The sequence below is a fragment of the Aotus nancymaae genome, unplaced genomic scaffold (assembly GCF_030222135.1).
Source record: "Aotus nancymaae isolate 86718 unplaced genomic scaffold, 86718_ANA_hifiasm-v0.15.2.pri h1tg000083l, whole genome shotgun sequence".
Taxonomy (NCBI): domain Eukaryota; kingdom Metazoa; phylum Chordata; class Mammalia; order Primates; family Aotidae; genus Aotus; species Aotus nancymaae.
In genome coordinates this window covers 1,762,814-1,875,348 of record NW_026988498.1, presented here as the reverse complement: position 1 = coordinate 1,875,348, position 112,535 = coordinate 1,762,814, and the positions used below count along the sequence as shown (strand labels likewise).

General features: G+C 41.7%; 2 protein-coding genes, 1 long non-coding RNA gene and 1 pseudogene across 11 annotated transcripts; 1 reads left to right on the top strand and 3 right to left on the bottom strand.

The window, feature by feature from the left end:
- Nucleotides 1-32,409: 32,409 nt before the first annotated feature.
- LOC105710891 (aldo-keto reductase family 1 member C15) lies at nt 32,410-66,956 on the top strand. 9 transcript variants are annotated; one of them, XM_012443395.3, is made up of 10 exons: nt 32,410-32,478; nt 52,275-52,494; nt 55,221-55,388; nt 56,264-56,380; nt 57,383-57,460; nt 59,472-59,594; nt 61,831-61,940; nt 62,731-62,896; nt 64,846-64,928; nt 66,757-66,956. In XM_012443395.3, exons 2-10 carry the CDS (start codon nt 52,408-52,410, stop codon nt 66,797-66,799), a joined length of 975 nt encoding a protein of 324 aa, XP_012298818.2. In that variant the 5' UTR covers nt 32,410-32,478; nt 52,275-52,407; the 3' UTR covers nt 66,800-66,956. The 9 variants fall into 9 exon arrangements, with proteins under 9 accessions (XP_012298818.2, XP_012298813.2, XP_012298814.2 ...); XM_012443390.2 differs by having other exon boundaries at nt 32,422-32,478; nt 52,205-52,494; XM_012443391.2 differs by lacking the exon at nt 32,410-32,478 and adding an exon at nt 40,534-40,640.
- On the bottom strand, nt 65,157-68,243 carry LOC135271589 (uncharacterized). The gene is made up of 2 exons (XR_010339716.1): nt 67,886-68,243; nt 65,157-65,839 (listed from the first exon to the last, which is right to left on the bottom strand). It is a non-coding gene; the product is annotated as an uncharacterized LOC135271589 (long non-coding RNA).
- Nucleotides 68,244-76,790: 8,547 nt separating this feature from the next.
- LOC105710886 (aldo-keto reductase family 1 member C4) lies at nt 76,791-103,485 on the bottom strand. The gene is made up of 9 exons (XM_012443383.3): nt 103,344-103,485; nt 99,956-100,123; nt 91,049-91,165; nt 89,670-89,747; nt 89,171-89,293; nt 83,126-83,235; nt 82,689-82,854; nt 78,981-79,063; nt 76,791-77,059 (listed from the first exon to the last, which is right to left on the bottom strand). Exons 1-9 carry the CDS (start codon nt 103,425-103,427, stop codon nt 77,017-77,019), a joined length of 972 nt encoding a protein of 323 aa, XP_012298806.1. The 5' UTR covers nt 103,428-103,485; the 3' UTR covers nt 76,791-77,016.
- Nucleotides 83,242-88,919, bottom strand: LOC105710838 (ADP-ribosylation factor-like protein 4A; annotated as a pseudogene).
- Nucleotides 103,486-112,535: the final 9,050 nt, after the last annotated feature.

Below are 112,535 nucleotides of genomic sequence, written 5' to 3'. Positions count from 1 at the left end.
TATTCACAGATGAGGAAGCTGAGGGCTATGAGAAGTGACCTGCCCGGACCCCACAGGCCCAGGATGGCAGAGTCAGGTGAGAGCCAGGCCTGACGCTGGGCTCAGGGAATGCTCTTTTCACTGGGCTGAGCTGATGACAAGGGGCCCTGCAAGGCCGGCTGGCTGTCCCCAGCCCTCCTCCCAGACGGCTGCTCCTCTCATGAAATTCCTCTAGGTGAAGAGGTAAGAGGCCTTCTGAAATTACTGAAACTATTTAAAGCCCATGAGCATTTGGAGGAACACATGGAAAGCCATCGTGGGGAAGGACTTCAGGAGCCTGTGCCCCCTATTTTAAGCCTCTTTGCAGAGATAGAAAGTTGGACCTCCCTCTCTTACTTCTTCCGGAGCTGCCTGGGCTGGGATTCTTTTGAGATTAGAGGCAATATGAAACTGGATCTTGTTTTAATTCAAATTCATTAGTTCACCAGTTCATTCATTAGTTCGTTCATTCATTCATTCTAGTTTTTGTGAGAAGGTTTTTGTTCTGTTTTCCATTTCAGATAATGGAGCAGTAATGGGATTTATGCAGGTTGAGGGGTAGATAGAAACCTGAATTTAACTCCCCTGTCTGCCTTATGGGCTCTGGGATGCCAGGGGGTGTCTGAGATGTCAGGGGGTCTTGTGAAGACACCAAACGTTGGCCCCCCAGGGCAGGGTTTCCCATCCTCAGCTCTGTTGACATCTTGGGTGAGGTAATTCCTTCGTTGGCCCTTGGGTCTGCCCTGAGCTCTGGTGGAATTTAGAGCATCCCTGGCCTCTATGCATTGGATGCCAGTAGCACTCCCCTCCTCATTTGTGACCTTCAAAAAGGATTCCAGACATGTCTCCTGGAGGCATGAGGACCACTTCCCTACAATATGGGGTTCAGAGAGGGAGAGGCTGAATCTTGGCTTCTTTTCTTGTTTCCTCTGAACTTCCTAGAAATCCTCCTGCCCTGGGACCTCACTGGGACTGAAGAGTCTTGGTGTTGGTGGCTGTTCTTGGAGCCCACCATCACCTCATCATGCAGAGCAGGCTCATTGGCTCCCACTGGTCCATACTGGGTGGGCTTTGGCATTGCCCAGTGACTTCTGCTAGCCTGGATGGAGTTCCACACAGAATGCTTCCTAGACATGAGCTGCTGTAAGGGTGCAGTACGGGATGTAGTTTTCTAGAAACTTCAAGAAATAGTACATTTGCTTTACAACTTGAATGCTGCTTCCACCTGCATCTGGTGGGGGACTGAAGAGAGGCTTGGGCAGCAAGAAGATGATTAGTAGCAAGACTGCTGGCAAAAGCGATTTCCCTCCCTCCCATGGCGGACGTGTGTCTGTGGTGAGCTGCTGCGCTTACACTTCTCTCTGGCCTTGGTGAGCCATTGGTGCCTTTCCTGGACTCAGCATGAGCCTGTTGTTCAGGGACGTAAATGCCCTGTAAAGGGTACGTAGAGGGCCAGGGTGAGAAGAAAAAGCCAATCAGCTTCACAAGTGAATAGAAATGGCTTATATTTACAAAGCTCATTTCTCCAAAGTGCCCAAAGCACTTACACTTAATAACATAATTATTTCCTCAACATCTGAGCGTGGGAGTAAAAGAAAGAGATAGAAGAGAGAATTAGCAAACTGTGAGAAAGCTTGATTTATGGGAGAGAGGATTTGCTGAGGAGCTGGAGGGTCCGTTTCCATTTCTGACTGTGTTGCTAGCATGGCTATTTGATTCTCATGGACACCCGAATTCTCTAGTTCTCTGTCTCCTGTTTTATAAAATGTAGATTCTATACATTTTATAGAATGTATAAGTTGTGTGCCTTCTATACACAATTGGTGTGCCTTCCCTATTTGTTTTTAACAAGGATGATGTCAGATAGTACTGCAGGAACTTGATAAACTTGTACGTGAACACAGAATATTAGCATCATCTTTCTTCTTCAGTTCTCCCTTATTTTCTCTAACTGATCTTTTGTTTGTGACTTTTCATTTCATCAGAGCGTGTGTTCACTTCCCACTGTGTTTGTGGATTGTCAGGTTTTGTGTTGTAAGTCTGTCCAGTTTTGTTTTATATATCTGGAGGGTTGGGCATATATAAATTGTTCATGTTATCATTTTGCTGCAAACCTCTTCATCCTAAATAATACTTCTTGTAAAGTATTTGCTTTGCCTGATATTGAAATAGCTATCCCAGCTTTCTATTGAATAACTTTTTCTTGCTGTATTTTTTCCAGCCTTTTCTGTTTCAGAATTACTTTGGAAATGGTATATATTTAAATTTTAAAAATTAAATCTAACAATCTTTGTGTTTTAACCAAGGGCTTTAGTAAACTAACGTAAAAATACTTGACTCCTGACATATTTGAATTATTTTCTGCCATCTTACATTGTGGTTTCTATTTGCCCTATTTCTCTCCCTTTTCTTCTATTTATTATTGTTTTTTCTTTTCTGCCATCTGCTGCATTGATCAAGTCTTCATTTTCATTTTCCCTGTATTTTACAATCTAAGTGTCTAAAGCTATTTAATATATAACTTTTCCTCTAAGCATTGTTTTAGCCACATCCCACGAGTTTTACTGGCTTGCATTTTCACTGTCATTCAGTTGAAATATTTTTAAATGTTTTTCTGTGATGAAGGGTAGCCAACTATGTCACTCCAAAATATGCCACTTTGGCATCAGGATTATTTTGAGCTGATGACAGTTAAGGAAAAGTAGATGCTATTAATAGATAAGCTCTTACCCTTCCCATATTTACTAAGGCAAGACATACATATGTAAATGTGTCTGCCCTCCTCTCTACCAGGAAGAACAGAGTTAATCCCCTGAGACATCCTAGACTTTTATTAGCCCGGAGGAGCCAGAGAAATCTACTTAACAAACCTTACTCACTAGCCCTTATCTTTCATTAGTTCCCTCATATATTTACCTTCCTGCAATTTGCTGCCCCTAAAACCTCAAAGTGCTTTTATTTTTCCTTGTTACTTCTCTAAAAATTTATTGCTCTGTTGCTAAGATGCTCTAGAATCCCAAGTTCTAACCACTCCTCAGAGTTTCTCATCCCTGAGTTATCCTGCGTGCGTGCAGGGTGCACTGGCCAACAAACTTGTGTTTCTTTTTCTCTTGTTAATCTGTCTTCTGTTGATCTAATTTACAGGACCCCAGCAAGGAGGGTGGAGAGAAACCGGGAGGGTAGAGGGAAAAAGTTTTTAACTTTTCCTAGGTAAACCTGGTGATGATACATTATCTTAGTTTTCTTTTATCTGACAATGTCTTTATTTCCTTTTTACCATTGAAGAATAATTTTTATGGATACAGAATTCTGGATTAGCAGAGCTTTTTCTTTTCTTTTGGTGTTATAAATATGTTGTTTCCTTATCTTCTCCATTCCACTTCTGATGACAAGTATGGAGCCATTCAATTTTTTCCCTTGTATATATCATTTTTCTCTGGTTGCTTCAAAATTTTCTCTTTCTCTTTGACTTTCAGCAGTTCGGATATAATGTGCCTTGGTGTCGATTTCCTCAAATTTATCATGTCTAGAGTCTGCTAAGGTTTTTGAACTTGTGAATGTCCTTGTTCACCAACTTTGGGAGGTTAACTGCCATTTTTTCTTCAAATGTTTTTCTGCCCCAATTTGTATCTCCTCTTTTTCTGGAACTCCAATTATCAACATGTTGGCAGTTCTGAAATTGTCCCACCAGCCTCTGAGGCTCTGTTAATTTTTATCTGTCTCTTTTACCCCTTCTTCTTCTGATTGGATTATTTCTGTTCTACTTCCAGGTTCACCGACCCTTTTCTGTGATCTCCATTTGCCATCATATTAAGCCTTATTATTTTTATTTCAGATGTAATATTTTTTGATTCTAAAATTTTATTAAAAAATTTTCTATTTCTTTGCTAATATTTTCTATTATTTCCCTCATTAAGAACATATAGTTTACCCCATTGAGCGTAGTTAAAATTGCTGTTTGTCTGGTAGCTCCAACGGCAGGCTCATCTTGGATTTGGCATCTGTTGATTTTCTTTTCCCTTAAATCTGGGTCACATATTCCTGGCTTTTCATACCTTGAACAATTTTGGATTATATCCTGGGCGTTTTAAACGTTGAGTGGTTAGAGATTCTGCGTCTGTTCTGTTGCGCTCAGTAGATTCTGTTCTAACAGGTGATTACACTCAAACCGCAAACTGTCATGGCCCTGCTTTTAATTTGTCTCACGTGGATTTGTTTCAGGTGCCAGCCAGAGGTTTGGGCTAATTTTGTACAGAATTTAGGCTTCCACTTCTCTGGCTCTCTTCTCTCTGGAATTCTCCCTTCACTGCCCAGGAATCCTGTTTTTCTATCCCGTTTTTCCATGGTTCCTCAGGCCAGAGAGGCAATGGGCTTACGGAGGGGTTTTACCTACTTTTCACTACTGCCTCCATCACGGCCCCAAGTGTCGCCACCCTCAGGGCCAAGCCAATAAGGGACGGGAACTCACTCCTTGCCAGTCACTTCAGTCACTTGCTCCAGATTTTGACTCCTTTCCAAAATCTGTCTTTGTTCAGTCACAAAGTCTAGGAGCTGTTTCATTTTTATTTTATTCTTGTATTTGTCCAGTGTTTAAAGATGCTATTTGTGTAAGGATTGGTTTGTTAGGTCCTCATTCATCTATATGGAAAGTGGAACTTCCCCCTATAATATTATGTTCTATTTTCTATCTTTTAATGGTTATTTGCAAATTTTTGAGTGTATATTTGATGTAAAGAAATTTACTAAGTATAGCTATCCTCATCTTGAACAATGAAAAGGATCTCAGCCCAAGTAATTATGAAAATTGTTTTTCTTCTTATATGCTATTGTTTTCTAACGTTTTAGGTCCATTTTAACTGTTTACCTTAGTTATATCAACCAAATTAGTGACTGATATGATTTTATACACTCAATGCTTGTTTAGATTTACCCATATGTTGGTCAATTTCTTTGTTTGCTACTGCTCTTTGAATCCTACTCCTTCTCTCTGGCTTCAATTTCTGTCTACCTGAAGAACTTCCTTTATTATTCAGTGAGGCTCCTGAATCATAAACTTTCCCAACCTCATTTGTCTAAAAAGTCTTTATTTTGTCCTCACTCTTGTGACAGGGTTTGTCCGGCAATGCACTTCTAGATCAGAAGACATTTTCTCCCAACATGGGCAAGATATTATTCCACTGTCTTGTCTTCTGGTTGAATCGTTGCTATAGAGGTCTTCTGTAGGTCTAAATGTTATCCGTGTTTAGATAATTCATCTTTTATTGCTGGATGCTTTTAATATCATCTTCTTTTTGCCTCTGGTGTTCTGCATTTTTACTAAAATATTTTTACATTTCCTGCTTGCTATTTATTGTGTTTCTCAAATTCAAGGATTTATTAATTTATTGATTCTGGAAATTCCCCAGTTATTATCTCTCTGGTATTGCCTTTCTCCCATTCTCTATTATTTCCTTTGGTGTTCCTACTTGACACATATTCAAAGTTGTGGTTGCTTGATCATGTGCTAATGGGACTAAGCTGAATTCTGCTTCCCGGAATTACCTTCCCTTTATGTTTCTGGTTAGGAGTTGGCTGGAACTCCTAAGAGAAATCTGTGTGACTGGAAAAGTTGAAGGGAGAGGTGTGGGTCCCACTGTTGCCCAGGCTAAAAGGTGGACCCCAACTGATGCAGAGGACTTCTCATTTTCTCCCTAAACATCTTAAAATCTCTTCTGTGTTTCTCATTTATTTTGGTTGTGTTAAATATCATAATTATGTCACATCTAATCTCCAGTTCACTGCTTCTTTCTTTAACCTCTTCTAATGCATTGTTTATCTTTCTTTGGAGCTTTAGATTTCAGTTACTTTATCTTTTATGTCAAGAAGTGTCACATATTTAAAAAATTATTTTTAAGATCTTCCCATTTAAAAATATGTTTCTTTTCTTCTGATTTTGATCACCACTTTTGTGCCATTTCAATAATTTAAAAATGTGCATTTGTTCTAAGGTGGATGCAAAGTCCAGGGAAATAATTTCCATTAGGTCTTAGGGAGGAAGTTTTGGAGAAATTATATATCAGAAAAGAATGGGAAAATTGCAATATAGTGACTATGCTATTATTGCACTAGTACTAATTAGATGCTAACAAACTTGTCTTATCCAAATTTCTTAGGGTTTCAATCCTTCAGTTTTGTGTGTGTGTGAGCCGACTCTCATCCACGTTGAGTTGTTTCTTTGCATGTTGGTTAATTTGGATTCTTGGCTCATTTTCAGAGCTCTAGGAAGCTTTCCTTGTCGAAATGCATTGTGTTTGTTCCCCGTAGTTTCCCTGGGGAAACAGGATGCTTTGGGTCAATTTTCATGTTAGTTTCTCAGTTTGGAAGTTTTTGGATCACAGGGATGGTATTTAAATTCAATCCTTAAGCCTGAGGGGCACAACTAAATGTCACTTTCTTTGGTGAAGACTTTTTCTCCTAGAAACCAGGCAGAGGCAAATTTTTCTATGCCACTGGGGATTTTTTTTGGTCCACCATCTTATTAAGGTTGTACTTCTCTAGAGTACTTTCAGCAGGCGTCTCGGTTCTAGTATGTAACCTTATATGGGCCCAGTACCCCCTTTCCAGGCCCCCTGTAGATGTTAAAACTAATGTCCCTGAGTAATCTTCCTCCAGGGCAAATGTGACATCAGTTTATATATTTGTAACTTTAATTTTTAGTTATTAGATGTCCTTGTACCAGAAGATAATCTCTTACCCATTTTCTCTTGCAAGTTCAGATATACTATAAAATGATGTATTTTTATCCAGAATGTGTAATGTGTTCATAGTGAAAAATTTTAGGTTATTACAGTCGGTCATCTTGCCCAAATTAAAAGTTCTTATTCTCTAATGCTCTTTCTATTATAAAAGAGGGGAAAAGAGAAAGGAAACTGGTGTTATGAAAGGAAAGCTTTCAGCCACAGCTTCTGGTTTCCTGTCTTCATTCATTCCTTTGTTATATACCATAGCAGACTCTGTATTTGCAATTTACTTATTTGCTACAGTTTGTTTGTAACTCCAAAATTAATACTCCTGGCACTTTGTGGTGATTTACAGATATGCAAATGTACAGAGTGGTATAAAATTTGAGTCACCTGATGTATGCATTCTCAGCTAAGGTTGGGCAAGGCGACGACTCTCTGCCTTCCTGTTTTGACTTTCGTAATGTAAACAAGTGTTGGCTTTGCAGTATATTTAGCACCATGTTTATTTATTTATTTTTTGCATTTTTGTGCATTTTATTGGTGTTTTTGCTGTTTGAAATGGCACCTAAGTACAGTGCTGAAGTGCTGTCTGCTGTCCCTAAGAAGGCTGAGATGTGCCTCACAGAGAAGGTACATGTAATAGACAGGCTTTATTCACTTGTGAGATGTGCCAGAGGGCATGAGTTCAGTGTTAATGAATCAACAATAGACATTAAATAAGGTGTCTTTAAACAGAAACTCACAAAGAACACAGTTATATGGTGGTCAGTTAGCTCATGGGAACTTGATCCTTATGAGAAACGGTGCAGCCTTTGCTAATTCACTGTTCACAGTGACTTTATAGACCATAACTACCGAAAATCATGAGGAGGAGCTAGACTTGCTAAGTTCAGACTCAAGTTCAGGAATTGTGCTGTTTGTAGGTAATTGTCCCTGGGGATTCCATAGGGGTCAGTTGTAGCCTCCAGCTGCTTATGGTAAAATAGACAAACGCAAGGACGGGTGACGGCTAGCTCCAGAGCCTAGTCCTGCTAGGGGAAACCGAGCAAGAATCTCAGCAAATAGGTGCATGCTGGTTTTTATTCTTTATTGATTAATTGGGTGACTGATGGATTGAGCACTGCAGACACATGGACAGAGGTTCCAGGAACAGTTTTAGTGCCAGAGGCAGTGACTGGCAGGGAATGAGGGGCAAAGGTGAGTGCTTGGGGGAATGTGGAAGAACCGACCACCACAATCTATGGAGAATTTGGGGAGAACTCACAAACCCGAACTTCTGCCCAGGAGCAGGCTGCTCAGTTCTTATGAGTAGCAAAAACTTAGATGCTGAAGTGCATCTGTTGGTATGAATTACTGTGTCTACAAATCAAGTGAATAGATCACTGTGATTAGGCCCAGGGCTGGGAAAGTGGCACAGTAGGAGTCATGCATGGCTATCCAAAATGGCACATCCACCTGCTCCCAGAGAAAGACAGAAAGCTTTTGATTCTCTGTGTCCTGTGGCCCTGATAGAGGCAGCTACATCTTTCCCCAAGGCCCCTGGGAGCGTTGCTCTATGAGTCAGCCAGCCACAGAAGTCCAACAGAGGGGTCCATAAAACTTCTGCTAAACCGCCAGAGCCCCTGGACATGAGATAAACCAGAGCCTCTCCACCTGTGTTCACTGCTGATCCTGGTTCTAAGGTGGATGCAAAATCCAGAGAAAATGATTTCCAGTAGGTCCTGGGTAGGAAGTTTTGGAGAACATGTATATCAGAGAGGACTGGGAAAACTGCAGTGTGATGATTGTGCTACTGTTGCAGAAGTACGAATTATGAGCCAACAAATCAGTCCTGCATGTTGAGAGAAACATGAGTCAAAGCAAGGGTCTCCCCACCCAGTAGGCTAGAACAACTTTACCTGGTTAAAGGCAGGCTGTGGGTAGGAGGGAGAAGAATATGGAGAAGGCAAGGATAGAAACATCAGTGGGACTTTGGTAAAAAGATTGGAAGAAGAAATAAGGGTTTTACTTGTATCTCTGACTTTCTGGGCTATGATTTCATGATATAGTTTTGGCAGTTTTGATGCAGATTTTTAGATTCATCAGCAGGTGAAGGTAATTGTATCCAGCATGTCCGGTTGTTGTGAGAATCAGGTGAGATACTCTATATTATTTTCTAGCTCAGGATCTAGGGCTGAGAAAGGTGCTTACAAGATGTCAACTCCCTCCCTCTCTTCTTGGCAACCAAAATAAGAAGTCTGTTAACTTAAGCAATAATGCCACTGTGGATGGCAGAACCACACCCTTGCTAGCTTAGAATGTTAATATTAAGACAATATTTTCTCATTTGTTTTAATTTGCTTTTCTTGGTATTCATGAGATGGAACGTTTTGCAGGCACTGCTGGTGGTAGCGTAAAAGTTTTCTGAAAAGATTTCATCAAGAATCTGCAAAACATTCATTTACCCTTTTATCCAGTAATCTCCTTTCTTTGAATTGATTTTGAAAAAGTAGACATGTGGATCAAGAGAATGTTTAAGAATCGGTGCGTTCAGAAATTTTCATTTTTTTTAGTTGCATTTTAGGTTTTGGGGTACATATGAAGAACATGCAAGATTGTTGCATAGGTGCATACGTGGCAGTGTGATTTGCTGCCTTCCTCCCCTTCACCTATATGTGGCATTTCGCCCCATGCTATCTCTCCCCAACTCCCCACCCTCCGCTGTCCCTCCCCATTTCCCACCAAAAGACGAAATTTTCATTTTTTTCAGATCAGATTAAACTTGTTAAGTGTAAGTTAAATTGGATTTTTTTTTTGACGGCTGTGAACTGGGGGCTGGAAAGAATGGCCGTGTGGGTGGGGCAGGCCGTGCAGGACTTGCTTGAGTTAAGACGGGGCAGTGGAGGCTCCCTGCTGTGATGCACCCTCTCCCATGTTGGGCCTCACTCACCTTTCTGTTCTCATTCCCTTCTCCTCCACCTCTCTGTTCTCTCTCCTTCCTGCCCACCACCCACTTAAAAAACAAAAAAGCTTATAGCACCTTTCCCGCATTAGTACAGTTTTTAAAAAATTTAGAACCTGGGTAGATGTGTAGGTTTTGTTACATGGGTGTAATGCATGATGCTGAGGTTTGAGCTTCTAATAATCCTGTCACTTAAATAGTGAACATAGTACCCGACAGGTATTTTTCAACCCTTGCCCTCTCTTTCCCCGTATTTGGAGACTCCCGTGTTTATTGTTCTCATCTTTATGTTCATGTGTACCCAATGTTTAGCTTCCACTTATAACTGAGGACATACAGTATTTGCTTTTCTGTTTCTGTGTTAATTCACTCAGGATAATGGCCTCCAGGTGCCTCTATATTGCTGCAAAAGACATGATTTCATTTTTAATGGCCATGCTGTATACACCACCACCCACGTTTAATCTGGTGAATTTTTTGTTTGTTTATTTCTTGGGTGGAGGAGACCCTCATTTTGACTTTATGATTTTCCTAAACCTCGGTTTTATTTCCTCTGTTCTCTTTTATGTTTGGGTCTTTGGAAACCAAAGGCAGGAAGACTTCTTGTTTATCTGCCTATCCCATCCCTCCCTAGAGTTTACTGACATCAGCCTAGCCCAAATGATGGAAAAGGAGATGTGGAGGGAAAAGTGACATCATGATACTATCGCTCTGTACACATCATGGAGATGCGGGGGCGGGCAAGATCTTTGCTCAGGAATCTCTGTTGCTCACTTGCTTAGAAATTCCATTTGGCTGCAGAATAATTAATTTCCTTATGGTTATGTTTGGTAAATAAAAATATACTGTAATTCATAAAAGCGATATTGATTATTTGGACAGTAGATTGAAAGTAATAAGGAGAAAATTATCCTAGGAGCAGGATCTTTTTCTAGACTATCCTAACTCTCCTCCTCTAAAAGGAGAGGCGTTAGTGGAGCAGGGCTCATGACTGTGCCTCCCACAGGAGGAACTCTAAATCCAAGAATTATGAACTACTGCAGCAATAAGTGAAAAAACGTATGAGGGGCTCCGTTTCCATCTGAAAGATGAACTCCAAAACACACCACAAAGATCAAAATAGATATTTGCAAATTTATCCTCAGGAGATAGGATGCTTGATGCTTTCCTTTGTAAAGTTTATTTTATTATAAACGTTTTAAACTCTGGTGTCCTCATTAAGAGGAGGAGATAAAAGGTCTAGATTATAGAATAATGAAAAAATACAAGGCTCACTTATTTTATCATGCTGTTAGAGCATGTACATATTCAGAGCATGGTTTGCGTGTGTGTGTGTGTGTGTGTGTGTGTGTGCGCGCGCATTGTGTGTGATCTATTTGAAATAATGTTAATAAACTGGAGCTCGATTTAAAAAGGCTGAATAAGAGAACGAAGGACCTGAAAATGTATTACAGTGGCCAAATAAACTGGAGAGATTTGTCTGAACAAGAGAGGATAGAGGAGAGAAATGTTAGCCCACATTGGAAGGGCTTCATTTGAAAGAGGTAGTACTTTTTTAAAAAATGTGATTCCACTTGATAGAAATAGGTTTAATAAATAATAATTACCAAGGAACAAAATTTTCTAAGGCTTGAAGCTTTAGATTCCTTCTCCCTCACAAAAAAGTGCAATGTGTCCGTCCCTGTCACTGAAAATGAACAGTGACCAAATAATCATCTACCAGGATAGCGAAGCTTTCTAAGCAGGGTTGGGTGGAAGTGGAAGCGAGGGGGTGTCGAGGAGATGGACCTTCAGGTTGCCTTCCATGCTATAATCAGGATGTCGACTTTTTTTCTCTTTTATATACTGGGGCTCTGCACAAAATTTTGTTTGGAACTAGGGCTTTTATGACTACATCAAATTAAGTGAAATAAACCCAAACCAAAATGAAACAAACAACACTTCCAAGCCACCAGTCTGAAAAAGCCAATGCTGGCAAGAGGATTGGGTCAATGTGAGCAGTGCTCTGGTGGGTGCTAGAGGCGGGTTTGTTTCTGTGTGTGTGAGTGTGTGCACGTGTGTGCATGCAGCTCTCATTGAAGATCAATCACACCAGAGTCCATTGTGGACTATGAAAGGGATGCAAGTCATTTGGTTCCTAGACCTGTGTGCTAGATATTTTCATCTGTTTATTCTGTAAAATCTAGAATGAGATAGAACTAGCAAATATATGCACAGTTGAGCCTTGAACAACACAAATCTGAACTGTGTAGGTCCACGCACACTCAGATTTTTTTCTGCCTCTGCCACCCCCGAGAGAGCAAGACCACCCCCTACCCTTTCTTCTACTCATTAACCTGCTCAATGTGAAGATGAGTGGGATGAAGACCTTTATGATGATCCCTTCCTCCCTCCCTCTTTCTTTCTTTTCTTTCTTTCTTTCTTTTTCTTTCTTTTTTTCTTTTTCTTTCTTTCTCTCTATCTTTCTTTCCCTCTTTCTTTCTTTCTTTCTTAGACAGAGTCTTGCTCTGTCACCCAGGCTGGAGTGCAGGGGCACAGTCTTGGCTCACTGCAATCTCTGCCTCCTGAGTTCAAGTGATTCTCCTGCCTCAGCCTCCTGAGTAGCTGGGATTACAGGTGCGCACCACCATGCTCAGCTAATTCTTGTATTTTTAGTAGAGACGGGGTTTCACCATGTTGGTCAGGCTGGTCTCGAACTCCTGACCTTGTGATCTGCCCACCTCGGCTTCCCAAAGTGCTGGGATTATAGGTGTGAGCCACCGTGCCTGGCTGCTCCATTTCTATTTAATGAATATAAATATGTTTTCTCTTCCTTATGATTTTCTTAATAACGTTTTCTTTTTTCTAGCTTGCTTTATTGTAACAACATGGTATATTTTACACATAACATGCAAAATCCGTGTGAATCAATTGTTTATGTTATTGGTAAGGCTTGTGGTCAATAGTAGGCTATTAGTAGGTAAGTTTTTGGGAGGTCAAAAGATATACAAAGATTTTGGACTGCACGATGGGTAGGCACCCCTCATCCCCACATTGTTCAAAAGTCAACTGTAATGTTAGTTGCAATCACACGTACCTGAACAGATATTCTTCTGATATTTTAAATGCTTTTGTTTTTGTTAATTTTTGTAGATTCACAGAATGTTTAGCCTAAAAGGGACCTCATCATCTAGTTCAGTCTCTTCATTTTTCAGAAGAGGACACTGAGGCCCAGATGTGTTAAATCACTTGATTGGTGCTACAGTCAGGCTATGGTCAGAGCACAGGGCTCCTGACATCAGCATGTCTGAGGGTCATGTCTTTTGCTTGATGACTCTGTGTTTCTGACTGCAAGGAGCGAACAGAATTCTGCAGCAAGAGTGAGTGATTATTTTAGACATGGAGCCTGTAATTGAAGATGATATTATTGAAATGAAATAAAAATGAGAGATTATTAGATATTTATTTAAAAAGACAAGTGTGGGGAGCCAGAAGATACTGAGATTATGTTTTATCGCTAACAATTGAGGGAGGCTGAAGGATATGTATTTTGTTCTATGAAGATCCAGGGCTAGGTTAAAAGGCAGCAGCACCGCTAATAGTTTGCTTTCAACAGTGTAAAACCATGCAAAATTAATGTTCATTGTAAAAGCAGAAGGAACAATTTAAATGGAAAGGATTATGCTTGTGTGTGTGTGTGTGTGTGCGTGCGTGTGTATATATATGTGTGTATGTGTGTGTATGTTTGTGGGTGTATGTGTGTGTATGTGTGTGTGTATGTGTGTGTGTGTGTGTGTGTGCATGTGTTCTAATAGGGAGAGTAAGGGAAAGTAAACAATGACTAAATCTGCAATTTTTTGCCAGTAATTTTTTTTTTTTGAGACAGAGTCATACTCTGTCACCCAGGTTGGAGTGCAGTGGTGTGATCTTGGCTCACTGCAACTTCTGCCTCCTGGGTTCAAGAGATTCTCCTGCCTCAGCCTCCTGAGTAGCTGGGTCTGCAGGCATGCACCACCATGCCTGGCTAATTTTTGTATTTTTAGTAGAGATGAGGTTTCACCATGTTGCCCAGGCTGGTCTTGAAATCCTAACTTCAAGTGATCCACCAGCCTTGGCCCCCCAAAGTGCTGGGATTATAGGGGTGAGCCACTGCACCAGGCCTTTGACAGTAACTATTATGAGGGTAGGGATAGAAGCTGCTAGAAGTTGGGCAAACAGGCTCCTAGGATGCCACATCCCCAGGCACAGTGGACAGCCCTCGGCTACTGATGTGCTGCCTGGCTTTCCTGCACCCTTTGCTCATTGTGCTTCCAGCAGCAATGCTCCAGTCTCATAACTCCAAGGAAAAAGCAGAACATGAGTCGGATGAAAAGCAGATATCTTGACAAAGCTTTTCTTCTTTATTCTACCATTGTAGAAAACTTCAATAAATTGAGGCATCCCTTCAAGAAATGTTTATTAAATATCTACTATGTAAGAGAAATATAGGCACTAAATATGCTAGTATTTAGTCCTAAGTACTCCGGGATCTGGCTACTCAAAGTGTGGTCCATGGACCAGCAACATCAGTATCACTGGGAAAGTGTTAGAAGCTCCTGCTCCAGACCTACGGAGTCATAATCTGCATTTTATCAAGAACCCTAGGCAGGAAGTGCAGCTGTAGGAAGCACTGAACAACGGCTTCATTACAGGAATGTTTTTGAAGACGAACTTGAGAAATCACACAATATAATGAGAAACGAGTCCTCAAGAAGATTAGAAATGGCCAGCTTTTTAATTCTTCGTGGAACTCAGCTTGACTTCACCCCAGTAAAAACTGATGAGTATAATCACTTTGGTCTCATTAGGTTGTGTAGTTTTGGAAAGGACATCCGAAGTATGGAAGTGGGAGAACATAACAGTGCTTCTTAGTAGTTCTTGTAAAACTCCACCTGAAATAGAGGGGTCCCAAGTTATTGAGGTGAGGGCAGGAGTGAAAGGAACTCTTAGCCCAAGGAAGCTTGGGTTACGTGCACTTGTAGCCATAGCATAGGTATTGTTTGATATTCTGCCTTTTATTGGCATTCCCACTGCATTTTCAAACATTTGAAAAGTCAACACTTTCTGCTCACCTAAGACTGATTTTCGCACTCGATGTCATGAGAGTAATTGCATTACTGTTCTCATTTCACACTCTGCCTGTCAGGTGGATGGCTCACTGAGCCCCTGGGGCTCCTCAAGCTCCCTGCAGAAAAGGTGCTTGAACACTCATCTCGGTAAGCAGTGGGCATGTGGGCAGGTCCTGGTGTTTGCAGAAAGTTCAGTGACATCAAGCCCACATGAAATGTGGGGAAATCTAGGCTGAACCCGAGCTGTGAATGAGAATATCACTCACTGCTCTCTAGATTCTCTCTCAGCAGCTCAGGAGTGAAAATGAGATTTTCTAAAACAATCATTCATTATCCATTTCCAACTTGCTTATCTTTCTCTTCTGGGCTTATTTTCAACATTCACATTTTGTTATGAAGAGAGACTAAACCAGCCTCCATTCTTTTAACTTTGTCTTTTGAAGGATAGAAGTTCTAAATTTTGGCCAGGTGCGGTGGCTCATGCCTGTAATCCCAGCACTTTGGGAGGCTCAGGTGGGCAGCTCACCTGAGGTCAGGAGTTTGAGACCAGCCTGGCCAACATGGCGAAACCCCATCTCTCCTAAAGATACAAAAATTAGCCGGGCATGGTGATTGGTGCATGCCTGTACTCCCAGCTACTTGGGAGGCTGAGGCAGGAGAATTGCTTGAACCTGGGAGGTGGAAGTTGCAGTGAATTGAGACTGCGCCACTGCACTCCAGCCTGGGCAAAAGAGAGAGGCTCCATCTCAAAAAAAAAAAAAAAAAAAAAAATCCCAGTTTTAATGATGATGATGGTAAAATCCCAGTTTTAATGATGATGATGGTAAATATTTATAGATGTAGACCCTATAAACAAGAGCTCTTGTGGTCCTCTTCAGAGTGCAGAGGCGTCCTGAGACCAAAAGTTTGAGGACCGCTGTTATCAACAGTGGATATTATAGGACACGAGCACCAGCATTTTCTGTAATCATATGAGCCAAGTGCTCTGTGGGGAGAGATCCTTGTGCAAATTAAGGAAAGGTTGTTTTAAAATCGGTTTGGCTTTAATGAAATACTTGGGTTGAGTCAGGCTTTCCAATGGACCCTAATGATGATTTCTTCCTATCGAGCAGTGTTATTTATTAGACTGACAGGCAATGCCACTTACTCCAGCAGGGGCTTTAGACCCACTTTATTCTAGAGCGGTGCTAAGGAGAGGAAGATGAGCCTTCCCAGATGAGTCGGGAGGGCTCCAAGGCTCTGGCTTCTCGCCGTTTGATGAGTGTCATTGCATGCTCACCGGTTTGGGTACCACTTTAGTACTTTTTTGACTTGGTTTGTGTCCATGGATCTGGAGTCCCAGATGAAAAACCATTTTTCTTTGTCACCAGTCATGGGGATACTTCTTTGCTGAGTGCTAAAGCAGGCCTCTGATTCCTTTGCGTCTCTTTTCCTGCGGAGGAATTGCTGACGGAAGCTCTGTGCTCACCTGGCTCTGTGATCATCGTCACGTCTCCTCTGCCCTAACCTTTCCTAGCACTCCTCCACAGAGTGTAATCAGGGCGGCATTAGGTGCAAATGAGGATACATCCATCTCTGACATGGATTTTCTGCAGAAATATTTGCAAGAGGGGAGCAGGTGGGAGAAAAGCCTAAATGTCAGTAATAAATATGTCGCAGTTTTCAACAAAGGATGGGGTTCAGAGATGCCCAGTATGGTCATTGCAATTTCAAAATTACAGGGCTGGTTAATTGTCCCACTTGAAAGGCACATATGATGGGTTTTCTAAAAATGGGTTTTATATAACAAAAGAAGTCTGAGTTCTTGTTAAGGTCATTTATTTGCGTAAATATTGATTGAGTGGCTGTGGGTGTGAGAGGCAGCCCTGACCTCTGGGGGTTAAGACAGGAGTCAAGACTCTTGCTCCCAGAATAGCATCTCTCAGGATGATCTAGAAATTTCTTTCCTGTTGAAATGGATCACTCCTATTCAGTCTTTAATCCTCACATTACATGTCAGGTTATATGTCTAAGAATGTTGGATCAAGGCATCTAGAAACTTTATAAAAATATTGTAATATGTAATAAAGATTGCCAATTTTCCCTCTTCAGTGGTTGTGCCAATTTACAGTCCAGGCAGCACTAATAAGACTGGGATTTAAGGCCCATTGAATCTGATCTTTGGGAAGACAGCTGGTGTGGCAGTGAGGGGACTGCCTGCAGCTATGGAGGGGAGCCCACCTGCTAGGTGGATGTCCAGGAGGGGCCCCCATCTAGTCTCGGGGCCAGGGAGAGATTCCAGGACACTTAGGCTGATATTTAATATGAGAATTGCAGGAGGAATGACCCATTTCTCACAGGAAAGGAGTCCATCATTTACCTGGAGCAATGCTGCCGTGTTCTTGTCTCAGATTCCTTTCTCTTAATATTTCTTGTCTGTTTTTATTGATGCACAATAATTGGGGCACATGAAATATGCACCAGTACGTGGCAATGGGGTACCTGCAACATTCATTCATGCATACACTGCGAAATAGTCAAATCATAGTATTTAAGATATCCATCAGCTCAAGCATGTGTCACTTCTTGGTGCTGGGAACATTCAGAATCTTCTCTTCTGGCTATTTGGAAATATACTGTAAGTTGTCGTTAACTATGGTCACCCTCCTGTGTTACCAAACGCTAGACCTTATTCCTTCTATTTAACTGTATTTCTGTACCCATTAACCAATCTCTCTTCAATGCCCTCCCCTTCACAGCCTCTGCTAACCATCCTCTACTCTCCTTTCTATACAAGTGCCTTTACATTTAGTTCTTCCTGCCAGAGGAGAAAGCAGGGAAAAGTATCGTGAAAGTTTGGTAAGCTTAAAGATGTGTTACTTGTATAATTACAGAGATCATATGCAATCTAAATTACTTGAATAAGTAACTCATCTGTATGCTTAAAAATATGAGAGGTATACAAAGGCACAGCGTGAAAAAGCTCCCTTCCACGCTTGTCCTCTGGCTGTCTCATTCTCTCTTGGGAGGAAACCAAACTTACATATTCTTGTGCTTCCTTCTGGAGATACTAAAAGGGGAGGCAAAAGAATACACATGTGATATACATATATGATAAAAATGTACACATAACACATGTCATTTATCATATATGTACAGATAACACATGTTATTTATCACATATGCACACATAACACACGTTATTTATCATATATGTACACATAACACATGCTATTTATCATATATGCACACATAACACACATTATTTATCATATATGTACACATAACATGTTATTTATCATATATGTACATGTAACACATGTTATTTATCGTACATGTACACCTAACACATGTTATTTATCACATGTGCACATAGCACGTTATTTATCATATATGTGCACATAACATGTTATTTATCATACATGTGCACATAACACATGTTATTTATCGCACATGTGCACATAGCATGTCATTTATCATATGTGCACATAACACATGTTATTTATCATATATGTGCACACAACACATGTTATTTATCATATATGTACACATAACACATGTTATTTATCATACATGCACACACAACACATGTTATTTACCATACATGTACACATAACATGTTATTTATCATATATGTACACACAACACATGTTATCATATATGTGCACATAACACATGTTATTTACCATGTATGTACGCATAACACATGTTATTTATCATATATGTACACATAACACATGTTATTTATCATATATATGGATATGTATATATACATGTGTATTCTTTTGTCTCCCCTTTTTCCACAAGTGATAAAAAACACTTCCTGATTCTTATGTACTCCAACTTAAGATGTCTCATAATTAATTAGAGCAGTCCCATATTGATGGCCATTAGAGGTTTTTCCAATCCTTTGCAAGCTTCTGCATGTGTATATCTGTTGGATACGCTCCTAGGAGAGGAATGGCTGGAACAAAGAATCTGTGCTTTTTATAATTTTGAAAACTGTTGCCAAATCTCCCCCATGGATTATGCCAATTTATGCTCTTCAACAGGAATATACGAGAATGCAACCTAAGTCCCACAGAGTAGAGTTTTGGGGATAAAGACAGGAGGAAATCATCACGCGGTAGCAGCTGCTTGGCCTCCTGTTAGGTGTGACACAGGGCACTGGAACACAATTCCCATGTGGCTGAGCCTGAGAGGTACCTGCCAGCACCAGCACAGAATCTTCACAAGGTCCAACCATGCAGTTACGCGATCATGAGACTCAGAGAACAAAGAAGAAACACGATGCAAATTTTATAGTAAAGTTATACTTACGTATCATTATAATCAAAGATTTCAGACTTACCAGCTGGGGGAGTTTAGATTGATTCCCATTAACATTAATATAAAATTCTCACTTCCCATAAACTCCCATCCAACTGAAAAAAGTGGGTCTTTTATAGGCCTCCTCCCCAAATATTTCTGGGCTTCTGCTGGGGCGTGTGCCTGTGGTAACCAATCATTCCTGCCCACTGCCCACTGCTTCGCTTGCCAGCCATGACTCTGGGCCATGACTTACAGAATTCACAGAGGGGCTCTGCTGCTCCAGGGTGCTATCATGTTAATGCCACAGGTCCGCTGGTCCAGGGAACGTGCCGTGAAAGCCACTAATGAGTTCTCAATCTTGGCTGCCTATTGAAGTCATCATCTAGGGAGACATAAAAAATATTCCTCCCTGGTCCCTACCAGCTCAGAATCTCATTTAAAAAGTTTGGAGTGCACCCGTAGATATCAGGGATTCTTAAATGCTACACAGGTGATTGTAAGTGTAGCCAAGGCTGAAAAGCACTGCACCAAACCCCTAAAATCCTCCTCCAAACTTCCCCCTAAAGGCTCTGTGCTCCAAATTCAGAATCCCGAAATGGACCATGTCTTCTCCCAGCTATGTTTGCCCTTCCCCTCTCCATTAGGACACCCCAGCTAAACCTTTCCCGAGTTTACTTCCACCAACAAATTCACGGGCACTCTCACCTTCTGCGTGGCTCGTCCCTGGCCACACCTCCATCCTATCTTGCACTGCGATTGTTGGTTTTCTTGTTTCATTTCTGATACATAATAATGTTTTGTGATCCTAAATGTCTCACGATGGAGTCCCTTATGAAAAGTGACTCAGCTGTGAAAAGAAAATCTCAGGACCCCCAAATCACTAAGCCAAAGGGAAAAAAATCAAGCTGGGAACTGCATCAGGCAAACCTGCCTCATTTTATTCCTAAATAAGATAGCTACAAAGAGAAAAAAGCTACATGCTTCCCTCATGCTTCTCCCACTAGGAAATTCCTTGTAGGCCCCAAAATCTTTACCCAACAACAGTTCTGCTGAATTTTACCTCGACAATGTAAATGGTAGTTTATCTTCACGGGTACGGGACAAAGGATGGAACTCAAAGCTATCCCTCGGCTCCCCTGAGACAGTGCACATCTGACTGCTTCCTCTGATGCAAAAATGCAGATTCGCCGAGCTAGAGGAGGGCCCAGGTGACCGCGACTCTGCCCCTTGCTCACAGGTAAGTTGTTTATTCGGTGAATGGAATCGTCTGTCTTTTATCTGCCCGCACCGTTTAAACATTTCTTCCTCTTTCTCCAACACGTGAGTCCCTCAGCCTCATCTTTGGAGAAAGGCACAGACCTGCCTCCCGGGTGTGCATCCTGAACCTCGGCAAAAGCAGCTTTCCAAATGGATTGAGACCTGTCTCCGATACTGCTTGGTTGACACGGCCCACGGCGAATCGCGGACCCCTGAAAGTGACAAGCATCTGTGCGGTGGACTGAGGTGACGACACCGGCTGTGGCTAGACGCCCTGGAAACCTGACAGGAAAGTGAAGCTACAACATGGCTAATGACCACGGACACTCCTGCGGAGGCAATAAAAACAGCAAAGAAACTGCCCCCGGCCCAGATGCCTCAGAAGCTCTGCCCCTGAGAATCCCGAGGCTTTCTCTTGATGGGATTTTGAGGGAAAGGTGGACCCGCCTGTTTGGTGGGTTCGTGTGCTGGTCTCCCCACCCCGTCATGGCCACGCTCTGTCCCGTCTGTTTGGTGGGTTCGTGTGCTGGTCTCCCACCCCGCCACGGCCATGCTTTGTCCTGCCTCTCTCTTCCCACTGCCTGTGTGTACTGACTATATTTGCACGATTGTTGATGTGTGAAAGCCTCACAATAAACTGTTTGAAAACATCTAATTGGCCACTGAGTCACGGCAAGGCCCCTCAGCACCCCGTCGGAGCTAACAGAACTAGGCTGATTTGAACCTGACACGATAGTTTCTCAACCAGAGAAGGATCTGTGTCTTGTTCCTCTCTGTCTCATAGCGCATGGGAAGTAATAGGTGTTTCATAACGGTTTGCTGACTGAATAGTTCTTTATGTAGCTGTCATGTTGCAGGCGTGACGCTTGAATGGAAAAAGCGTCATGTCATGGAGAGAGAACCAAACTAGGAACCAAAGGTTTTTGACTGTAGTCTTGGCCGACGCCTTGGGACTTTGGGGCTAGTTTTGAGGGGGGGCTTTCATTCATTAATTCACTCCTCCCTACAACCCCGCAGGGCAGATATTATCCACCTCAAAGATAAAGAAAATGGAATGGTCATTTTCCAGTTTGCTTCCTGCACATATTTCCTTACTTAATCTCTTGTCACTTGCCCCTTATAAGCCGTCTCTTGGCTCTGGGGTGCTGGTCTCTCCTGGTTCGCCAACTTCTCTGGCAGCTCCTTCTTGATCTTTGCTTTCTTTGGATGGAAACGGGGAGCATCAGGAAGGCACTTGGTGCTGGAAGGAGAGTGATGTGAGATGGAGGCAGAAGGAAAAGCCCCACGCGGAAGGCCGGGAGCTTTCCCACAGCTTTCCTGGGACCGACCTGGATGTTCTCTGCACAGGTCAGATGAGGCCGGCTCCGTGGTGCCCCCCTCCCGCGGCTTTCACAGGCCTGGCCACTGTTCTCAGTATTTTATCTCGGCCATTGCACACACTTTGCAGGAAGACGAAATCCCCATTGCTGCTCCGTCTTCCCAGCCTCACTGAGGCTCCTGTGGGCCGAAGCGTCTTTCCGCCTTGGACTTGACCTGGACCTTTCAATTCCTTCTTAGGACTTCAGGCTTTCCAGACGCCTTCACTAGGTCCTCTGCCCAGGCCTCCATGGGACTGAGTCGGGCTGAGAAGAGGAAAATCACAGAGTTGGGCTGACTGGTAATTATTCACTCTCTTTTCGTGTCCCCCAGGTCCCTGGCTGTGCAGTGAATGGCATCTGCTTCTTTGCTCCAGCCCCTCCACGGCCCCAGGCTCCCACTCCCTCAGTCTTCCTGCCCTCAGTGTGTGGCCACAAGCAAGTCTTCCATCCTAATCAAGCAATCAGAAAACGCGGGGGCCCTGAGGTTTGCTTCGGTTGTTCTTCTGTCATCCTCTCCCTACTTCAATAGCTGCTCACTCTTTTCTTTCTCTTTTCTGCTTTTCTTTCCTTCTTTCCCTCCCTCCCTCCCTCCCTTCCTTCCTTCTCTTTTTCTTTTCTTTCTTTTTTATTTTACCTTAAGTTACGGGATGCAAGTGCAGAATGTGCAGGTTTGCCACATAGCTACACATGTGCCATGGTGGCTTGCCACATCCGTCAATCAACTCATCATCTAGGGACTGCACTTTTCAAAAGAGCCATTTTGCTCATTCGTTCTTTACTCCTCCATGCATCCACCAGCCTTGGATTGAGGGCCTCCAGCGTGCCTGGAACTGTGCAAAGTGCAGAGCACATGAGGATGAACAGGGCCATTCTTGCCCTCAAGGAGGTCACAGGCTGCTGGGGGGACCAGTGAGGAAGCAATACACAGAGGAGGGTGGTACCATCTGGGACACAGGGCATCTCTGGGAGTGCACCTTATCCTCCCACTCCTCCTTCAAGACACGGTGTGGCGTTACTTCCGTTATGAGCGTTTTCTGCAGGGCTCCCACTTCCTGCCTTGATCTCCCGCATTGCCTTGCAGGCACTACAGAGATATCGCTGGCGTTTCCCCCGAATCCTCCCTTTACCCACTGACTCCTCTACTAACTTGTGAGTTTCCTAGGCCAGGGACTGTGCCCGATTTACCCAGGACCTTTATCCCAAGCCCAGTGCTTAGCAAGTAAAAGCTCTCAGCAAATGCTAGTTGAATGAGAATGAATGAATGTTAAAGGGTCACATATTTTGGTGGGGGCAACTTAGATGATGGTGACAGGAATGCAAGTGAGAGATGCCTATGGAGGAGGCGGAGAGTGGGAAGAAAGAGTCCAGAAAACTTGCGCATTCAATCCACTCTGCCTTTTCCATTACCCTGGGCTTCTTCCTGCCCAACACTTTTCTATTCAAACCTGAGCAGATTTTAAGCTAAGTTTTTTTTTTTTTTTTTTTTAATCACAGAGGCTATTTCCCTTTCAAAACTGGAGGAGCTTTGCTGGTTGCACACAAAAAAACACGCTTCCCGCCACAATGCAGCCAAACTCCTTTGCCCATTGCGCAAGGAAGATTTAGATCTTTGTGGTCTGAAAGTGAGGAAGGAGGTGAGCGGGGGAATTAGGGCAGCTACCGAGTGAAATGGATGGGGCCCACTGGTTTAGTCATCGAGGCGATCTTGGGCAGAATTCATCTGGACCAAACTTCGTTCTTGGAAGTAGGTAAGGTTTCATGATCCCTATTTCACTGAAGATGTAATTGGAGCTCAAGGTTAAGAGGTAGAATGGTTTGCCCAAGTCCATAGAGCTAGTAAGAACCCAGATCTTCTGATTGCTCAGGCAAGCCTCTTTTCAGGAACTCTCTGAAATGACTTAAGCAGTTAAATGACGACAACAGCTTGGGGTTTCTCCAGGCAGTCAACTTCCCTACAATTTCCCATTGACCTAAATGCCTTTGTTCTTTGTCAGAAGCCATCTTAGACATGGACACAGCAGGTGATGAAAGTGAAAGGAAGGGGATGTGACATCCTCAGGGCGACTTCCTGCCAGCCCAACCCCCTTCTGTAGGAGGATACTACTTGGGGTAGTGCCCTGCACCCCCATTGGGGCTGATCACCCTAAATCTCACCAGGGCTCTACAGAAATGACTTCCTTTACTGTAAGTTCAACGCTGTTTAACTTTGCTAAAGATCAACTAATTTTGTTTTGTTTTTTTTTTGCTACAGACTCCATGGCAAACCCATTAGTAGCTTGTTAGCCTGGACTGTTGGAGCTGAGCTGATTCTAATTAAGGAAATTTAGTTTGTGGCGCTTATACCAATGCTGGAAGTGATCTGTGCCCAGCCTAACAAGAGCTTGATAAATGCCACAGCACAATTGGCAAATGCTGGCAATCAGAAGCAATGAAACCATTAATGGCTTTCAATAATTCAGTCAAAAAAGGTCACACGTTAGTCAGGGATGGGATGAGCAGAGGGGGATGTAGGAGTTGAACAGTAATCTCATCAGGAATCTAATAAATTTGTCAGGTTTGGGGAAAGGAAACAAAGTCAAATTGAAGACAGGACTCCAGGTCAACTGTGTATTGAACGGATCCTTTTAAAAGTTTCTGGTAACTTTTATGACTTTGGGTTTCTTTTATGATAGAAATGATTGGTATGCTTGGATGCATGGGTATAAAAAGAACACTTCTCATTTGTAAGGCTCAGTATTTTTCTTAACCATTATGTTTTTTGTCTGATTGTCTAATTCTGTGAGATAGTTAAGGCAGTTAAGTCTACAGTGGCATAGGGTGTGGTGCTACTTAGAGGCGGGACAGTGAAGGGACTACAAGGTGATTGTGCAGTCTTTGAGGGTCATTTCTGGTCTTCAGTCTTGATGCTGTAAATTTAGACCCAAGAACCCATGGAATGAGAGGACCTTGCCTTTGGCTGAGACTTCATGGCGTTTAATATGGGTCATAAGTAGAAGCCCATCATCAAGCCCATCCCACTTTGTAAATCCCTGCACCTTCTATTCTACTTGAGGAGATCATTCCTTCTCTTTAGGCTGGTTGGTATCTTTGTAAAACATTCAAGGCAGAGCTTTTGAGATGGAGGCAGCACGATTCACAATGATCACAATGGCTAAATGTCCATCGGCAGACGAATGGATACAGAAAATGTGGCATACTTACACAATGGGATGCTATTCGGCCATAAAGAGAATGAAATCCTCTCATTTGAGCAGCATGGATAAGCTTGGAGGACATTCCACTAAGTGAAATAAGCCATGCACGAAAAGACAAATACTCCACGATTTTACTCATCTGTGGAATCTAGAAAATGCTGATCTCATAGAAGCAGAAAGTGGAATGGTGGGTACAGAGGGAAGGGTGGGGAGAAGAAGGGAATGAGGAGAGACTGGTCAATGGGTGCAGAGTTATAGTTAGATGGGAGGAATAAGTTCTAGTGTTCTACTGCACAGTCAGGTGACTAGAGTTAACAGTAATGTATATTTCAAAATAGCTAGAAGGGAGGATTTTGAATGTTCTCACCACAGATAAATCTTTGAGGACCTAGATATGCTAATTACCCTAAGATAGTCATTTTACATTGTATAATTTATTGTAACATCACACTATACCCCATAAATATGTGCAATTATTACATGCCAATGAAAAGTAAAAAATTTTAAATTTATATGCAGTAAAATTGGGGTGTGTGTGTGTGTGTGTGTGTGTGCAAGAACATGCTCTATTTCAGATCTGCTTGGCCAAATTGCAAAATTTTCCTCACATTTTACAGATGCAGTGGACTCTTGAAGACAACCTATCAGATAAAATGTATACTACCAGAAAAAAACTGTATGTGTGAGGAATATTATGGAAGCCTAGAACAAAAGGATCTGCTGAATAACAACATATAATACTCTGTCTTATGGGCATTTATTTCCTTCTAAGCAAAAGAAGGGAAAACATTTTGCAAATAATTTTGAGATTTACTTACTCCCGTATATGTGGAGGTGCTTAAGAATGTTTCAATGTCCACGAATGCTGATGGCTCCCAAATTCATATGTTCATATCTTCAGCCAGTGTCCAACTGCCTGGTCCACATCTCCATTTCATACCAAACAGACATCTTATATTCCTCATGCACAAAGCTGAGCTAATTCTGAGTACTTTCCCGCTGAAAACAAAACCTTCTCCCTATAGCCTTCCCTGTTTGGATAAATGGCAATTTTATCTGCTCACTTGTCTAGGCCAAAACTTTGGCATTGTATTTGACTTTTATCTTCCTTCCTTCCTTCCTTCCTTCCTCCTCCCCCGCTTTTTCTTTCTTTCTCCCTTTCTCTCTCTCTTTCTCCCTTTCTCTCTTTCTTTTTCTATAGAGCTTTGCTCTTGTTGCCCAGGCTGGAGTGCAATGGCAAGATCTTGGCTCACCGCAACCTCCGCCTCCCGGGTTCAAGTGATTCCCCTGCCGCAGCCTCCTGAATAGCTAGGATTACAGGTGCCTGCCACCATGCCTGGCTAATTTTTGTATTTTTAGTACAGACGGGGTTTCACCATGTTAACCAGGCTGGTTTTGAACTCCTGACCTTAGGTGATCCACCTGCCTTGGCTTTGCAAAGTGCTGAGATTACAGGCGTGAGCCACCACGCCTGGCCTGACTTCTCTTTTTCTTTCATGACTCACATCTGATCTAGCAAGTTCTGTAGATTCAGGGTCTTTTAAAAATATATATTCAGAATCTTTAGAAAATTTTATAAATATAATTCATCACATGCACTGATAGAAAAATTAAAATGATATATTTATCTTAATAACTACAGGAAAAGCATTTCACAGTGTTCAATGTAAATGCTGATCAAAAAATGTTAAATTTAGAAAGGAATTTTTAAAATCAATAAAAGATAAAAACTTACATTAATGGCAAAAATCACAATTACTCTTGCACCAACCTAATAAACCTCATCAACCTAAATTCATAAATATTAGAAGAATTCTCATTAAAATCAGGAACAAGGCAAGAATGGTTATTATCATCACTTTTATTCAATGTAATCCTGGAGGTCCTAGTCAGTGGCATGGTACAGAAAAGAAAAAAGAAAGAAAGAAGACAGTCGTATTATTTTTCTTGCCTTTTCTTTATGCAAATGTCTTCTCACCTAGGGTGTCTGTGCACCTCTCCTCTCCTGAAATGGTCTTCCTCGTACAGTGTGTGCACAGTAAATGTTTGTAAAATGAATTAACAGATGAGAACTGTAAGCTTCATGCAGGCAAGATTTTTGTCTGCTTTGTTCACTGCTGTATCTCTAGCTCTTAGGAGTGTCTGCAGGAGCAAAACTAGCTACATAATTTTCACAATGAAAACGTGGGCTTCCTTGTTAAGGACATTAAGATTTTCAAGGTAGCGGCTGCAGAGCATCGAACCAAGTGCAGGGAACCCTCTGCACCTGCTCAGAGTCCTGTGCCTGTAAGGTCAGCCCTGCTTAGAAATTACAAAGCAGGGACTCGAAAAATAATTGCTGAAAGATGAACACGTGGATAATCTCACCCATCATCTCTAGGTCCATGAGGGAGTGGGCATAAATGAAGTGCAGACAAGTAAATGACTTGCCCGCTTTTACAGAGCGTGTGCTCTACCTCGGCCTAATCAGGCTGGAAGTCTGGGTCAAGTCACCTGCTATGTAGTCCATTCAGATCAACCCTGGGTCCTGGGCAGAGTGGAGAAGAGTAGAGGGTGTGACGGGCAGAGAGGGTGACCCAGTGCATCCGTGGACTCGTGTGACAGACCCAGGCCAGGTGCGTCCACAGTAGGTCTCCGATACATACTTGATGAATAAATGAACAAATGTGTCGATGAGAAAAGAGATTAGTGTTGAGAAGATGTAGTCAAGGTCCCTGTAGGTGGAGGAGGAATAGAAGCCTGGTGAGTCTAACAGATGAGGGCCGCTTCGGAGATGCGTGGGAAGTGAGCCGCAGTTTACTCCTAGAAGGCGAGTTCAGTGTGTCTGTCTAACAGATGAGGGCCGCTTCGCAGATGTGTGGGAAGTGAGCCGCAGTTTACTCCTAGAAGGCGAGTTCAGTGTGCCCAGCCTGCTCCTGCCTCAGCTTTCCATGTGCTGCTGACTGCAGTACAGGGGCGGGAGCATGGGAGGGTTGGCCGGCTAACTTATTCCACCTCCATGCTGAATTTCCTTTCCTCACAGCTTTTCTCTCTCTTCCCTGCCTTCCCTTTTCTCTGCTGCCATTGACACAACTGGGGATGGGGTCAGGTGGAGTTAGATGAAGGGGAAGGGGGTTGGGTTACCTTGATAATGAGGGGTTGAGAAAAAGTCCAGATTGAATTTATTAAGGGAGTAAATTGATGATACAAGATCCCCAGGGTTTATTTTCTGAAACCCTTAGTCAGCCCCTTCCACCCCCAACCTCAAGGGTCTCTCAGGCCTTACACAGATAGTTATGTTGACAATGGGTCTAATGCTATTGACTGCTGGTGATCATAGAAAAAAATTGTTCTTACCTTGAAGAACTTTACCTTTATTACCTTGAAGAGCCGGTTTGCTCTTTTAGAGAAGAGCAAACCAGTTCTCCAGATGATTATAATTTTGTTAACACAATTTTTTTCTTTTGCCTTGATCTTTAGGAAGCCTCAAGCTAAATTTGATGCCCAAATTCAAATATCATGGAAGCAATTATGTGAGTCATGGAAAGCTTTTTCCTTTTTAATTCCAACATTTTGCTTTTGGATTTCAGATTTGGTAGCTTTATGCCATACTTTAAAAAATGACACCATTAAAAAGCATTTCTGGAATATGGTGAAGTATAGACGGTCAACAAAACAAATTTTGTTAGTCAGACTTGTCTGTTTCCAGGCCCAAAGCACACAAGGAAACACACAAGATGAGTGGAACGAAGCCTGCGTTTGTTAGGACTTCCATAACAAAATACCAGGTAGTTGAAACAATAGATTTTCTTTCCCACAGTTCTGGGGGCTGGAAGTTCCAGGTGCCGGCAGAGCGGGTTTCTCCTGAGATCTCTCTCCTTGGCTTCCTGGGTCCTCACGTGGCCTTTCCCTGCACACATGCCTCTGGTATCTCTTTCTTCCTTGGAAGGACAGCAGTCTTACTGGATTATGGCCCACTCTTATGATCTCATTTAACCTTAATTACCCTCTTAAAAGCCTTATCTTCTAATACAGTCACATTGGAGGTTAGGGCTTCAGTGCACGCATTTTGGGAGGACACGACTCAGTCTATGATATCAAGTCTAACTCAATTCTTATGAAATAATTAAAAGGGTCAAGAAATAGAAAACAGTCCAGGGGCCATGATTTTGCTTTCTTCGTGGCCAGGAATGAGGTACGAGCCGGTTGAAGGAATCTGCCCACTGTCTGACTGTGGTGGTCTCTCTCACTGCCCGACTTCCTGCAGAAAGAGAGGGCTCTCTGTCCCCGGAGCTCTTCCTAGTCTTCTCACTTTCCTATAGTTGTGCTTCCCTATAATTCTCCTTCAACAAAGCTTTGATCCATGGAACTTATAGCTTATCCAACCAACCACCCTCCTCACTGGCTTGGAATCCAGCTGCAGGCGCCACGTTCTGGGGGTGTTCCTGCCTCGACATGCACTAGAGCAGTTTTTGCCAGCTTTCTGCTTTGATGTCTCTGAGATGAGACGCTTGGAGTATGGTGCTGTAATTTGGATATTTGGCCCTTCAAATCTCATGTTGAAATTTGATCTCCAAGTATTCGTAGGTCTGTGTTGCAGGCACAAAATCGTGGAAGATTTACACCGGTTAATTTAATGGCAAAGGAGAATCCTAATAGTCTTAATTGAGGAAAGGCTCTAAATGAAACCCTGTGAACTAACAAGACGGGAGAATATGCTGCATAGGATTAGGAGCAGGTGTCCCAGCTTATCACCAGGAAGGGCAGTTCAGGGGTGCGGTGCTGGGGTGCCCTGGGCGGGAATGGGTACTGGTGACAGACAGAAGTAACTAAAGGGAAACCCAGAGAGGCGGGAGGGCCCAATCACCATCTCATATGACGATATGACACCCAGAAAATAGGAACACACAGCTGCTTAGAACAGCTGGCTCTTTTCCACCTTGATTATGTCTACAGCTTCTCTATAACTCATTAAGTTTGAAAATGGCTGTTACTACATATTAAATGTTAAACCATGTAACATTCTAGAAGATTAAAAAGTTGCCTCAAACCCATATCTAGCTATTTCAGATTCTTTAGGCTCTCCAAATACTACAAAGGTTATAACAGACAGAATTACAGATGTCAACAAAACCTCTCTAGCACACTCTCGAAGGTTATAACCTTTGTAGCATTTGCCTGTGCATGTGCTAGGGAGGGTTAGCCTTGGCACACCAGTGAACGTGTAGAGATCTTCTGGCCTTTCTGAGTGCTTCTGAGTGATGACCCAGCTCAGGAGTCAGAGGCAGGGACCTGGGGAAGTCTACAAAGCCACCTGTCTTTCTGCCTGGGCCATCAGCTTTCTGAGCGATGCAGTCTGCTGCTGGGCTCTGAGGGTGGTGTGGGCCTGCATCATTGGTAGCTGCCAATGTCTTTTTATATTCTCCCTAGATTTTGGTCGTTTCTCATATTATGAGTCAGTGGGTCTTTTCCCACATTGGGAATCCTGCTTTCTCAGGGCAGATTCTGTAAAGCTCACATGAGCGTAGAGGCATGTAACTTAGGATCCTTCGCTCGGATGCACCGTGCGAGACACGGATTGGGAAGTGGGCATCCCAAGAAGGCAGCTGCGCCTCAGGGCACGGGATCGCCTGGGAGCATAGGGGCGTGGCGTGCAGCTCTGCCAGGTGCCAGTGGTGGGACTGCAGGCATTGGGACCTGGCCATGCAGGTGAGCTTTCTTGCTACTCTTGCAAGAAAATATTCCAAAGCGCTAAGAGAGACATGTAGAAGAGAGCCAAGCTGCCCAGCCAACAGTCGGTGGTCTCCCCAGATTTCTAACTGAGCCCAGCAGTGGCCAGAAGAGGCATTTGCCTAAATCACTGACCCCCAGGATTGCAACAGAAGTTGCCCCACAGGGTGACGGAGGATGGTTCCTGGCAGCCTACAGTAGAGACTGGCTCTCTGGACCATCATGATTCTCCTACTTACCATCCTTAAATAAATCCTTTCGGTTTTAACTCTTGTGTTGTCCTTTTTGCATTGCTACAAGGGAATACCTGAGGCTGGGTAGTTTATAAAGGAGAGAGGTTTATTTGGCTCCTGGTTCTGCAGGCTCAGGAAGCGTTTCCTTACGGCAGGAGGCAGAGGGGGAGCAGGCATGCCACAAGGCGAGTGAGGGAGCAAAGGAGAGGGGAGGAGGAGGTGCCAGACTCTCACAGGAACTAACAGAGTGAGAACTCACTCATTTCCACAGGGAGGGCACCAAGCCATTCATGCAGGATCCACCCCCATGACCCAGATATCTCCCACTAGACCCCACCTCCAACAGGGGATTGCATTTCAACCAGAGACTTCAGTGGGACAAATATCCCAACCAAACCCGCTAGCCAGAGTTTGCAACTAAGAATCTTGACCAACATCATGGTAAAAGACAAAGCAAAAGAAAACAGACGAAACCCACAGAGACTTCCTGCATCTCATCCTTCATGCCAACCCCCAGAGTAGCCTGGGTGGTGCAGTGGCCTCGGCGGAGGTCTCTGAGCTCATGAGAAATCCTATCTGAGCTGTGGGGTTTGGCCAAAATACGGATGGAAGTGGGCCAGGAGGAGGTGGAGACAGTGCCTGAGATTTTAGGGAAAATTTTAGGCTAAGGCCCCGTGGCTGTCTGTGGTACTTATTCAGGGCTGCATGGGCTGTCCTCAGTGGAGATACAAGAGGCAGGAAACACTGAGATTCAGTCGTGAACCTGGACAGAAAGAGGAGGGAGACAGGTGGCCCGAGCGGAGGCCTAAGGAAGCCGGGGATGGGCTGGGAGGCGTGGGGACAGCTCCAGGCTGGCGGCTGTGAGAGGCCTGGAAACTGAAGTAGTCGCCTCTGCTCTACGTGTCTCTGGGGGAGGCAGGAATTGACCTCCCTGCAGGGCTGTGGTTTCCAGTGCAGGCAGGAAGAAAGGCGGCTCCGGACGTCGTCTTATTCTCCCTTCTGGGATGACCGTAGGAATCGCACAGTCTTTGCTCTGCCTCACTGGTTTCTGCTTCCCCCCTGCCCGGCCCCCACCGTCTCTGCTGTCAGAATGTGGACAGGAGAAAGGTCTTCAATTCTATTAAGCCCAGCACAATGATAGATCTATGTTCTCTGCATTTGAAATCAAATCAGAGTCAAATCTGATCACTGAGGAACAGAGAAACTCATTTAAGCCGAGGGCTTTGCTGGTCATCTCCATCTAAGGGGGAAGTTAGGGCCCCGGTTCAGTGAGCAGGGTGGGGATGAGGCCGTGTGAGCTGGATTTACAATTGAGCCTGCAGCAAAACCAGCAGGGGGCTGGGGCAGCCTCTCCTTCCCACCCACATGCAGGCAGCCGAGAGCACTTCTGTGTCGGGTCCCTGGAGCACCTGTGCCGCTGTCTTGTGTCCCCTCTCTTGAGTCTTGGGAGGAGGCAGCGCACATTCCTCAGCGAAGGGCACAGCTCAAACCCTCCCTCCCACTGCACTGCCACGGAGTCTGCAATCAGTGGCAGAGGCTTTCTGTTTTGAGTCTTGTCAGCCTTCAGGAAACCCAGATTCAGCTCCAAATGCAATGGAAAGAGGAATTTCTTCAACTGTTACAGGCAGGGGGCCTTGGTCAAGCCAGAAGGCAATGGAACAAAGCACAGGTGGGGAGAGGAAGGAGGAGGCGTGGACGAGGGGCTAAGAATCAGTCCAACTCCAGCCAGGCCAGTTTCCAGCCTCGTCCAGGGCTGGCTCTGATTCCAAGTGCTGTTAGAATTATGGCTTTCTTTCTCTCTCTCTCTTTCTTTCCTTCCTTCCTTCCTTCCTCCTTCCTTCCTCCCTTCTTCCTTCCTTTCTTTCTTTCTCTTTTTCTCTTTCTCATTCTTTCTCTCTTTCTTTCTTGAGACAAGCACTGTTAGAATTGTGGTTTTCTTTCTTTTCTTTCTTTCTTTCTCTCTTTTTCTTTCTTTCTCTCTCTCTCCCTCCCTCTCCCTCTCTCTCTTCCTTTCTCTCTTTCTTCCTCTCTTTCTCTCTTTCTTTCCCTCCCTCCCTTCCTCCCTCCCTTCCTTCCTTTCCTTTTCTTCTGACAGAGTCTTGCTCTGTCACCCAGATTGGAGTGTAGTGGCATAATCTCGGCTCACTGCAATCTCTGCCTCCAGGGTTTAAGTGATTCTTCTGCCTCAGCCTCTGGAGTAGCTGGGATTACAGGCGCCCACTGCCATACCTGGTTAATTTTTTGCATTTTTAGTAGAGATGGGGTTTCACCATGTTGGCCAGGCTGGTCTTGAACTCATGAGTTCAAGTGATCTGCCCACCATGGCCTCCCATAGGGCTGGGATTACAGGTGTGAGCCACTATGCCTGGCCATCCATGGGAAGATTTTCAACAAAACATTCAATCTCGTTACCAAATGTAAGGATTATTCACATGATCTATTTCCTTCTGAGTGAGGCCACAGTGGCTGAGACAAGTTTTCCAACGATAACTTTCTCTTGAAAGCTGAAATTTTATCATTGGTGACAAATAGTGTCAGTTGTTTTCCTTGAAATGAGAAAATGTCTGCTATTCACCCAGGTTTGAATGACCAATCGTGACTTGTCAATTGTTCTCAATTTTTTTCTCTGTACTTCGACACATTTTTTACATTTGGTCTATAGTCACTAGATTTTAAATTCCAAAACATGTTTCTGGTAAGCCCCTGGAGTCTTTTAAAATGCTTTGTAAGGGTCTCCTTAACTATTCTTTTTTTTTTTTTTTGAGTCGGAGTCTCACTCTGTCCCCCAGGCTGGAGTGCAGTGGTCCAATCTTGGCTCACTGCAGCCTCTGCCTCCCAGGTTCCAGCGATTCTCCTGCTTCAGCCTCCCGGGTAGCTGGGATTACAGGCACGTGACACTACCGCCTGGCTAATTGTTTTGTATTTTTAGTAGAGACGGGGTTTCACCATGTTGGCCAGCCTGGTCTTGAATTCCTGACCTTAGATGATCCACCCGCCTCAGTCTCCCAAAGTGCTGGGATTACAGGGCCGAGCCACCACGCCCAGCCAACTATTCTTATTATCTTCTATCACAGGTGTTCATCTTTCTTCTTCAGGAGTAATGCAGTCGTATGCCACATAGTAATTTTTGGCCAATGACAGACCGCCTATGCAACAGTGGTCCCATAAGATTATAATACCGTGTTTTGACTGTACTCTAGATATATTTAGATACACAAATGCTTACTATTGTATTATAACTTCCTGTAGTATTCAGTACCGTAACATGCTGTATAGGTTTGTAGCCCAGGAATGATAGACTCTATCTTCCAGCCTAGGTGTATTCCGTCTAGGTTCGTGTAAGCACACAAAATCTGGACAATGAGAAAATCGCCTAATGGCGATTACATTTCTTAGAATGTAGCCCCATCGTTAAGGAATGCTGGTTGTGTCGTATTGGGTGTGTGTTGTGAGCGTTTTGTCAGTTCTTTCTCTCTCTGGCTGCTGGGCCCTTTTAGAGGTGCTATAACTTTTTCTTTGTTGGCTCACCAGGGTTCGTGTCTTGTTAAACAGGAATGGTGATGCTTATGGGATCCTGCAAATGCAATTTTTACACTAGATTGATGAAAAATTTCTTTTTAGATGTTGGATGTGTGTTTAACCCTTTGGGGAAATAAAGACTTAAGTGGGATTGGGGTCAGAGGTAATTATCCTCTTTGTGTGTGGGGAGAAAATGAGACTGAGTAACAAAGTCCCTACCGGGCCCCCATCCAGAAGTCAGGAGTGGAAACTGGGAAAGGGAACTGTTATAGCAGAGATTGTCAACCATCTGTTGAGCTCGTACCCGGACCTAGGCACTGAGATAAATGTTCCGCTCGTATAATTTTAATTACAGTTGTCAGGCTACTGACACATGACATTTGCTATGTGATGTAGATACAATGACTATTCCCAATAACAGATAAAGAGGTTGTGTCTGAGATCCCATAGGCAGAAAGTGGAGGAGCTGGGATTTTAATTCGGGTACGACTGTCTTTGAAACCGCGGATTGGTCTTAACCCCCGTGCTGTGCTGTGTGGCACTGGCCTCCTCTCTGGACAAGAACGGGAGTTGCTTCCTCTCTCAGTGGCCCCTTAACACTGTGCTCAGTGGGTGGCTTCTGCATTTAGAAAAATCCTTTATGTTGTCTTAGTGCATGAGGTCAAGGCCACCACCCCCTCATCTCCTCTACACTCTTTCCAGCGCAGTGGCTCAGCTATTGTTATTATTTTAATTGCTTTCGTATTTGGTGCTTAATTACAGAGACGGGTGGGTTGGGTGCTGCTTCAGGTGATGGGTTCCACACTCCCTTTTGCTTTGACCTTTCCCACCCCTTACCCTTTCAGTTCCCTGATTCATGGGCTCTTTCCTTATTACCATGAAATCTGGGGGCTGAACAGTCCTATTTCTGGTTGCCATTAGCATTTTGTTTTGAAGACCTCTGAGCGATGGGTGTGGCATACTCAAAGGTTCTCTCTGGGATTTGGGTGGCCTGTGCCGAAAGAGTCGCCAAGCAGTCTGAGAATGAGAAGAGGCATGGGCCGCCTGAACCAGTGCTTAACCCCCATGGCACTGAGGGTTTTGGCTTTGGAATGCAGCCTGAGTTATAATATCTCTCTGAGGGAGGAGGTTGAAGGAAGAAGCTAAATAGCCTGGGTACCCAGATGGGGGCCCCAGCAGAGGCTCCATGGCAGGAGAAGGAGGTTGGTCCCTTCCCCTGGGATGTGATCAGTCAAAGCTGGGATGCCCCCCAGAGTCCAGATGGGTGGCTTTCTATCAAAAGTCATCCTCGATGGCCTCTCCGAGGCATCACCCCTACAGATTCTATTTCAGAGGGTTTTGATGGGTCCTAGTATGTGTACTTTGTCAAAATACACATACTAGGACTCATAAAAAAATCCCTGGGGATTTTGAGGCCCAATCCTTGTTTGAGGCGGTGCACCTAGTCAGGACCATCCAGAGGAGACAGGGCTTGGGATTTATGGTCATGGACCCCTAGAGTCAGATATTCAGAGTTTATTACATGAGATAATTCATGAAAGATGCTAAGCACCAGGGAATGACAATCATTACTGTGACTGGATCAGGGAGAGCACTGTGCCTAGTACCTAGGGAATGACAATTATTATTGTTACTGCATCAGGGAGAGCACTGTGCCTAGCACCAAGGGAATGACAATCATTACTGTGACTGGATCAGGGAGAGAACTATGACTAGTACTAGAGCACTGTGCCTAGTACCCAGAAAATGACAATCATTACTGTGACTGGATCAGGGAGAGAACTGTGCCTAGCACCCAGAAAATGACAATCATTACTGTGACTGGATCAGGGAGAGCACTGTGCCTAGTACCCAGGGAATGACAATCATTACTGTGACTGGATCAGGAGCAGAGGGTGATCCTAGAACACAAATGGGAAGTGGGGCTGGAAACACAGAGGGTCAGAGTCAGATATGACAAAGAAACCCTGGAACTCAGGTTTTAAGGTTGCAGAATAGAGGAAGGTAGACACAGGTCCTCCAGGGGAGCAAGGGACCAGGCCCTTGAACACCTGGCTCTGCCGGGCACCCAGTATCCCCTCACCTTCCCCTCCTTAGCTAGTTAGCTTCCATGTGTTCAACCTGACTAGTGCCCTGCCTGGATCTGACATTGTCTCACCAGTGCCCTTAGAAACCCACAGTACAGGAAGTCAGCCCACTCTTCGTGCCTCACACCTGACAGCTTTTCAATTTCCTGTGTAACCTACACCTAGGGGATGTTCCTTTCTATCCGGCCCCCCGATGTGTCCTTTCCAGCAACTCTGCACAGAAAAGTGAGATGAAGAATGAGTCAGCTCAAGGAAGGGAGGCCAACCAGGACTCAGCAGTGGACATGCGGGGACCCTGCCATGAGTAGTGATACGCGTCAGTCTTGCCTGGCTGAGTCAACTTTCTCACTTAGCGTGACTGACCCTGCCACTAAGGAATTTAATTCACTCACTTGCCAACCTGAAATAGGTTCATCCCTGAGGTTTGGAAAATGAGATAACCTGACAGCAGAGCTGTCTTCCTTGTCTGGGAGCCAGAGGAGGCAGTGGTCTTAAACACCACCATTCCGAGGAGGGATGCAGCGAGGACCCTTGGGTTGGCATCTGTCTGCACCCTGCTCTTGTACGTGGCTCTGCACCCTTCTCTGGCTTCAGCTGCGGGCTGACATGCCACGAAATCCCAACATCCTTTACTGCCCAGGTTCCCATGCTGACATTCCATCTCTAATTTTTTGGTCAACGTGATTCTCTTTACTACAAGAGCAACAAGTCATTTATTCATTCACTTAAACAGGAAAGTGAGAATTTGGGAATTTAGCGTCAATAGATTTTGTGCTCTGCTGTACAGTGTGATTGAGCCCATTTCACTTTCGCCAGCTGGCTGTGAATGCACGAGTTCCACGTTCCCCATGTCATCACACGTGGACACTTTGCCAGGTGGATGAGTATGATGTGTTTCATTTTACTTTGATTGGCATTTCCCTGATCACAGTGAGGTTGGTCTACTTTTCACATGGTAATTGAATATTTTCATTTCCTCTTCTTTGAATTGCTTGCTCTTTGTCAATTTTTAATTTTGTCTTTTTGTATTAATTTTAGAAGTGCTTTATCTTGTACAGCTCTGAGTTCTGAATTAGATATTTGTAATATTCCTTCTGGACTATCTTTTGACTTTTAACTTCATTTTGGGTTTCTATTATAAAACAGAAGTTTTAAATTCGAATATAGTCAAATATAACAATCCTTTTCCCTTTGGCTGTGTGTGTGTGTGTGTGTGTGCGCGCGCGCGCGCGCGCACACACTTTGGGTATGAAGGCTCCCATCTTCCTAGCTATGCAGGACTGTATTTTCTCCTAATGCTTTAAAAATACTGCCTAATATTGATTGCCATTTTTATTGAGGTTACTCCTCTCTCAGTTTTGGGGAGGAAATGGTGTGAAGTAGGGATTTAGCTGAATTCTCCCACAGATTTGCAGCCAATGGTGCCAATACCATTACCGAGAGGTCCCCCTCGACCCATCCAACCACCACTGGTGAAAATGATACCTTTATCATGTGCTAAACTCCACGTAGAGACATTGCTCTGTTTCTGGACCTCATGCTCCATTCCATCGATATGTTTGTAATTACTGTTCTCGGAACACACTATTATGCTTATGATACCTCTAGAGTATCTGGAATCTTAAGGGCTAGTTCCACATCTTGTTCCTTTTCAGAGTTTTCTTGGCTCTTTTGGTGCACATGGATTTTAGAATCAGCATTAGTTTTGATGATTATTTTTTTCTTTGCTTGTTTCCATCTCCTTCCCAGTTTAAATTTTCACTATTTTCTTCTTTTTTTTTCTAGTTTATCTCTTTAATTTCTCCAGTTTGTCTCCTGTCGTCTTTTTTTCTCCTTTTCCTCTCTTTTATTTGGGGAGGTGGATAGAAACCTAGAATGGAAATCGGAACATTTAAGTTTTAATTTGCCTTCCATCATGAGTCACCTGTGTGACCCTGGGCAAGGCATTGCCCTTCTCTGGGATTTTGTTTCTTTTTCTCTAAAACAAAGGAGTGGTCCAGGTGAATTCTGCGATGACTTCTAACATCTGCTCTTCTTCCTTTACACAATAGCCGTCAGCCTTTATTCCTTATTCTTCCATTGCATTTAGCTCTGCTCATCAATGCACATGCCACAGTAAGAGCAGTCCTTTCTCTCTTTCTGTCCCCCTTTCTGACCTTACCTTTACCTCCTCCGCCCAACCACACAGCCCGGACCCTGCTGTCCACGCGCTGCTGATGTGTGGTCAGGAACCAACATGGCCTGACTCTGTGTCCAGCCTTCCCTCAGCAAAACAAAGCAGGGAGCCTTAGGTGGCTGCCTTGGCTCACTCTCCCGTCTCCCTTTCACAGAGTCCTGCCTCGAGTCACAGAGGGCCCATTAACCACGCTTACCTGGGCAGGATTAGCGACAACCTGTTGCCCTGGTAACTACCACATGGGCAATGTTCAGCTTTAGCAATGAGGACCGTGTGTTTGCTTTGTCCAGCTGCTGTTTGCTCTTCTAACTGCTAATGGCCCACAGAGGGTTAATGAGGCTATAGGTGCTCTTCTGGCTAATTAAACTCTCAGTGAACGTGAAGCATTAGGTCAGATGATCTGAGTTCTCATTTACCTGGAGGGATATGTTAGTAGGAGAACTCTTTCCCTACTCATTTGAGTGTTTTAAGGGCATGGGGAGAAGGTGTAGCTCATGGGAGAGGGTGCATGTCCCCACATCATTTGAGGGGAAAGGATGTGGCCAGCAGTGTGGCTTGATGGTTTTGTTTGTAGTTCTAGAGGTTCTCAGGATGGCAGGATGATTCACAGCTGGGCCCCTTCCTGGGCAGGAAACAGCCTCACCCAAGGTCACCCACAGCCTCACCTTCCTGGGGAGGTTCACTGCCAATGACTGCCGATGTAGGCATCTGAAGTGCCAGCCCCTTGCCTCAATTTGAGACAACATAGAAGAATTATCCCATAGCTCTCTGCAGGTGCAGCCAGGGCCTCCGTCGCAGCTGCTTCCTGGGTCAGCTTCTCTCTGGGCCCAATCTCGCCTTCTCATTTCCTCACAGGTGATCTCCTGGGAACATTCCCTCAAGACCTTCTGCATGTAGCTGTCGGTGTCAGAGTCTTTCTTTTGCGGGAAAAGCCACGGACAGAACCCCTCAGACACCGGAGTGAGGGAAGAAGAGATTTTTATTCAGCTAGCTGCAGAGCATTGGTTGGCTCGTGTCCAAAAGAAGCCAAGTTCCCCAAAAAGTAGTTTCTTTCCCTTTTTAAAGACATACAACCCAAGGGGGAGCAGAGGTAAAACTGTGTCATTGCCCAATAGCTGGACATTTGACCTTACAGTCTTTGGCTTTCATTGATTTGCTAATATACATGTGGTGCCTACGGGAGGGGATGAGGTACAGAAGTTGAACGAAGGCAGTAAATCACTTAGTGATGGAGGCATCTCTATGGGGGCGGGGGGTCTGGTTGGTGTAGACGGTGAGTAAACGACTCAGGGAAGGTCCCAGGGCAGTAAGAAAAACATTTGCAACACTTTCAAGGCTGGTATCAGTCAAGGTTAGTCTTACTGTTAATTAATTATCAGCAAATATCCCCATATTACCACACATCTGATAATGATTATAAGGATAACTCACACGTATTGAGCATCTACCATGCGGTGAGCCTGACTACGGCCTCTAACTGGTTGGTTCAGGTAAACTCTGTTAGGTTGGTTCAAGTGAGCTCTGAAAGTCCCAAAGTTAAACAGAGGTGTGGGTTTTGGGGAACTTACGGTGCTTGTGTGATCTCCAGTCAACAAATGGCTGCTTGGCTATATTTAACATTTGCACCTGGTTAGCTGCTTGGGATCCATTTTGAAGGATTGGCTCTGTCAGGTTCATATTTGTGTACACAACCTTCAAGCTCAGCATGTCCACAGTGACTGTTGCTCTGGCCCCACAACCCTTTCTCCTTCTGTGCCTTCTAGGCAGCCGGATAATACCATCTTCCCATTAGCTCTGTGATATGGTTTGGCTGTTTCCCCACCCAAACATCATCTTGAACTCCCACGTGTTGTGGGAGGTAATTGAATCATAGGGGTGGGTCTTTCCTGTGCTGTTCTCCTGATAGTACGTCTCATGAGATCTGATGGTATTATAATGGGGAGTTTGCCTGCACAAGCTCTTTCTCTTTGCCTGCTGCCATCCATGGATGTGATTTGCTCCTCCTTGCCTTATGCCATGATTGTGAGGCCTCCCCAGTCATGTGAAACTGTAAGTCCAATTAAACCTCTTTCTTTTGTAAATTGCCCTCCAGTATGTTTTTAACAGCAGCATGAAACGGACTAATACACCCTATGAGCTAGAAAAGGAGAAGTCCTGCAGTCCGCCTCGTTGGTACCCTGGACTACCAAAATAAAGCAATAAAGCCTTGCTGGTCTTCCTGTCTTCAGACCCGCCCTATACCCTTGAGCGAGACTGACCTTTCTCAATTTGCTTAGAAGGCCCATAGTGGCCATCATCAGGATTGAGTTAGAAATCCTGAGTTCAATACACAAAACCTCACAGCACCTGCTACTCTGGTATAATATGCAAATTGTCCCTCACCAGGACCCCAGCTGCATGAATTCTGGTTGCTTCTTAATTGAGCTATGTCCTTTGCTGTAATAGATTCTTAGGGGCAGTGCCACGCTTTGTTTGTGAATTTCAGAAGGCCTGACGGGGGAGGCACCATCCCTAGAGCCCTTCAGTCACACCTCACATCTCACATGAGATTCTGGGTTCTAACTCTCTCTGCCGGTCACTCTTGGGTGAAACACCTGACTGGGCTTCAATTTGTGGAATGAGCTAATCAAAGGGAACTTGGAAATGATTGCTAAAGTCGTCTTTTTTTTTTTTTTTTTTTTTTTTGAGACGGAGTTTCGCTCTCGTTACACAGGCTGGAGTGCAATGGCGCAATCTCGGCTCACCACAACCTCCGCCTCCTGGGTTCAGGCAATTCTCCTGCCTCAGCCTCCTGAGTAGCTGGGATTACAGGCACGCGCCACCATGCCCAGCTACTTTTTTTGTATTAGTAGAGACGGGGTTTCACAATATTGACCAGGATGGTCTCGATCTCTCGACCTCGTGATCCACCTGCCTTGGCCTCCCAAAGTGCTGGGATTATAGGCTTGAGCCACCGCGCCCAGCCGGTAAAGTCTTCTTAAGTGACCTCATTTGTGTCTGTTTTTGGTCAAAAGCTTGAACTGATGTAATATCAGAGGCAGGCATTAGAGGGCAGCATTCACTAAAGTTTGCCGGCTGACTTTATCTTGGAATTTGGTTTTGCTTTGTTGCAACACATAGTGATGATAAAATACAAAGTGAGCATACAGAGACATATACATTATGTGATCTTATGAGGATCATGTTAAGTAAGCATTGGTTATTTTCCTAAAAGTAATGGGAGTAATACTTCATATTATGATGAAGATTCACAAAATAAGAGATACTGAAGGTTCACACGAAGATTTACAAAATAAGACAAATCTAATCACTTCTGTCAACTTTTCCAATTATTACAGGAGAATGTTTTTTAAATACTGAGGCAGAATATTCATAGAATCATTCAGTCACTCTATATATGGAAATAACAGAAACGGACGAGTCTTAGGCAATTTGCATGAACATAGTGCAAAAATAGAATAGTTTCTCCTGAAATTGATCAAATAATTGTGAGTCTTTGAAGAATCACAGTGAGTCAACATTAACCTTCATCAATTGGTATTTTTTTATCTGAATATTTCTGTGCATGTGAGCGTGAGATGCGAATATTTAATGCTGCACAGTTCTCTTCTACAATATACCAGATTACATAGTTTAAATGCATGAGTTGAAAAACACATTAATAACCAGTGGGGCCCTTTGTGGCCGTCACTGAAGTGGGAGCAGCCACAATGAAGTTCAATCCCTTTGTGACTTCTGACCGAAGCAATAGCTGCAAAAAGCATTTCCATGCACCTTCCCACATTCACAGGATGGTTATGTCTTCCCCTCTTTCCAAAGAGCTGAGACAGAAGTAGTGTTTGATCCATGCCCATCTGAAAGGATGATGAAGTTCAGGTTGTGTGAGGACACCATAAAGGTCAACAAATTGGCAAAGAAGTCCGGATTTACAGGAAGAAATATGTCATCTACATTGAACAGGTGCAGCAGGAAAAGACTAACAACACAACTGTCCATGTGGGCTTTCACCCCAGCAAGGGGGTTATCTCTAGGCTAAAACTGGACCAAGACTGCAAAAAGATCCTTGCCCAGAAAGCTGTTGGGATTCACTCGGCGTGGCTGGCAAAATATTAGGGAAAGTTATAAGATTATATCTCAAACCTTTTGGAAGGCCGAAAAGTTTTAATGGAATGGGTTGAAGGCAGCCAGTTTTTACATTAGAACTTTAAGTCATAGGGTAAAGGTTAGAATAATAAAAGCTTCCCCAGGTAAGTCTGTTTACCCCACATTCCTTTGTCCCTGCTCTAATTTGTTTGCTCATGTAAATTTTGTACTGGATGATCCTCCCAGGGCAAGGTCGAAGGGGAATTACCCGTTGGTGTTTATTCTGGGCTCCAGAACCAAGACTTTTTATCATTCATAAAACCACTCTTTTAACCATGTTAATTACCCACAAGTGTGTGGACTTAGAACTTCTGTTAGTAAACCTGTACTGAATAAATGCAAGGAGGAACAGGGAGTCATTGTTGACTAGCTGCTGTCGCCCTCTGAGAGCAGCTAATGACCTCCCTAGCCCACTTGAATTCACTGTACTCAGGTGTATCAGAGTGTATTTCGTTCATCTGTTGCTGAGTCAAGGTCTGCAGGACAGACTTCCGCAGGTGGTGATCAATGTCTCAGGTGGTGATCCCGATGTGACCGAGGTCTCAGGAAGCCAAATCTCACCAAGTAGGAAAGGAAAAGGGCAAATACCAGAAGGAAGCGATTGAGAAGATGCAGGAATAAAGTGATCTTATATACAAGCTTTCATTAAAACTTGAAAAAAAAAAGCCCGGCGGGGATAATGTAACACAGATGTAGTATAGGAAGAGGTTAAAAGTGTCTGCACGCATATCTCTGTGTGTGCATGTGTGAGTGTGTGCATGAGCGTGTTCTTGTAGGTGTGCACGCCTGTATGTGGGCTTGTGCTGGTTCTCCTTTAATTTTTTGTTGTAATCAGAGGAAAGTGAACAGTAGGTGAAGAGAGAGGGCCTATTTTGATCTAAAAGCAGTGTGCCGAGGGGTTAGAATTGCCCCTGGGGAAGGTAGTGTTCTCAATTGCAAATCCTATGGCAGGTAAACAAGCCCTTGTATAATCAGAAAAAGCAGCTCGCTGTTCTCTAAGGAGGGGAAGGATCTCCAGTCAGCACCTGCTCTTGGATTGTGCAAATGTGAAGGAAAAGATTTTTAAAAGATTAGAGTGATCATGGCTGTCTCAGTCTGTTTAGGCTTCTGAAACAAAAATGCCATGCACTGGGTGGCTTATAAACAGCAGGAATTTATTTCTCCACATTCTGGAGGCTGGGAAGTCCAAGCCAAGGCTCAGGACGATTTGGTGTCAGGTGAGGCTGTGTTTCCTGGTTCTCACTGTGTCCTCACACGGCAAAAGGGGCAAACAAGCTCCCTTTGGCCTCTTTTCTAAGGGCACTAATCCCATTCACAAGGGCCCCATCCTCATGACCTCATCAACTCCAAAGCCCCACCTCTTAATACCATCACCTTGGGGGTAGGATTCAACATATGAATTTTGGAGGCACACAAACATTTAAAACATAGCAATGGCCAAATGCATGTTGCTAGGGAAGCTTAATGAGTTCATCCTTTCATACTTGAAGCCAAAAATGGCTTTCACATATTTTATAAAAAGCAGCACAGTTGAGAGAAAATGGAGAGGGCACTCATCCTGTTGGCTGTACTTTCAAACCCTATCTGGAATCTGAAGGCGTCCACTACCTTTGTGGCTACTCTCCTGGCCTAAGTCCATGTCCTCTCTTGCCTGGGTCTGTGCGGTAGCTTCCTAACTGGCCTCCCTGTCTCCCCACATGCCTCCCCTGCTGTCTAGCCTCGACTCCGGAGATAGAATGTTCCTTGTGAGATGTAAGTCAGATCATGTCACTCAAAATCTTCCCCTGTCACTCATGTCCAACGTGCTCCCATCCTCATGCCCATCCCATCACCTGTCTCACCTCGCCTCCCACTTCCTCTCTCTCTGCCCCAGCCACGTCAGTCTCCTGTTTCTCAAAGCCGGGCATGTGCTCACCCCAGGGCCTTGGCACTGCTCTCACTGCTGCTTCCCAACAGCCATCCTCACGGCTTGCTCTCTGGCTCCTTCAAGCCTTTGTTAAATATCCTCTTCTCAGGGAGACCTTCCTTGATCAGTTTACTTATTTAAATTGTTAGGACCCTTTGCAGTGATAAGTAGGATTTCACTTCTCAGAAACACTTGCACCCCTTCCTTCCATTTCTCCTCAGTATCTTTTGGTTTCTAACGTGCCATATAATTCACTTACTCTATTTAGGTTCCGTCTTTCCTTATCAGAAGTCAGCACCATGAAGGCTGGTGTTTCTCTTTGCTGTTCACTGATGTTTCCCCAGTGTCTAGGATAGAGGCTGGCCTGTTGGAGTTGCTTGATAAATAGTTTTTGAATGAATAAATAAGAATTATTTCATGTGGTATAACTGGTACAAAATAACATGTTGGTATTCTCTTAATTCATGTACATTTGAATATTAGTAAGTGTGTTTTTCTGGCAGAGGAGGGAGAGACAACTTTCAGTGCCAGGACATTCTAGAGGAGTCAAGGAGGTGCAATAGCCCCTGGACCACCTTGGAACACTGAGACCTGACTTGCAGAAGCACGAAACAGCCCTTGTTTGCTCTGGGGCTTTCATTTCATTCTCTTGTGTAAAAGCAGATTGTTTTTGTGTAACACAGGCTCTCTTTTTCTGGTGGCAGCTTGTTGGAAACACCTTTGGATTTATTATGGATTTCTATGAATGTGAATGGCAGGCTCTTCAGGAGGGCCAGAAAACAAAGGAGGCCTGGGAGGTTTCCCCACAACCAGGTGCTGAGGGTTCACCTTTCCTTCTGGTGCTGCCCATCGGGTATGGGAGGGTAGTGTCTGTATATTGAAAAGACACAGTCCAGGCCTTGTGTCCAAATACTCGCACAGGTGTGGAGGTGGCCGTGGGTCAGATTTGCCTGCATTCCCAATTTAAGTCTGTTGCCCCATGTATGGTGGTTTGAATGATAAATTATAACGCCATCTACAAGTAAGGGTCCAGAGAGACACATGACTTGGATGATGCTAAACTCTGAAGGTGCTGGAAATATAAATCTAAGACGTTAATCCAGTCATGGCAAATAATCTGGGCTACCTATGCTATAGTCTAGATTATATTAAGCACTGACATTGAGTGACAGGAAGCCCATTTATAGCCAGACAAGGAAGAACAGCTTACAAGATCTGTGAAACCTCCCGTGAAAGTAGGGCAGCTAGGCATGGTGGCATTCCCCTACGGTGCCCGCCATTTGGGAGGGTGAGGTGGAAGGATCACTTAAGCCCAGGAGTTTGCATCCAGCCTGGGTAACACAGTGAGACCCTGTCTATAAAAAATATATGAATAAATAAAAATAGGGAAACTCCTTGATTAATATGTGACATATTTATTACAGAGATAGAGTTTGGCTTTTAAACTCACAGACAATATTGCTTTGTCTTTGAAGGGACAGCAGACATTTAGAGACCAACTCCTGAAAATGACTCATGGGAGCAAGAGTACCCAAAAGACTGTAACTTCTTTCACCAGATCAGGGGTCAGTAAACTGTCCTACGTGATTCTGCAAGGAATCTGAAGGATCTATGAGACGCTAGAACAGAGACATTTTTAGAGGATTTCCTTTAAATGGTGAGAGGATTAAATTTATCAGAGGGTTCTATTAGAGTGTAGCCAATATCTGGAACTGTCAAAGAAGTAAAGATATCCCAATTTGGTTTGGATGGTAGAGATGACTTATAGGAAGTAGTCATTGCTAGGTTACTAAATTTGCTACTTTCCAGAAAAATCAAAGGAGAAAAAAAGACATCAGATACCACACAAATATAAAATGACAGCTGCCCATGAGCTTTTGAAACACTGAAGACACATTTAGTTGAGTCTCTAAATTTTAGTTTTGAAGTTTGAGTCGGCCCAACATGTTCTCAAATGGACGTGGCCTTTACTGGATCTGATGAGGCATTCTATGCATAAGATGTTACACGTAGGCATCGTATGCATAAAATTTAGGCATTTATAATATTTAGGCATTATATGCATAAAATGTAACATCTCGGATTTGTACTGGAATTGTTACCACCTGAAGAATTTCATAGTCCTGGCGATACGAACAATTCAAATTATGGATTAAATTTTTTCTTTGATATATATTCGGGATCTTCTGTATAGAAATGAATTTGTGGTCATAATTGTGACAATATTATAGAATAATATTGATTTCTGCAAGGTCAAGGCTTACTAACTGTCTTGCTCTAAAACTTTCCATAAGAAAAGCGATTTCATGTAGAGACAACACCAGGGATTTTAAAAGAAAAGAGCTGTGATTTGGATTCTAGAGAGCATTCTTTTAATGAATGAGTTCATGTTTTTGAGAGTGCTTTGTAAACTTTACAATGTTCTATAAATGTGCATTGAACTTAAATTGTCCATGATACTCAGAACCCATTACAATTCAGTTGAATGGATTTGGTAGTACAGGAAAGAGTGTAATTGAACTTTATAGGTTTATTTGGTAAGAAAGTGTCCTGTTCTCAATGACTCAGATGTAGGTACACAATGTTCTGAACCAACCGGGTTTGTTAGGACACTTTCCAGTGATAAGCAGGATTCTCAGAGAAGTACACTGGGGTTACTCAGAGCAGTGTGATAAGGTAGGGAGGAGTTATGGCTTTGCTATTTGCCATATTTCCCTCCCTCACTGCCTGTTGCCATGCAGTCACCCTGGATGTGGGATGGATGCAAAGAAGATTGTATTTAACTTACTGGCAATAGGACGAGGAAGTGGGCATCTGTCAAGATAATGGTAAAGAGAAAACTTTCACCAAATGCATGAAGAAGACACATACAGACTGGCGGGAGCGAAGGCCAAATGAGACTTTGATCCACTGGCACAGCAACAGAATGAGGAATGAAAGAAAATAGCTTCCGGAGTTACCAAAAGCTAGCATATTTTATAGATCGTTACTTCTGCCATCTCTCCCCGCTTACTTCTTCCGTCATGATGCAGTTGCCCTAATACCATCACTCCCATGTCCTTGTTTCAAAAAAGACTCTTGTTTTAGTCCCAGCCCAGGGAAAGACGTGAAGATACAGCCTGACAAAAGTGCATGTGGAACTATTGGACTGATTCGTACGTGCCTGACTTAAAAAAAATGCTAGGAACACCGATTTCCATGCAAAAGATACTCAGCAAATATTTCTGGAACTGAACTATAGGTAGGCTATCTAGCCCCACCTATTAATCCTAACCTCCGGCAAAGTGGCTTCGATCTTGTGACTGCTTAAGAAGCCTTAATGAGATTTAAGAATTATTCCAGGAACGAATAAGTTTTCATGTGTTCTAGTTATCTGCCTCAGTGAACACTGACACTTACATAACGCAGTGTTCCCACCCCATCAGCCTGAACTACAGGAGGCGGTATTTCACTGATACCCCATTGAGGACTTGGGGCCAGGGTCAAGGCTGACTGACTCTCCTGTGCTCAGCGCCCCTCCTCCTCCCTCCCCTGCTCTGCTGTAGCCTGGGGAAAGATATTCCCCATGACTGGGATTAGATGAACTCTAAAAGGCAATCTTTTTGGCGCCCTGCTTGTGTAGGGTGGTAAAGGAGGGGTGAGGTGTGTTTCCCGTCTGAGTCATTTCTCTGTGGCTTCACCACACAATCCCACTTATTCAGGGAGGATTACATGGGTGTGTCTTAGGCTGTTTTCTGTTGCTGTAACAGGATAGCTGAGACTGAGTGACTCATAAAAAATACAAAGTTGTTTGGCTCAGTCTTGGAGGCTTGAAAGTCCCAGATCATGGGGCCCTCATCTGGTGAGGATATTTGTGCTGTGTCATCCATGGCAGAAGGCGGGGGGTGGGAAAACAGGGGTAAGAGGATGAGTGAAGAAGAGAGGGCTGAAATGACTTTGACAGTAAGCCCACTCTCAGGATCACGGACGCATTCCCGCGATAATGAGGTCAGTGATTCATGAGAGCAGGGCCCTTATGACCTAGTGACCGCTTAGAGGGCACATCTCTGTACACTGTTGCATTGGGGATTCTATTTTCAACACGTGGACTTTGGGGGACACATTCCCACAGCGAAGTGTTCGGCGTTTTGTCTCCATGCAGTGTTAACATTTCTCTCATAATCCTGGGTTACCCTTTCCTCATGAACTGCAGTCCTTACTGAACTCTGCTCTATTTGATTAAATGTCCTATCAGAATTTTGGGCTTCTATCCAACTCTTTGTGGTTTTGCTGTAAATAATTACTTTTTTTCTGTCCAGTAAAATGTTTAAAACAAATACTGCCTTTTCTCAGATGATACTTGATATGGAAGGGCTCAAACATCCTTTATTCCTCTGATAAGTAACTCGCTTGGTATGGGAAAGAAGAAATTATCCCCTCATCATCCTCTCTGGTGGTCTCTGCTAGAGAAAACTTGCCAGGATTTCCTTCAGTGCAGCTAAAAGGGTGATGCCGAAAGCTGAGACTTGCTCTGAGAGAAGAACGTTCTTGCTCAGTTTTAAGGCCTCAGTTTTTAGATGGCTGGTGGACCGAGGCCAAGCTCAGCTCCTCTCCATGTGTGCCTCTCCAACAAAGCCACTCATTTTATCAAAGCCTGCAAGCTGAGAAGACTGCAGAATTGGCCAGCATGACGGAAGTGACAATCTTGTATTTCCTAATGATGGAAATAGTTTTTTTGTTTTGTTTTGTTTTTGCCTTACAGTATTCTATTGGTTAGAATAAAGATCACAAGGACTAGGCATGGTGGTTCATGCCTGTAATCCCAGCACTTTGGGAGGCCAAGGTGGGTGAATCACCTGAGGTCAGGAGTTCAAGACCAGCCTGGACAACATGGTGAAATCCCGTCTTTACTAAAAATACAAAAATTAGCTGGGCATGGTGGCAGGCGCCTGTAATCCCAGCTACTTGGGAGGCTGAGGCAGGAGAATCACTTGAACCCGGGAGCTGAAGGTTGCAGTGAGCCGAGATCATACCTGGGCGACACAGGGAGACTCCATCTCAAAATAAAAAAGAATACAGACACAAGGACCAGCCACAGTCAAGAAGAGAGTTTTACCCGCGGGCGTGAGTACCAGGAGGCAGGGATCTAGGGGAACATCTTGCCATCTGCCTACTTCTTGTCTCATGAACAGAGAGCTCCCTTGATTCATAAGACAAGGAGCTCCATTTTATCTCATTAGTAGTCTTCCAGAAACCTTAGAAAATAAAAAATGTGCTGGGAAACCAGAAACAATTATCCTTCCAATTACAAAGGGAAGATGGATTCTGAAAATGATAGGCATGACATCAAATCTAGAAACGTTTTGGGGTAATGTTTAATGCAATTTAATGAGAAGAAGGCCGGGGAGCATGAGGTCCTGCTATGGCTTTGCGCAGAATGAAATTGGCCCATTCTCTTTCACTACTAAGTTCCTAGACTGCTGAATCAGAAGTAGAGGAGAATCAGTGTCTCTTACTTTAGCCAAGCGTTTAGTGCAAAATACAGATAAGTATTGTAAGAACATTAGACAAATTTTTAACCTGTTGAATTGCGGACTCCAGGAAGTTGACATCAATGAAAATAGAATTTTCTTGTGACTTGACACAGAACATCTCTGTTTAGTGCAAATTTTAGTAATGGAACATAAAGGATATTCTCATCAAATTTATAGCTGACACAATGTTGAGATCAATGCAACCAAATGGACTCATAGAATCAGGCAGAGTTCTGACCTTGACCAGCCAGAGGGATGAGCTGAAAGTAAGATAAATTATAATCGTGTGTTTCATAATTGGCTGTAAGATACCAATGGCCCAAATACAGGTTGCAGGAAGCACAACATAATAGAAACATTAAAGAAAACATAAGTTAGGCGTTTTATCTAGCAGAAGTTCCTTATTAGTTGGGAATGTAGTTTGAATGATGTGGTTTTTTGACCTGTACAGTAGAAGCTATAATAATAAAGGGTATGCAGGGGAGGGTATCAACTTCATCTAGGGAGGTCGTAGAAGGAGTCATAAAGGATGTGTGGCTGGAGCAGGTGCATTTTTGGATAAGTAAGAAATCATTAAACTGCCGAAAACTAGGTGGGATAGCGAAAGATGTTCCAGAAAGAGGCAACGGCTGAAAGAAAGGCAAGAAAACAGACATTCATCCAAGATTTCAGACAAGTTTTTCTCACCAAAAGGATTCAAGAAAACAAGACAATGAGAATCAAAAAATGAAATGGGCCTTGGTGCAGGAGACAAAGATAATAAAAGTAGGAGTAGGTCTTCCTAAGAAACTCTGTTACGTGTTCGCTTCGGACAAGGTGTCAAGCTTTGTTCAGGAAATTTTCAGCAAGCTATTGTTATGGGATTTATGATGAAAGGAATGGTGTGAAAGTTAACTTGGGTCCTCTGGGAAAATTAGTGTTTGGAATCACTAGCCTAATGACAGTTTTATACCTTGTAAAATAAGCCTGGTGCAATTATCAAAGACATATTTGCATCTTTTTTTTTAACTTTCGAGTTCAGGGGTACATGTTCAGGATGTTCAGGTTTGTCACGGAGGTAAACATGTGTCATGGAGATTTGTTGTACTGATTATTTCATCACCCAGGTATTAAGCCTAGTACCCGTTAGTTATTTTTCCCAATCCTCTCCCACTTCCCACACTCCACCCTGTACGTGTCCATGTGTTCTCATCATTTAGCTCTCACTTGTAAGTGAGAACATACGGTAACTGGTTTTCTGTGCCTGCGTTAGTTTGCTAAGGATAATGGCCACTATCGCCATCCGTATTCCTGCAAAGCATGTGGTCTTTTCTATGGCCACATAGTATTCCATGGTGTACATGCACCACATCCTCTATATCCAGTCTGTCGCTGATGGGCATTTGGGTTGATATCATGTCCTTGTTATTGTGAATATCACTGCAATGAACATACACGTGCACGTGTCTTTGTAAAATAAAAATTTATATTCCTTTGGGTATATACCCAGTACTGGGATTGCTAGGTCGAATAGTATTTCTGACTTTAGGTCTTCGAGGAATTACTACACTGTTTTTCACAATGGCTGATCTAATCTATACTCCCACCAACCACATATAAGCGTTCACTCCTCTCTACAAACTTGCCAGCATCTGTCATGTTTTTGACTTTTCAATCACAGCCATGCTGACTGGCATGAGATGGTATTTCATTGTGGTTTTGAGTTGCATTTCTCTAATGATCAGTGACATTGAGCTTTTTTTCGTGTTTGTTGGCTCCATGTTTGTCCCCTCTTGAGACGCGTCCGTTCGTGTCCTGTGTCCTTTGCCCGCTTTTTATTGTGGTTGTTTGCTCATTTGTTTAAATTTGTTTAAGTTCCTTATAGATGCTGGATAATAGACCTTTGTCAGATGCATAGTTTGCAAAAATCTTCTGGTCTATTTACTCTGTTGATAGTTTCTTTCGGCACGCTTAATTTTTTTAACTTAGAAATCAAATGTGAACAATGCTGAAGAAAAAATTCAAACTCCTCTAGTCTGCAAACATTAATGAATGATTTTCCTGTAAGACAGGCCTGCAGAGACAAGAAAGAATCAGAAAAAAACTCAATGGATTGATTTCAACTTCATTTTGAAATCGTAGGCAGCTGTAATCTCCGCCCCACCCATCTTGTATTTGATGGAAATAAAGAACGCAGCAGCCTTGTCTCCTACTGGACTCTCAGTGAGGATACGGAAGGAAAGACAGAGTCCAGTTAGCTGGGCTGTGGGCAGTGATGGATCTGAAGCACAGCCGTTCCGTGAGGCTGAATGATGGACACTTGATGCCAGTCCTAGGATTTGGCACTTATGCTCCTGAACACGTAAGTGGACCCCAGGGGGTTGCAGGGTCCTGTATTTTTTGCACTAAGAGGGTGATAAGTTGTTGACTCTGAGGGTTTGGAGATTGATTTTTTTGGCAAATTCTTTTTATTGTTATTGCTATTATTATTATTGTGATCTAACATATATCAAGTGATTTCATGTATCTTAAGTGTTTTCCATGCATTATCTTATTTAATTCCTCAACAACCGTCCTTGGTAAGTACTCATTGTTTCTTACATTAAAAAAAAACCCCATGCTCAGGCTGCTCTCATCTTCCAGCCTGCTCAGAGCTGCTCCGGTTAGAAACGTGAAGGGCCAAGGGCCCAAAAGGAACTGGAAGCCAGCATGAATACTTGCTGGCAGCTTTGCTGTGAGGTTGTTGGGGCTGGAAGTATTTGCCAGGGAGCTTTGACCATCCAAACCTTCTGTCATGTAAGGAGCCACTGTGATTCAAAGTATTAGGTAATTCGATGGGAAGGCTTAGGAGGCACAAGATCACAGTAAGGGCTGAATCGTGTTTCTCGCCCAGTACACCAGACACCCATCCATTCAGTTCCCTGCAGAGAACTTGAAGTGCCACACTCTGGTCACAGTAATGTAAAGGCATTGTGGGTTGCTTTGGAGGGATTGCCCCCTAAATGAGAGACCAATGGATGGGCTCAATCTTGGTAGAACTCTGTCATGAGATATCACTAGAAAACAGCTGCCGGAAAGGGTCAGTAGGTTTTCAGTGGCATAATTATCCGTTTCATCTGTTAGGCATAATGTGTGTCTTACATGGGTTATATGTAATGTTTATTACTGTTAGAAAAGACAGAAAGTGCCATAGAGAATAGAACAAAATTCCCATAACCCCCTCATTTACCAGAATAAATTATAATACGTGTATGTGTTTAATATTCAGACATTTCAAGTGCACTAAATGAAAAAGAAGCTTTCTTAATACTCTAACTGGTGTTTTTACCTTAAGTCACGCAGGAATGAGAATTTTTGTTCCTGTGTGTGTGTTGTGCTGTCTTTTGTCCTGCTGTTCTAGGAAGCTTGCTCGGTGAGAATCTCAGATATAAACTAGCCCGTTTGAAATTTGAGGCAGGGCGTGTACATGTTATTGTCCTAACTTTGCAACAATGCCAGCTTGGTGAGGTGAGGTCTGTGTCCTGAGTGAATCCAGACCAACTATTGACTGGAACCCTTACTAATAACATGAACAGTTGATTAACACCTATTTTGCATGTTAATGTATGGTATACTGTATTCTCATGATACAGTAAGCTAGAGAAGAGTAAGCTAGAGAAGAGGAATTCTTAATAAGAAAATCATAAGGAAGAGACAATCTATTTGCTATTCAGGTGGAAGTGGATCGTTGCAAAGGTCTTCATCCTTGTTGCCTTCACACTGTGTAGGCTGAGGAGGAAGAGGAGGAGGAAGGGTTGGGGTTGCTGTCTCTGGGGTGGCAGAGGCAGAAGAGGTAAAGGAGGGGGAAGGAAGGCAGGAGAAGCAGGCACACTTGGTGTAATTTTGATTGAGAAAAATTTTTGTATTATGTGGGATTGTGGAGTTTAAGCCTGTGTTGTTCCAGGGTCAGCTGTGTATATATATAGAGAGTGTGTGTGTGTGTGTGTGTGTGTGTGTGTATTTATGTATTGATTGAACTGTCCTTTCTATTGAGTGCCTTAGAAAATTTCTCCCAGCATCAGAAATTTTCCTGTTTGTTATTACTATTATTATTTTTTAGATGGAGTCTCACTCTGTCACCCAGGCTGGAGTGCAGTGGTACAATCTCAGCTCACTGCAACCTCCTCCTCCTGGGTTCAAGCAATTCTCTGCTTCAGCTTCACGAGCCTGCCACTGCGCCTGGCTAAATTTTGTATTTTTAGTGGATGGTTTTGCCATCTTGGCCAGGCTGGACTTGAACTACTGACCTCATGATCCACCTGCCTCGGCCTCCCAAAGTGCTGGAGTTACAGGCATGAGCCACCACACTTGGCCTTCCTGTTGATTATTATTGTACAATTGATTTATACTGAATGGGATATGATTTGTCCATGCTCCAGAGTGAGGCTCATTCCACTAATTTACTAATTTATTTGGAAATAGAAGCTTACAGGAGTTTAGTTGCTGTCCTCAGAGTATGCAGGTCTACTGTGGAAACCCACAGGATCAAAAGGGGAGCAGAAGGCCAGCAGAAACTGTGAAAATGCTATTGGGTAGCAAAGACATGGGCTCAACCTAAATGCCTGTCCATGGTAGACTGGATGAAGAAAACATGGTACATAAACACCATGGAAAACAACAAAAAAGAAAAGAACTAGATCACGTCCTTTGCAGCAACATGGATGAAGTTGGAGGCCATTTTCCTAACCAAACTAGTCCAGAAGCAGAAAACCAAATACCGCATGTTCTCACCTACATGTGGGAGCTAAACAACGCACATGGATACTGGGAGGGGGCGACAGACACTGGGGCCTATTTGAGGTTGGAGGTGGGAGGAGGAAGGGGCTCAGAAAAACTCTCTATCAGGTCCTATGCCTACCCAGGTGACAAAATAATCTGTACATCAAACCCCTGTGACACACAATTTACCTGTATAACAAACCTGAACGTGTGCCCCTGAACCCAAAATAAAAGGTAAAAGAAAAAAGAAGAAGAAAATGCCACCGTGGAAATGCACTGATTTGCTCTGAGTCAGGCAGATCACTGACTCCTCTTACTCCTGTTTCATAGACTCCCAAGAGCAAGGCTGGGGAAGCCACCAAAGTGGCTATAGATGTGGGCTTCCGTCACATCGACGCAGCATACTTCTACCAAAACGAGGAGGAGGTCGGAAAGGCCATTCGGGAGAAGATTGCTGATGGTACTGTGAGGAGAGAGGACATATTCTACACCACCAAGGTGAGAGTTCTGTGTGTGCAGTGGCCAGAGGCCACCGCCAGTTCAGATATGCTATTTAGAAAAACAACGTGGTCTCTGTTTGAGCGACGTATTTACCTAATATTGTGAAGGCACATTATCAAAGCATAGAAAAGGCTAGCTTTGTGCTGAAATGTGTGAAAGGCGGGACACAGTTCTTCAATGTGTCTGAGCAGCAGATATTATTCATATAGAAAATAAGATTGATAATACTTATGCAATTGTTATGCGAATTAGCCAAGGCACTCTGGGGCCACTCCATTAATTCTTCAGTAGTTGTTCTCAGGACATGTCAAGTGAGGTTGGGATGTTATTCAGAAAAGGGAGCTAGACTAGAAAATACTTTTTTCTTTTTCAACTCAGCATTGCGATTCCTGAATATTATAACATTTTCCTAGGGTGGAAAACCTTTCTTCCAATGTAAACAAAGCTTTGGTTTCTGGAGATGCATCCTACGCATGCTGACCTTGATGACAACCTGTTTTTAGACTGCATCTCTCAGCAGAATTGTTTTGAGGAATTCATTAGACGGGACGGTAGATTCCATTCCCCCTGTCCTGCCATTTCTTGACTGCTCTCAGTGACTATGCCATTAACCCCTGATATATTAAAGCTGATTTGCCTGCTCTAGCCAAGTTTTATTCACAGTTGTTTTACATTGCAGTCATTCCAGTAAATCTCAGCATCTCATCAAGGATGTAATTTATATGGAATAACATAAACTTAGCCCTAGCTCTTTTAGTTTTAGACCACAGTGTTTTGTTACTCAAGTGTCAATTTCTAACTCTGGTGTTTAATTTTGGTCCCCAAATGTGTGAAACCATAAGCTACTTTTTTATTTCTTTTGTTCACTGCAGCTTTGGACAACTTTCTTTAGACCAGAATTAGTTCGCCCAGCCCTGGAAAGGTCGCTGAAGAAACTTCAACTAGACTATGTAGATCTCTTCATTATCCACAATCCACTGGCTATGAAGGTCAGCTTTTCTTTTCCCTTCTTATGCCCCAGATGGTTTCTTCACTCTTACTGGCACCTCCATTGTCTCATTCCGGCTTGACTTCCTGGGTTCTTTCTGAGAGAGGTAGGTTTGAGTGAGGTGCATGGAATTGCTAAATCATTCATGAGTCTCCTTCACAGCTGATGACATTGAAATTTTCTGTCTGTGCTCATCCCCCAGCCTTAAGTGAGATGCAGGTTGATGATCTCACTTCCTCTCTGCTAGAGAGTTGAGGGCCTTGACCTGCATTGCTTAATGCTTGTGTTCCTGAGGGTAGGTTCTGAGCTAATAGGTCACCACAGACTGCAGAGATACAACATGAAATCTCTACCTCTTTATGGCGAGGGTCTCTCCCACATGTACCCCTCAGCCCACAGGAAAGAGAGGTACCTGGGATGGTGCACGTGGCACAGTGGGGCTCCTTTGCACTTCACTGATCCAACCTCTCATCACAGTGGACGTTGGCTGAGCACATCTGACGTCCTCACTATCTGAGTTGGGTTAGCATAAACCGGCTAAACACATTGATCAATAGTTATGGTAAGCACTGTCCTCTATACCAGCCTGTCCTTCGGAAATAAAAGAAATTTCAGTTGTAAGGAAGGCATTCTTAGTTAAGTGTGGGGGCGTATGGAGGAAGGAGCCTGCAGGTAACTGTGGAGAAAAGGTGTTTTGCTACAGTCTCTGATTGTTCTGATCTTTCTTTTTTCCCGTGTCTTCTCTTACCACCCCACACATGCACACACACATGCACATCCACACACATCCATGTCCACACACATGCACTTAAGCACACACACATACACACACAGGCACACACACATGCACACATGCATACATACATCTGCCCAATGCAGAGACACATGCACACATGCACGCTCAGATGAATAATCACAGCCTCCTGAAAGTGGTGTGGCTCAGCTCCTTAGGCACCAGAAAGGGAATTCTCATAGAAAATCTTCTTTATCCTCTGTTTTCCAGCCTGGGGAGGAATTGCTGCCTAAGGATGCCAGTGGAAACATTATTTTTGATACTGTGGACCTTCGTGACACATGGGAGGTATGTTCCACCAGGTCACATAGTGTGGTGAGGTTGGAATCACGGGAGGAGAGGTCAGGAGAGATGGGGTTTTGCTCCAGAAGTTGTCTGACCTCAGACGTGAACTTCTCTGCATCTCTGTGTTCTCATCTGTGAAGTGAGGGAGGGAAATGAGATGACCTCTGTGGTCCATTTTAATTTTAGCTTCTATGGCTCTACATAGACATGGAAACATCATTACCCCTGAGATCAGGTTGAGGACATGAGCCCTAAAGAAGAGTCAGCATAGAGAAGTGCAAAAGGAGTCAGCGTTTTATCCCAGGACAGAACCACATCACAGAGGACGGACAGCTGCAGCCTGACCCAGCAGGAGGGTGGAAGGTGCCACCCTTATGGAGTGAATCTGCCCTTGCAAAACCTAGACCTTTTATTCATTTTTATCACTGTAGAAAGAGGTAGCAACAAACCCTTTACTAGAGGGAAAGCTGAGAGTTTCTTTTGCGCTTGACTGTGGTGTAGTTTGTTAAAGAACTATTGCGTGTGTAACCCCCCACATGGGCACCGAGGAAGGAAGGCTGTGCAAACCCCAGGCACGATTAGTGCCTGAAGAATATCTTAGTTCATAGTGTTGTTACTCAGCTGTTTCCTTTATATAATCCTTTATATATAATCATATATTAGTTTATAGAATTAGTGCCTGAAGTATAACTTACCGCTTACATATATCTAGCTTATATATCATACTTAGTACTTGTATCTAGCATACTTAGTTTCATATAATCTTTCTATATAATCACATGGGTATTGTAGTCGGAGCTGTACCAACATGTTTAGTGCTGATTTATATAATCTTTCTATATAACCATATAGTAATCTGTAGTAGGAGGAATGCCTAGAGCAGTCACAGAGCAGAAGCAGTTCATGGGAAAACAGCCAGACCAGGACAAGAACCAAAGACCCAGGCGGTGGCGTCCCTGCCTGAAAGCGCATACGCTCTATGGCAGGCTTGGAGCAAGAGCCTCTCCTCCTGAAAAAGGAGCTATAGCACCTTGCATCCAGTTCCTGTGGAAAGTAGGCCTCAGGCCTGATCCCGCAAATAACTGAGGGAGAAGAACCCCTCTGGTGTGACCAGGTTATGGCGGCTGCACACCCTGTCAGTCTTTTCTCGCTTCTGTGCTAGCTCAAATCATCCTTCCATAAATATCTTAGAGAAGAGCACAAGTCTGTCAGCTCCCACTGCATTGGCTTACAGTATCTTTCTATTAGAAATCCTTTGAAGTCTTCAGCCCCTAGACAAGAAATGTTGCACACGACACCTGTTGCACATAGTCCGCCTCCTTGCCTTGGTGACCTAATGGGGGTGGACCTCTTTTACATACATGACCCTCTACTACTGCACACAGCCCAGCTCCCTGCTGTGCATGGCCCACCTCTCTGCCCAGGTGACATAATGGGGTGACCCCCCTCGCTTGTTACATGATTACGTATGCCCTATCACTAAGCCTATAGATGATGACCTCACTTACGACCCTTTCCCTTGCTTGTATCTAATAAATACAGATGCTTCTGGACGTTTGGGGCCTCGCCTCTTTCTGCTCATAGGTGGCGTGGCCCCCCGAGTTTAGCTGCTCTTCTCCAGTTCTTCAGTGTCCTGTCTCTTTACTTCTCAGATCCTGCACCTCAGCACAGCATAAGGGACACCCCACGACCCTGTGGGGCCAACAGCCTTACACTATTGCATCCTAAAAGCAAAATATGTACCATAGAAGTGAGTGGGATAGGTAAGAGGAAATTTAAAAGCAGCTTTACGTTTATTTGGTGTCCTGAGCGTGCATGTAATAGAATTAAGAAGATAAATACTTATGCAGAACAAGAAAGTGCATTTGAAATTAATTTATTCAAGTGATAAAACTGTTTGATTCATTATAATTGTTATATATCGTAAATCAGATTTTCGGTTTATAAAAAGTCAATGACAAATGAAATGGACAAACTGCACTGAAGGTCTACCACCCATTTCCTTCCTCTACAGGCCCTGGAGAAGTGCAAAGACGCAGGTTTAACCAAGTCCATCGGGGTGTCCAATTTCAACCACAAACAGCTAGAGCTCATCCTCAACAAGCCAGGGCTCAAGTACAAGCCCACCTGCAACCAGGTGAGCCCTTAGCCCACCGGGGCCTTCTCTGACTTTCTGCTCTTCACATACGTGCTGCTTAATGATGTTTCCAAGTTTCTGGCTTTATAGGACCTGTGCAGACGTCAGTTCCTTATACAGAAATAGAAAACATCAGAGAAAAAGCAGTTTGAGTGGAGTAGAGGAGCATGACTTCAATTCTTTGGGGATGGGTGTGAAGTTCCTATGAGACAACCAAGGAGAGGTGCCGAGTTGGGAGGTGGTAGCTTTGGTCTGGAGCTCGGCGGGGGGTCTAGGTGGAAATACAGATATTTGGAATCAGTGCTTTATAGATGGTGACAGCTCACAGACGTGGATTAACTCTCCTAGGACAAGTTCGTGGAATGGAAAGGAAGAGGCAGAAAAGTCGACAAGTGTGGATGAGGCAGAGGGGCACCGGCAAGGAGATTGAACAGGAGCTGCCAGACAGGTGCAGACAACCAGGAGAGTGTGGTGTCAGGAGCCAAAGAAGGAGTGTTGACGTGGCTTCAGTCACACATAGGTGGATCCTACTGTGAGCAAACACTCCAATAGGGAAGGATAAGGGTGTCTGGATTTAGTGGCGTGGAGGTTATGGGAAACCACGCAGTGCATGTTCCAGAGGGGTGAGCACTAAAGCCAGATCAGAGGAAAGGCGTGGGAAGGAGGAGGTGTATAAGTCATAATTAAAACACATGATTTTTAAAGAAACATCCAACACAGCCAAATATCAAATATTATTTGTGACACTGTAAAATGTAAAGCTTCGTTTAGACCATTTTGGTACTTATACAAAAAGCAGTTCAAATAGTTATACTCTTACTCTTAGTTTTATATTTTTAGGGATATTTGTGGAAAATCAAAACATTAAAAAACCCTATCTATTCTATATTAATATATAGAATTATATAATTATTAATATGTAGAATTATATATATTCTATATTAATATATAGATATATATATAATTTCGAAAACCAGATTATATGTATACAAATTTATTAACCATAAAAATGGGTCTCTGTTAAGATTCTTAAAGATTGAGACACAAAATAACTTGGAAGGAGCCAAATCAGGACTGTAAGGTGAATGACTAATAATTTTTCTGTCAAAATTCTTGTAAAATTGCTTTTGCTTGATGAAAAAAAATGAGTAGGAGTATTGATGTGGTAGAAAAGAATCTTTGGTGAAGCTTTTTGGGGTGACCTGCATACTAAAACTTTGGCTAATTTTCTCAAAACAGTTTTTATTATTCTTTAACCCTCCAGAAAGTCAATAAGCAAAATGCCCTGAGCATCCCAAAAAACCTGCTATGACCTTTTATCCTTGATCAATCTCCTTTTGCTCTGACTGGACCATTTCCACATCTTGGTAGCCATTGCTTTGATTTTGCTTTGTCTGCAAGATTGTACTGGCAAAGGCACGTTTCATTTCATTTTACAATTCTTTGAAGCTGCTTCAGGATCTCGATCTCACTTATTTAAAATTTCCTTTGAAAGCTTTGCTCCTGCCTGTAGCTGATCTGGCTGTAACCGTTTTGTCACCCATGAATTGGAAAGTTCACTCAACTTAAATTTTTCAGTCACTTTCGTGTAAACTGAACCAGTTGAGATATCTGTGGTGTTGGTTATCATTTCTGCTGTTAATCGTTGATCTTCTTTAATTAGGGGACTAGTGAGATGCATTTTTTTCCTGCAAATTGATGTGAATGATACGCTGTTGCAGGCTGCATCTTCAACATCATCTCGCTCCTTCTTAAAATGAATTATTTGTAAACTTCTGATTTCTTTGGGGGCATTGTGTCCATAAACTTTTTGTGAAGAGTCAGTAATTTCACCATTCTTCTACCCATGCTTCACAGTAAAAATGATTTTTGTTCCTACTTCAATTTAGCAGAATTCATGTTTCTCTGATAGGGGATTTTTAAAAACTGATGTCTTACCTTTCTCAGTGCCTCAAACTAGATCCTGTTTAGACATGTCACAACATGTTCAAATGATGTCATGAGTTCAAATGATGTTAACCAAAGGTGGCAATAGAAAAGGAATAAGTAAGTTATATCAGTATGACCGCGGATGGAATGTGAAGGCATTTCAGAAGGTGCGTGGGGAAAATGACCAGTCTGAAATATATAGCACATATATTAATGTGGTACTAGATGTTCCTTCAAAGCATTTTTAAATTTACATATGGTTTTTTGCTCATGTATTCTGACACATTTTGGTCTTGAAAAATTACAGGTGGAATGTCACCCTTACCTCAACCAGAGCAAACTCCTGGAGTTCTGCAAGTCCAAGGACATTGTTCTAGTTGCCTATAGTGCCCTGGCATCTCACAGAGACCCAAACTGGTAATAAGAGTATCAGAGTTCATCTATATCAGCTACTCTATCGATTAAGAAACTTTTAGCATTTTATTATAGGTAAAGTCAAACACAGAACAGCGAACACAATGGTGTAGTGAATTCCCATGTAACACCACTGAGCTTCAGTGTCACCAATATTCCTTCCCTCCAATATTCCTTCATTTGCATATCTATCTTCTCCCAACCCCACTGCAAATACAATTTCAAAGTGATTTTAAGGTGAAATTTACATAGACTATAATACATATATGTTAGCTGTATAATTTTGATAAATGAATGTACTTTGTAATCCACATTATTGTCATGAAATAGAAACTTTCTCCCAAAAACGTTAATTTGTGTTCCTTCTGAGACAAGTCCTCACCACCTCTAGGCAACTATGTTCCTAATGTTTTGGTCTTAGATTAGTTTTATCTGCTCTAGTACTTTATGTGAAGAAGTCATATAAATTCTTTTGTGCAGCTTCTTTTGCTCAACCTGTCTGTGAGATTCATTCCTGTAGTTGCAAGTGTCTGCTCTTTCCATTTTACTGCTGGAGACTGTTCCATTGTATGGACATGTACACCGCAAGTTGCTTATCCATTCACCTACTGACTGGCAGTTCAGTTGTTTCCAGTTTGCCGCGATTGTGAATAAATCTCTATGAATATTTATGAGACACTTTGAAACATACTATGTTGTATCTTCTCCTCTCATTGTCTGGGGCTTTGGGAAAAAGGAGTAGCACACTCTAGATTTTTCATCTGCATCCTTCATATCTGTTGTTTTTCTCCAGGATGGACCCAGATAGCCCATATCTCTTGGAGGAGCCAATCTTGAAATCCATTGCCAAGAAACACAGTAGAAGCCCAGGCCAGGTTGCCCTGCGCTACCAGCTGCAGCGGGGGGTGGTGGTCCTGGCCAAGAGCTTCTCCGAGAAGAGAATCAAAGAGAACTTCCAGGTACAGGTCAAAGGGTGTTTCTCCAAAGCCAGCCATGGGTGATCTCTCTTGCACAGGAGAATGTGCCACGTGCCATTCATTCCCATGCTTCTCTCCTCTGTGTGCTAAGGGAGAGGGCAGCATATAATAATGGGAAGAGAGATCACTGGACTCGGAGTCCTAAAGTTTATCACCTCTAGGGCTGGCTTTGCTGCTCACTAGTTGTGTGACACTAAGCAAATTTCAACTCCATCATTTTCATGAGTTTCAGGAGTTCTACATGGTAAAGAACTTTAAGGACCCTCATTTCTCTCCTTCACCCTCTCCATCTGACCACTCTATCTGACAAACCTCTATTTGTATTTTATGATCAAACTCAAATAGGATTACCTGCTTTGTTACATATCATACATACATAACCCCCAGTTTTTCACCACAATAGTGCTTGGCATGGTTCTGTTAGTGAGTCTTCTTCCCTTTTAACTTAACACTTTTTGCTAAGATGTCAGTGTGCTCTCTGGACTGTGAGACTCTAAATGCGGTGACTCCTTCTGGGTCATCTTTTATCACTCTTCCTCTGGCAGTACCCCGGGCAGGTAGGAAGCTAAGAATAATTTCATAGACCAAATTATTAATAGTAAATAAACGAGTAAAGACTTTGCCGGAGCCTTCCACATATACACTCCAGTTCATTAGATCAGTCAGTGATCTTTAGTTGACTGTGTTTTGAATTCTAAAAGAATTTTGAAAGACTGTGTAAGCTGTTTTCCATTTAAAGATGGCAGCTAGAAAAGTCAACACGAGTTTAGTTTTTACAAAGGATGATATTTGAAGCATATTTTCTAATGTATTTGTTTCACAACTTTGTAGCTCTAGATTAAATTTTTAAAGTTATACTAAAATCAAATAGGCAAATCTAACTCTTGTTACCATACAGAAAAAAATCTTATTTTATTTTTCAATTTAACTCAACGTGTTAATACATATCCCTGTGACAACCATATCACTTCTGGAGTATATTTTTTAAGATGACTTACTGATGGATAGGGTGGATAGGTGGATAATGGACAGATGTAGGCAGAGAGAGAGAGAAAAAAAGATATATATATATATCTTTATATATATATAGTATATATATACATATATATATATTAGATAGATATGTAGATCATAGATAAACAGATAAATAGATAGGCCATGAGTTTTCCATGAAATTGTCTTCTGCATGAAATACATTTTTTAGACCAAATATCTCTTTCCTTTGTTATGAAGGGATTTTTCGTCATGGGCTATGTGTCTTGTGCTTTCAAATAGAAACAACTCTTGGCTTAAGTAAGATAAATGTATTTAAAAAGCAGAATTCTTTGAACATGAGACCTATATTTCTCAAATATCAACCAAAAAAAGGTTTTATTTTTCTTTCTTTTTTTTTGTAAGGAAGTAGTATTTGGTACTACTTAGTAGTAGCGGGAAATAGTATTTTGGGGGCCTGCAATGAGCAAGTGGTATGGTAGAACAATTGATCAGGAAAGGCTTTTCTAAGGCCAGCAGATTCTTGCAGTAAGGTTGTCTTGTGTTCCCAGACTTGCTCAGTCGAAGACTGGGTCAAGTTCCAGGGGAAGTGAGGAAGGAAAATCCTGACCAAGTGTGGTCAAGTCAAGGAAGCAGGTATTTTGTCCAAATTTGCCTTTGTTTAGGATAAAGAATTTATTTTTTCTGTCTCAAGCAATTCTCTAGAAATGTCTTAGATTGATGAGTGGTCTTTCTTTGCAGAAGTGGAGGAGAGCAGGAGGGAGGTGGGATGGAAAACTAGCAGATCTCAGGGGGAAGAGGTCTCATCTAGCGGCCAAAAAGGACAGAAACGCTTCCCGTATTGCCATCCTTGCCTCTGGCCCCGGAAAGTCCTCGTACTCCCAGGAAGAAGCTGCTGTCCTGGGGAAAGGTTAATGTGAGTGTTTTCTTCCTTTCAGGTTTTTGACTTTGAGTTGACTCCAGAGGACATGAAAGCCATTGATGGCCTCAACAGAAATCTCCGATATACTAAGTTACAATTGTAAGTGATGCTTGCACATTCTTTGACAGGCTGTTTTCTGTAATATGCAGGCAAACATGGAACACGTCTTCCCCAGATCAGGAAGGCAGGCCAGATTTCAGGAATAGGTATGAAACAGGAGCTTCCCTAGGGTCCTCAGACTATAGTTTTCTCCAAGGCTCAATCTCTGACCCAACAGGAGTGTGAGTCTGTAAGTGAAACTGCCGATGTCTGCACCGTTGTGATTCCGCTTCTTAAATGCCCTTACTTCCTGTGCCTGGTCCTGCACTTGGGCCCCACTGCCTATTAGAATAGGAGGCATGGTGTCTATGACCCATAATAGGGGTCCATGGTAATGTTCTAGCTTTAATTTATTTTGAAGTCAGAAGAAAAAAAAAATACAACAATGGTGAATATATAATAATGAATCCAGCCTGGTCCATCTTCATGTCAACACTAAGGCTATGTAAAACTTAATTTTAATATTTATATAGAGCATTAGTCCATGAAATCAAATGTGCATACATCATAGGGAAGTCACAGTGGGCCCTGCTTCCATGCCCCCCCCCCAAGTGTCCAGTGACATTTCTCTTCACTGTGGCATTCCTTTTCTAAGACACCAACTATTTCTTCCAAATTTTTGTGTCCCTTGGCTTTCTTTACCTTCACAACTCCCATTTCCTCAGCTACATAATCTCACCAAGCTGAGCGATAAATGAAATTAATGGCCCCCAGTGCTAGTGACTGAGGTGTCCCCACTGGCCTCCACCAAGGTAAGCTCCTCTGGAGTTTCTCTGGATCTTCAAGGCAAGACTCTTACACCAATGTCATCTTTGTCCATCTGAAGTCCACCTCCGGGGAACGCAACATCCTTTGACTGTAGTTTATTCACAAACATAACGTTCCATAGGATCAACTTCAGGATCTCAGGGCTGATGAGAAAGAAGAGGAATCAGAGAGAAGTTTGGAGGAGAGTTTAGAAGTAGACAGAAATATCATTTTAGTTAGGAAAATAAAGACTCAGTCACCAAAACAGATCCGAAAGGTCTCTCTTCTTTTTGTAAAACCATACCAGCTTTCCAAGAAAAGACATTTTCAATGAGAAAAACGTGGAAAACCACCTTTGTATACTCACAGGCTTTAAGTGTAATCTGTGATCTGCCTCATGAGACTGTGAATGTCTCATCTTACTCATCTCTGAGGCCCTATGTTAATATGGCTTCTGGCACATTTAACTGCTTAGAGGTACTCTTTAATGACACTTAATAAAAAAGAACAAATTATAAAGAAGAAAAAAGAACATGGAAAAAGGGAAAACAAACAGTAATATAATTACTGAACTGTAAGTAATCCTATAAATTATAACTGTGGAAACAGCAAACACATTTTGCTGGTCTGGTTATTAGAGATACATCTTATCCCCTTCACAGATTAGAGTTTCTCATTGCAAGGACCCTGTATCATTGAGGATGCTTTGTGGAATGAATGAGTGGAAAATAGCAATGCAATCCTCACTGCCACTGGCCTCATGCTCCAAAGATAAAGGGCCACCCGAGTCGGAACGGACCCAAGACCTTCATCCGCAGTTCTTACACTCTCTTAGAATTTGTAATCTAAATCCAATTGCTTGTCGTGTTGGCACCACATGCATGTGAGTGTGGAAATTGGAAATGCATGTGCCGTTTGCACATGAACAGGGAACATGTCTGTATGTGTTCCTGGCACAAGTAGGGACATGGTTGTAAATTCAGAGATTTTAGCCCATGCTGTCTGCGTCTTCAGAGGAAAGCTCTCTCCATGACAGCATGGGTAAAGAGTTAATCAGTTAATATCCCTTTGTGTCTTTCAGTGCTGTTGACCACCCTTATTATCCATTTTCTGAAGAATATTAACCCTGAGCTGTTGAGTGTTACTACCAGGGTTTTCTCCTTTTAGGCAACCTGGAGAGGATTTCTGTATTTGGTGGAGAAGATTAGGAAGCAGTTTGTGTTGTTCCAGTTGCTTGCTTTTCATTTCCTTCATTTTATAAAATAAAAGACTACAAAATAATGATGTTCACTTTCCCAATTATTAAAATAACATGGACATTACAGAATATTTAGAAAATAAAAGGTAAAAGAGACACTATCTAAGTTAATGATTTTCTTTACGACGTGCCCTGGATTTTGTACCTATCCAAGAGTGGTCAGAGCGTGTGAAAACTGGTGAGTCATCCTGACAGCGTGGCTTCAGTAGATTCTAGGGGTTGGCCACAGTATTGAGTGATATTGCACCAGACTTACTTTCCAAGACACAAAACTGTCATTCGGCTCATGATTGTAAACTGCAATTTTCTCGGCGAACCTGGGTTAACTTTCTTCTCTTTCCTTCTGTCATACGTCCCATCAAACAAGACCTTGTTGAGAATTTTTTAAACAAAGCTTGAACCCGGTCCCAAGCACACGTGTGACGACATTTCTTAGGAAGACCTACTCCCACTTTCATTATCTTTTCTCCTGCACTAAGGCCTAGTTCATGTTTTCATTCTCTGTGTCTTGTTTCCTTGGATCTTTTTGGTGAGAAAAACTTGTCTACAATCATGGCTAGATTTCTGTATTTTTGCCTTTCTTTCAGCTGTTGCCCATTTCTGGAACAGCCTTCCCTATCCCACCTGGTTTCCAGCAGTTTAATAGCTTCTTACTTATCCTAAATGCACCTGCTCCAGCCACACATCCTTTATGACTCCTTCTATGACCTCCCTGGAGGAGGTTGACTACCCTTTCCTGAACATCCTTAATTATTTTATCTTCTACCATGCAGGTTAAAAAAACCCACATCACTGCAGTTACACTCTCAACTCATAAGGAGCTTCTGCTAGATAAAGCACCTAACTTATGTTTTCTTTAATGTTTCTATTGTGCTGTGCTTCTTCCAACCTGTGTTTGTGTTGTCGCTATTTTAGAGCCAATTATAAAACACACAATTGTAATTCATCTTACCGTCAACTCGTGCCTCTGGGTGGTCAAGGTCAGAGTTCTGCCTGATTCTATGAGTCCATTTGGTTGCATTTATCTAAACACTGTGTCAGCTATAAATCTGATGAGAGTATCCTTTATATTTCATTGGTAAAACGTTAGCACTAAACAGAGATAGGGCTAAGTAAGGTCTGTGTCAAGTCACAAGAAAATTTTTATCTTCATTGCTGTGAACTGCCTAGAGTCCACAATTCAACAGGTTAAAAATTCATCTAACATTCTTGCAATATTTATCTGTACTTTGCACTAAATGCTCTGCTGAAGTAAGAGACACGGTTTCTCCTGCACTTCTCTGATTCAGCAGGTTAGGAACTTAGTGAAGGAGAATGGGCCAATACCATTGTCAGTAAAGCCATAGCAGACTTCATGCTCCCTGGCCCTCTTCTCATAAAACTTGCATTGAACATTATCCTAAAACATTTCTAGGTTTGGTGTCATGCCTTGTAGGACATAGTTTTCAGAATTCATCTTCCCTTTGTGATTTGAGAGATGATTGTCTCTGGATTCCTGGCACCTTTTTTATTTTCTAAGGTTTTTAGAAGGCTACCAACAAGATGGAGTGCTCTCAGGGAGCTCATGGTTCATGAGACACAAGGTGGGCTGATGGCAAGAATTTTCCCTATGATCCCTGCCTCCTGGCACTCATACCCTTGGGTAATGTCCTCTTCTCGAGTGTGGCTGGTACTTGTGTCTTTAGCTAACCAATAGAATACTGTCAGGCAAAAAGGTATAATTTTCATCTTTAGGAAATACAAGACTATGGCTTCCATTGTGCTAGCAATCTCTCTCCACTCTCTTCTCAGCTTGCAAACTTTGATAAAATAAGTGACCTTGTCGGTCAGGCATGGTGGCTCACACCTGTAATCCCAGCACTTTGGGAGGCCGAGGCAGGCAGATCACCTGAGGTCAGGAGTTCGAGACCAGCCTGGCCAATATGGTGAAACCCCATCTCTACCAAAAATACAGAAAAAAAAATTAGCTGCAAGTGTGGCGGGTGCCTGTAATTCCAGCTTCCTGGGAGGCTAAGGCAGAAAAATCACTTGAACTTGGGAGGCAGAGGTTACAGTGAACCGAGATCGCGCCACTGCACTCCAGCCTGGTGACAGAACAAGACACTGTTTAAAAAAAAAAAAGTGATCTTGTCGAAGAGGTGCAGGTGGAGAGGAACTGAGCAGGGCCTCAGACCACCAGCCAGTGAGAAACTGAGGCCTTCATACCAACAGCCCAGAAGCAGCTGGATTCTGCCAGTCACCCCAGGACCTTGGAAGGAGCTCATTCCCCACTGAGCCTTCAGGGACACCCTGCCTATGTCTTAAGGCTTCATTGCAGGGCATTGAAGATCCAAGCAGTGGCTTTAGCTCAGTTCTGTCTGGCTGAACACATTTTGACGTGCTGCCTGGTTAAGAAACCTCCTCTTCCAGATGGACCTTCATTCCTTTGGGCAACAATCTTCATGCACCACCTGCTGTGCATCCTCGTCCAAATGCCTGTGGTTCACCGAGGACACCAGGGGCAGCTCCGTCACGGAGCTTGTGTCGTTCCTCTGTCCCCTTTCCTCCTGCTCTGCCCTGTATGGTTTCAGGGAATCTTTTATGATAGGGATGCCACCTCTAGATTTCTCCACTGTGCTTGCCGAGATGCGAAAGCTAGATCTATTTCTCAATTCTTAATGTTTCCTGTGGTCCTTTTACCTGCCTGGTCCAAATTCCTTTCAAACCTCGCTCGGTCACCTGGTTCTACTTCTGGCTCTCAGATTTAGGAACCCAAGTGTTGTTCATTCTCATTGCCACCATCACACCCACACATCAGTGTCAGTTTCCTAAAGTCATCAGCTGTTGGCCAGGGGAACATTCACAAAGCAGAAGATTAGGAAGGACCCTGTCCTGAATCCTGATGCAGCTCATACTTGAGCAACCTCTCCTGTCTTCTGAATTTGATGCCAGAGTGGCCGTCTTGGCATCTCCTCTTTGCATGGCTTTTCGTGAATTGGAGGCCTGCTCCATTTCCCTCCCTGGATTGGTTCCATTGTCTTTGGTGCTGTGTGGTAGACACACCTGTCAGCAATAACTTAGGCCTAACCTGTAAGGGAGATTCACCTGTCATCAATAACTTAGGCTTGCCCCATAAGGTAGACGCACCTGACAGCAGTAACTCATCCTACGAAATAAGGGTTGCCCTGTGGAGGTCGCTGGTGGGAGGGAGTTAAGCGATGGTGCTATATAAGCTGCATGCTTTTTGCGAGTGATTGCAGTTCTCTTATCCAGACCACTGACACTGGACCACCCTGTAAGTAACCCCCAAGTTAACCCTGTGTTGTGTTCACTGGCCCCTGGTCTCTTCTGCAGCCTCTTGAACCTGGTGCCATCCCTACCGAGGTTAATAGGGACTCAGCACAATGAGTTCTTTACTCGTAACTTGGTACCATCTTTATAGCTACAAAAGTAGAGCTATCACCCTGGTCATTTACCTTTATTTTAACTCACCTTTTTTTCATCCGCGTATTCTCTGGAAAATGAGACTTTTTTGTGGTTTACTGTTCTTATCCCATTCTGTCCTAAAGGAAATGCGAGGTTCAGATGTCTGTGTGTGATTGTAGTTTTGTTTAGTTGAGGGGAGCCAGTTAGATAAAGCGACAAGAGTTGGGAAGTGATGAGACACGTGAAGTCTCACAGGTCTAGAGAAGGCGATGTTCCAGGTCTTCCCTGGTGTGTGAGTTCTTTGCGATATTTCTTGCTCTGTATCGTTACACTTCTTTTTACTTCTTTGAGCACCTTTGCTGCCCATTTTCCACGTTTCTGGATATTGATGCACTGTTTCTCCACCTCACTCGCTCCCTCTTTTATATCCCATGAAAGCCAAACTAAACAGTAGCAGCTGCTAAACTATGCAGCGAAACCTGGGTGGCTGAGACCTTAAAGAACTCAGCATGACTTGTGCTCCTCTCAGCAGATCTCAACTCTTGCATCACCCTTTCTACCTGCACTGAAGGAAATCCTGGCAGCTTTTCTCTAGAAGGGACCACCAGATAGGATGATGAAGGGATAACGAATTTCTTCTTTCCTGTGCCAAGTGAGTTACTTTCCAGAAAAATAAAGGATGTTTGAGCTTTTCCATATAAAAGGATCAACTGAGAAAAGGCAGTGTTTGTTTGAAAACATTTTGCTGGAAGGGAAGATAATTATTTGCAGAAAAACTATGAGGAGTTGGATAGAGCTTAAACTCTGAGAGGGAAATGTAACCAAACAGAACAAAGTTCAGTAAAGATTTTGCAAGTCATGAGGAAGATGTAACTCACGGTTATCAGGAATGTTAGTACTGCATGAGAATAAAATGCTGAGCACTTCGCTGCGGTTTGAATGTGTCCCCCAAAGTCCACGTGTTGAAAATAGAATCCCCAATGCAACAGTGTACAGAGATGTGCCCTCTAAGCGGTCACTAGGTCATAAGGGCCCTGCTCTCACGAATCACTGACCTCATTATTGCGGGAATGCGTCCGTGATCCTGAGAGTGGGCTTACTGTCAAAGTCATTTCAGCCCTCTCTTCTTCACTCATCCTCTTACCCCTGTTTTCCCACCCCCGGCCTTCTGCCATGGATGACACAGCACAAATATCCTCACCAGATGAGGGCCCCATGATCTGGGACTTTCAAGTCTCCAAGACCGAGCCAAACAACTTTGTATTTTTTATGAGTCACTCAGTTTCAGCTATCCTGTTACAGCAACAGAAAACAGCCTAAGACACACCCATGTAATCCTCCCTGAATAAGTGGGATTGTGTGGTGAAGCCACAGAGAAATGACTCAGAGGGGAACACACCTCACCCCTCCTTTACCACCCTACACAAGCAGGGCGCCAAAAAGATTGCCTTTCAGAGTTCTCAAAAAGCCCTCTGAACAGCCTGGTTAAGACTGTGCCATCTTCTGACTGGGAGTCTGGTTCGTTACGGCTGCTATGACAGGATACTGTAGACTGGGTGACTTATCAACAACAGATGGAGCTATCTCACTGATCTGGAGGCTGAAGTCCAAGGTCAAGGTGCTGGCAGATTCAGGGCCTGGCCAGCGTCTGCGTTCTGGTTCATAGACAGCTGTCCTCTCACTGTCCTCATGTGGCGAAGCGGGCATGCCATCTCTCTGGGGGCTCTTTTATCAGAAGCATTGGTGAAGTTTGGACGTTTGTCCCTCTCAATTCCCATTTTGAAGTTTGATCCTCATTGTTGGAGGTGGGGTCTAATGGGAGGTTTGTGGTGATGGAGTGGACCCCTCATGAAGAGATGAATGCCCTCCCTGGGGACCGGTAAGGTCTTACTGTATGAGTTCCCATGAGAGCTGGTTGTTAAAAAGAGCCTGGCCCCTCCCCTCCTTCCTGCTTCCCCTATCCCCACGTGATCTCTGCACACACCAGCTCCCCTTCACCTTCTTCCATGTGTGGAAGCAGCCTGAGGCCCTCACCTGAAGCCCAATCCTGAAACTTCCAGCCAGCAGAACTGTGAGCTGAATAAACTTCTATTCTCTGGAAGTTACCCAGCTTCAGGTTCTCCTTTATAGCAACAGTAAATGGACAAATGGACCAAGACCAGCTCTAATCCCCTTCCTGTGGCTCTACCCTCATGACCTAATCACCTCCACAGGACCACCTCCAAATATCACCACCTTGGGGGTTAAGGCTTCACATGTGACCTTGACGGGGATGTGAAGATTCCATCCACAGCACGGGTGAAAGGGAGCTCACAGCAGCAAGGGCATTCTCACAACAGTCAGTGTTCTGGGGCTGCTCACTGCCCCTCGCTCCTAGACCTGCCCACCCCAGCCAAGGCCTTCATGCTGCTCTGGGCTACCTCTCCCAGGTCCTGCAACCCAAGCAGAGGTCCTGGCCCAAATGGGATCTCCTGAGACTCACCCCCTGCCCCTGCAACAAGATGGCCACATCCTTGTCAAGTTCTTCTCTAGGAAAATGTGGGAGTCACATAGAGACTTGTACCTACCTGTGCAGAGGTTTCCCGGAGCCTCATGTCACCCCCTCCATCTCATCATTGATTTTTGGCTTCAGTCTCACCTTCTTGGTGATGTCTTTGTCCCTGTGTCACTCTAATTGAAGCAGCTCCCCAGCCCCCACTGTCTCTCTCCAACTCACCCCTCTGTTTCAGTTTCTTCAGAACAATTGTCACCAGAGCAAGTACCTGAATTATTCATTCATTTTGTAGTGTGTTTTCATATTTAATGACTGATTTCTCCAACACTAATCACTACATCTAGAAAGCTCCTAGTATGTAGTCAGTGCTCAATAAATATTTGTGAAATGAATGAACTTGAGCTCTGAGCATGGCCACAGTGGGTCTTTTTTTGAAAGTTTTTCTGTGCTCTGTTCTCATTTTCTGTGATCTCCAAACTGTTTATATATCCTTATGAAAGATTGTGTTGGCTACGTATATATATCTAATCCCAGTCATGGGGAATATCTTTCCCTAGGCTACAGCAGAGCAGGGGAGGGAGGAGGAGGGGCGCTGAGCACAGGAGAGTCAGTCAGCCTTGACCCTGGCCCCAAGTCCTCAATGGGGTATCAGTGAAATACCGCCTCCTGTAGTTCAGGCTGATGGGGTGGGAACACTGCGTTATGTAAGTGTCAGTGTTCACTGAGGCAGATAACTAGAACACATGAACACTTATTTGTTCCTGGGATAATTCTTAAATCTCATTAAGGCTTCATAAGCAGTCACAAGATCGAAGCCACTTTGCCGGAGGTTAGGATTAATAGGTGGGGCTAGATAGCCTACCTATAGTTCAGTTCCAGAAATATTTGCTGAGTATCTTTTACATGGAAATCGGTGTTCCTAGTATTTTCTTTAAGTCAGGCACGTACGAATGAGTCCAATAGTTCCACATGCACTTTTGTGAGGCTGTATCTTCACGTCTTTCCCTGGGCTGGGACTAAAACAAGAGCCTTTTCTGAAACAAGGACATGGGAGTGATGGTATTATGGCAACTGCATCATGATGGAAGAATACCCGAGACTGGGTAATTGATAAAGGAATGGGGTTCAATTGGCCCTTGGTCTGCAGGCTGGACATGAAGCATGGTGCTGGCATCTGCTTCTGGGGAGGGACACAGGGAGCTTACAGTGATGGCAGAAGTAACGGGGGAGCCCGTGTCTCACACCACGTGAGTGGGAACAAGAGAGCGAGGGGGCAGGTGCCACATACTTTACACAACTGGATCTCCGAGGAACTCACAGCGAGAACTAACCCATCACAAGGGGATGGCGCTGAGCCATTCATGAGGGACTCACTCCACGATCCAATCACCTCCCCCAAGGCCCTGCCTCCAGCACTGGGGGTTACATTTCAGCATAGGATTTGGAGTACACAAATATCCAAACTGTATCAGTAGTTATTGCTGAATTTGGAAACCCTGGTCCCAGGGATAAAACACCTTCCGAAACAGTGGCCTAGGAGACCAGGGGAGGATTTCCTGTCTCTCTGGGGCATGGATTACGTGAGGGAAAAGTGTCAGGTGTTTGAGTGCCAATGGCTCTGCCATTCATAGGTTGTAACACACGATTAGAAGAGTGCAGCAGATTGAATATCCAGCTTTGCTAAGGTTGCAGAGGTGGGTCTGAGCTGGGAGTCCACGTTCTTCACCAAGGTCTTCCTCAGGATCCATGCCAAGGGACCTGTGTTTGCTGAAGGGGGATAAGCCAGAAGGTGAAGACAGCAACTTCAGAGAGCACAGCTCCCCTTTAATACCAAAAAGCTTGCTGCCTTCAGCACCCTGAGCTTTCTCCTCTCCCAGCCTTGGATGCTCTACATGTGTGAACTGCAGGAAAAGAGGAGGCACCCAGCATCCGAGAGAGCAGTGGGGAGTAATTAGGACCCGCTTAAGACATGATCACCCTGCTTTAAGCCCCAGGGTGCCCCCCATCCCCACCCCTGACAGGATGGAATCCGCCATGCAGCTCCTTGTGCCTAAAATTGTCTCCATTCCTGGAGACCATGTTGGCCTGGCTGGTCTCAAACTCCTGACTCCAGTGATCTGCCCACCTCAGCCTCCCAAAAGTGCTGGGATCACAGGCATGAGCCACTGCTCCCAGCCTCCTTTTAGCATTTCTTACAGAAAGAATATAGTGAAATGAGGAATTGGAGGTTATAGTATTTTGTTACATCCCACGTGTTCCCGATTTAAGCTTTAAAAAATTCTGAGTAACTTTTTAAAATATGGTTTTTGTGAAAATGAAGGGTAAATGAGTGGAATAAGCCTGTGGCAGATTTGCTATGTATAAGTGACTGTTCTAATTATTATTTCACATCTTGGAAAAAACTTTATGCATGCTAAGAAAATGTGAAATTCTTTGGTATTATATACTTGACTAATAAGTTGAAAAAATACAATAATCTTTGATTATGTCGACCAGTTTTACAAGACGTGAAATCATTACTTAGTCTAGGAACAGTGAGCTTTGTTTGAGGCATGCTAAGCGTGAATGTCCATTACGTGCTGATGTAGAGGTGCAGACAATGTAATGTTTCACTCTGGAGTTTCGGAGAAAAACCTGAGTTGCAGATACTGATTTATGGTTTCTTGGCTTAGAGGTTGTATTCAAAGCCATGAGAGTATTTGATATCATCAAGGAAATCAGTGAAAAGATCACCCAAGGGTCCTCCAAAGTTTACGGCCTCCTCCAATTTCAGGAACGAAATCATTTCAGGAAATATCGTGGACTAGGAAACTTGGCAGGATATTTCTCAGCTGAAAGACGTGGGTTCAGGAAGCCCCTTTGATGGGGTTCAATCAGTGGAGGGTGAAAGCATTGGAGAACGTGCACATAAACGTTATAGACACCTGTCAGTCTCAAAGTGCTTTGGCCAGTAGCCCATGACATCATCCCAACTTTTCAAAAAAGTTGTCTGGAATGAAATTGTATGTTGTTGACTAGCTGATTAATTTGTTACCCCTACAAACTATATGAACGATTACATGTCTTTGTAAGAATCATTCCTGAAGGTTGCCGAAGTTTGAAAGCACCATGCTGTTGTATATACACTGTTTTCCAAAGAGTTTTGAAATTGTTGATAGTTTATTAGATGTAGTACTCGCAATTTTGAAATTCATTTGACAATGACATGTTATGGCTTTGGGATATTTTATATTAGTAAGTGTGCCTTTTTAAATGTATGAAATATTTCAAAAGACTGAGTAGAACAAATGAATAGTATATTTTTAGAACCTAATAATATTTGCTCTATATGGAGCTGATAATCAGGAGAATGTGACCAGTCAATGGTGTCTTTGATGTCCTGCCTCCACCACAGCCCAGCAAGGTCACTGCTGATACTGGACACACTTAGGAGGTCAAGGCCTGGATCTCAGCCTTAAAACAATGTGGGAAGTTTCCTTGTATGCATAAGATGTAATTGACAAAAGAGCATGCGCCTGTATTTCCCAAGCAGAGATGTGCTCAACTCCCTTCTCCTAACCTTCCCCATATCTGACTTCTAATTATTTCTCCTGGATGGGTGTCCTCCCACCTCCCTAACCATCACCCTGCAGGAATGCTTCATCCCCAGGTTGCTGGAGCTCCAATTCTTGTGATGCTAGAGGGAGGCCATGGATTGTTGGTCATCCTGTCAGTATGGCTCACCTTTTAGGCCCTATGTTGTGTGCTTTCTTCTTTCTAAAAGAGCTGAAGACAGACTAATCGATGAATACCTCTCACTTGCTCCTCCTCTAGAGGCTGAACATTCCACCCACTGTCACCTCAAAAATGTCTTTAAATAATTATCATCATCCACTCCCTGCCCCAAACTTACAGGCAAATCATAGTTTTTGGCCCTCATGAACTAGAAGGAAAAGAAACACACAAGTAACAGAGAAAGGAATAGGAAAAGAATCTTTAAGGAAAAACATTCAATTATTTTAAGATGATACAAATTGGTCGTCTTGGCTTTCTGGCCTATGGACATATCTGGCTAACTAAAGTTTAGTTTCCAAGAAAGAGGGATTTAACCAGAGGTGGTGTTTCTAGTCACCAGCACAGAGACATCCTTTGCATCACCATCCTCAGGCAGGGCCTTCTGTAGACATCCTGCAATCCCCTCCATGTTAATATTCATCTGAAAATGGATAATCAGGGTGGCCTGCAAAACTGAAAAGAGAAATAACAGCACATAATATGAATGAAATGACTCTATTAGAAAGGTGGTAGGGAAGTGATTTCCATGAAGCTGCCATTAGTGTGAATGTTAAGAAGTTTATTTTCTGACTAGTTGTAGAATCTCTGTCTTTTATGAACATGACTTTATAATATGGAGTTTTTTCAAAATAAGAAATTATTCAACTTATATTCTCTTGCCTGGAATTTATCACATAAACCACACAGGGTTAATTGTTCAAACATAGTCCTCCATATCTGTCAACAGAGTAAAGAGATATTCTGATCTTTTCTGTTTCAAATTCTCAATGAAAGCAGGAACTTATCCTGCATTGCTTTGAATAGAAATAAGTCAGCTATATTTCATCACAAATAAAGTTTTGAGTGTTAAATGTTATTGGTAGCAATCATACATCCTTTAAAAAATATATTCATTACTGACTAGCTGCTTACCAAATGGAAAATATTTCTTTGATTCAGACATGTAAATTGTGATATGTGATATGGGGTTCCATATCCAAAACTCTACAATATGCTCAGGGCAGTCTTTAGGTGGAAATCACACAAAATAGAGTGATGAATAAATGATTCGTCAATATCAAATAGCTGATTGATGGTGAAATTGCTGAGGTTTGCCACTCTTCCTTTCATTTTCATGATTTCCTATTTTACTCTTTTCCTCTATGAAAATATAAACAACGATATCTAAAAATGTTTGAGCTCTTATGATGTGCTGCTGTGCTTACCCTTTTTAATACATTATCTCATCTTGTCTATTACCTGTTAATATCTCCACTGCAAGTAGTGACATAAGTTGTTTTTCCCTCATCACATGAGTGCCTTTCTGTGAATCCTAGACGCTTGGAGCATGTAGAAAGAGTAAGATCTTTTGTCAGCTATGTATTATCTCCAAAGATGGGGCTTTCCAACTCTTCTCTTGATGTTTTTTTTGTTTTTGAGACAGAGTCTTGCTCTGTCTCCCAGGTGGGAGTGCAGTGACACAATCAGCTCACTGCAACTTCCACCTCTTGGGTTCAAATGATTCTCCTCCCTCAGCCTCCTGAGTAGCTGGAATTACAGGTGTGCACTCCCACTCCCAGGTAGTTTTTGTATTTTTAGTAGAGACAGGGTTTCACCATTTTGGTCAGGCTGCTCTGAAACTTCTGACCTCAAGTGATCCACCTGCCTTGGCCTTCCAAAGTGTTGGGATTACAGGAGTGAGCCACAGAGCCTGGCTCTTCTTTTGATTTTTAATCTCTCTCCTCTAAAACTTCATTATAGTCTGCATTAAGATTTCCATATTGCAAAAAATCAAAGCCAAGAGTTCTATTGCACACTAAGGGCAAACTTTCTGGAGGCAAAATGGTGTTTGGGTCATGGCCAAATGTCTAAAGAGAAGGAAGAAAGAAATTTGAAATTATTGAAGATATTGAATTGACATGATCTAGTAAGCAATTCCATATGGAAAAGATGAGAATTTTTGGCATGGACACCAATGTTGTTGGAAATTTTTATCTGATGAGGAACTGAGCAGGTTTGGAAGGATAAGCTATAAGTACAGATTTGGAAAACCATCTAATCAGGCCATATGAGCAATATCCACAGTTTGTCTACTAGGTCATAGCAGAAATGCTAGGCCTACGTGAAAGGTGCAGACACAGCAATAATATCGACTACTCTGAAAAGTTTAATGAAGTCAGGGGAGCAGGGTCAGGTTAACCCATGCCGACCCTGGGTCCACTCCCGTGGCAGAGAACAGAGCTCTGGAGTGAATCCAGAAGGAGAGTTCCAGAAAATTTCTGTCTCACCTCTCACACTGGCCCCTGTCTCCCTGGTACTGAGGTCACTTTAAACACTCAACTGACATTCCTCCTCTAAAAATAAACTGGGCAACCCATTTTCCAAAGTTACTTACAAATCCAAGACAATATATCGAAAATTTCTGTTTAGGCCATCTAGAACTTTCATATCCTCTGAAGTCAACTGGAATTCAAAAACCTACCAAAGAAGAAAATTTTTATTGTTGTTAGATTGCATAGTTGTCAACTTGCAATAGCCAAATATATCAGAGAGTAGGGTGTAGAGGCAATACTTAAAATATTTGATAAGTTTCCAAAAGTTATGAAAGACATCTCTAAATTCTCAAGTGATTAAAGAACATCAGGTAAAATATAAAGTAAATCCATTCCTAGATAGTATATGTTGAGACTGCACAACACCGCAAAGTGAAGATCTCAACAGAAACTAGAGATGGAACAAAGTTGACCTTGTATGCATGTGATTGGTTCATGTACTTAGAAGATTCAGAAGAATCTAGAGGAAAATGTTGAAACTTATAATTTAGGCAGTTTGATGGTGATGCAATTTGGATATTTGTCCCCTCCTAATCTCAGGTTGAAATGTGATTCTCCAGTGATGGAAGTGGGTCCTGGTGGGAGGTGTTTGTGCCATGGGGGCATCCCTCATGAATGTCTGGGTGCCCTCTCCATGGTAATAGGTATTTACTACATTAGTTCACATGAAATCTGGCTTAAAAATGGTTGACATTTTATCTTTTTTTCCGTCTTACTCCATCTCTTGCTATTTGATGTGCTTGCTCCTCTGTCACCTTCTACCATAAGTAAATGCTTCCTGAGGCCTCACCAAAACCAAATGCTGGTGCCATGTTTTTTGTACAGTCTGCAAAATGGTAAGCCAAATAAACCACCTTTCAGTATATTTTATCCAGCCTCAGGTATTTCTTTATAGCAGCGCACAATGGACTAATACAGAAAATTGGTACCAGGAGTGGGACGTTGCTAAAAATCGCTGAAAATGTGGTGGTAGCTTTTGAACTGGGTAATGAGCACAGTTTGGAAGTGTCAGGAGGGTTCAGAAGAAAATGAGAAGATAAGGGATCATTTGGAACTTGCTAGGCATTGGCTAAATGATTGTGACCAAAATGCTGATAAAAATATGGACAATGAAGTCTAGAGCAACGAGATCTAAGCTCAAAATGAGAAATTTATTAGAAACTGGAGCAAAGTTCACCCTTGTTATACTTTAGGAAAGAACTTGGCTGCATTGTGTCCACTCTAGGGGTTTGTGAAAGTCTGAACTTAAGAGTGATGACTTACGGTAACTGGTGGAAGAAATTTCTAGGCAGGAAAACATTCAACAGGTAGTGTGGCTGCTTCTAAGAGCCTATTATCAGATATGGGAGCAAAGGAATGACCTAACGTTGAAACTTAAAGCTTCCTGAAACCTCTCCAGGATGAGATGCTGGTGCTAAGCTTTTTGTACAACCCGCAAATTTTGAGCCAAAGATACCTCTTTTCTGTATAAATTGCCCAGCATCAAGTATTCCTTTACAGCAGCACAAAACAGATGAATACAGATGGATATTGTTAGATTTCTGTTTCTATATTTGCCCCTATGACACAAACACCTTCCACTAGACCGCACTCCCATCATTGGGGATCACATTTTAACATGAGATTAGAAGATGACAAATATCCAAATTGTATCACCATCAAACTGTCTAAATTATAAGTTTCAAAATTTCCCCCTAGATTCTTCTGAATCTTCTAAGTACATGAACTAATCACGTACACATAGGTTAACTTTGTTCCATCTCTAGTTTCTGTTGAGATCCTCTCTTTGTCTGCAGAGTTATGCAGTTTCACATCAGATAGAGAAATGCTGAAATCCAACATCCATCTGTATTTCCATCTTCAATGGGCAGGTATAATGTGAAAAAAAAAAAAAACTGTTTTCAACAAAATCCAAGACAGTAATTGTCCAAAAACTAATAATGTCATGCTCAAAGAACACAAGCAGTTGTTTGAAAAGGATCTCAGTATTCAAATTGGAGAGAATTTAAATATCAAAAAGCTGTCACTAATTGCTAGCATATAATACTAAATTACTAAATAAATTTATTGGAATACTCTAATGAAAAAGAGAATGAGAGAGAGAGGAAGAGAGAATAAAGATGTCATCAATTTAACAATTGATGAATCTAGGTAAACATTCATTGTATTATTCGTAGAATATTTGCATAGATTAGAAAATTATCAAAAAGGAAAAAGTTATCCAAAAGACTATAAAATTATAAGTTTTCTATGAATCTAGGAAAACATAAACAAATGCCTTAATAAAGAATACTATGTAACTAATTGAAGTGTGTATTAAAATATGTAAATAACTGAATATTCGTGTGGTCATAAACTGGAAATTTCAATAGTCAAATAATCACTTCTCACCAAATTGTTCTGCAGTTTCATAGCAGTTTCAGCCAGAGAACAAAAGATTAGCTCTTTTGTTGAAGTTGATAATACTGAATGTTATATAACAGAACACCCCTTAAGGACTAGCCAAGACATTATTATATAAAAGAATAAGCCAGAAAAATACTTATACTATTCTGGTAATAAGACTTTCTATTCAACATAAGTTAGACAGTACAGGAAAGTTAATAACTCACTTCAAAAGAGGAGAAATATCAGAGAAGTACTTATGGACACTTTATCATGGGATGAAAAATTAAGATATGTGAGCAGATAATGGATTTTTCAATAATTCTTAGGACATTTTAATATCAAGTAAAAATTATGTATATGCACATTTGCCTCCTTATTTCACATATTAAAAATCAATTTAAGTTATCCCAATTTATAAAAGCACATTAATGCTTTTGTAAGATATTAGTAGAATATCATATATTGCTTTACTATGTATTACTATATAATATATATAATATTTTACTATATAATAACAGTAACATATTGTCATGTTTCCAATATAGGAAAAGATACAGTATTATCAACTATAAGAAAATGTCATGAAGAATTTGACTAAGAATTAAGAGTAGAAACTTTTGTTTATTAAATCAAACATAAAGAGAATCAAAACATGGGTATATTTTGGGAGAGGCTATTTCAACAATACATCTGAATCTCTAAAGAATTAATATCCAGAATATAAATTTTGGATTAATTCTGCAGAGTGGCCTCGTTGCCTTGCACACACGTGAGAGAGCCCAGCCAGGAACAGAAGGACTAGACTTAGTTCAGGTGGAGCTTAGGCTAAAATTCAAACCATAGAATTGTCAGTTAAATACATGGTTTTGCATTGAACCTCTATGATGAGGGGTTTTCTTTTATAATTTTACTTACTTAATTATGGTCTTCTACACATAGGAAAAGACAAGCATCCTAATAAAAATACCTAAAGACTTCAACAGGCACTCAAAAAAAAATTCTAAGAGAATAAATATATGAAATTTATACTGAGTAAACAAGGACATGAAAAAAAACTGCAAAGATTTGAAGACTAGAGAACACCTAACCCAACTCCTCATTTCAGAAAATGAAGAAAAGGTGATGTCTCTAGTGGAGGGATAGAGAATAAGTTGCCAACTTTATGCTGAAACCAAAATTTCTGGTTTTGGTCCCATCCTGATTCTCTTCACCCATGCTGCCTCTTCTGTGGCAGAGAAGAAAATCCTTAGGATGTACACAAAGCATTTGTGCATAGGAAATGCCTGGGAAATGGACTTAGTCCAAGGGTGTCCTGAGAGCCTTATAAGAAAAACATGTGAAGGACACAGTGCAGGAGCCCTGATGCCCACGCAGCTCCTCACCTGCACATTCTCTCTGATCCGCTGCTCATTGTAGCTCTTGGCCAGGACCACAACACCACGCTGCAGCTGGTAGCGCAGGGCAATCAAGGCTGGGGATCGTTTGTGCTTCTTCGCTAAGGCACAAAGAACTGGGTCCTCCAAAAGAACTGGGGAGTTTACGTCCATCCTGGAAGTAAAGCCAGAAATGCTGAAGTCTTGAGACTGGATTCAGTTTGGTAGGAGGCTCCTTAAACAGACTAAGGCATTCATTATGCACCAGAGTTTCTCAAGTGAGGTCCCTGACCAACAGTAGCAGCCTCACCTGGGATCTTGTAAGAGATGCAAATTCTCCCCTTACCCTGACTCACTAAGAGTGAATTCCAGGAGACTGAGTATGCTATAATTAAAATTTTTCATCAAAACGGCATTTCAGGTAAACTTCCTGTTGCTTTTATTACCATTGTTGAAGTCGTTGGGTTCCCAGAGCACTATAGGCAACCAGAACAATGTCTTTTGACTTGCAGAAATCCAGCAGTTTGCTCTGGTTGAGGTAAGGATGACATTCCACCTGCAGATGATCAAGACAGAAAAGCATCAGATAATTCAAAACAGTTATGTTAATATAAAAAGATTAAAATAAGCTGAATAATATGTAACATTAAATTTGAACTGAGAATATTATTGTCAAGTAGTGATCTTTCTCATAAAAATAAATTTTATACTGATGTTTCCTAAAAGTATACATAGAAATGTTATTTCTGAGCACAAGCAACTCTATGAACCAGGGCCAGGTTCTAAAAACCTCTGACCACTTGAAGGGCACACGGTCAATTCTGGACTTGGGATAGGGTAAGATTCTGAGCTTTGAACATCAAAGTGTTCCAGAAAGTAAGAATTTCTTTAAAGATTCCTGAGGGCAGCATTAAAAGACAAAAGTAGTAGTTTTATAGGAATCTCAGTAGTAATGTTTGTATAGATTTGAACATCAGAAACCGATAATGAGTAAAATCAATCACAAGTTATAGCAAAACAATCCATATGTTCATAGTGTTGAGTGGTTAAAAGAGAGATCAAAAGTATTTGCCTCCACCCAAATCTCATTTTGTAGCTCTCATAATGACCACATGTTGTGGGAGGGGCCCAGTGGGAGATAATTGAATCATGGGTGCGGGTCTTTGCTGTGTTGGTTTCATGATAGTGAATAAGTCTCTTGAGATCTGATGGTTTTAAAAATGGGTTTCCCTGCACAAACTCTCTCTTTGCCTGGTGCCATCCATGTAAGATGTGACTTGCTCCTCCTTGCCTTCTGCCATGATTGTGAGACCTCTCCAGCCATGTGAAGTTGTAAGTCCTTTAAACCTCTTTTTTTCCCCAGTCTTGAGTATGTTTTTATCAGCATGTAAAAATGGACCAATATGGAACTTGGTACCAGTAGAGGGGTGTGTTGCTGAAAAGATACCAAAAATGTGGAAATGACTTTGGAACTGGGTAACAGGCAGAGGTTGGAACAGTTTGGAGGGTGCAGAAGAAGATAGAAACATATGGGAAGGTTTGGAACTTCCTAGAGACTTGTTGAATGTCTTTGACAAAAATGCTGATAGTAATATGAATAATAAAGTTCAGGCTGAAGTGGTCTCAGATGGAGATGAGGAATCTGTTGTGAACTGGAGCAAAGGTGACTCTTTTTATGTTTTAGCAAAGAGATTGGTGGCATTTTGTCCCTGCCCTAGAGATTTGTGGAACTTTGGACTTGAGAGAGATGATTTAGGGTATCTGGTTAAAGAAATTTCGACACAGCAAAGCATTCAAGAGGTGACTTGGGTGCTGTTAAAAGCATCCAGTTTTAAAAGGGAAACAGCATAAAAGTTCAGAAAATTTGCAGTCTGATGATGCAGTAAAAATTAAAAACCCATTTTCTGAGAAGAAATTCAAGCCGACTGCAGAAATTTGCATAAGCAACAAAAAGCCAAATGTTAATCACCAAGACAATGAGGAAAATGTCTTCACAGCATGTCAGATACGTTTGTGGCAGCCCACAGGCCCAGAGGTGGAGGCCTAGGAGGGAAAAATGGTTTCATTGGCTGGGCCCAGGGTCTCAATTCTGTGTGCAGTTTAGGGACCTGGTGCTCTGCATGCCAATCACTCCTGCCATGACTAAAAGGGGCCAAGGTACAGCTCAGGCCGTGGCTTCAGAGGGTTCAGAGGGTGCAAGTCCCAAACCTTGGCAGCTTCCATGTGGTGTTGAGCCTGCAGTTACACAGAAGTTAAGAATTGAGGTTTGGGAACCTCTGCCTAGATTTCAGAGGATGTATAGAAACACCTACATGTCCAGGCAGAAGTTTACTGCCAGGCCCAGGCTCTCATGGTGAACTTCTGCTAGAACAATGTAGAAAGGAATTCTGGGGTCAGAGCCCCCACATAGAATCCTTACTTGGACACCACCTAGTGGAGCTGTGAGAAGAGGGCCACCATCCTCCAGACCCCAGAATGGTAGAGCCACTGACAGCTTGCACTGTGCACCTGGAAAACCTGCAGACGTTCAATGCCAGCCCATGAAAGCAGCCAGGAGGGAGGCTGTACCCTGCAAAGCCACAGGGTGGAGCTGCCCAAGAACATAGGAACCCACTTCTTATATCAGCATGGGTGTGAGTGGAGTCCCATTGACTCTTGGATGTGAAACACGGGGTCAAAAGAGATCATTTTGAAGCTTTAAAATTTGACTGCCCTGCTGCATTTTGGACTTGCATGGGTCCTGTAGCCCCTTTGTTTCACCCAATGTCTCCCACTTGTAACAGCTGTATTTACCCAATGCCTATACTCCTGTTGTATCTAGGAAGTAACTAACTTGCTTTTGAGTTTAGAGGCTCATAGGTGGAAAGGACTTCCCTTGTCTCAGATGAGATTTGGACTGTGGATTTTTGAGCTAATGCTGAAAGGAGTTAAGACTTTGGAGGACTGTTGGGAATGCAAGATTGGTTTTGAATTGTGAAGACATGAGATTTGGGAGGGGCCAGGGGTTGCATGATATGGTTTGGCTATGTGTCCTCACCCAAATCTTGTCTTGTAGCTCCCATAATTCCCATGCGTTGTGGGAAGGACCTAGTGGGAGATAATTAAGTTGTGGGGAGGATCTTTCCCGTGCTATTCTTGAGATAGTGAATAAGTCTCACGAGATGTGATGGTTTTATAAAGAGGAGTTTTCCTGCACAGGTTCTCTTTCTTTGCCTGATACCATCTATGTAAGACATGACTTGCTCCTCCTTACTTTCTACCATGATTGTGAGACCTCCCCAGCTATATGGAACTATAAGTCCATTAAACCTCTTTTTCATCCCAGTCTTGGGTATGTCTTTATCAGCAGCATGAAAATGGACTAATACAATGATTATTACAGTAATTTCTTTTCTGGGACATGAATAATTAAAGGGAAAGAGTTCAGCTTTTAGCATGTTGGGAGTAATTGAGTAATTGTTTCTCTTCTTGGTGAAAAAGTTTTTTTTTCATAATAAAATGTAAAGTCAGAATAGTAAAACCTGTAGTTAAAGTTGAAAGTAATTACTTTAAAGCCACATGGAAAGGACAAATACAATAATAATAATACAATATAAAAATTTGAAACATCATTGATGAATACTCAATTATTATGTGGAAATTTGTAGTGGAATGTAATTTTCCCTCTTGATAATTATCACCCAGCAGATTACTAGTAATTGCAAAGGGGGAAACACGTGTCTATGAAAATTAGATCTGGCTACCATTTGCTTAATCAAGTGATCAAAATTAGCATCACTAATTGTGGGGCAATCTGTCATTTCATGCTGTTGGGAATACTGTGGTATAATTTCAGGGATACAGCAAGGTAGAGACAGTTTCTCACCAAAAATGTTTAACTTTGATGATATAAAGCATTCAAGTATAACTTCCAATCACAGAAACTTACCTTTTAAAAACTTGGAACGACAAGTTAACTGATCAAAGTACCACAAGCTGAGAGTCACAATTGGATTTGTGTGCATGTGTGATACATCTTTTATTTATTTACTCTTATTTAACATTTCCCATTGTTTTAGAATTTTCTTTGTAGAGGTCATATCTTTTATTAGGTATAATTTCAGGTACTTAATATCTTTTTATATTGATGGTATCTTTAAATTTTTTCATCTTCTGTTTCTGGTTAAAATATAAGAGGTATAAGAGACCTTTCAATAAAACAATGGGAAATCTGAATACACATGGGATAGTCAATGAGATGAGGGCATTATTGTTATTTCCTTAGATATAATAATTGTACTGTTACTGGGAGAATATCCTCATTTCTATGCCATACTTCGAAAGGTCTGTAGAGTTAAATTGTGACCATTGCAATATACTTTGAAGAGATTCAACAAATACTACATGTATTGATGCAGATATACTCACATATATACATGCCCACATATTTGCCAGGTTGGCAAAGTTAATAATTTTGGATACAGATGGTAACAGGTGGATGTCCTGAATTATCCCTTCAAATTTCTCTAAAATTTGAAAATTGTTATATTGAAAAAGAGTAAAACTAATATTAAAACCACATTAAATCCTAAACTTTTTGATTGAAAATCATTTTATATTATTATATTATCAAATATATACATTTTAAATACTACATGTTTCAACAGAACCATACACAGAATAGATGCGTCTAAACAGTTGAATTGATGACAGAAGTCAAAGAGGAGCATCAGAATAAGATGTGGGCTGTCACAAGGTGAGCTCAATATTCTGCTAAATTTTCCTCAGTAGTGATTTCATCCACCATAACTAGTTATCTCCATAAACAGGTAACTTTCTTTGTTTCACTCTTTAAAGTTTTATTTCACTAACTTTGCATCAAATTTCCACAATTGTGTTCTGGTTAATTTACTATACTTGCTTGACTTCCCAAAATGACAGTACCAAAATATTTGTGGGCTAGGGAGAGGAGACCACTTCAAGCATCACTGCATTTACTCATCTTCCACAAAGCCACAGAGTTGGGCATCTGATTGTTCAATGAAATGAAGCTTTGATAGCACCCAGGGGGGCACACAGAAAAACTAAGCTGTAGGCAGTCTTGCATTTGTCAAGACCAGAGAAAATCTATTTCATATATACAGAAAAGGTATTGTATTCATCTTTTCTTTTTCTATTACTGCAACATTTTTCTTCTTTTAATTATCACGTCATGGAGTTTCTCAATTCCTTCCTTTAGTTCATGTCCTATGATTGGACAGATAGGCTGCAAATGCCAAGGAGTTGATGAGCTCAGTTCAACTGTTGCTAACAATTTCTCAATTTCTGAGAGAGACAAGTTCCTCAAGTCTAGTTTCTTAGCACCCATACATACAGGGACATTTTTATTTTCTTATGTGCTAGTTATTTTGTAAAGTTCAGTTTTGACTTCTTCCGTTCTTGCAACATCAACAGAGTCCACAGTAAGCACAAAGCCATCTGTGCGTCTGGTATATGGCTTCTACAGCGTCTCTCATTTCTCCTGACCACCTATGTCCCAGGAGTGGAAAGTGACTGTCTTAGAATTTTCCAAGGTTATCTTCATTTTCTCAGTGTTAAGTCCTTTGGTAGGTATGGTATTTACAAATGTATTGAATTGCAGCCCGTATAAGACAGTTGTTCCTCTAGCACAGTCCAAACATGAAATAAGAATGTGGAGGACTGAAATGAGGGCAGGCTGGACAGGACAGAACTTTAGTCAGTTAGTCCACTCCCCCATTTCCAGCTGCAAATAAGCCCAAATTGAAATGCTTTCTTTTTTTGTGCTTTAGAACTTCTCTTCCTAGGTGGTCCACCTATAAGACTCTCCTATTGGAGTCTGGGTCTAAATGAGACAAGAGTGGCAGGCTTTTCTACACAAGGCAGGGGTGGGGGTAGCAACTAATGTCCTTTCAGCTTATCTCTCCAAGGAGCTCTCATAAACAGGTGACTTCCTGTCTTTAATCTGGATGACTTTCATTTGTTTCCAGTTAATTTTTAGTACTTGCTCAAGAACTGTGAAAACAGAGATGTCAACAAAAAGCATTCAGACATCTAAACCCCATTTAAATCCATAGTATCTTTCTTCTTTTATTCTCACTCTCCTGATTTACTGCTCATCCCATGTTTTCATGGCCTTTATAATTACACAGTTTGCTCCAAATCATCTTGACCCATCCACTCTCCGGTGGTCTTTTGTAGCTTAGAGATAAGCCCACTTCTCCCTGACTTCTGATTAACCATTTCAGTCCTTCTTGATGAAATTTACCTCCAGCAAAAATATTGCAATTCAGCATAAAGGTCTCTGTACCTTTTTCACTAAGCCTTCTCCAAGGAGAGGTACAATTAAGGGTCTTCCATGTTCTTCTACACAAAGCCTTTCTTTTTAAAATCTTCTGTTTCACAAAAGTAAGTAGAATAGCACAAATGGAAGCCAGGCAGCAGGACAGGAAGATGGGCATTGAGAAGAGAAAGAAGAGGCTGAGGGAGTGCACCTGGTTGCAGACGGGCTTGTACTTGAGCCCCGGCTTGTTGAGGATCATCTCCAGCTGCCTGCGGTTGAAGTTGGACACCCCGATGGACTTGGCCAACCCTGCCTCCTTACACTTCTCCATGGCCTGGGGAGAAAGCAGTTGTGAGTTGAGATGACAATGAAAATCGCATCGATTCTCAAGAGAAAAATTACAACAGATAACAGAAAAGGATAGTGACAGCAACAGGAAGAATTTCTGTGTCCTCTTTAGGAAACTAGAGAGATAAATGCACATGGAGGATGGGGAATACCTGTCTTCCTTGTCCCTAATTTGTCTCCTTCATTTCTCTCTATTCTTTTTCAGTCATGTGTTCTTCCCTACCACTCAGCAAAACTTCCTTTGTCAAGCTCCTTAATTTCTAGATCCAATGGTGCATATTCCCTTCTCACACATGGAAGCTGGGAAACAGGTTTGCCCCATCTTGTCTTCCTTTTCTGTGCTCCGTCCTCCAAGCACTCACCTCCCACGTGGCACAGAGATCCACTGTGTCGAATATTACTTTTCCATTTTCATCTTTTGGCAGTAGGTCCTCACCTGGCTGAAGTAGAAACAGTCATTTTAATTATGTCACAATTCAACTTCTCCAGCCATAGGCATGCTCCCAGGTACATTTTAGGATAATACTCCACCATGAGATAGGTGCTGCAATGTTCTAGAAAATGATGTGGGCAAAATGTTTCACATATGGAATTTTAAGGAACGTCTTTAGGAGACAGGCTTCCCTTAATCCCCTACTTCTATCATTATGTGTTAATACATAACCATTTTACAGGATCTAATGGGGTTTCACAGTTGACTTTTGTTACTTTTGTCTGTTCCCATAATTTTCTCTGGGGAAATGCCTCTCTTTGACTGAAAAAGTCCTTCATATCCAGCAATAAGGGACTGTACTCTTGATCTGGGTGATACAATAAGAGCTTCTTATCCCCTTGAAGACTTGATAGTCCATGGGCAGGATCATAAACTAAACATGGTCAAATGAAGTTCTTTTCAATATTAATTTGAAAGTCGTAAGACCGAGGGAGGCTCTCTTATGTTAATGACCAGGAACTTTGAGCTGCCTCAAAGCTATCATTGCCACCAATGAAAAAGGTTGGGACAAAAATCCAGAAAACCTCTTGGAGTGCATAGATAATTACGGAGAAAAGGTCACATTTTTAGAGTCTACATCAAATCTTTAAATGTATACATGGCAGTGACTACCCATTTGCATCATGCAATAAACTTTTAAATAAACTAGCCTGAGTATTTTTTATACATTTAAATTAAAAATTATGCACAACACAGAAATTCATGGCTAAGCAAAGCTACAAACTCCATTGTGAAAGAAACCTCAGTGAAAAAGGCAAGGATTCTCAGGTCCCAATGAAGGTTTCCAGTTTAAGACTCACCCAGAGTGAGTTCCACCAAATCTATTTCAGCTTAAAATGGGGAGAGATGATTGAAACTCACTGTGCACTACCTGTGCAGCAGTTTTTTTTTGGGGGGGTGGGGGGTGCACCGCAGCTGCATAAGTTTCTGCATCTGTGCATATCCTAAGAGATGGATTCAGGAAACTTAATTAAGACAGGACCTTGAAGGTGGCTATTGTTATTTTCTCGAGTTTTTGAGGGAGAGGCTTTGAGGTTGATGTATTGTCTTCTGTTGTCATCATACATTAGAGAAAGAAGTTTTCACTATTTATTCAATAAAACTGGGGTTAGGCATTATACATAGGATTCTTCTCCCATGTAATAATACCTACACCCTCCTAAGAAGACGCTTCATTCAACCATCATCTTAAAGGATGGTCGTGCTGACAACAGAAGAGAAAGGAGTTTGGTCCCACAAATTGCCTACCTTGAGAGCCACTGGGAAATGAATAAGATAGAGATCAACATAGTCCAGTTGAAGTTTTTTCAGTGAGCTTTCCAAGGCTGATTGGACCAACTCTGGTCGACGGAAAGTGCACCAAAGCTGCAGAGTAAAATAAAGGATTTGTGTTGAATAAAAACATGAGCCAATTGTATTAGTTTGCTCCACCTAATATTTACACATTTTTCACCATTCCACACTAATGACTCCTGGGGAAAAAAATTCCCTTTGTATGTTTTCTTCTGATATGACCTACCCATATGAATGCGATTATATATTGCATACATAGTTAGTACACCTGCAGAACAATGGAATTAAAATTTTCAATAGGTAAAAATTGATATCAAGAAATAATTATTCTAATTATCTGAATTGTGTTTGAGAGAATTTATAAAGCATTTGAATAGTCTAATTTTCTCATCCGTTGAACCCAATGGATAAGAATAAGTATTCCTGTTGTTTAGAAAGTGAAGAGCAAAAAGTTTTCAACATGCTGACATGTGTTGAACACCATTCAAGACACTTTGTTATCTGTTGTTTAATATTCATAGGGCTCTCTTATGTTGCATCTCCCCTCCTCCTACACGCTTTGATGAAAAGGACAATTGAGATTAAGAATAATACGCTATTGAAGAAAGTTAACCTAGACATAAGAAAAACTAAATATGATTATAGGTCTCTATGAGTCTGTAGTCTATGTTAAACCATCCTGATCTGTTTTTTCTCCCCCAAAGATTGTGAATTGGAGGCAGTGTTAGCATGTCTCTTCCATGGAAAGACAGAATAGTGTGCAGAGATTCACACTGCACACTTTTTTCCCAAGAAGCAATGCAGGAACTTAATAGGAAAACTGAAAGAATTCACAGACCCTTTGAAAGAAGTGGCGGGCTGCAGCTTCGGCTGTAAGACAGATGAAAAACTTAAGTTCCCAGGGTGTGAGAAGGAAAGAAACTGCCTCCAGAATCCTTTCCCACCAGGTAATCTGAAAATCCAGGCCATGGGGAAGGCATTAACCCTACCCAGACCCAGAACTGACTTAGGGAGAGGTGAGAAATAAAGTAGAAGCAGCAGTGGCAAGTGCCACAAACGCATTCCCAATGTCCAGCATGGACTAAAGGAAGCCATTTCTTATTTTATCTCACAGGGAATATCAGGGAAGTCAGCCAACCTGAACTTGGGGAGTTCAGGCAGGTGTCACAGATTGGAAGAAGCTTCTAACGGAATTTCATGATATTAATATTATCTCGAGTGGGGATGAACTTCTTTTGCCAGAACCCTGGGGGAAAGCAGGAAGTGTGCTGCAGACAAATGCAGAAGCCTGCCACTTGGCCTTGCAGGTGGATGTGGAGGGGCATAGCTTGAAAACCAAAGTTGTTATCTCCATAGGAAAAGCTTATGGCCATGGCAAGTCTGAGTTCTGAACATAGGTTGCTTGGAACCTAGTCCAGTGCTCTTAGCAGAGCACTGTGGGACTGAGAGCTGCCTTGACAACTCCATGAGGTCTTGGTGAGGTTTACGGCCACTGTCTACTCCCCACTCCCTGTGTGAACGCTTCTCTGCAGCAGAGGCAGTTATACTCCCCTTTGGAACATTACCCCGGTGGTCTGAGAACCATCCCCTGACCCTCACAGCAGTGGTGGCTAGCCTCACTCCAGAAGAGTCAGAGTACATACCTGCCTAACCCTGACCAAACCTGGTTGTCCACCTCCACTCACCCTGGTAGCTTGACACACAAACAATGAATTTTTGGGAAATATGGCCCTGTCCATCACCTGAGAAACCAGAATACCTCCCCAAGGGAGCATAAGGCAAGCTCAATTCTCACTGCTACTACCACAGCTGGTGCTCTTTTGCAACTGCCATCTCTTGGCTGGAGGCCAACCAACACAGTCTATCACAGAATATCTAGGTAGAATAACACTGCATCCAAGTAGGAGAAGACATGTGCACGATTTCAGCTACCACCATTGCCTGCAACTACCTGGCTAACCAGAAGTCTTGAGCTTGCCCATAGGACAAGTTTACTACTGTTATAATCAACATTTGGGCACAGGCTGCTTGGAACTTAGTCCAGTGCTCTTCACAGAGTACTGTGGCTCTGAGATCTGCCTTGCCAACTCCATGTGATCTCAGTGAGGCTTACTGCCACCGTCTAATCCCCGCTCCCTGTGGGAATGCTTCTGTGCAGCAGAGGCAGTTAGGGCTTTGTGCAGCACATCAGGGTGATATGTGCAGCACATCAGGGATATCTATAATTAAGGAATCTCACAGAGTCTATGTCACTTCCCTGCCTCCCCCATGAGAGCTGGAGCTGGCACCCACTGCTGAGAGACTTGAAGACAGGTCACATCACCAAATCCCTTGTAGATATTCCCCAGCAGTAGCTCAGAGTGGGGCAACCACACTACTGGGTGGCTAGACCCAGAAGAGCAATAACAATCAATCTCTATAGTCTGTCTTTCAGGAACTCCTCTTCTCAGGTTAAGGGAAAGAGCATCACATCAAGGGAACATTCTGTGGGACAAAATAATCCATATAGGTCCCACATCTTTTTATAGGTGGAAAATTTCTCTTAGCAGAGACAATTGCCGTGCTGGGTTCAGTGGGGAAAGTCTAAATCTCTACCCTCAACAGTCAAGCAGCCTTGGTGCTCATGAAAGTTCTTAGAGAAGGGATCTTCTTTCTCCTCTTGTCCATCACTGCAGAATATATTTAGGGCTTCACCCAAAGGAGCTCAGCATTAGTACATGTATAGCCAGCCTTCCTGGAACATTTCAGCATGACTACATCCCCACAGGAGGAGCACTTCCCAGGTTCAGACTTGCATGAGAGGCAGTCACTATTTCTCCCTACTTGGAACATCAGCATTCCTACAGACAAAAAATGGTGCCTGTCTGATCTCAATATCCAAAACACTGGGACAAAAGAGAGGCTGGGTGGTGAATAGCTTTCCCGTCAGCCTGGCAGGTGAGCTGAGATAGCTCCTACTCTTCACCCTGATAAGATACTGAGTCCAACTGTGAGCTCTCCCAACTATCTTCAGCAAAGCTGGGATCTCTGCCCACCATTGGGTAGTACATTTATCCACCTGCTTTGGCTACAAATGTTTTCTATCCAGAGATACCAACTCTACTGGCCTGGGATGGTATCCTTGGTTGAGGATACTCAATAAATAAAATAAATTTATAAACAAAATGCTGGGAAAATGAATAAATAGAAAATACAACAGAAGAATGAGATAAGCTTTCAAGAGACTGCTGCCATTCAAATCTCATAGGAGACAGTGAACCCGCCCACATACTGAGTATATAGCTACTACAACCAGCATCTAAGGAAGCCATGATACAAAGACTCTCTATAACCAAGGAACTCATAAAAGTCTTCACATCTAATAGCATTAAAGATCAAATTAGGTTATTATAAAGTATAAACATTATAGTCAGATTCTTAACAGGGAAAAGAGAAATTTAAAATACCTAATAAAATAAAAAATAAATTTAAGAACAATTAGAAGAAATAGTCTATCAAAATGAGAAGAAACCAACAAAGTAATTATGATAATATAACAAAACATTATTTTGTCACCCAGAACTCTGGGAGTCACCCAAAACACTCCCAAGAGATCATACTGGCTCCCCAGCAATGGATCCAAACCAAGATAAAATCTTTAAAATAACAGTTAATGAATTCAGAAGATTCATTAGTAAGCTACTTAAGGAGATACCACAGAAAAGTGAAAATCAACCTAAAGAAAATTTAAACAATAATTGAGGATATGAATGAAAAATTTTCAAAGAAGATAGATACCTCCCCTCCCCCGCCACACCAATCAGAACTTCTGGAAATGAAAGACACATTTAGTAAAATACAAAGTGCAATGAAAAGTTTCAACAATAGACTAGAACAAGTAGAGAAAAGAATTTTAGAGCTCAATGAGAAGGCTTTTGAATTAACCCAATCAGACTATGATAAAGAAAAAAGAATCAAAAGAAATGAACAAAGTCTCTACAAAATAGGGATTTATGTAAAATAGCCAAACTTAAGAATAATTGGTTTTCATGAGGGAGAAGAAAAGTCTAAAAGTTTGGAAAACTTAATTGAGAGAATAATTGAGGAAAACTTTCCTGGCCTGGCTAGTGACTTAGATATTCAAATACCAGAAGCTCAAAGAACTCCTGGGAAATTCATTGCAAACATATCACCACCAAGGCACAAGGACGTGAGGCTATCTAAAGTCAACATGAAGGAAACAATTCTAACAGCTATGAGCTATGAGACAAAAGCATCAAGTCACTTATAAAGAATAATATATCAGACTAACAGGAGGCTTCTCAGCAGAAACCTTATAATCTAGAAGGGACTGAGGTCCTATCTTTAGCTTCCTTAAACAAAATAATTGTCAGCCAGGAATTTTGTATCTAGCACAACTACATTCATAAATGAAGGAGAAATAAAGTCATTTTCAGACAAACAAATGCTGAAAAAATTTGCCACTATCAAACCAGCACTACAAGAAATGCTATAAAGAGTTATAAATCTGGAAACAAAAGCTCATTATGCACCACAGTAGAACCTCCTGAAAGCACAAAACTCACAAAGCCTATTAAACAATAACACAACAGCAACAAAAAATCCAAAGTATGTAACAACTAAAATGATGAATAGAACAGTGCCTCATATCTCAGTATTAACATTGAACATAAATGGCCTAAGTGCTCCAATTAGGAGATACAGAATGGCAGAATAGATAATAAACCACAAACCAAATATCTTCTGTGTTCAAGAGATTCGCCTAACACATCAGGATTTGTATAAACTCAAGGTAAAAGGGTGAAAAAAGAGATTTCAGGCAAATGGAAACCAAACGTGAGCATGAGTTGCTATTCTTATATCAGACAAAATAGACTTTAAAGCAAAAATAGTAAAAAAAAAAAAAAAAAAATACGATCACTATATAATGACAAAGGAATCAATCCTATAAGAAGATATTACAATCTTTAATTTATATGCACCAACATTGGAGCTCCCACATTTGTAAATCTATTACTACCAGACCTAATAAATAAGATAGCAACACGATAAGAATAGGGGACCCAATATTCTACTGTACAGCACTAGTTAGATAATTGAGACAGAAAATCATCGCTTCTCGGCCTTTTGGCTAAGATCAAGTGTGGAAACAGAAAATCAACAAAGAAACAATGAATTTAATTGTACTCTTAAGAAAATGGACTTAACAGATGTTTACAGAACATTCTGCCCACCAACTGCAGAATATACATTCTTCTCATCATTCTTCTTATTCTCCAAGATAGACTATATGATAGGCCACAAAACAAGTCTCATTAAATTTAAGAAAATCTAAATTACATGAAGTATCTTCTCAGAACACAGTGGAATAAAACTAGAAATCAACTCTGAAAGGCACCCTCAAAACTACAAAAATACATGGAAATTAAGTATGCTCTTAAATGTTTTTGGGTTAAAAATAAAACCAAAATGACAAGTAATATCTTGAAATAAATGATAATAGTGACACACTTATCAAAACCTCTGGAATACAGCAAAAGCAGTGCTAAAAGGAAAGTTCATAACATTAAATGCCTACATCAAGAGGTCTGAAAGCACAAATTGACCACCTAATGTCACACTATGAACTAGAGAAACAGGAAGGAAGTAAACCAAAAGCTAGCAGAAGGATGGGAATAATGAAGATCAGAGCAGAACTAAATGAACTGAAATTAAAAAATCACAAAAGATCAATGAAAATAAAAGCTGGTTCTTGGAAAAGATGAACAAAACTGAGACCATTAGTGAGATTAACCAAGAAAGGAAGAGAGAAGATCCAAATAAGCTCAATTAGAAATGAAACTGGACACATTACAAACAATACCAGAGAAATTAAAAAAAAATTCAAGACAATTAAGAACACCTTTATGTGCACAAACTAGAAAATCTAAAGTAGATAAATTCCTGGAAACATACAACCCTCCTAGATTAAATCAGGAAGAAATAGAAACCCTGAACAGACCAATAACAAGCAGCAAGATTGAATCGGTAATAAAAAATTGTCAACAAAAAAAGTCCAGGTTCAGATGAATTCACAGCTGAATTCTATCAGACAGTCAAAGAAGAACTGGTACCAATCCTACTGAAACTATTCAAAAAGATAGAGAAAGAGGAAATCCTGCCTAAATTATTTTATGAAGCCAATATCATCCTAATACCAAAACCAGGAAAGGACATACCAAAAACAAAACAAAAAACAAACAAACAAAAAAACTGTAGACCAATCGCCCCCATGAACATAGATGCAAAAATCCTCAAGAATTTACTAGCTAACTGAATCTATCAGCACCTCGAAAAGATAATACATCATGATCAAATAGTTTTCATCCCATGGGTGCAGGGATGCTGTGACATACACAAGCCAACAAATATGATATATCACAAAAAGAGGATTAAAAACAACCATACGATCATCTCAATAGATGCCAAAAAGCAATTAATAAAATCCAGCATCCCTTTATAGTAAAAACCCTCAACAAAGTAGGCATAAAAACCACATATAACAAATACATAGCCAACATCATACTGTGTGGAGAAAAGTCGAAAGCATTCCCTTGAGAACTGGAACAAGACAAGGATGTCCAATTTTTACCACTTCTATTAAACATAGTACTGGAAGTTTTTGCCAGAGTAATCAGGCAAGGAAAAAAAAAAGGACAGCCAAATTGGGAAAGAGTAAGCCAAAGTATTGCTGTTCACCAATAATATGATCATTTACCTATAAACTCCTAAAGACTCATCCAAAAGGCTCCTCTATCTGACAAATTTAATAAAGTCTCAGGTTACAAAATCAATTTACAGAAATTAATAGCACTGCTATTCAACAATAGCCATGCTGAGAATCAAATTAAGAACTCAAGCCATTTACAACAGCTGCAAATAAAATCCCTAGGGATATGCTTAACCAAAGAGATGAAAGATCTCTACAAAACAAACAAACAAAACAAAAAAAACCACTGCTAAAAGAAATGATACATAACACAAACAAATGGAAACACATCTCATGGTTATGGATAGAAAGAATCAATAGTATAAAAATGGCCATATTCTAAATTCATGTGGAACCACAAAAGAGCCTCAATAGCCAAAGCAATACTAAGCAAAAAGAAGAAATCTGGAGGCATTACAGTACCAGACTTCAAATTATACTACAAGGCTATAGTTACAAAAACAACATGATACTGGTATAAAAATGGGCACTTAGATCAATGAAACAGAATAGAAAACCCAGAAATTAGGCCAAATACTAATCTTTGTTTGACAAAGCAAACAAGAACATAAATCAGGGAAAAGAACCCTATTGAATAAATGGTGCTGGGACAACTGTTAAGTCACATGTAGAAGAATAAAACTGAATGCCCTCTCTCACCTTATACAAAAACCAATTCAAGATGGAGCAAAGACTTAAGTCTAAGTCTTGAAACCATAAAAATTCTAGAAGATAACACTGGAAAAACTCTTCTTTACATTGGCCTGTACGTTGGCCTCAGCAAAGAATGTCTGTAAGACTCCCAAAAGCAAATGCACAAAAAAGCCAAAATAAATACATGGGACCTAATTAAACTAAAAAGATTCTGTGCTGCAAAAGAAATAATCATGAGAGTAAACAGACAACCTACAGAATGGGAGAAAATTTTTGCAAACTATGCATCCAGCAAAGGACCATTATCCAGAATCTATAAGGAACTCAAAGAAGTCAGCAAGATAAAAACAACCCTGTTGAAAAGTGGGCAAATAACATGAATAGACTGTCTCAAAAGAAGATATACAGACAACCAACAAACATATGAAAAAATGCTCAACATTACAATAATCAGGGAAGTGCAAATTAAAACCACAAGATATCACCTTACTTCTGCAAGAATGTTTAGATTAAAAAGTTCAGAAAACAGAAGAAGTTGGCATGAATGTAGTGAAAAGAGAACACTTTTACACTGCTAATAGGAATGTAAATGAGTATAATCTTTATGGAAAACAGAATGGATATTCTTCAAAGGACTTAAAGTAGATCTGCCATTAGATCCAGCAATCCCAATAGTGGTAACTATCAAAAAGAAAAGAAGTCATTATGTGCATTATGTGAAAAAGACATATGCCCACACATGTTTATAGCAGTGCAATTCGCAATTGCAGAAATATGAAACCAACCCAAGTGCCCATCAACCAATGCATGAATAATGAAAATGTGCTATATACACATCATGGAATAGTGTATATATAAAAAGGAATGAAATAATATATTTTGCAGTAACTTGGATGGAGCTTGAGGCCATTATTCCAAGTAAAGTAATTCAGGAATGGAAAACCAAACACTATCCATTCTCACTTATAAGTGGGAACTAAGCTATGAGGATGTAAAGACATACAGATGATATAATGGGCTTTTCAGGACTCAGTGTGGGGGAGGTTGGGAGTAAGGTGAGTGATAAAAGCCTACATATTGAGTACAGTGTCCACTGATTACCTGACAGTTTCACTTAAATCTCAGAATCACCACTATACAACTGATTCATGTAACCAAAGTCCAGTTGTACCCCAAAACCTATTGAAATTCAAAAAATGAATATATAAAAATATTATACTGATCTGAGCTGAGGCTCAAAATCTAAAGTGACTTTCAAGTAATAAATCTGAACATTACAATGATGAGAAAGACATCATCATTCTCTGCCTTTTATTTTAGTTTTAATACATGAATATGTGTGAATAAATTGGAATTAATAAGTGCAATTCATCCACAACTACTGAACCAGCTACAGAATTGTCATCTCCACAGAATCACATTAAGTATGTGTGCATTCATGCTCATCATAGGCACAGTACCTTTGAAGTGTAGAATATGTCTTCTCTCTTCACACTGCCATCTGCAATCTTGCTTCTAATGGCCAGTCCAACTTGCTCCTCATTATCGTATAAATGAGCAGAATCAATATGGCGGAACCCAGCTTCTATTGCTAATTTGACAGCCTCCACAGCTCTATTCTTCGGAACCTGAAGAAGAAACGGAAGGTAGTATTTGGTGATTAATGTGCTTGAGAGGTAGTGAAATGGGAAAAATTTTCTTGTTCTCCTCACAGGGTGTGCAAGGGCGTGTGGCTCACTTCTTCAGTGCCCCAGTACTCAAACCTCTAGGGGAGCATACAGACGGGCAGGTTGTGACAACGTCTACGTGTGGATGTTTACAGCTCCTGAAGCCCCAGTGGCGTGTGTTACAGGGTGCTCTTTTAGTCTTGCTCTTTTAGTTTTGCATCTACAGGCTTGTGTTAACCAGCTCAATTAGACCCCCTACCTTGTCGCAAGGACAGAGGGCTTTCTGTATCCTGGGTTCTAGCCTTGGTGTCTGAAAAGAAACAGATCACACCTGGGCTTGGAGAATGAGTGCAAGGTTTTATTGAGTGGAAGTAGGTTGGGGAAGTCAAAAGGGAATGGAGTGGGAACGTTTCCCCCTGGAGTCGGGCTGCTCAACAGCCTGGGCTGTCTTCTGACTGCTCCAGCCAAACTCAGCACCATTCTGCTTCTGCCAATATGTGGCCTGCTGGCGTGCTGGTGCCTTTCAGCGTGTTTCTCTAGATGTCTAGCTGCCTGTGCGTTCCTCTGCCTATGCGCTTCTCTCAAAGTCCAGCTGCTTCTGTCTCTGCCTTGGTAGGATCTCGGGTTTTTATAGGCACAGGATGGGGACGTGGCAGGCCAGGGTGTTCTTGGGAAATGCAACATTTGGGCAGGAAAACAAAAATTCCTGTCCTCACCTAGGTCCATACAGGTGGACCCTAGCCAGAGACCACGGCCTCCTCTACCCAGCGCTTCCCTTCCCTGCTTCTGTATCGTTTAAAGGAACCATGCTCTTCCTTTTCCAGCGTTTCCGTGTCAGTAGTTCAGGCACCAGCAACGGCCTTCACAAACATCACATTATCCTCGTGTCTTGGGTTAGTTCTATATATGGGGTTATAAACCCATCCCAATTTGCTTTAGTCTTTCCTGGTTAATAATAAAGGTTGGGTATCTCTGGATCTCTTCAGTCCCGGGCAATTACTGGTTAATCACTAGCATGGAGTTGCCCAACAACAACCTCAGATGTAGTCATTTGTTAGAAAAGTTAACAAGATTCAACTTATAAATATAGCTATTTTTATTATTATTTGAGACAGAGTCTTACTCTGCCACTCAGGCTGGTATAAAGTGGCACAATCTTGGCTCACTACAAAATCTGCCCCCACCCCCACCTTCTTTACCTTGGACTCAAGAGATTCTCCCACCTCAGCCTCCCATATAGCTAGGACCACAGACAGGCACCATGATGCCTCGTTTGGTTTTTGTATTTTTGGTAGAGACAGGATTCACTATGTTACCCAGGCTCAGACTCCCAAGCTCAAGGGATCCACCTGCTTTTGCCTACAAAAGTGCTGGGATTACAGGCATGAGTGACTGCATGCACACTCCTAATTATCTTTAATATAGTGAGATGAACACATGGTAAATTGGCACATGGAGGAAATTATGGAAAGAATACAGTGTAAGTTCCTATGATTTGTCTCTCAATGATATTGCAGGAAACACACTACTTCCTCCAGCATCACATTTTGACAACATAGGGGAAATATTGTCTACAAGGGATGCTATTGGGAGACTCAATCCTCAAGATTTTAACTGAGTGCTAGTTACATTGACCCAGTCTGTATAGCACACACCAAACTTCCAGTCTTGTAAAGAAAGCAGGTATACAGAAGCCCCACACTTTGTACAAGTAGTTAATTATAGACACTACCCTTATTAGTTAGGAAATGATGAGGAATTCTAAGATACCAGCCAGGCTCCAACTTTGAAAACATCTGCGTCTATGGGTGACAGTCTATAGCGGTGACTCTTTCTACACAGCCATTAGCCATTCTGTCTGCATGACAGAACTAAATACTAGGAGTAAACACATATACTCCAAGTATGTAGACTTATACATAAGAAATTAACTGCAACCTGTCAGGGAATAGTAAAGTATGCTTTAGTCTTAAAAAATAAGGCCGACCTTTTTAGGAAAGACATAATTTCAGTGAAATTTAAAATTATTGACTTCTCTACCAAATTTGGATAAAGATTTGAAAGGTACCTTTTTTAAACAACAAAGCCATACATAGAACAGTTTTCTATTTTAATACGAGTATTTCAGGAGCTTTCTATTTCCAATAATATTAAAAAGGACCAGATGTCAGGTCTCAGCGCCTTCCCCTGATACCAGCGCTGATCTCTTTGCTGTGCAGGCACTCAAGTTCACCAAGGCTGGAGCTTCAGGGCTGTGATTTCCTTACTTCCCCTCATGCCAATCGCTTACAAAGTAAACTGCTAGTGTCGATGGTCTTCAAGACGTCTCTCTATAAATTCTTACAATGTACAGTTGAGAAAAGTAACAAATTTTATGTGACTAGTCCCTATTCACATACTTAGTAGCCTTGGAATTCAAGTTTTCTTCCAGTGGAGAAATAGTTCAGTCTAGAAAATAAAGTCTCCATTTTGTCCACTTCTGTGTCAGAGGACCACCCCTATCATTTTTATGCAAATCTGATGCATGTTAACATGGACCAAAAATTCAAAATTTCTCTTGTGAGGTTCTCGTTTTTTCTTAAAATAAGGTTATTTATCCTGTCACATAATTTTCCTAGAGGTGAGAGATGTGCAGCGTATTGTAGTAAGTCCAGGACCAGTATTACTGTGTCATGCTAAAGGCTAAGCGGCAGCTCAGCAATTCTCTCCAACAGTTTTCATGTACCCCATCTTTAGGCCTTGTTGCCACCCAGGTTTCTTTTGATCATGTCTATTGGAAGAATAAAAGATTTCTTCAATTGTAGAAATAAATGGAGAAGCCATTCTCACTGCAGTCATCTCCTAGAAGGGGAACTGCCAGGCAACGTCCTTCACTGTTGAGTTCTATATATTCTGCCAAGTTGGGCAATACACAGAAACAGAAGAAGAAAAGGACAGAAACAGAAGAAAAAAAGCAGTGTACAAAATAAAAATAAGCAGTAGATTACCATATGACAGACGTGAATGCGAAACAAACATTAACTACCTTTTCTCTTTGAACGTAGAATAGCTCTAGCCTAGTAAAACAGACCATTTAAGTCACGCAGAGTAACAGAAACCCAAAGCTGAGCAACTCAGGTCATCGTCCACTTATTCTAGCTTTGCTCTTTTAAATGCTCAACACTGAAAATGTGATTATTACCTCTGGAGGTGCATAGGTACCAAATCCCAATACAGGTATGAAGTTACCATCATTTAGCTTCACACGCTGACAAGTGGGATCCATTGCATGTCACTTCTTTCGTTAAGCAGACCTGTTTCCTTCTTCAACATCTGGCATTTATATTCATGGGTTATATAAACAATGGACCCAGGTTATATAAACATGGGCTTATATTGATGGGTTATATAAACCCGGGTTATAAAAACAATTATTGACTTATCTACCAAATTTAAATAAAGATTTGAAAGGTGTATTTTTTAAATGACAAAACCGTAAATGAAACAATTTTCTATTGTAATATAAGTATTTCGGAAGCTTTCTTTTTCCAACGAAATTAAAAGGAACTAGATGCCAGGTGTCAGGTCTCACTACCTTCCCCTGATACCAGCCCTGACCTTTGCTTCACTGTGCAAGCGCTCAAGGTTTACCAAGGCTAGAGCTTCAGTGCTTTTCCTCACTCCCCTTCATGCCAATTTGCATTACAAAGTGAACTGCTCCTGCTGGTGGTCGTCAAGGTGTTTCTCTGTAACTCTTACAATGTATAGTTGAGCAAATTGAGACACAAATTTTATGTGACTAGTCCTTATTAGCACACTTAGTCTTGGAATACAAGTTTTCTTTCAGTGTAGCAATACCTCAGTCTAGTAAATAAAGTCTCCATTTTGCCCACTTCCGCGTCGGAGGACCACCCCTATCATTTTTATACAAATCTGATGCATATTAACACAAACCAAATGCTGCACTGGTCACTGTCTGGGGCTGATCAATGTCATGTAGGAGGAAACAAGTGATCGTGCATTTCACAGGCTGTGAAGAAAACTGAATCCGGTTCACTTGTTTCTTATCAAAGAGAATTTTTAAGTACATTATTATGCAGTCAAAATGAAATATTATTTAAGTAAATTTTTCTATTCAGAATATATCTAAATATCTATTTATCTATCTAATAAACTCATCCAACAGATTTGTAGAATGATTAGTGATCATATGTTAGAGGATAAAATACTTACGGCTATAAATCTCGTTTTTGTTCATGCCATGATGATATCCCATCTTTAGCTTGTGTCATTTGAAATAATCAACCATCTTACATCTTTCTCTCACACAGGCAGTATTCAAAAGAATGACTAGTGAGCATTTTTTTAAATGGTGACCCTCAATGAAGAAATTAAACAAAACCAAAGAAAATTTCTCTTTTTACTTTTCTGTCAGAAAATTAATTTTGTTTCTTCTTTCTTTTAATTGTAGTAGGAATATTCATTCCAAATGAAGGTGCAGTCATGATGATGTGGCAATCCTGCAAGGGTTCAAAGGGAAAGGGAAACAGAAACTCTGATATGATGTTTATCTCAGTATTAATCATTAAAAATGTTTGGACTTTGGGCATCATCTGCAGTATGCAAACACTGCTTTAATAGTATTTGTCTTTTCCATCCAGTTTTATAAGAAACCAGCAAAAGTAACTTCTCAAAAAACCAATAACTATTTATATAATTTGTGATCTTGTTAAATATTATTCATAAAGAAAAAAGTAATTAAACTCACGAATTCTCACATGGCATAATTTTACTTGTGTCTCCCTTTGGAGGACAGATTAGAACATGATCAGGCCAGCGGCTGTGGCTCATGCCTGTAATTCCAGCACTTTGGGGGGCCGAGGTGGTTGGAGTACTTGAGGTCAGGAGTTTGAGACCAATCATGGCCAACATGGTGAAACCCTGTTTCTACTAAAAATACAAAAATTAGTTGGGCATGGTGGCGGGTGCCTGTAATCCCAGTTACTCAGGAGGCTAAGGCAGGAGAATTGCTTAAACTAGGGAGGCAGAGGTTGCAGTGAGCCGAGATTGAGCCACTGTACTCCAGCCTGGGTGACAGAGCAAGACTCTGTCTTAAAAAAAAAAAAAAAAAAAAAGGAAAATGATTAACGTCTCTGAGGAATCCACACCAATATCTGTTGTTTTCTGACATTTAAAGCATGCCATTCTGACTGGTGTAAGATAACATCTCAATGTACTTTTGATTTGCAACACCCTCTTTGCTTCTATTCACTTCTTCCTAAAAGAAACAATAAAAAAAAGTTAGGTAAATTACTACACATTGAAGCAATGCAATATAATAGAGCCATTTAAAATTTTCACACAGAGTGTCATCAGCAGGATGCTGAATTAGAAGGCTCTTAAATGGAATCATCAGAAAAAAATCTGAAATAAACTAAAATAAACTTATTTATTTATGGAGTGGCTCAGTAGATATGCAGGGTGACTATAGACGCATAGATGCCATTGGCAAGAGATTGGGGAAAAGATGTACAATAGACCATCTATGGCACTGAGGAGAAGCTGAGCTGTGAATTTTTGACACTATAATGTATTGAAAAGCTGTTGGGTATTTGGAGAAATCAAATAGGGCAGACATAATCTAGGCAGATGCATGTTCCAAAGAGATCTGAGAAGACCCTAAGTTTTCATGTAGGGCTGATGCTGAGACTAAGAATATGACAAGCATATTAGCTTTTCATTGTCATGACACAAAAAGAATCTATGTAGTTTGTGAAATGTGGCTGTTTTTCACATGTGTGATACAGGCAATAACAAAGCATACAAACAAACAGGAAAACAGGATTCATTATGAGAAAGATAAATTGACAGAAACTACGAAGAATTACAGGCATTGATATTTGTAAAGAAAGACTTTTAAATTTTTATTTCTTATTAAAATCAAAAAATTATTTTAGATTGAACAGGCACATGTGTAGGTTTGTTATATAAGCACATTACATACTTGTGAGGTTTGGTATCTAGGGTACACATTACTCAAATAATAGACATCGGACCTCTAGTGTACACATCACTCAAATAGTGAACATTGTACCCAATAGGAAGTTTTGGAACCTTTGCCCCTTTCTCCACCTTTCTCCCTTTTGAAGTACCTGATGTCTATTATTTCCGTGTTTATCCATGTGTACCCATTGTTTAGCTCCCTTTTATAAATGAGAATATGCAGTGTTTTGTAATAAGTTTTAGTGAGCTTAGAATAATATCTCTGGTTCCATCCATGCTGCTGAAAAGGACATGATTTCACTCTTTTTAGTGGATGTTTAGCCTTCCATAAGCATATATGCCTAGTATATGTATGTACATTTAATATATATATGCATATTAGTATGTATATGTACATTTTGCCTTCTTTCCACATCCACACCAATATCTGTTGTTTTTTGGCATTTTAATAATAGTCATTCTGACTGGTGCAAGGTAGTATCTCAATGTGCTTCTGATTTGCATTTTTCTGATGGTTATAAATTAAAAGTTTCCCATATATTTGTCAGCTGCTCATATGTCTTCATTTGATGAATGTCTATTCATGTCTTTTGCCCAGTTTTTAATGGGATTGTTTTTCACTTGTTGAGTTGTTTGAGTTCCTTATAGAATCTGAATAAAAGTCCTTTGTTGGAACCTAAATTTAAAAATATTTTTCCCATTCTGTGGATTTTCTGTTGATGATTTCTCTTACTGTCCACAAGTTTTTTAGTTTAATTCCCATTCATCTGTTTTTGTTGCATTTCCTTTTGGGGGTCTTCCTCATTAATTCTTTGCCTAGCTCAATGTCGAGAAGAGTTTTTCCAAAGTTTTCTTCTAGGACTTTCACAGTTTCAGATCTTCCTTGTAGGTCCTTAATCCATGTTGCCTTAATTTTTGCTTATGGTAAGAGATAGGGGTTTAGTTTTATTATTCCACTTTGGCTAGCCAATTTTCTCAATGCCATTTAATGATTACAGTGTCTTTTTCTCATTGTTTGTTTTTCTTTAACTTTGTCAAAGATCAGTTTGTTGTATGTATGTAGCTTTATTTCTAGGTTCTCTATTCTTATTTATTCCTGTTGTATCAGTACCATGTTGTACCAGTTCGATGTTGCTTTAGTTACTATAGCCTGTTAGTATAATTTGAAGTCAGGTAATGTGATGCCTGTGACTGTTCTTTATGCTTAGGATTGCTTTTTTTTTTTTTAATGAAAGTTAGAATTTTTTTTTTATAATTATGTGGAGAATATTGTTGGTACTTTGTTAGGAATTGCATTGAATCAGTAGTTTGCTTTGGGCAGTATGATCATTTTCATGATATTGATTCTCTCAATCCGTGAGCATGGTAATCTTTTTATTTGTTTGTTTAATCCATGATTTTTTCAAATCAGTATGTTGTATTTCTCCTTGTAGAGATATTTCACTTGCTTAATTTTATTTGTATCTAGATATTTTATTTTGTTTTTATCTATTGTAAATGGGACTGAGTTATTAATTTGGATTTAGCTTTAACATTATTGATGTATAGAAATGCTACTGATTTTACTACATTGATTTTGTGTCTTCGAATTTCACTGAAGTTTTTTAAAAATCAAGTCTAGCAATCAGTCATTTGAAGGAGTCATTACAGTTTTCTAGGTATAAAAATGTGTCATCAGAAAAAATTGATAATTTGAATTTCTCTTTTCCAACTTGGATGGCTTCTCTTTTCTTTTCTATTGTCTGGGTTTTCTGGTGAGGACTTCCAGTTCTGTGTTAAATAGGAGTGGTGACAGTGGACATTCTTGTCTTTTTCCAGTTAGTAGGGGGAATGCTTTCAACATTTTCCCATTCAGGAAGATGTTAGCTGTGAGTTTGTCGTGTATGGCTCTTATTATTTTTAGATATGTCTTCAACATGTAGTTTGCTAAGGGTTTTATGAGAAAGAAATGTTGGATTCTATGAAATGCTTTTGTATCTCTTTTGAAATGACCATATGGTTTTTGTTTTAAATTTTGGTTATGTGAATCAAATTTATTGATTTGTGAATGTTGAAAACGCTTTCTTCCGGAATAAAACCCACTTGATCATGATAAGTTATCTCTTTGACGTGCTCTTGCTTTCGGTTTGCTAGTATTTTGTTGAGAACTTTTGCATCCATGTTCATCAGGGATATTGGCCTTTAGATTTTATCTTAAGTCATGTTGTCGACCGACTTTGGTATCAAGGTGATACTTGTTTCCTGGAAGGAGTTACAGAGAAATCCTTTCTTCTCAATATTATGACATACCCACAGGAAGGTTTGTTTCAGATCTTCTTTCATAAAATTTGGCAGTGAATCCATCTGGTCCTGGGGTTTTGTGGTTGTTGCTCTTTTACTGATGACATGGACTTGCTTATTATTGGTGTGTGTAGAATTTTTATTTCTTGGTTCAATTTTGAGAACTTGTATATTTCCAAGAACTCAATCATTTTCTTTAGGTTTTCTATATTGTGTGCACAGAGATGTTCATAGTAATATTTGTTAGTTTTTGTATTCTGTTCTAACAGTTGTAATGTCACCTTTGTCTTTTCTGATTTTGCTCTTTGAATTTTCTCTCTGTCTTTCTTGGTTGATATAACTAGCAGTCTATCATTTTTTTCTTAAGCTTTCAAATAATGAATTTTTAATTTCAGGAATTTTCCAGTCACAGATGTTATTTCCACACATCTGGGCACACTGTACTTGCATCCTATGAAATTGGGACAAGGCCAGCAGATGTGTCCTCCGGCTCCTCAGGTTCAGGGCGTGAACTGCTCCCAGGCCATTAAGAAACACTGAAGAGGAGCAATGGAGGTTATGTTGTGGACACCCCTGTGAGAATGGCCAGACAGGCAGTCTTGGGAGGGAACGGTAAGTATGGAGATGCGTGATTAGGATCAATAGCCATGGCAGTGGGGTCTGTGTTTAGTGTTTGAGCATTCCCACACTCTTCTGGCCTAGCAGACAACAGGAGCTGCAGCCACTTAGGCAGAACACAGAGCCTTGGGGGGAAATGTGTGCCTAGACTCATGTTTTGCTGCAGCTACCCAGCCTTTGGGATCCATGTAGGTTTAAGCAGTGCTTCTGCGTGTTCTCCAAGCTCTCCACTGACACTACAAAGGTCTGTGGGGATCATGGGAATTCCTGTAGTTAGGATCTCAGAGGTATCTCAGGGTGGAGACATTATTTGAAGAAAATAATCACTAGGAAGTTTGATTTGTACCCTCTTTTTCTTCAACTGTTTACAAATAAGTATAAATTTATGTTAACATGTACATAATATATAAGGTTGTAGTAAAATCAATAATGCAACATGAAGAGGAACCGAGATATGGAAAAACGGAATTATTTAGGAAATTGAAGTTAAGTGGGTATTGAGTCCAAAGATTTTTATGATTATAGGATGTTGTATATAATCTCCATGTAACTACAAAGATAATAACTACAGAATATAAACAAGAGAAAAATGAGAAGAAAATTCAAATATCACTCAAAAATCATACAAACACAAAAAATATAGTAATGAAACATATGGAAGACAAAGGAAACATGGAGAAAAAATGAAGAAACTCACTCCGTATTATTTCACACAGGTACTGTAACTTCACAGTGGGGATGCTTGAAGAAATGTGTTGTTAGGTGATTTCCTCATTTCGTGAACTGCGAATTTCTTACATTGATTATTAAATAGCCTCCTAATTAGTTTTCCATTTTATCCTTTACCAACCTGCATTCTACTCTCTACACAGCAGCTCAGTTTCATCCAGCGTCTCCTCATCCGTCTTAGAGTAAAAGCCAACTCCTTGCAGTGGCCTGCAGGGCTCTGCCTAAACATGGCCCTCCCTTCCTTTCTGACCTCTTTCCTAACCCTGCTGTTCCCAGAACACGCCTGCCCTGCCCTTGCGGCAGGGACTGTGCCCTTCAGATCCTTCTGCCTGAAGGCCTCTTCCCCAGCTGTCAGCAAGCTTGGCTTCCTCCGCTCCTACAGGTTTTTCCTCAAATGTGTCTGTCTCAGTGAGGGTTTCCTGTCTATGCTGTTCGTAGTTTCACTTGTCCCTGCACGCTTTCCCTGCTCTCCCTCTTTCCCTGCTTTTTCCCCTTCACAGCGCTTCCCATCATGCCACATGGTTCTCATTCTATATGCTTAATGCTTTTTTGTCTGCTTCTCTCTCCTTGAAAGTGAGCTCAACGAGGGCTTAGATTTTTGTCTCTTTTTTTTCATTTCTTTTTTTTTCTCTAGACCGCTCAGCAGGAGATTTTTGTCTCTTTTTAATGCCTACAACAGTATCTTGCACACTATAGATACTCACTAAATATTTATTTTTGAATGAAATACACTTTCATATAATTCTTGAATATGTTCCTTGGAGGCCATTGCAACATATTTTCTGACGCTCCTTCCACCCCATCTTACAGAATTGCATGTGTCCTTCTATCTCCTTGGGTGGATGGTGCTGTATTAGAATTGCCATTTGCACCCTCTCCCCTTGTGTGGGTTTCAAGCTGCTAAGGTTGTAGTGACCTGTGTGCAGCCATGTAGAGTTGAGCTAGTAGCTCTGTTCAGATCCTCAAAGGGCTGCGGAAAAGGCATAAGCCTGAAGCAGGGTCTCCCTGAAGGCTGAGAGGGGAATAACCTGCTTCCAAGGTCGGGGGGAACTGGCAGGACTTAGTTTTTTCTGGACTGTTGGAATGAAAACCTCAGTTTTTAGCTGTCTGGTGACCAGAGGCCCCACTCAGTTCCTCTCCATGTGGGCCTCTCCTACACTGCCGCCAATGTTATCAAAGTTTGAAAACAGAGAAAACAGTAGAGTTTCCTGCACAATGAAAGTCACAATTTTGTATTTCCTTATGATGGAAACAATAGCACACTTCCTTACAATAGTCAGTTGTTTAGAATAAAGACACAAGTACCAGCCACAGTTGATGAGAGGGTGTTACACAAGGGCACAATACCAGGAGGCAGGCCTCGTAGGGAAACAGCTTGCCATCTGCCCACCTGTTACCCAATAAACCGTGAGCTCCCTGAGAGCACTCATCTCCTTGGTAGCCTTTGAAAACCTGAGGAAGTAAAAATAGTTCCAGGAAACGACAGACGAACACCTTTCCAATTACAAAGGGAAGATGGATTCTGAAAAGTGTTTGCTACAAAGCATGACATCAAATCTATAAATATTTGAGGATAATGCTTAATGCAGGTTTCATGGGAAGAGGGGCAGGGAGCATGAGGCCATGCTTTGAATTTGCTAAGAATGAAATCGGCCCATTCTCTTTCACTGACACATTTCCTAGACTGACAAATTAGGGAAGTGAGAGAGAAATAATGTCTCTTTAGCAAACCATTTGGTACAAAATACAGGTTAACACTGCAAACATATTGACAAATTTTTAATTTATTGAATGATGAGCTTCAGGTTATTACCATCAATGGAGACATGCTTTTCTTGTGACTTGGCACAGAACTTAACCCCATCTCTGTAGGAAATTCAACAGTTTTACCACTGTAATGAAAGCAGTATACTTACCAAATTTAGAGCTGATACAATGTTGGGATAAATATAAACTACAGGGAATCAGAATCAGGCAGAATTTGGATCTTGCCTAGCCAGAACTATGGTTTCAAAATAAGATAAATGACAATGTCATGTTTCAGGATTACTTCTAACAAACACAGGTGGGAGAAGCACAGCGTAATAGAAACATGAAAGAAAATGCCACTTAGGCAGCTTATCTAGCTGAAGCTCCTTCTTAGTGGAGAGTGTAATTTCAATGATGTGGTTTTTATGACCTGCTTTGTAGAAGCTAAGAGAATAAAGAGAAGGTTGGTCAACCTCATCCAGTCATCTTCTCTTTTTATAATACTTCATAATGTGATAATTAAATTTATTACTTAAAATAAAAAAAAGAGGTGTTTTTAGCAACAAATGGTGACTCTGCTGACTATTTCAAAGTCAGTTATTTTGAACCCTTTAAGGTATTAACCTTCATCTAGACCTGCTGCCCTCAACTACAGGGGATGCAAGTGTCCAAGGTGAATTATGCAGGAGTCTTTTAGGCTGAGCGTCTTGGCATTCTGAATTGGATGCCATTTAAAATTTTCATTTTCTCATGGTTGTTGTGTGTGTGTTTATGTTTACAAAAGCAATTTAGGCCCTGGAATTCCAAATTGTTCTGTTAAGACCCAGGCCGCTTTGCTATCTCCTATCTTTGTTCAAAACAAACCAACCAACAAACAAAAAACAGCAATGAAAAGAAGGAGCCGTAAAGGATGTTAGGCTGTAGCAGGTGCATTTGGGATAAGTCGGAGATCAGAATCCTGCTGGAGACCAGGAGGGAGCTGAGCAGGCTGTTGTAGAAAGATACAATGGCTGGA

What these genes read in the sequence shown, in the direction of transcription:
- LOC105710891 (XM_012443395.3), top strand. Translation starts at nt 52,408, where the DNA reads ATGGATCTGAAGCACAGCCGTTCCGTGAGGCTGAATGATGGACACTTG. An exon ending in ACAATCCACTGGCTATGAAG is followed by an intron (nt 56,381 to 57,382) that starts GTCAGCTTTTCT and finishes TCTGTTTTCCAG; the next exon opens with CCTGGGGAGGAATTGCTGCC. An exon ending in TCTCACAGAGACCCAAACTG is followed by an intron (nt 61,941 to 62,730) that starts GTAATAAGAGTA and finishes GTTTTTCTCCAG; the next exon opens with GATGGACCCAGATAGCCCAT.
- LOC105710886 (XM_012443383.3), bottom strand. Translation starts at nt 103,427, where the DNA reads ATGGATCCCACTTGTCAGCGTGTGAAGCTAAATGATGGTAACTTCATA. An exon ending in ACAAGCCCGTCTGCAACCAG is followed by an intron (nt 83,236 to 89,170) that starts GTGCACTCCCTC and finishes GATCATCTGCAG; the next exon opens with GTGGAATGTCATCCTTACCT. An exon ending in ACCCAACGACTTCAACAATG is followed by an intron (nt 82,855 to 83,125) that starts GTAATAAAAGCA and finishes CTTTACTTCCAG; the next exon opens with GATGGACGTAAACTCCCCAG.